General features: G+C 44.4%; 2 protein-coding genes across 2 annotated transcripts; one reads left to right on the forward strand and one right to left on the reverse strand.

The window, feature by feature from the left end:
• Positions 1-5,098: 5,098 nt before the first annotated feature.
• On the forward strand, positions 5,099-68,301 carry LOC130115547 (versican core protein-like). Its single transcript, XM_056286938.1, has 11 exons — positions 5,099-5,477; positions 6,857-7,031; positions 7,579-7,706; positions 11,810-12,103; positions 58,251-58,364; positions 58,530-58,643; positions 60,289-60,447; positions 60,978-61,060; positions 63,672-63,816; positions 65,629-65,811; positions 65,957-68,301. Exons 1-11 carry the CDS (start codon positions 5,111-5,113, stop codon positions 66,103-66,105), a joined length of 1,911 nt encoding a protein of 636 aa, XP_056142913.1. The 5' UTR covers positions 5,099-5,110; the 3' UTR covers positions 66,106-68,301.
• Positions 68,302-73,843: 5,542 nt separating this feature from the next.
• Positions 73,844-87,329, reverse strand: LOC130124496 (hyaluronan and proteoglycan link protein 1-like). The gene is made up of 4 exons (XM_056297358.1): positions 87,119-87,329; positions 79,050-79,406; positions 74,988-75,290; positions 73,844-74,133 (listed from the first exon to the last, which is right to left on the reverse strand). The coding sequence occupies exons 1-4, from the start codon at positions 87,201-87,203 to the stop codon at positions 73,844-73,846; spliced, it is 1,035 nt and encodes a 344-aa protein (XP_056153333.1). The 5' UTR covers positions 87,204-87,329.
• Positions 87,330-133,559: the final 46,230 nt, after the last annotated feature.

Below are 133,559 nucleotides of genomic sequence, written 5' to 3' on the forward strand. Positions count from 1 at the left end.
CACCAAAACCCTCAGTTGAAGGGATTTGAGATTCCCGGGTTTAGCATTTCTGTATGAGTCTTTACACACGTCAGAAAGGGGCCCCGCGTGCACACTGACCCAGGTGAGAGCATCGATCAATATCAGAAGTTAAGATGGGGGGGGGGTGATAGTCAAGCAGTGGGGTTTTTATCTGTGCCCATCCAAAGATTCAGCATGTTTGAGAGGGGGGGGCGTAAAGGTGGTGATCAGGACTGAGCATGGATGGGGACTGTGCCTGCACTGTATAGGTAGACCTTTTTTTTTTAAAATCAAGTTTTCATCCTGACCAAGTCATCATGTCTGTGAAGGACCAAGTCATCCACTCTCCGCCGTCTAAACCAATACGTGTCCATCTCTTTACACCCCGCACGCTCTCCACTTCATGCTGCATGACGCGCTTTCTCCAAACGCGCCACTTGGAAAGCTTCTAATTAATAGTAGCGGCTGGATATTCGTTGTGATCACTTCACATCCACCGTCAGATAATATAGAGCTCTGTATCGATAGGAACACTGACTCTATGAGGAGGGAGAAGGGGGGCTCTCAGGGTTCCCCGGGCGCATTCAAAATCCCCCCGTTTTACGCAGCGACTTACGAGCGCCGGCGATTTGTGTGATTCGGCGACATCCTCATTGGATGAGCGCTGGATGAGGATGTTCCTCGAAGACGCAGCATGGGGACCTCGTTACCACCCCCCCCTCCCTCCCTCCATCCTCCTCCCTTCCCTCCTCCCCAAAAAGGTATCTCATTCACTTTTTTTTTGGCTGCGCGCACTGCCCCTCCTCTCCATCCCTGACGAAATAACAGGGTGTTAAAACGAAATTGAACTTGCTTGCCAGCACTTCTCGGTTTTCTCCTGTCCGGATCGGAACCAGCGTCATACTGCGGCGGGGACCTGCAGCACGGGGAAGACCAAGGCGAGAGGAAAGGTGCACGTTGGAAATAACGCGTCCGGCTGTCGGGGAACGTGCTCTGTCTGGCCAGCCTATTCGCGCATGCACGTTACTCCACTGGGGAATACTGGAAATAAGGATATAAATATTTTCTTTCTTTTTTTTACCCCAAACACTTTATGGAATAAAACAATGATAAATTAAAGTAAGTTTTTTTGTTTTGTTTGTTTTTGTTGGTGAATGCATATGAACGACTGGTAATGGTAAAAGGGGGATCAGTTTGTAGATCACTGAGTGGGATCGTCCTTATTTTGAGCCATCGGCTGAAGTGTCCTTTGCAGAAGCTGTCAGCATGCTAGAAGGTGTCTGAAGTAAGGCGGCGATAACGTGAACTGTGCTTGTCCTTAAACAACCTGCTGGGCGCTGGGTAAAGACACTGTGTGCGATCTGTGAGTGAGTCGAGACCCCCCCCCCCAAAAAAAATCAGAACAGCACCTATTCCAGCTCCCCAGGCTGCATACAGCTTCAAATGCGTTACTTTAAACAAGAAGAGAAGAGAGACGAAGAAGAAGAAGAAGAAGAGAAGAAGAGAGAGAGAGAAACAGGACTCATTCATTGTACTGGACAACCTGAAGCAACAGGTTTATACCCACATGTTGCACACAGTTGCAGAAACTCTCTCTCTCTCTCTCCTCTCTCTCTCTCTCTCTCTCTCTCTCTCTCTCTCTCTCTCTCTCTCTCTCTCTCTCTCTCTCCTCTAACGGAGAGGGGAGTTTTATGATCTGAACTTGAAGTTTTTGCTGCATTTTTTTCCTGTACTTTAATTTTTCTGCAGAGCCCCCCCCAAAAAAAACAAAACAACCCCTTTTCTTTCCATGACTCTTAAGGGTGGGTCCGTTGACACAGCATAGACTTATGGAAGTGCTGGCAGAAGTCACCCACATTTATCCACCCTGAAATACATGACCTCTGATGTTGTGTTGACATCACCGCTCGACTAGCGCTGCGATCTGACCGCCGTCACAGAGGACTTGCTGTGGCAGCTGGACCTTTTGTGGTCTCGTTTGGTGCCGCTGATCACAATTACCGATCAGTATAGGGGAGGATTCAGCTGGCAAGAGTTCATATCGACGCAGCGGTCCACACTGTGACCCCGTCTCCTGGTGTTTACACGGTGGGGTGCAGGAGGCTGACTGTCTCCAGAGACCTGCCGCCCACGTAGCTGAAGTTAGTGAAACAGGCTGACGAGTTGCCCTTTAACCACCTGCGTAGTATTAAAACAACAACAACAACAAAAGTTGTTGAGGGAATTCGTGACCTAACTTTACTGAAATGCATGCTAATGTATCTGTAAGCAATATGTCATCGGCAAAAACGCCCATGCAAAGCTGCAGCAACAGGACGGATGTCTGCACTGTATGCATGTGTGCACTGCTGTCTGTGTATTCATGGAGTTAGATGGACGTGTGTCTCTGAATGAATCTTGTTTTTATTGTCTTTTCCCAACAGATGATACTCAACATAAAACATGTCCTGTGGTTGTGCTGTCTCTATCAAGCTGCTGCTGGAATGGGTAAGTGCACGCACACACGCACGCACACATGCACGCACACACATGCACGCACACGCACACACATGCATGCACATTCATTCTCTCTCTCTTCCTCTCTCTTCCCCATTAGCTGTCTAACTTTCTGGCTCCACCTCCCCCGTCCTCGTCTCTTTAGACAAATGTGAAATATAGCCATGGGCCCATTCAGTCGGTGTCTATATTCTGCAGCTTGGCTACCAACCCAAAATAAAGCGATTTATTACTATTTGCCTACATGTTTCACAGCATTAAGGTGTCAGCTCAGTCTCGAAGTTAAGGCCGCTTCCTGCGAGCCCGTGAGACACTGACAGGTGAAGGTCATACAGTGCTGGCCGGCAGTGGGCGTCTCAGCCCCCCCCCCCCAACCCCCGGTCCCCGGTTCTGTGTCTGGGTATGGATGGACACCTTTCAATTAGACCCTGGGCCCAGTCTGGGACTAACAGCTGGTTTTACCTCTCATCCTAATAAGGCCCTCTGTTTAAGCAAACTGATGCCTCAGGGGGTGTCCCTCCACTGTTTCCACAGCATTCCCAACATTGCTGCCTATGAGTGTTCAACGACCCCCCCCCCACACACACACACAGAAAACACACAAATCTTCAAAAGAGATAATTAATTTCCACTTGGCAAAGGGTAATTAATCAGCCTGTTGTCATGGAGTCATGTCTGGCATAATGTGGAAATTTGGCCATGCCTCATGTCGCATACACATTACACAGCCAATAAGACTAAAGCTAGTTCATGGGGGGGGGGGCAATGCAGTGGTTATTTACTGTTTGTTTGTTTTTTTTAAAGGAAACAACTTGCATCACTGGTCTCAGTTGCTGCTATTCACCAGTGGGAATTAACAAATCTTTTTCTTTTTTTGGGGGGGGGGATTCCACCCCCACTTTTTCTCCCAATTGTACCTGGCCAATCACCCCGCTCTCCGAGCCATCCTGGTCACTGCCCCACCCCCTCTGCTGATCCGGGGAGGGCTGCAGACTACCACATGCCTCCTCCGATACATGTGGAGTCGCCAGCCGCTTCCTTTCACCTGACAGTATGAGGAGTTTCACCAGGCAGGGGGACGTAGCACGTTGGAGGATCACGCTAGTCCCCTCCAGTTCCCCCTCTCCCCCGAACAGGTGCCCCAATTGAACAGAGGAGGTGCTAGTGCAGTGATTAGGACACATATCCACATCCGGCTTCCCACCCACAGACATGGCCAATTGTGTCTGTAGGGACACCCAACCAAGCCGGAGGTAACATAGGGATTCGAACTGGCGATCCCCTGTATTGGTAGGCAACGGAATAGACCGCTATGCTACCCGGATGCCCCTAACTAAAATTTTTCAATGCTGCATTAAAGTTATTCAAAATGTTTAGAAATAAGTGTCTTGATGCATGCTCAATAACCCAGGTAAGACAATTAAAGAAGGTTGAATCAGTTCAACTGGATACAATGTTTATGGACAGATATGTTTCATCACTCATCTAAATGGATTCTTCAGTCTAAACTGAATGCAGGTATCCCCACCCCTTATGAACAATACAGTGCAATACAGTTGCATCGAAACTCTAGTTAATGGACACACCCATATTTCATATGAAACTGGTCGTTGGTTTCGGTCATTATGCAACTGTATTGTTAGTATTGTTTATAAGGGGTGGGGATACCTGCAGTCAGTTTAGACTGAAGAGGTCACTTAAATGAGCTATGAAGCGTTGTATCCAGGTGAACTGATTCGGCCTTCTTTGACAGTACAATACAGTTGCCTAACGACCGAAACCATCAGCCAGTTTCATATGCAAATATGGGTGTGACCACTAACTAGAGTTACAAAGGCCATGTGTACTATAAGTTTAGAAATCCGACGTGTGCTGAGAATAGAAAAGGGGGGTACATACGTAAGTGGTCATACTGATGACGTTATACTACAGTCTATTTTGAAACTGTCTACCTGTCATTGTCATTTAGTTTTCATATGTTCCAGGAAGAAAAACTGACCATTCATAGAGCACAGGAGGGGATGAACATGGGGTGATGCAGTAATGGCTGTCCCGTTAAACCAATTATATTTTACTTCATATAAATATGACGTACAAACACTTCATATGAAGGCTGTATTAGTTCTCACACCATCAGTTTGAGGATGAGGAATGACTTTCCAAGAGGCGTTTTCAGGTCATGATGTGTGTGTGTGTGTGTGTGTGTGTGTGTGTGTGTGTGTGTGTGTGTGTGTGTGTGTGTGTGTGTGTGTGTGTGTGTGTGTGTGTGTGTTTCTTCTAACTTTTTTCATAGTCTGGGTGTAGTCGTCACACCCTCTTCACTTAAATAAGTCGAATAGTTTACAGTTCAACACAGCACTACACAGCATACCGCCGTCAAAGAATGAAAGCAAAGAACGCTTTTAATTTAAATGTCTTTAGAATACACATTTAAAAACAACATATCATACACGTTCATGCATGTGTATGTGAGACGCTTTTTTTTTTTAGAAAAAAGTATACATGTTGTCAAAAAAGGGGGGGAAGTACTGTACTGGTGAGTGTCACGTACACGAACAATACTGATGCACTCAATCTGCTGTTCTTCATCTTCCCAGCCGCCAACACAATAACCATGATGACGCCGGTGAGCGGCTCCCTCTCAGGGAAGGTCAGTCTGCCATGTTCTTTCCCTACCATCCCAACCTCTGCACCGGTCATCAGTACCAATGGAACAACCATTGCCAGCAGAGATTATTTGCGTATCAAATGGACCAAAATAGAAGGAGAGGTGGAGTCGACGGTGCTGGTGGCACAGAACGGCATTATCAAGATAGGCTACAGCTACAGGAGCCGCGTGTCGGTGCCCAGCCACCCTGAGGATGTGGGCGACGCCTCACTGACAGTGGTCAAGCTGCGCGCGAGTGATGCCGGCACTTACCGCTGTGAGGTCCTGTACGGCATTGACGACATACAGGACACAGTTAACCTCAATGTCGATGGTAAGACCTTCTCAATGTCCTCTCCGCATCACACAGGAATTAGATGATCTTCAGTGATCGGGTATATTCTGGTCATATGGACATGCTGGCAGAGTCCTATGCGAAAATATTTACATGTTGTAACCACATCTAAAGTATTATTAACTACAGTTTCCTTATCAAAGAAGGTTGAATCAGTTCATCTGGATACAATGTTTATTGACGGATACGTTTCATGACTCAACTAAGTGACATCTGATGTCACTTAGTTGAGTGATGAAACATATCTGTCAATAAACATTGTATCCAGATGAACTGATTCTACTTTCTCTGATCTTCTTGTCTGGATTTTTGAGCATACGTCAATACAGCTTTTTTACCACTGTTGTTCTCATAGAGGCAGTCCATTCTGTCGGGTGGTGAACCCAATACTTCCAAACCGTCATTTCTCCATTATTGTTGTTGTAGATCAGTGACTTATCCCCCCCCCCCCCTTTGGGAGACTGTATGTCCAACCATAATAGCAACAATTACCAGAATGTTCTACATTCAGTCTTCATCTCTGTAATCTCGTGGGGTATAAACCAAATACGAATTTAAATGTGGGTGGTATTGCAGCTTGGCAAGGGTACAGCTAAAAACTAGGAGCTCCTGTATCCCTACCACCTGGGGGACCATCAAACCACTAGAGTGCTTTTATGGTTGTTGGGCAAATTTTCATGCTCTGCAAACTTCCGTAACACAGACACACCTCTATACTGTTTCTCATTCCACCTCCAACTAATTCAATGCAGGGCTAAAATTCATTACCTAAATTATATGGTGATGCAAGAAGACCAAACTACTTCCATGCCAGCAGAGCTTGGGTGGTTAATAGTCATCACTAGGGGTCATTACAGCATATTCTAAACTATATACACTCATTTGAGAAGTATTCTGGGACATATAACTCATGTTTTTGGGGTATGTAGAAAACACGGGTGGGGAAATACTGGGATCGTCTTCTTGGCTTTCTCCAGTATGATGTCTGGACAGTCTCGTCTCCAACTCCTTGCAATGTTAATTAGAACTATCAATCACATCTTCTGCGTCTGTTAGCTGTCCACAAATATGGGGATTTCAGGGCCGTGGCATCAGCTAAATGATCTATAGTTATCTAGTTTGTTTGTGGCGAGCTGTAAAGAATTTCACCCAACACCCATGGTTTATTGCAAAGTTCCTTCTTTCAAATGAACTAGGAACCTCATTTATTTCACACATGGTGTGCTCCTCCTAAGACGTTTGCCATGATTGATAGTATTGAAATTAGGGCTAGGCGTCGCCGATCACTGTATCTCTGCTAAAACCTTTGGTTTTCATAACTGTATGAAACTCTTCTGGATTTTTTTTTCTTCCTTCAGGCGTTGTCTTTCACTACCGGGCAAGCACGAGCAGATACAGCCTAGACTACCCGAAGGCTATCCAGGCTTGTGAAAACATTGGAGCCACCATTGCTACACCTGACCAACTGAGAGCTGCCTATGAGGATGGATTTGACCACTGTGATGCCGGCTGGATTGCAGACCAGACAGTGAGGTCTGTTGGATTTCAGTCTCTCTATTGTTTGGCCATTTCTTTTACATAACAACAGATTAGGCTGCACAGTGGCCCAGTGGTTAGTGCTGTCACCTCACAGCAAGAAGGTCCTGGATTCGAATCCCAGGGTTGTCCAACCTTATGGGGGGTCATCCCAGATCATCCTCTGTGTGGAGTTTGCATGTTCTCCCTGTGTCTGCAGTGGGTTTTCTCCGGGTGCTCTGGTTTCTCCCACCATCAAAAAGACATGCATGTTAGGGTTACTACTCCCGTCTGTGCCCCTGACTGAGGCATGGCAAGATGAACTGGAGTTGGTCCCCGGGTGCTGTACAGCGGCTGCCCACTGCTCTTAGCTACACAGCTAGGATGGGTTAAATGCAGAGAGGAATTTCCATGGGGATTAATATAGTGTATCCAAAAAAACAAAAACAAAACATGCCTGCTTGCATTTCATATAAAAAAAATGCTGTTAAAGTGACTCATCTTCATGATGATTCAACCCATGTCCCACCATTATGTCACTATTCATTCCTCTCTCTCTACACAGATACCCAATCACCAATCCCAGACCTGGATGTCACGGCAACCTACATAACAAACCTGGGGTTAGGTCCTATGGAGTCAGGAAGCCCACCGAGACCTATGATGTATTCTGTTATGTAGACAAGCTGGATGGTAAGACACAGCCATGTGAGCGCTATAGTTCTAGATGACTGGTCAGAACTCCTGTCATGTGGTGGTACACGAGAGCATGCAGGCAATTTTTGACAAACGACACCGACACGCTCTCTTTGGCCAGAGAAAAAAAAAAGATCAAAATCACAACGGTGCCAAAGCAAATTGCTCTAACCACTGAATTCAACAAAAAACGAGACATGAGCTGCCAGTATTGTGACTCTAAAACACAACCCAGAATTCAAATTTTATTTCTACCACAGTGGGTTTTTAACAAGTCACCAACAAATATGTGATAATGACCGTCTCAAATGCCTCTGGCAGCGTTTAAGGGAAGTCGCAATTTTGCCTGCCAACAGTCTTTATCTGTCTGTTCATCATCCAGGCCGAGACTGCTGACACACTCAACCCCACTCAAGGAACGTGGAGCATTTTACAGGCGTTGTCATGGGTTGTAGTGAAATGAAATGACGGATAGTCTGACGTGAGCCGAATGTATCGGTTTTACTGACTCCAACACCACATATACTTTAATAACCATTCAGGACACTTCATCACTGTATTGCTGATCCCAGACATGGACTTGATTCCAGTACTATCTATACTCCCGTATTGCTCTTGGCTCCGGTGCTTCTAGCTTATGTCAAGTCCCAGTCTCGCTGCAGGGAGAGACATATTTAGAGTCATAACTAACTCAGTTGACCTGGACCCGATTGGCGAGATTCTGCAAATGTGCTGTGGATGGGAAAGAGCCACCCCAGACTCTCCACCTCCATCCAACACATCAGCTACACCCCACTGCCATACATAGAAGCAGACATTGTCCGCCCTGCTAAAGCCGTCTTCTTCTGCCCTCGGTATATCTGAGATACTGGATGTGGTGTTCTGACTGTAATACAGACTGCCAGAGTTGAAATAATTTTGATAGTGAAGGTATACAGGTATGGCGGCATGGTGGCATAGAGGTTAGCACAGTCGCCTCACAGCAAGAAGGTCCTGGGTTCGAGTCCCGGGGTAGTCCAACCTTGGGGGTCATCCCGGGTCATCCTCTGTGTGGAGTTTGCATGTTCTCCCTGTGTCTGTGTGGGTTTTCTCCAGGTGCGCTGGTTTCCGCCCAAAGACATGTAGGTCAGGGTGAATCGGCCATACTAAATTGTCCCTAGGTGTGAATGTGTGTGGGCCCTGTGATGGCCTGGCGGCCTGTCCAGGGTGTCTCCCCGCCTGCTGCCCAAAGGCTGCTGGGATAGGCTCCAGCATCCCTGCGAGCAGGATAAGGGGTTTGGATAATGGACGGATGGGATGGTATACAGGTATCTTTTTTTCAGATAGCATTCCTCAGACATTGATGATTGCCAGCACTGACAAGTCAGCATTGGTGGTTGAACATCTTTTGTTTTGAAGAACACCATTCAACATCACCGTAAATCACATAGACACACACACACAATGTTTTACAAAACCAAGATAAAGGCATGCAGTTCTTATTTAGTTCCTCGTGATTTTATCTCAGCTTGATCAGTGAGCTGGCAAACTGAAGGACTTGCCAGATGTATAGAGATGGTTATGAAGTCAGCGCTGTCATGTTATTAGTGTTAATCTCTTGGTGACCGGACCCAGCTGAGGAGCACCCCACCCATCAGCCACCAGAGACAGAGCGAGACACACACACACACACACACACACACACACACACACACACACACACACACACACACACACACACACACACACACACACACACACACACACACATATCCGGGACTTCTAACTATCATGTCCCTGCTTTAAACTAACACAGGGTTCAAAAGTTGCTGGACTCCATATTTCATATAAATAAGTATATTTACATTGAACGTGACACACTCACACACACACATACACACACACACACACACACACACACACACACACACGACATGTTTTTTTTTAACTGCGTCACTCAAATGTTCATGAGAAACAGCCATTGTCCTACTGAGATTGCTAGACTGAGATAAAGTGGAGTTTAAATCAAACACAAATGTATCATTGCGCAAGTAAAGCATGGTAATACAACTTTTCTGTAGGCAATATAAGGAGAGCCAGCAGAGGTAAAACCCCCTTTATTTCCTTTTTAATTTAAAACAAAGTGATTCATTGTTTTGCAAGAAAACCCCCCCTCCGTCTTCAAGTTTAAAGCAATATAGTCTCCATTTGACCGTGCAAACTTTGGGTGCATTCAAATGCATGCTCACTCTTGAAATGTTTGACTTGGAGGTGGAAAATAAGCTTTCTGGAACCTCATCCCATCATAAATCAAAGTACAGGTTAGATTTACCTCAGCAGTTATGCACTTTAACTGTTAATGGTGTCTTTAGCTCCCCGGATTACATCTTAAACCCGTGTTTATCCGTCATTTTACAATCGGTTACCTTAGTGAAAGGTCTAACAATGAATTGTAGAGTGGTAGGAATGTCCAAGAAACGACCATGTAGAAAAATCCAAAATAGCTGAAATTTTTTTTCGTGTTACCTCCGGCTTGGTCGGGCGTCCTTACAGACAATTGGCCGTGTCTGCAGGTGGGAAGCCAGATATGGGTATGTATCCTGGTCACTGCACTAGCGCCTCCTCTGGTCGGTTGGGCGCCTGTTCGGGGGGGGGGGGGCAACTGGGGGAATAGCATGATCCTCCCACGCGCTACGTCCCCCTGGTGAAACTCCTCACTGTCAGGTGAAAAGAAGCGGCTGGTGACTCCACATGTATGGGAGGAGACATGTGGTAGTCTGCAGCCCTCCCCGGATCGACAGAGGAGGTGGAGCAGTGACCGGGACGGCTCGGAAGAGTGGGGCAATTGGCCGGATACAAATGGGGAGAAAAGGCGGGGGGGGGGGGTGTCTTTAGATCCCCAGGTTACATCATAAACCCATGTTTACCCGTCCTTTTACAATCGGTTATCTTAGTGAAAGGTCTAACAATGAACTGTAAAGTGGTGGGGATGGCCAATGAGCGACCATGTAGAAAAATCCAAAATGGCTGCAAAATGTTTTTCGACAACAAACACCACCCTGCAATTTCGGGTTGACACATTAAAAGATTGATTGTGTGGTTTATTACATATCTCATACCTGCTTCAAAGAGGTGGCACTGTTCTTGAGAGGATCTCAATGGTCGAACCCAAGTAAATCAATGGACTATGGAAACCAGTGCCGACCTCCAGTCATAAAATAACAGACATGTAGTCGAGCCGTCGTTTACACCCTCCTTCAATGTCATTTTGTTCCAATTAAGCTCTTTTTGTAATTCATATGAGCGATTTGGCATTGAAAAAATGATTTATAATTTTAAAGGTAAGATCTTCAGACAACGACAACACCAAAGACAGACGTAAGCTACAGAAGGTATGAGGCACTTGGCTCTCACCCATTGAGGGGGATCCTGATGGCCTGAAGCACAGACACGGTCATTGACAGACAAGGCACATAGTCAACATTGCTATCCCACCTCAGAATAACGGAACAGTGAATAAACAACTATTGTCCTGGATGGGGTTGGTGGGAGACGCTTTTTGGCCTGAGTCCTGTGCAGCTGTGCACTAGTTCAGAGTCTCTCGCTTCTTAAAGGTCAGGGTAATATGAAAATCTCTGGTTCAAGATGACATCAGAGCAATTGGTGTCTTCACTGTTTCTATTGGGTGCAATGTTTTGCTCAGTCGACTTTCAATTTCAACTTAGTATAGTGAAGCCAAGTCAACTTAAATCAAGTCAGATTCGTTTGTATGGCCGTAAATCATAGTGAAGTCTCAGATGGCTTCACATTCACACCACATTCTCCAACAGTGGCAAATGGCGTTGACTGTGAAGATGTAAAGAAAAGATGCAAAGTGAAATGACTAATTATGGGTATCGTTGTAGCATCAATTACCAGTTTGTTAATTCACAAGAGGATTTTTCAAACATCTGAATTTTTGAAGAAAATGTTCTTCCCAAATGCCCAAGCCACCTGTTTCTGCAGCATGTCGACATCCTACATCTCCCTGATGTTGTGGTGGTTTATGTGTCAATAAGACAGCTGCAATTTTCCTCTGAGCAGTTGAGTTGTCATTGCAATTGCTCATCTTTGTGTTTCAGGGGAAGTGTTTTATGCACCTGTGACCCATAAGATGACTTTCGAGGAGGCCAAAGAAGAGTGCATAAAAAGGAACAGCGTCTTAGCATCCCCGGGTCAGCTCCACTCTGCCTGGCGACATGGCCTAGACCAATGTGACTATGGCTGGCTTTCTGATGGCAGCGCACGACACCCTGTTGCTGTACCCAAAATAAAGTGCGGCGGAGGCCTGCTGGGTGTGAGGACCATGTACCGCTACAGAAACCAAACTGGTTTCCCAGAACCCTCAAGGAAGCTAGGAGCTTACTGCTTTGGAGGTAAAGTCACATGGAACATCATCCCTTTTTGGCTATTTTGTTTGTGGCTGTTTAGGGAAACAATTAGATATGCACGGTGATCTGTAGACATTTTTCTTTTTTGAGTATATTAAAGACAGACAGTGATATAAAGCCCGTAGCCAACATTTCATGTCAAAACCAGGCCTGGGCTCTGAGGAGCTATGACCTGATATCCTTAGTGTGCAATGTCTGCTCCTAAACCCTTTAATTTTCTGTCTTTGTATGTTCCACACATTAAGAAGAAAGCCACTTTATTTTGTCATTGCATGTTACGATGAAATTTGTTCTATGCATTAAACCCATCCTATTGTATAGGAGTAGTGGGCAGCTGCAGCGCCCGGGGACCAACTCTAGTTCTTCTTTGCATTACCTTGCTCCGGGGTGCGGACAGGAGTATTAACCTTAACGCGCACGTCTTTTTTAACCAAATGGCTGTCTTGATTTCTTCACAGAAAGTTGAATCAGTTCATCTCGACACGTTTATTGGGAGAAACGTCTCTCAACTGGCTGCAGGTATCCCCACCCTTCTAAACAGCACAGTGGCATAACGACTGAACCAACAACTGGTTTCATATGCAAATTGCTGTGACCATTAACTAGTTACAATGGCCGTGTGCACTATTCACAGAGGACTGGGGAATAGTTGCAATCGCAGCATTGTAAGATGGCCACATAGGTACTCTTAGCCCCCCCTGGTTCAGGGATGGTCGTTCCCTCTTCACATATAGATGGCCTCTTTGACTCCCCGTTCAAACCAGCGTCCCTCCCTATCAAGGATGTGCACATCCTCATCCTTGAAAGAGTGGCCCCTGGCCTGTTGATGGGTGTAGGCTGCGGAGTCCTGGCCTGATGACGTAGTTCTTCTGTGTTGTTTATGCAACTGTGCTGTATATATGGGTGGGGACACCTGCAGTTAGCTGAGACTGACGAAGTCACTTAGATGGGGGTGATGAAACGTGTTTCCCCAATAAACGTTGTAGCCACTTGAATTGATTCAACTTTCTGTGATTTCCTTACCTGGATCTGTGTGTGTCCGCATTCGGGGTGTGTGTCTGCGTTCGGTGTGTGTGTATCTGCCCGCGGCTAATCTCGCAAACTACTGGACCTATCAGCCTAAAAAACTGTGCACAGTTATGACTGTATGATGAAGAACCGCCCATGTTTACGGTTATTCAAAACCTTCCAAAAACGTGTTCACGCTATCGACGCTCCCTCTCCTCATTCACCCTCTAGCTCGCTCGACCAACGCCGCTTTCCGCCGCTGCCCGCACCGAGTCAACCATACGCATGCACGACTCGCATCTACGGTCAGACCGGTCAGTGATCGTCCATCCATCCTTTATCCAACCCGCTTATCCTCCTCCCCGGGTCGCGGGGATGCTGGAGCATATCCCGGCAGTCATTGCGCGGCAGGCGGGGAGACACCCTGGGCAGGCCGGCGATCCTATCAAAACTAAAACATTATGTATTCGGGTACGAGTCTTGAAAGCAAAGGAGAAGTCGATCGTATTTCGCAACTGAAGAAACACTAGATGAACCAAAAATAACTCACCTTATTCACCTCGCCGCCACGCGGAAGTGCCAGCTTAAAACGCCACTAATACAAGACTAGGTTAAAACCTAATAGCTATGTATGTGGCTGGACCGCGACTACATTCAAAACGCGGCTGTTTTGACATCGGTTCCGTGAGTAGCGGCTGTACTGTACACTAGTTTTCAACCCCTGATTTATACTGTTAAAAGGCGAGAATCTATTTTTTATATGAAATTATTACCTGGCTACAACCATTGCTGCCATGAGCACCAGAAAGTCTGGGCGTGACGCCCCTTATAAATGCACTTCAGTTACCTTCAGCTCTCTAAAGACGCCAGTAACAATCACTCTTAAGTCCGTGTGGCTATTAGCGGTGGTGGTGTTTGGGAATTGGACTTTTTTTTTGTTGCAATGAGGCGTTTCAGTAATATCCACGTACAGCAATATAATGTTTTGTTAGTGTGCGAACAGCTGCGCTGATTCCCGGCCAATAGGGAAACTCCCACTTCCGTGTTTACAAATGACGTCATTGGTGGGCCGACCAATGGGGAAACTCCATCACTCACTCAGTAGCTCACTCAGTCACAGACAATTGCGCGTGTAGGGCTGGCTCCGCCAAAAATACAATTTCAAGAGTAGGATTAATTACAGTAACATCTGGAAATCATCTCAGTAGCAACAATAAAACATTCCCTATGGCTGATCTCTGTTTTCTTACTATTGTTCTATGAAGGAAAGTCAATCAGCAGAGCAGCCATTCGCCTTAATTCATTTTATATCGTGATAACCGCGACAGTTAAAGACATTTGAAGTCTTTTAATAAAGGCTTTGAAATTATGACAGCATGATCTCTGTCATTTTATGTCAGACTTGGTTGCTTTCGTGCGAGGGTCCACCCATCCACAGACTGACAGGCAAAATGTTTTCATTAGGTAGATTTTTTAGCTTGAGCCCTGCATATTAAACACTCTTTTTCATATTTCCCATTCAGTCAACTTGGGCGCTGTGCAAAAGTCTTATAATGGCAGAAAAACACTGTTTTATTTTTCTGTCTGTGTGTGCGTGTACAGAGAAGGGGAGATATGTCCGCCTGGCAGAGATCTGCACTATATATACTGAGTGCCCTCCTCAAGTTTATATATGATTTAATGTGTTTGCCTTTCTAGTTATCATTGTGTTATTTTCTGTTTCACAACGGCATCAAGAAAGCATAGGAAACTACAGTAGAAACTTTTCTTGACAGCGTTGAAGGTAATTTGTTTGACTAGTCTAACAGACTGACCTCATTGTATTTTATTCTGCTTTCCCGCCTGTTACCTTGACAACAAAACTGAACAAGAGGATGAAATCATAATGCTGAGCTCCAGCTATCTGTGAACTCTAGAACAAGACCAGCTCTATCTTTCCATGATTATGGACCAAATAGCTTGTTTTAGAGACCGAGGGATTCAGTATCTTCCTTTTATGCATTTCAAGTGTGTTTACACACACACACACACACACACACACAAACACACACACACAAACTTGTGTGCAAGATCTGAATTACTTTTATTGCAAGTGAAACAAAGCATCAGCGTATAGCTTGTGGCTCCTCATAAACAGTGAAAACAGAGCCTCAAGTAACACTTCATGGTTGACTGGAACTTCGTTCAGTTCGACTAATCCCTTAAAATGTAAGTGTCCTTTACTAATCAGTGCCCCCCAGGGCAAATCCAAATGGCAGCTAAAATCACTCACTGGCCAAAGTAGCAAAAGTTACAAATACCACACCTGACAGCCTTTTTAGTCCCACTATCTAACTCCCTTTTTTTCCCTTTCTCCTCTCATTTCCGCTGTCAAGAGTTCGACCTTTCTCTGTCATTCTCACTTGTACTTATCAGGGCAGACGTTTGGATAATGGATGAAGCTACTGCTGGACTTCTAAATCCAGTCATCCTCGGTGACCCCTGACCTGGCCTTTCCATCTTTACAAATGAGGGGTCGGGTAGATAAGCCGTTCCCCTACCAGACCATTTGCTGCCCCCCGAGTCATGGCTAACTCTTGCAGTGATAAGTCCCCATAGGGTTCAGAGGGCACACAAACAGGCCACCCTCACCTCCTGCTCTGTGTACTCCATGTCAGCTTTCTCAGTCCTGTTGTATTTACTCCTGTCTAAGTGCTTTTAAAGTGCCCCTATTTTTCCTCTGGTGGGACTTACCCCTTCGTTTCCTACTTTCCCACTCCCAATAATATCTCAAAAAAGAGTTATTATGTAAACACAAGTCACTTAGACTACACAGAAAGAGAGAGAGAGCGCAAGAAAGCGAGGTATAGGGCAAGGGAGGATAATTGGGTTCTGATATAGGTCTGGTTTTGCCTGGAGAAAACAAAGGCCTCAGTGACGGCAACGGCACCAAAACATCAGTGAGATAATGCACGCCCTCTACTTTGAACAGAGCGGGGTCTATTTTTCCTGTTAGGGGAAAAAAGTGTCTCACACCTTACATCAGAGATAGTTTCACGAAAGCGGGAGGGCTCATGTGTGCGTAATGGTCAACAGCTGGCGTCTGCTTTGCACAATCTGTCGCCACTGTGGAAAGGCTCCCGAAGTTGTTACATCGCTGTTTATGTGCCTGAGTAAGTGAGAGGGAGCATGAGGGATAGATGGATAGGGGAAAAGAGGGAGGAGAGAGAGAGCGATGGCAAAACAGAGTCAGCTATAGGAAACACATAGGGCATGGTGAAGGGACCTTGCAGGGTTGCTGTAGTGTAGCTGAGTCAATATCTTGTTCATGTTATCTTTATTTTTTTTTCTCTCTTGGTGAACATTCTCAAAACCTGAGTGTAATATGTTCTGTTGTAGTCTGTATATCACCAACCTTATATTTAACAAACATTAAAATGTTATAACACGTCTTACCATTACCAGAGCTGCTCAACTTCTGCCGTGATTTCACAGCTACGTCACTCCTGCATCTCTTGTGTGTTACTAAATGAAGTCCCCCTTGCTACAACAGGTAAACCGGAAACACATATTCATTTTTCTGGAGATAAACAGACTATAACAAAAAATATTACACATAGGTTTCGAGAATGTTCACCAAGAGAAAAAAATAAAATAAAATAAAGATAACATGAACAACATATTGATTCAGCTACAATAGCGCGGTCAGTTTCTCAGAAGCAGCTGACCAGATGAAATCAGCCGTTTGTTCGACATCGGGGAAACGCTCCAAAAAAAGACCGAGAGACAGGGCACAACACAGCACAGAGGAGAGAACAGCAAACGAAGAAGGCTCAGGGGCAACACAAATACGTTTATACGCCGTTTGATTTATCTTAAATGTACGTGTGCATGCCTTCAGACTACTACAAACCAAATTCAAAACGCACAAATGCACTTTTCCTTACATGCAAATAGAGTACCCCATCTATTTAGCTGCCCCTACTATTCCTTGGGCAAGAGCACCCATTTTATCACGTGACACCACATGTGAAACTTAATAAAACAGAAGATATGCTGGCTAATGTCGGCTTTAGATAGACAGTTAGAGATGTGGTAATTTGCAAACTGTTGTTAATATTGAGGAGACAAGAGTCCTAGGAAAATGACACCAGTGAATAAACTCTAGGGATAATTTGTCCAGTGAAAGTCCATAATGACTTTACACAAGTTTTCACAATTGATTACTACTAGAGAACATAGAATGATTTTATGTGTGCACTGGTGGTAAACAACTATTAAAGCTTAGGGAGACAGATTACGTTGACATTGTGGTCTCTGTGAATCCTTTTTAATCCTTTTAAGCTTACTCTGATGTCTAGATGTTGGCATGCTGTCACAGAGACCCTGGCCCGATGCCCTTTGACTGGTAATTGAATTTTTCTCAAAAGCCTCTTGCCTGAACCTAACATGGTTCCACTCACTCAAATATATGCAATGTTGCATTGTAAAAAAGGCTCCGACATTTATAGGTGCCCGCCCCTTTAAGACTGCCTGCCCCTTTAAGACTCTGGCCAGATTCTCCTGCTGTGAGTGACGCAGCCTAGGTTTAGTTGTAGTTTTGCTAGATGCCTTGCCTAGCACACGTCGAGACTGTGTTCGTGTTATAAGTACACAGTACATGTAGTTTTCCCCTGCAATTCTCGTATACGTGTATAGTGAATTTGTCCTCGTTTGTCCTTTGTTGCGATCCATCTTGTCTTTGAGTCACTGACGAAAAAACTCGATATAATTTATGCTGGATTTCAATACAGCTCACACAAACGAAGTCCAAGTCTCCTCTTCATTCCTGTGTTCTGACCGACACACCATCCTGTTTACTCTCTACCTAAGACAAACTAGCCATTCCAAATTATCCCACTAACAAATTGGTCCTTCGAGCCGGATGAGAGTATTCAGGATGGAGTCAGACGAAGAGAGATATCCTGATGTGAGGCCTAAACGACAGATACATCCACCTGCCAGACTGCAAGACTACGAGGTGAACTATGTGGGATATCGCCAGAGAGACCTGCCAGAATGGAGCCTGCCACCTCCAACCCTAGAGATGAGAGTGTCACCACCATGGGAGGGCCCAGTCCAGATGACCCCCTTCCCGACATCCCAGACTCGCCCAGAGAGCTACCATGGGAATGCTGCTCAGTACGAGATTCCTCAGCTAGCCCCAAGTCGCACCCAATGGAGAGATCGGTATAGTGATGCCCGACCTGCACACACACTCTCATATCAGCAGAATCAGTACACCTCCCATTCCCATTTGGAAATGAGAGCTATACAAGAGGCGAATGCTAGGCTGCACCAAACACAACAGGCCTTCCAGGCAGGTCTGAAGGAACTTCATGAGGCACGAACTGAGCTGAAAGAGCTAATTGAGGTCGCCCGCTCACTGAAAGCAGACGCAAGTCGGGCACCCAGCCTAGCCTCAAACTACAGCACCTACGAACCTCCACAAGCCAAAGCTGAAGCCTGGAGCCATCATGTTAAAGCGGAACCGGGGGATGAGGAAGACTGGCCACCACTCCCACCATGGCCTGAGCTTGATGAGGATCTGCATGGAGGTATGAGCAAACTTAAACTGCATAAACAAGAGTTCAACAGCAGACAACTCTACCACACTCCTTACAACAATCCACACCTGCCTTCCAAGCCTCCATCCCCCATAGAAAAGCATCCTCAGCCTTCAGCCCCTGTACCCAAGAGGATCCTGTCCTACCCCCCTCCACAACCCTCTCAGCCGCTGTCACGCCCTGCTCCAGCACCTGCAGGCTTCATGCATCCGATGCCTGCACAAGCCTATCATCCCTCAGCATCTACTGGGGCGATGCCGAGTATGCTGCTACCTAACCACCCTATGCAGCTTTCTGAACAGGTGTATAGAGGCCCCAAACCTACTATCCCAAAGTTCATCCACCCAGACCCCAGTGAGTTCGCAAGGCTTCGCATAGCTTTAGAGAACCTACTCCCATCCAACGCCACAGAACTCTTCAAGTACCAAATACTTGTAGATCACCTGAAGTTGGAGGACGCCGCGCTTATAGCTGATGCTTATCTCAACTCACCAACCCCTTACACAGACACCATGACAGCCCTCCACGACAAATATGGTCAACCTCACCAGCTTGCCTTAAACAAGATAGCTAGTGTCCTAGGGGCCCCTGAAGTCAAGCTCGGAGATACTGCATCTTTCCAGAAGTTCTCCCTCCAGATACAGTCATTGGTGGGCATGCTGCAGACCTTGGGTCCTGACGGGGAAATCGAGCTGAAATGTGGCTCACATGTAGCTCAGCTGTTGAGTAAGCTCCCCGCAGAACAGCGAGCTGACTTCCGCCAGCACCAATTCAGACAGTCCAAGGTGACCCCCACTCTGTGTGATCTGTCTGAATGGCTTCGTTACGAGTCGTGGTGTCAGGACTTCGACGCTCAGACCACCGGCAGAAGCAGCAGTGACAAGCAGCATGTAAAGACTGACGTTCGCCCTGGGAAACGGACAGTGACAGTCCTGCATGGCACTGGAGAGCCTTCAGAGACTGCCTCCCAGCCACCGAAGGAGAGTTCAGAGAACAGGGATGGCAAAGGTAAAGTCTATTGCGCCTACTGCGAGAGCACTGAGCACTACCTCAGTCAGTGCAGTGACGTCGCCAAACTTTCCAAAGACCAGCTCAAAGAGTGGATCCAGGTTAACAAACGGTGCTGGCGTTGCGCACGAAAACATCAGGCAGCCCAGTGCACGTTGAAGAAGCCCTGCAATATCTGTCAGAGAAAACACCTCCGTGCTCTTCACGACATAAATACAAAGCCGGCGAAGAGCAGCGAAGAAACAGCAGCTCATGAAGTGAGCTGCTGTACCAATTCTATTCCTAACTCCCTTTACCTGGACAGACCTGGAGCTGAAAATCGAGCCTTGTTAAAGGTTGTCCCGGTGCTCATACACTATGGAGAGCGCACCCTGGACACCTTTGCAATCCTCGACGACGGGTCCGAGAGGACCATGCTACTCTCAGCCGCAGCTAAGTCCCTTGGCATGAAAGGCTTCCCCGAAGATCTCCCTCTGCGCACAGTCCGCCAGGACATCGAAGTACTCCATGGATACTCTGTGTCCTTCCGGGTCTCCACAGCTGCAAACCTCCAGTGTAGCTATAAGATAGATGGTGCCTTCACTGCCAGCTGCCTCAGCTTAGCCCAGCATACCTACCCCGTTGACCGCCTGCGAAGGAAGTTCACCCACCTACGTGGCCTTCCCATACCTGCCCTGAAGGAAGCCAAGCCATTACTCCTGATAGGCTCTGATCATCTTCATCTGATCACCCCTATGGAGCCTGTCAGACTCGGCCCACCTGGAGGCCCAGCAGCAGTCCACACCAGGCTTGGATGGCCCCTTCAGGGCCCCGTCCCACTCATGGGGCGGCCAGCCATTTCTACGCAGTGCCTGTTCACCTCATCTCCGCCACCAACTGATGACCTATACCAACACGTCGAAAGGCCTTGGCAAGTCAACACCCTACCCTACTGGCACGAGAGAGAGGTGACCCGGTCAAAGCAGGATCAGCAAGCTGTGGCAATGCTTGAAGCCAAGACGGTCCGTATAAGCGTAGGTGGAACCCTCAGGTATGACACACCAGTGCAGCGCCACGCCAACATGCCGCAATTGCATGCACCGAAGGAGTCGGTCATGCCCCTGCTGCGTAGCACCGAGAGGCGGCTCATGAAGGACCCTGAGAAAGCGGACGCCTACAAGGCAGAAATGCAGAAGCTCATCGAAGCAGCAGCCATGCGAGAAATCAGTCAGGAGACGGCTGACACAGAAGGTTGGGACATCCTCCACCATCTTGTCAGCCATAATGGAAAGAATCGCCTTGTCTTCAACCGCTCACACCAATACCTCGGACAGACCCTCAACCAGCACCTGCTAGCGGACCCTACCCTCGGTGCCCCCCTACCGGGAGTCTTGGTTAGATTCCGCGAGCACCCTGTTGCAGTTAGTGGAGACATAAAAGGAATGTTTCATCAGGTGCGCCTCCTCCCTGATGATCGCCCCCTGCTCAGGTTCCTATGGAGGGACTTGCGAATTGATGAGCCTCCGAGAATGTTCGAGTGGCAGGTGTTGCCGTTCGGCACGACGTGCAGCCCCTGCTGTGCTACCTACGCTCTGCAGCGCCACGTTGTCGACCACAGCCAGCCTGAAGATGACCGGAGATTCTCTGTGGAGAATCGCTTCTATGCCAACAACTGCCTACAGAGTGTTCGTACACCAGGAGAAGCCAAGCTGCTGGTGGACCGGCTCAGAGAACTCCTGGCCTCTGCAGGCTTCGATCTGCGTCAATGGGCCTGCAATGATACAAGTGTCCTGAGCCACCTACCTCAAGAAGCCAGATCAGTAAGCCTGGACCTGTGGCTGGCACAAGATAAGTCCAACCCCCTGGACTCAACACTCGGCCTAAGCTGGAACTGGGAAACAGACTCTCTAGGCTACAAACACAGGCCTGTGGTCTACGATGCCCTAACTCTGAGAAATATCTACAGAGTCCTAGCTTCGCAATATGATCCCCTGGGGTACCTCCTACCCTTCACCACTCGAGCGAAGCTCATCATCCGACAACTATGGAGTAAACAACGTGGTTGGGATGACTCTAACCTGCTCTCAGAACTCCTGCAAGCCTGGTCCAGCTGGGAAGCTGAGCTTGAGTCCCTACCTCTCCTTACCTTTCCGCGTGCCTACACACCTGCAGACATCAACCTAGAGGGTGCCACCCACGAAGTGCACATCTTCGCCAACGTCTCGGAGCAAGCCTATGGAGCAGTAGCCTCCATGAGGACTGAGGACAAGGAAGGCCTGACGCACCGGTCCTTCATGCTTGCCCACTCGCAGGTTAAGTTCTGCTTTAACCCCCCAGCAGCACCACACTTAGGCGGAGTATGGGAAAGAGAAGTCCGTTCAGTCAAGTATGCGCTTTACACCTGTGTGGGGGCCCAACCCCTGCACGAAGATGTCCTTCTCACGGTGCTCCTGGAAGTTGAGGCAATCCTCAATTCCAAACTGCTGGGTTATGTGTCTGCAGACATCGCAGACGTGGACCCTGTGACTCCAAACAGTCTGCTCCTGGGGCGGCCTGATGGATCACTCCCCCAAGTGGTCTATCCTGAGATGGAGATCTTGAGCCGCAGACGCTGGAGGCATTCGCAGATCCTCGCTGACCAATTCTGGTCCCGATTCACTCGGGAGTACCTCCCGAGCCTAGAGACCCGACAGAAATGTCATCATTCTCCTCCCAATCTGCTGGAGAAAGCCGTTGTCATGCTGGTGGACCCCCAGCTGCCTCGGGCCCGGTGGCCCATTGGACATGTAGTCAAGGTTCACCGCAGCGACGATGGGTGTATCAGATCAGCTGATGTACACATCAAGGGACATGTGTACACCCGGCTCGTAGCTCGGCTGGTGGCACTACTGGATCTCCCGTCTGGGGAGGATAGACCTTCGCAGAGCGCAGTCCCCCCTGAACTTGACTGATGAGCCTTTAGTTGGAAGCAAATGTGCCCTGCACATTTTGGGGCGGCTGTAAAAAAGGCTCCGACATTTATAGGTGCCCGCCCCTTTAAGACTGCCTACCCCTTTAACACTCTGGCCAGATTCTCCTGCTGTGAGTGACGCAGCCTAGGTTTAGTTGTAGTTTTGCTAGATGCCTTGCCTAGCACACGTCGAGACTGTGTTCATGTTATAAGTACACAGTACATGTAGTTTTCCCCTGCAATTCTCGTATACGTGTATAGTGAATTTGTCCTCGTTTGTCCTTTGTTGTGATCCAGCTTGTCTTTGAGTCACTGACGAAAAAACTCGATATAATTTATGCTGGATTTCAATACAGCTCACACAAACGAAGTCCAAGTCTCCTCTTCATTCCTGTGTTCTGACCGACACACCATCCTGTTTACTCTCTACCTAAGACAAACTAGCCATTCCAAATTATCCCACTAACATGCATAATACTGTGGGCAAAATTTTCATACGCTTTTGCAACTCAATTATAGCAAATAATGTGTCAAAAACAGCAATCAAACATCATGTTTTTATAATAATGGCGTCAATGTTTTTATTCAGGGTGGTTTCTAAATTTACACCAAGCCATGACACTTCAAGAGTGAATTATTTTGGTTTGCAGAAACTAATTTGTTGGTGAAGATGTTCACCGGCGTACCTTCCTCTACTGGGTTTCTGTTTGGTCTGAATGTTACAATGCATGACATATGGTGTTGTGTTGCCATCCAGAAGAGGTGTGGAGTGGAAATGAGTGGCTTTAGAACAGCATCAATGATCCCGTATTAATATTATAATCTGGAAGACCTAAAAGACCAAGAATGTCCTGTTTGTTAATTTCTGTTGCTGGCATATTTTACAATAATTAATCCATGAATATCCAAATCACAGACATTTTCATAGTTGCTTATTTTAATAGGAAAAGTTATGTCTGACACATGGAGTCTTATGGCATATAGTTTACATCTCCAGTGTAGCAGCCTATTAAGGGTGAGTTTGATAAAGAAGTTGTGGCAAGCAAACCCATATGGCAAAATAGGCTCATAAAGGATCTTTACTGACAAATAGTACAACATCAAAAAATAAAACCCAGGTTCAATCATGATGATTGTTGTTGTTGTTTTTGTGTGTGTGTGGGGGGGGGTGATGAAGAAAGGGCTGATGTAATAGCACTGGTTACTCATTCATTTTGAATGGCTCTATGGGATTTGGTGTGTCAAACACCACTGACAATACCACGTACTACCATGTGTGTCAGTAAGTTAAACAAAAATTAAGCTTTTCATGATTATCTTTAACTTTAATAATGTGTCCGCGAAAATACAATGGATGGATATTTATTCATAAATAGTAGTAGTGTGGTGACCCACATCTATATAACTAGAGACATTCACCTAAGAGAGAATGCACTTCCGCTTCCGGTCCAGAGAGTTCAGTGTCGTTGTCGAATATATGACATGTAAAGTTGGAGCTAGTAAACTACCTCGACTACGTCTACTCTCACGTCTCCTGTCTCGTTGTTTTCTAACTCCACATTGGTGACCCCGACGTGATCGAACAACTAATACGAGTATGTTTGACAACGACGACGCCGGTGCTAACAACATGGCTATTGCTAACGCTAGCATTTACACCGCTACTGTGAAGCTACCCGACTTTTGGCAGCATAATCCACGGCCGTGGTTTCAACATGTGGAAGCCCAGTTCCAGCTGAGAGGGATAACGCAGGATGCAACGCAGTACTTCCACGTAGTGGCGGCGTTAGACGCATCGACAACGGCGCGAGCAATGACACTGTTGGAAGCTCCGCCAGCTGCTGGCAAGTACGATGCTATAAAGACATTCCTCCTGAAACTATTTGAACTGTCGGAGCTGGAGAAGGCAGACCGTTTACTGTCCCCGAATGGCCTCGGCGACGGCAAACCGTCTGATTTAATGGAAAAAATGCTGTCTGTGCTGGGATCGGCTGATCCGGCCTTTCTTTTCACACACATTTTTCTGAGGCAGCTCCCCGCACCTGTACGCACAGCACTGGCCAGTTCTCCTCTCGCCGCCTCCAAGGACTACCGTTCTCTGGCTGCTGAAGCAGACAGGGTTTTCCTGGCCAACCGGCAACAGTTTGTGCATGCCCTGCTACCCCACCAGACCGCCCCACCACCACCTGTGTACGACTATATGGACACCGCGGCTGCGGTGACAGCCCGCCGCCAACCTGACGACGGGCTCTGTTATTACCATGCCAGGTTTGGGGCAAAAGCAAAACGGTGTCGCAAACCCTGCAGTTACAGGGTTCAGGGAAACGCCAAGGCCGGCGCTTGTTAACGGCTATGGGCGCCGGCCGTGACTGCAAGCTGTTGTTCATCAGAGACTCCTTGTCGGGCCGGCGGCTGCTGGTTGACTCTGGCGCTCAACGCAGCATACTACCAGCACAAGCTGTGGACACGATGACCGACAGTCACGGCCCCCAGATGGACGCCGCCAACGGCACGTCCATTCGGACGTACGGTATCAGACATGTGGACGTGTGTTTTGGCGGCCGACGTTTCGGCTGGGACTTTGTGATGGCTGCTGTATCCACCCCGCTCCTAGGTGCGGATTTCCTCTGTGCTTTCAGCCTGCTGGTGGATGTTAAAAACTGTCGCGTGATTAATGCCGTCTCTTTTGCGTCATACCCCTGCACGCTTGGGGGCGCTGGAGCGCTGTGCCTCGCTAACACACTCTCCACCGGGGATCCATACCAACGCCTGCTCGCAAATTTCCCCGAGCTGACCACACCCACCTTCTCCTCGGCGGTGGCCAAGCACGGCGTGGAACATCATATCACCACAGTGGGGCCCCCAGTTTACGCCCGGGCCCGACGCCTCGACTCGGCCAAGCTCGCAATAGCCAGGGAGGAGTTTTCGACTATGGAGCGCCTCGGCATTGTCCGCCGTTCTGACAGCCCGTGGGCTTCCCCTCTTCACATGGTTACTAAGGCCAACGGGGGTTGGCGCCCGTGCGGGGACTACCGTCGCCTAAACAATGCCACGACCCCCGACCGGTACCCCATACCGCACATACAAGATTTCTCTACCCACCTGGCGGGCGCTGCCATCTATTCCAAAATCGACTTAGTGCGGGGGTATCACCAAGTGCCGGTCCACCCACTGGATGTCCCAAAAACGGCTGTCATCACACCCTTTGGGCTCTTTGAGTTTTTACGTATGCCTTTCGGCCTTAAAGGGGCGGCGCAGACGTTTCAGCGCCTTATGGATTCTGTGCTCTGTGACATGCCATTTTTGTTTGTGTACTTAGACGACATCCTCGTGGCCAGCGCGTCGGCGGAGGAACACATGACGCACCTCAGACAGCTGTTTGACAGGCTCAGCGAACACGGCCTCATCATCAACCCAGCTAAGTGTCAGTTCGGGGAGTCGTCCATCACCTTCCTCGGGCACCACATCACTCCACAGGGGACCGTTCCCCTCCCTGCCAGGGTTGAGGCTGTCACCATGTTCCCCCGCCCCCGCACTGTACAGTCGCTGCAGGAATTCCTGGGCATGGTGAACTTTTATAACCGTTTCCTGCCCCGTGCCGCCCACATCATGCGTCCCCTGTATGAGGCCCTGCGGGGTAAGAAGTCTAAGGACGAGCTGCACTGGTCTTCGGGGATGGACGAGGCTTTTGTGGCCGCCAAGACCGCGCTGGCCAACGCTGCGCTGCTAGCTCACCCGTCGCCTGCCGCCCCCATAGCCCTTACAACGGATGCCTCCGACTACGCCGTGGGGGCCGTGTGTGAGCAGTGGGTGGGGGGGGGCTGGCAGCCGTTGGCGTTCTTCAGTAAACAACTCCGTGAGAGCGAGCGCAAATACAGCACCTTTGATAGGGAACTACTGGGTCTCTTCCTCGCAACCAGACACTTTAGGTTCCTATTGGAGGGCCGACAGTTCACCGCTTTCGTGGACCACAAACCGCTGACGTTCTGTATGGCCAAAACCTCAGAACCGTGGTCTGGGCGTCAGCAGCGTCATCTCGCGGCGGTTTCCGAGTTTACCACGGACATACAACACGTGTCGGGCAAGGATAACTCCGTCGCCGACTGCCTTTCACGGGCGGTTGTTAACGCCGTTCACTTGGGACTCGACTACGCCGCTATGGCAGCGGACCAAGCCAAGGACGCGACCGTTCAAGACTACCGGTCGACCCCTACGGCGCTACGGCTGGAGGACGTGACGTTCGACGCGGCCAACACCACCCTCCTCTGTGACATCTCCACCGGTCAACCGCGCCCCCTGGTGCCTACTTCCTGGCGGCGCCGAGTTTTCGACACCGTCCACGGCCTTTCCCACCCGGGAGTGAAGGCCTCGACCAAATTGGTGAGCGTCAAGTTTGTTTGGCCTGGGCTCCGTAAGGATGTTAGAGCCTGGGCCGGCTCTTGTGTGGCGTGCCAACGCGCCAAGGTGCACCGCCATACCAAGGCCCCTTTGGCGCCGTTTGTGGTTCCAGAGAGGCGGTTTGACCACGTCAATGTTGACCTGGTGGGTCCCCTGCCCCCCTCCCGTGGTTATACGTTCCTCCTCACTATTGTGGACAGGGCCACCAGGTGGCCAGAGGCTATTCCCTTGTCCTCCACGACGGCAGCAGAGGTAGCACGGGCGTTCATCGGCTGCTGGGTGGCCCGTTTCGGCACACCGGGTGACATCACGAGCGACCGGGGCTCCCAGTTTACCTCGGAGCTCTGGACGGCGGTCGCTGAGCACCTGGGGATGAAGATCCACCGCACTACGGCGTACAACCCGCAGAGCAACGGACTTTGTGAGCGGTTCCATCGGGACATGAAAGCCGCTCTGCGGGCAAGCCTCACTGGCTGCGACTGGATGGACCGGCTCCCATGGGTCATGCTCGGCCTGCGTTCGGCCCCGAAGGAAGACCTCCAGACCTCCTCCGCTGAGCTGGTGTATGGCCAGCCCCTGCGAGTTCCGGGGGAGTTTCTTCCGGATGCTACGACTCCCTGGTCGGCCGCCTCTCACCTCAGTGCGTCCCGGAGCGCTGCCGGTGCCTTCGCTCCCGTTCCGATGTCTCAACACTGCCTCCCCCGGTCCTACGTCCCCAAGGATCTGCCATCGGCGAGGTACGTCTTCATTAGGCACGACAGCCATCGGTCCCCGCTGCAGCCCCCATACGACGGGCCCTTCCGCGTCCTGGAGGCGGGGGATAAGAACTTTGTGGTGGACATGGGGGGCAGGCCGGAGCGGGTCGCTATAGACCGTCTCAAGCCTGCTCACTTGGACATTGGGGAGCCAATGCAATTGGCCCTACCCCCGCGGCGGGGACGCCCTCCTAGGTCGGCCCCGGCACCTGCCTCTGTTCCTGCTTCGGCCCCGCCTATGGCCCGGGTTTCGGCCCCATCTGTTTCCCCTCCTGTGAAGCGCAGCCGTTATGGCCGCAGGGTCCACCCCCCGACTCGTCACTTGTTTTCCCCGTGACTTTGCACTATGTCATTGACTGTTCTGTTGTAGAGTCTATTTTTATGTTCATGAGTTGCGCTTTTGCTGTTTTGCATTGTTTTGTGTAGGTGAATTCTGGGGGGGGGCTGTGTGGTGACCCACATCTATATAACTAGAGACATTCACCTAAGAGAGAATGCACTTCCGCTTCCGGTCCAGAGAGTTCAGTGTCGTTGTCGAATATATGACATGTAAAGTTGGAGCTAGTAAACTACCTCGACTACGTCTACTCTCACGTCTCCTGTCTCGTTGTTTTCTAACTCCACAGTAGCCACATAGGCTATGAGGGGCTCTAGTTTCCGGGTCATAGCGCAGTCGAAGGCGCCGGCGCTACTTCACGGCACAAGTCGATTTTATGACGCATTCACATGGAACCCGGTAGACGGCAGACATAAGGTCATTATTGTGGATGACAGCAGGACGGTAAATGCAGATGACACCGGCAAATTATTCCGAATATGGCAACGGTACTACCGTCCAAAGTTAAAATAGTTTAACTTTCTGCCGTCCTCCGTGTCGGAATCTACAACCGGATGTTACGTGGCACATCAGAAAGCAGAAAAGATGGTGGATTTAGCCGATGTAATTTATAGGTATATAAATTGACAATTACTGTATAGAATTAAATAAAACAAACACGTTCGTACAATTTAACATTTCTTTTTCTGCAAACAATACATCGCCATAGCAACTTTTTTTTTACCGTCCTGCCGCTCCGTCGCGGTTTTCACCCGTTCTGTTTCGCCAGCTGCCGTTTATCGTCTCCCGGATTCAATGTGAATGCAGCGTAACCGAGCATATTCCCGCACGCTGCGGGATTCGAACCAGCGTTGTACTGCACCACGGAGCGACATACCGCTCGACCAAGGGGGCCGACCCCTGGCCAACCGGCCGCGATATTATGAACCCTACATAGGCCTCGCCAAAATCCCGTTTCTGGCTTTGTCACGTGTGCGCCACCGTAGCAACGCGAAAATATGTTGTTATGGGGTTAGCGCTCATCAAGGAAACGCTGTACACCCACAATTTAACCTGTCTAAGTTATCCACAATCAACATTAATATAATACCAATAACGTATCCAAGGAGCAGAGGCAGACCTTGTAACCTAAAATTGTTAGGTTAGTCAACTTAAGGCTATTCTTTCCCTCACAATCATAATTTCAACCCAATCGACAGATATGACTGCATGAAATGGCGAGTGGGTTCGAGATAGCAGTGTAAAGATGAGATTTGGACTGTGGCAAATCAATACGGTAACAACAGTGAATTATGACTGCCACAATATGGGGTAACATGGTGAGCAAAACAATCAAAACGAATATTTTCAAATGTTTTGTTGGTTCATCTTTAAATAAGTGTCAGCTTATTACACTACACTACTCTTAAAAAAATACTTGCACCTAACCTCGAGCTCTTTTGCTTTCTCCTCTGCAATCTGAGTGGGCTTGCAAATCTGACAGCAAAGAATATCTGCCATTTCTGTAAAGCAAAAGGAAGTAGGGGATGAGCAGACAGAAAGTGTGTGTGTGTGTGTGCGTGCGTGCGTGCGTGCGCGCGCGCGCGTGCGGGTCGAGAGAGAGAGGGGGCGAGAGAGATAGGAAGGGACTTATGGGTGTGCAGCGAGGGGAAGTTCATCTGGAGTGCGCGTTTTGGCATGTTAAACCTCACTTTCCTTCACAAAGTCAACTCTACTTGTGCAGTAAGTTAGCTAGCTGGTAAATAGTGAGATTGCTTTTTATACACAGGTAACAACTTACTGATCAGCTTTCTTAAATGTGAGAAAGTCTATTTATTAGATATATGTTCATTTTCAGACAACTAACGTTACTTACCTCCGTTCTGTTGTTGACAGCCAGCAGTCCAAAATTACAAAAGCAGCCAGCTGTCCAAAATTGCGAAAAATACAAAATTACAAAATTGAAGGTAGCTAACGTTAGCTTTGCTTCGCACCGAGTTGATAGTTGATTGTTTCCTTAGCAACGCAGCGGAAATCCGGCGTCCGTTCGCGAGATTTGGGACAGGGTACGGGATTTTGGCGAGGGCTATGTAGGGTTCATAATATCGCCAACCGGCCAATGAGTCTTTTTAGTAGTTTACAGCAGCATGGTGTGGCAAATATTTTATCTTTTGTTTTGCTAATTTCGGGACATGCTGCGCTGGCGGTAATCGGGCGCAACGGAGGCGCAGTTGTAAAAGGACTGGAATAGAAATAAATTATCAGTAGGAGTGAGAACATTCACAGCCAGTGGGAGTGGTGGGGTTGTCTTCCATTACCGCCAATCAAATCAGCGTCTCTCATTCCCTTTAAAACCAGTGCGCGCTGTCTTGGCGAACTGCTAATTTAGTAATGGACGGCGGAAGTACAGACCGGCCAGGGCGGAAAAGCTTCCCGCAGGAGGAAGTTGACGTCCTTGTTCGGGAGGCGCAGAGTCGCCAAGTGCGAATACAACAGACATTAACACCGATTCCAATGTGATATGAGACAATAGCCTGGCGGCCTGTCCAGGGTGTCTCCCGCCTGCCGCCCAATGACTGCTGGGATAGACTCCAGCGTCCCCGCGACCCTGAGTAAGGCTAAGCGGTTTGGATAATGGATGGATTGAAGAGACAACACACAAACATGATTATTTGACAGGCTATCATTTAGCGTGTCTTCGTTCTCACCAGCGTGTTTCTCTCTTTCCTGCGCATTCTATGAGCACAGAAGGAGACCCTAAATAGTTGTGATCACGGGTAAATTAGCCCAGGGCCTAGGCAATCAGTTCATTCTTTCAGGTTGAATGAGGTTAATATTGAAATCCCTGTCACCATGTTGATTTTCATACGTATCTATCTATCTATCTATCTATCTATCTATCTATCTATCTATCTATCTATCTATCTATCTATCTATCTATCTGTCTGTCTGTCTGTCTGTCTGTCTGTCTGTCTGTCTGTCTAATGACTCACATTGACAGTTTTATGTTGGAAGACAATGGTACATGTGCTGATGTTTTTTTTGTCATAAAAGGTTTATGATGGTAGTCAGTTAAATCATTTACGAAATAGGCCAACATAACATACACAAAAGTGGCGTGTGTGATTTTGGATAAGTCTATTAGTGCACCTTCGCCTAATGCCTGGAAACTACCCCACAATGCCTAATATTTTGGTTTTATTTGACATTAAACTAGCCCCAAGCCAACTGATTTTGACTGACACACCTTTACTGCGCCATCATACCCATTTAGGCCAATCAACGTCACGGCAAGCATAGAAATTAGCAACCACTTTGCACCCAATGACATTGTCACTACATCTGTGTAAATGCTACTGCCGGCCTTGCGTCATCACCCATGGATTACATTTTAAACTAAAAAGTATTTTTGTCTTTAAAGCAGGATTAGTTTTCTTTCTACATTGTCTATACACTAGTTTTTGATTAAAAATTCACACATTTGGACCTTGTGTGTGTGTGTGTGTGTGTGTGTGTGTGTGTGTGTGTGTGTGTGTGTGTGTGTTTGTTTAACAGGAAGAAGAGCCATGTTCAACCAGATGTCTTATTTGGATGTGTCTGTGATAGAAGTCATTACATCTCCCCCCATACCGGCAACTTCAACCCCTCCTTGTATCACTTTCCACTCTCCGTCTATATCAAAGGTTGAAGAAGAATCTCCACACATTTCAGTCGAGACAGAACCTCCATCCATGTTCTCAACCAGTATGGCTCCACCTCGCCCCACTCCAGCAGGGCAGGAAGAGGTATTGGAAGAACTGATCACAGCGACAACAATGACGGAGTCACCAATCTTTGACATTGAGGACTTTGTGCGTGAGAATGTAACCCAGGTTGAATTGTTTTCCCGTGGCGATACATTCCCTGCACCACCAAACACAGCAGAAAGCACTATCCAGCCTGATGCTGCAGAAACTCATACAGGAGACCTCACTGAGTCTTTACAAGAGTCCATGGAGGAACCAGATGATCACTCTGTCATTCAGGTGGGCACAATCAAACCTGACATCCGCATAGAGGAGGCGTCTCCCAGCACACAGCCCATGTTTGCTGTGGGGAAGACGGAGGAAACTATTCTGGGCTCTGACATTACCCCAGAGATGACCTCTGATCTTACAGACACCCCGACGGCCTCAGTTGAACTGACCTCTGAAGAGTTGTTCAGCTCCTCACTCTCAACAACCCCACTCACTGACCTGCATTCAACAACAGCATTCTCAGACCACGATCAGGTCGCCTTAGGAGAAATTGTGATTCACGTGCCTCTGGAGGGAGATCCACCTATGCAGCCAATCCAAGAGAAGCAGCCAGCAACACAAACCACACCAACAGCTGTGGCCCAGGATGCGAAGGTAACGGTTGTGGTATACAAGGAGGAAACCACACAGACCCCCACTGGAACCACAACTCTCCCAGCAGCTGTTACACCCAAGCTGCTTTCCCCTACAGCAGTGACAATCACCCCTGTCCTCATTGATGAGGAAACTTCAGATGGGTATTCGGCACCATCATCCAGCATGGACGTCTTTGATGGGTCCATCCCTCATGTTCCAGAATCAAAAAGTGAGGACCTGGCAGAGGATCATGACACAACAACAGACTTGATTGATTCAGAGTACTTCACATCCCCATCTGTGGCTGTGGCTTTGGACCACTCCAGCAAGAGTTTGGGTGCTGAGGCAGCTGAGGGAAAATTCACCACTGTCAACCCAGGCAAGCAGAGTGAATCAGGTATGGCAAAATTTAATATTTTTGAAACCTGAGGTGGCATTCACAAGTTTCTGTGCAAAGTAGCCCAATTTAAGTGTGATTGAAAGTCAGCTGCAAGTCTGATATTACTGAAACATGGTTGATATACAAGAATCTAGGTGCCAAAAATTGAGGTAATAAGACTGTATTTCTAAATGTTTGGATGTTACAAAGAGGATGACCTTTGTCTTGTTTGATTACTGTGCACTAAGTATATGAGCAGTTGAAACCTTGATCCAGATGTCTTAAGATTGTCTTTTATTACATACCAAAAGAAAATAAATAGGTGTTTCTTTTGGACTGTCATCAAACATTGCTGCTCTAGTTATGCTGACTCTTTAGTGGCACATGTATGAGAGTTACTCCATATAAAATTCATATATTTTTTTAAAGATTACTTTTTTGGCAATTATTATCAGACAGCGATAGTGAAAGGCAGACAGGAAATGGGGGGAGAGGGCGTGAGAGAGAGAGAGAGAGAGAGAGAGAGAGAGAGAGAGAGAGAGAGAGAGAGAGAGAGAGAGGGGTGTGACTCGCAATGAGAGAGAGAGAGAGAGAGAGAGAGAGAGAGAGAGAGAGAGAGAGAGAGAGAGAGAGAGAGAGAGAGAGAGAGAGAGCTGTGACTTGCAACAAAAGTCACTGGCTGGAATTGAACCACCGACAGTTGCGACCATGTGGCCATGTAATATGCACTGTTACCATTCAGCTATGGAGGCGCCCCATAAAATTCATATTTAATGTTCTTTCGTATACCTGTAACATTCATAGTTCTTTAAATGTTTTGTTTACTTTGGTGAAATTTGCTACCTGTCACAAATAACTGGCAAAGAAATATAAATGTGTACAAAGTGAATGTATGGCACTGTATGACACATGGGGCTTGGTAGAAGTCATACTGTCCAAGGTGCTGAAATAAAAGGGCTGTTTGAATTTCTGCCAATAAGTAGGTACTATATTGACACTAGACTGGAGGTAAACTGCACACGGTTTAAGTGCTCTTCATGGCTCTACTGTTTATCTACTTGGTAGATATGAGATTCATGCGTGGCATTTCGCTACCTTCGAACTTTCTATTTATCCTTATTGCTAGTAATTATATTCTAAGAGCCCACTCTGCTTGGTGAGTCATAAATTTATTCTATTCAAGCCCTGCCACGAAAGACCCAAGATGAAGTGTTTTGTTTTCTGCTTCCTCCCAGCTCATGTCTGTGTGTGTCCTCACACTGGACATCTGCTAAAAGACTGCCTGGCTTCAAGACCACCTCTATCAGCCCAGCTACACAGATGTTAGACAATGACTTTGACACAAACTAAAGAGAAATGGTGGAGGGGAAGGAGGGTTGGGGAGCTGGGCAATAGAGAGGAAGAAAGAACGGCATCGGTCCCGAGCGCAAAATAAAGATGTACAACACGTTCCAGCTGGGTTTACTGAATTAGCGAGTGTTGCACTCGGTACAACACAGCATAGACCTGAATTGCTACTTTTAAGAAATCTCTTCACGTAGAATTAATCATTCTTCTCTTTCTCTCGAAGACCCTCTGACTAATGGTGTCCCTCAAAGCTTGAATCTCAGTTCAAAGCTTTTTGCGCATGTAAATGGAGATAAGTAAAGATAAATTAGTCGGTCAAGCCTCCAGAGAGACTGGGGCTGGATTGCCAATGCTTGTGAAACACGACTGTAAATAAACCGTTGTTGTGCAGTAATCCCACTTTTATTTCAACCTGGAGGGAATAGAAATAGATTTAACATGTTGGGTGCTCTGTATTTAAGTGCAGTTTCTACAGTATTTTTATTTATTTTTTATTTTTTATATGGCCTATACTTTCATTATGCCATTAATTATATGCATTATATGTACCTGAGACTACTTGGGAATATTTAAAAGGTTTTCATTTTGACAGTGCTAAAGTACTGGAGAACAAATTGTGAATTGCAAGCATGTATTCATGAGATGGTTTTTGGCCCTATATCATGTGACCTCACACACGAAATACAGCAGCTGTATAATTTTTGCCTCTTCAACTTTGCTGTCCATCTGAGCTGCAAACATTATGATGATGACTCATTCCTAGTCCCCGAAGGAGAGCTCTCATGTTAGAGGGAATGAATGTGGTGAATTGGCAGGATTCAGGGGAATGGCTTGATGATTTGGCAGTATTTTGGGATTTGGTTTGGTGCTGTTACAGAGGATTGGCTGCTGTTGTGTCTGCCAGACAGTGCAGGTGATCTGGACTACACATAACGTGCCAGCGTGGTCTGTGGAGCCAAAACTGTGTACAGAGCAATGTGGACAAATTGACAATGTGTGTGTATGTGTGTGCGTGCATGTGTGTGTTTGTGTGTGTAGGAGGGTGGATGCATCTGTATAGAGAGAGAGAGATAGATGGAGAGAGAAATGTTTAACTCCGTTAAACAGTTTGCTCTGACTGTCATCCTTTGCAATGTTTGGATTTATGTTTCCCCCACATCCATATGGCTTGCCTGGATTTGCAATGTAAAATAATGTCTGACTCTTTAACTGTGCATGCTTGTGTGAGGCTCACTGACAGCTGGCCTGGCATTGACTAGAGGGGTGTTGGCAGTCTACATGAGTAAGCACAGATGCCTGTCTTGAGCACACTTTAGACTGGACGCCACCTCAGAGGTGATGTCATTCCAAAACGCAAAGTCTCCCATCTCTATGAGGACGAGTGGAGGCTGCCCAGTTCAACAGAGTGATTATAATTACTTTTACTGCTACATCGTCTCATGTAGCCAGTTGAGACTTGCATGGGATTGGTCTCTTTTGGTTCCTTTTAGTTTGTGTGGGAAAAACTTCAGGAAAATATTGTGCTATACATGGCTCTGCTGCGACAGAGTAGCATGCCACCCGATTGCATTGAAATGTTGCAAACAATAGCATTGAATGTTAAAACGTTTGTCAATGAATACATGGTGTCGTTGGTGACATTGATTTCTTGAGGGAGAATAGCCACATGTTTCCAATTGACTGAAAAAATATGTTGCAGTTTAATTGTTTACAGAGTGTGGATATGGCGTATTAATAACTTGTTGATATATTGATACATGGAAAACTGTCACCACCAAGTGTCATAACACAATGGCAAGAACCAACAACAGTACATAGTTCTCTGTTTGGCTGTGAAATTTAAAATACCCACGGGATATCAAGCAAACCGGTGTCCCAACTATTCCCAAATATGCCTTAATTTTATTCATGGCCAAAATCTATTCTGCACAATGGAATTATTGCACGTTGGGGATCCTCAAAAAGTGGGAAATACCTAGTCAAACAGAATGTTTAAATGTCTGTGTAGTTGCTCAGAAACGTACCAACTGACATAATGATTTGTAGAGCGCACAAGCAGTGATTGAGTGGTATGAGACAGGATCCCACCTCCATAACAGAGTGAGCAACACACTGGTTTAATCATCGTACCATGGGCAGCTTTTATTTGGACATACATGTGTAACTAAGAGCTTTCATGCTTGTTACTGAGCCTGTGAGGTTGGGTAAGTCCATAATATTGCTCTTCTGAGTTCCCAGGCCTGACTGTCTCTTTACAGGTGTCTGCATCTGCAGAGCTGGTCTGGTGCAGGTGTTCCAACCTGTTCCAACCAATAATCTTTCTCTATCACTAGGAAAGACAAATAGGGAAACTAGAGAGACAAATGGGGACAAGAGAGAGAGAGAGAGAGAGAGAGAGAGAGAGAGAGAGAGAGAGAGAGAGAGAGAGAGAGAGAGAGAGAGAGAGAGAGAGAGAGAGAGAGAGAGATCAAAGAAGGTTGACTCAGTTCATCTGGATACAATGCTTATTGACATATGTAATGAAACAATCTGTGAATAAACATTGTATCCAGATGAACTGATTCAACCTTCTTTGATTTTCTTACCTGCATTATTGAGAATGCATCAAGACAAGGTGTTAGTGGGTGTATGTTGAGAGTGTATGTTTCTTTAGTGTGTGATCTCCTCTTCGTTGTGCTGGAACAAGTAAACAATAAACAAATTAGCCTAAACAATATCAAACAAATGTCCCTATAAAATGGACCACTGCAGAGCTTCTTTTTTTTTCCCCTTCCAAGTTTTTCACAGCCTGGCTTAAACACATTTTTGACTGTGTCAGACAAGGGCGTGAAGCTGTGGCTTACTCACAAGGGTTGTTATTAATTTGGGTCGAGTAAAATAAAACAGGAGTGCACAGTCTCCTGGTGACACGTGGACGAGTGCATTATTATTCTGCAGGCTTACAATAGTATTGTAGTCCATTTAGTTAATGTGGTGTGCTTCTCCGAGGAGGAACTGCTTTGCTCGGACATTTAGTGGCTCTCATTGCTGGTTTGTTTTTCTTCACAGACATTTATTTGCATCAAAAAGAAGATACTCAGTCTCAGTTTGGCTCAGAGAGCTCTGAAAGGGATCTGTCACTTTGCTAAAGTGGGCTTTAATGTCTGTGATCAGTCAGTGTACAGCCTAATGCAAGTCTGTCAGTGAGATACTTTACCCTTGTAGCAGTGTGCCGAGCTGGTCCAAGGCAGCAGAGTGTAGGTGGATGGTAAAAGTTTTAGGCTGGAATGGGAATAGAAAAATGCTGCTGTGTTACACTTAAAATGAAAAACAGGCAGCTACTGACATCTCAAATCACCCAAGAACAGTGGTCCACTACTTACAACATATATGTAGAGGGACATACATACATTTTTATTCATGCAATGGCGCAATGATTTATAAATCTACCCATTATTTTATGATGGAGAGATGGTAATATTCCCTTTGTTCTTTACACCATGATTAATCTTGTAATTCTTGCCAAGCCAGAGATGGTCTGCAAAGATTGTTTACATTGCTAAGCGATCTCATTTGGCCATGTCTAAAACTTATGAGATTTGACATAAAGCCACTATCCTAATGCAATTCTAAATGTTACAAGTTTGATCGAGAGATCTCTTGACAATATTTTCTTTTCAGATCAATTTTCGCTATAAATCCTTGAATTATGGTTTGGATTCTATTCAGATAGCAGACAAGCCAAGGTTTTTAAATGGCTTGGAGTGGATCTCATTTGGATTGTTTTGTAATGTTTGGTTAAATCTGTTCTTTTTTTTTTCTTCATTTGCAGATTCCGGAAAAATGGTTTCTCTTACATTCTTAGTTTTCCATAAGTGAAAAAAAAATGAAGTTAATGGGAAAAAAAAACAAACATTTTCTAAGCAGATTTGTGTCTGCCATGCTATGTGTTACCAAACAGATGGCTTATGGCTATCACAGCAACAAAATAAACCACCCACAGTTTATTTAGAAATTCACTCTGTGAAGGCTTTGGTGTATTCTGGCCCAAGAGGTCAAAGTACTATGAATAGTAAGTAGTACATTATGGTGTTAACATTGTAGTCTGTTTTGTGCTCAAGGGATGCATTTTAAAGCTTTGCCATTGACAAGGCTTGGAAAATTATTGTATGGGTATTGTGATATTATCCATGGGGATTTGTACTTGTTTAAACATTTTCTTGTTTAGCTTAGATGAACAAGGTTATCTAAGAAATCTTCAGCCCTCAAGGCTCACAATCATTATCAAAGAACTGCAGAAAGTATTTCTCGGTGATATCTCAGATAGGAGTCCTAGTTGTCTAGACTCCAATAACATGTCCACAAATGTTGCAAATGCCTAAGATTCAATGAATAACAGGTGTAAATATGGTTTTAGGACTAGATTTCCCTTAAATTGTATTATTCATCAGATATTCAGTTATTAATTCCATCTTAACTAAACACTACTCTTTCCCTGTTTTATCCTCTACAGTTGACCAGTTTCTACAGATACAGGATTCTCAGTCACCGGTTATTCCAGTGGTGCCTGACCAACCTACCCCATCATTGGTGGATGGTGAGCCAATCCTGGGCAGCGGAGACACAGACCACTTGTTCCAACCCACTTTCACCATCGCTCCAACTGTCAGCTTTATCAATGGCAAATATGAGATAACACTGCAGCCAAAGAGCCCAGACGAGAAGGAGGCCAAAAGTGACGCTTTTGTGACAGATGTGACAGCTGTGGGAGAAAATGATGAGATGATCACAGTAATTGATTATAATTCAACCGATACTCATGTTGATAGCTCTCTTGAACCTACTGAAGAACTCTACTATACCACCCCAATACCCACCACTGCGACTATTACCACGGTTGATGATGATTATGACCCCTATTTAATTCCAGTTGTGGAATCAACAACCCCTCATATAATCCCTACAGAAGATGAGCTGACCACACAAAGCCCTGCAAAGATAGACACAACCTCTCTATCAGCCTCCAAAAGAGCAGACACCACCTCATTTAACATAACGTACATCACTGAACCCAGCACAGACGCCACAGGTGCATCAGAGGGCCTGACTGATGTTGCTATTACCTCTGCTGATTTGGCTTCTACATTAACACCGTCTGAAGCAGACATCACTATAGCATCTGAGCAAACCCAAACACTCCCTCCTTTAACCATGGGTCATATGGGAGCTACCACTGCCAGCAGTCCATCATCACAGATAGTAGGAGAGTCAGGAACAATGCCTGCCCATGTTAAAAGTGACTCAGAGGTGACTCAGGCAGATACATCTATGGCCCTGTCCCCTACTTCTCCCACAACTGAACTACACACAGCCACAGATAAAGCTGGAATCACTGAGGGGACAAAGAGCACATCTGCTACTCCAGCTGCAAACGTTCCCACTCAATCTTCTTCACAGACTGTGTCCGTTCCCACCTCTGATGACACTGTTGGGAAAACACCAACGTCAACAACTAGTGGCATGAAGCACACCACTCAGGATGTGGAGGAAAACTCAAGTCAAGAGACCCACACCATTAAGGAATCCATCAGGACCACAATGACTCCTCCATTAACTAGTGGCCCAACCTCTCCAAGAGACAAAGCCAGGACTGAGATAACAACAACCACTGATGCAGAGAGTGCTGTGTCATCCTCTCTTATATCTAATAGAACTACCCCTTTGGTGGAGACAGTGTCAAGCCTGAAGGGAAAATCAACCACCCAAATGCCCTATGTCTTATCTGCTGAGGAAGACACAACTGATGGTCTCACTTCACTGGATGAAGAGGGCTCAGGTACTCAAATGCTGGACATGGTTACAACAAGACTTTCTTCAACAGGAAGAGAACCCATCTCTCCACAGCCTACATCATTATCTTTGAATTTAAACCTTGCAATTACAAGTAAGCACACCACAGTCGAGAGTGAAGAAACACCTCAAACAGGGGAAAAAATTGACATTTATAAAACATCATCTCCCGGCATTAATGGCACAGAACAGACCTCCCCACCTCCCTTAAATGAGGGGAGCACAGGAGAAGAGACAACTCCTGTTCTCTCCAAGGAATTCACTCTAACCACTATTTCTCCTTTGTATAGTGCTCTTGAAAAGATAAAGACAACAGTGTCTTCTTTTACAGAATTCTTCACCCAATACACAACACAGGGTGCATCAATTACGACTGAATTTCCTGACAATAAAGAAGATACAACAAAGGGGAGGGAAATTACCCCCAGTGTTAAAGATAAGGAAAGCATAGGAGATCGGAAACCTGATGTATTTATGAGCTCAACCATTACTACATCTAACTCCTCTTTCCCTAGCACAGTTAAACCAGACAAGTCCATTTTAACTGTCCCTGATCACACGCATACAGAGACAAATTCAGTTCCATCAACCCCAGTGGAAGAAATTTCAAATCATGAGACCTCTGCCTTGTCTGTCAAAGACACATCAACAGCTTCAACCACTGACTACTTGATGTTAAGCACAGAAAGTTCAGTGATAACAGAAAAATATGAAAGCGTAACATCTGAAAAGACCGCTGCTACAACAGTTTCTTCCATATATAGCACTGCAAAATCAACAGCAATGTCACCAGAAACATCAAAAGTCATTGAAAAGGCATCTGTAACTCCTGAATTTAGCTCCAATTACACAACTTCAGATAATGAAACCTCTGGTGACCAGACCATTGAGATTTTCATTGAAGAGACAACGTCAAAAGCTTCAGCCTCAACAGCTTTAACAGCATTTATCACTGAGATACCACAATATAATGTTACCACAACACTGTCACCTGAGACAGAAGGTGTTGTGACTGATAAAAATATAAAACCATCAATATCAGAGGAACAAACTGCAAGCTTTGTCTCTGAGGGTACAGTGTCAAGTTTATCACTTGAAACTCCAGAGACTACAGTGAAAGAGCAGAAAATAAAGCCACCCGATTCTGAAAAACCATCAACAGCTGCCATCCTTATTGTCATAGCACAGACTGAAGAGGCATCAGTTACTCCTAAAGATGATAAGATGAATGATAGTGATGTTGCTGCAGTTTCTTTCCCACATTATAATTCTGAACAACCACCATCTATATCAACTGAGACAATTGAACATACCGCAACAGTTCGGACAGAAATAACCACTGACGTTTCTGAGCAGACTGATGGGAGCTCTGTTTCCCCACCCACACATGAGGAAAGCTCAGGTTACCAGACCCCTGATATGTTCAGTCAGATATCCACTGTTACTCCGATGTCTTTGAGTTTTAGCACTGAAAAACCAGAAGTTACAACAGCTTCACGCAAGATTGAACCATATGATAGCTTACAGACAACTATTAGTATAGCTTCTTCTCTCTACAGTACTGAGAAGACAACATCAATATCATCTAAAACAATGGAAGGGGATTCGACAGATCAAACAGAAGAAGCATCAGTTACACCAGATGCAGGTTCTGTTCCCACAACAACAGATGAAAAAAGCTCAGGCAAAGCATCAACAGATATGTCTAGAAAAGACATGACAACTGAAACTCCAATGGCCAATTCTATGTTTAGTACTGAAACAGCTGTGAAAGAAACACCAGTTGTTCCAACCTCTGCTGGCACCTCAGCTTCTCCTGCACACAGCTTTGCCAAACCCACAACAATTTCAATTCAACCCATAGAAAAAGCAAGTACAGAACGGTTCTCAGTCACTGCAGAAACAAGTTCTCTTCTCTTCTCTGCAGAGGTGGAAGGCTCAGGGGATGAAACAATCACCTTAACTACAGGGAAGACTGTAGCTACTACTGCCTCCTCTCTGTTTAGTACTGAGAAACCGACATCCTCATCAGCCATAGAAGAGAGTGCCTTAAAAGGGCGGACAGAAAAGCCATCAAGCATTCGTATTATTGACAAGGCTGATGAAAGTGTCTTAACTGTTACAGGTAACCAGACCACTGATTCAGTTACCAAGATGTTACCTACCATATCTACATTCTCCCAATACAGCACTAAACAAGCAACAGAATTATTACCTAAAACAACAGAGAGCGATAAGGAAGAACAGACAATGACACAAACACATTCAAAAGAACCATCAATTTCGTCTATTACTGGTGTCACAGATACCAGCTCAATAAGCAGGCCCCCAAGTTTAGCTGCTGAATTATCATTCACTACACCAGACATTGTGGACCTGGATTACAGTACGAAAAAAGAGTCACTTATGATCGACCCCATTCCTTCTGCCAGTCGAACAATCACAGAACCAGAGACAAGCCCAGTTTACCCAACAACAGACGTAGAGATTTCAGATGAAGATGGTCTTGGATTAAGTCTTGGAGAGTCACTTATTATAGCCACCACCACTTCCTCAATGTTCAGCACAGAGACACCATTAGTTAAGGGATTATATGATGCTGAAATAAGTGCTACTTCGCAATCAGAACTTGCTTCAACAGTCTCATCTTACAGAACTGAGAGACCAGCATCAGTGTCACCTGAGACAATTGAAAGTGCTGCCACAGATCGGACAGATATTTCCACTGATGTATCTGATAGGACAGATTCAACCTCTGATTTCACAACTGCACATGAGGAAGGCTCCGGATTCCAGACCTCTGATATGTTCACTAAGATGTCCCCTGTTACTGCTATGCCTTTCATTTTTAGCACTGAGAAAACCCTAGTTACAACAGCTTCACACAAGACTGAACTGGACAATAGCTTACAGACAACTGTTACTGTAGCTTCGTTCTACAGCACTGAGAAGACAACAATTTCATCTAAAACAATGGAAAGGGATTCCACAAGTCAAACAGAAGAAGCATCAGTTACACCAGAGTCAAGATCTGTTCCCTCAACAACAGATGAAATAAGCTCAGGCAAAGCAACAACAGATATGTCCACCAAAGGGATGACAACTGAAACTCCAATAGCCTCGGCTGTGTTTAGTACTGCAATACCTGTGAAAGAAACACCAGTTGTTCCAACCTCTGCTGGCACTTCAGCCTCTCATTCACACAGCTCTACCAAACCCACACCAATTGCAACTCAACCCATAGAAAGAGCAAGCACAGGACAGTCCTCAGTCACCTCAGAAACAAGTTCTCTGCTTTTTTCTACAGATTTTGAAGGCTCAGGTGATGAAACAATCACCTTAACTACAGGGAAGCCTGTTGCTACCCATGCCTCTTCTCTGTTTAGTACTGAGAAGCCGACATCCTCATCAGCCATAGAAGAGAGTACCTTCACAGGGCGGACAGAGAAGCTATCAATCACTCCTATCATTGACGAGGCTGACGAAAGTGTCCTAACTATTACAGGTAACCAGACCACTGATTCAGTTACCAAGATGTCGCCTACCACATCTCCATCCCCCCAATACACCACTAAACAAGCAACAGAAATGTTACCTAAAACAACAGAGAGTCATATGGAAGAACAGACCATGACACAAACACATTCAAAAGAACAATTAATTTCTTCTATTACTGGTGTCACAGATACCAGCTCAATAACCCGGTCCCCAAGTTTAGCTCCTGTGTTATCATTCACTACATCAGACATTGTGGACCTGGATTACAGTATGAGCAAAGAGCTGCTCATGGTGAAATCCATTCCTTCTGCCACTGGAAAGACCACAGAACCTGAGCCAGGTTCAGTACACACAGCAACAGACGTAAAACATTCAGATGAAGATGGTCTTGGAGAGTCAGTTATTGTAGCCTCCACTACTTCTTCATTGTTCAACACAAAGACACCATTAATAACAGGATTGCATGGTGCTGAAACAAGTGCTACTTCACAGACAGATGTTCTTGCAACATCCTCAACTTATAGAACTGAGAGACCAGCATCAGTGTCACCTGAGGCAGTTGAAAGTGCTGCCACAAATCGGACAGAAATTTCCATTCATGTATCTGACAGGACAGATATAACCTCTGATTTCACACCTACTGAGGAGGAAGGCTCAGGTTTCCGAACATCTAATATGTTCACTCAGACGTCCCCTGTTACTGCTATGTCTTTCATCTTTAGCACTGAGAAAACAGAAGTTACAACAGTTTCACACAAGACTGAAACAGATGATAGCTTACAGACAACTGATACTGTAGCTTCTCTTTACAGCACTGAGAAAATAGCATCAATTTTACCTAAAATAATGGAGAAGGATTCCACAAGTCAAACAGAAGAAGCATCAGTTACACCAGAGGCAAGTTCTGTTCTCTCAACAACAGATGAAAAAAGCTTAGGCGAACCATCAACAGATATGTCCACAAAAGGGATGACTACTGTAACTCCAATAGCTTCTTCTATGTTTAATACCGAAAAAACTGTGACAGAAACACCAGTTGTCTCAACCTCTACTGGCACTTCAGCCTCTCGGGTACACAGCTCTTCTAAACCCACAATTTCCACTCAGCCCATAGAAAGAACAAGCATAGAACAGTACTCAAGCCCCTCAAAAGCAAGCTCTCTGCTTTTTGGTACAGAGGATGATGGCTCAGGCGATGAAACAACCCACTTATCTACAGGCAAGACTGTAGCTTCCACTGCCTCTTCTCTGTTTAGTACTGAGAAACCAACATCTTTTTCAGCCATAGAAGACAGTGCCTTAACAGCATGGATAGAAAAGCTATCAACTGCTCCTATTATTGACAGGACTGATGAAAGTGTCCTAACTGTTACAGGTCACCAGACCACAGATTCCATTACCAAGATGTCACCTACCTTAGCTACATCTTCCATATACAGCACTGAACAAGAAACAGAATTATTACCTAAAACCACAGAGAGTGATATGGAAGAACAGACAATGTCACAAACACATTCAAAAGAACCATCGATTTCTTTTATTACTGGTTTCACAGATACCAGCTCAATAACCAGGTCCCCAAGTTTAGCTCCTATATTATCATTCACCACACCAGACTTTGTGGACCTGGATTACAGTACGAGTAATGAGCCACATATGGTGGAATCCATTCCTTCTGCCAGTCGAACAACAACGGAAGCAGAGACAAGTCCAGTTTATCCAACAACAGAACTAAAGATTTCAGATGAAGATGGTCTTGGGTCCAGTCTTGGAGAGTCACTTATTATAGTCATCACTCCTTCCTCAATGTTCAGCACAGAGACACCATTAGTAACAGGATTGCATGGCACTGAAATAAGTGCTACTTCGCAGTCAGAACTTACTGCAACAGTCTCACCTTACAGAACTGAGAGACCAGCATCAGTGTTACCTGATACAATTGAAAGTGCTGCCACAAATTGGACAGAAATTTCCACTGATGTATCTGATAGGACAAATACAACCTCTGATTTCACACTCACACATGAGGAAGACTCAGGTTTCCAGACCTCTGATATGTTCACTCAGACGTCCCCTGTTACCGTTATGCCTTTCATCTTTAGCACTAAGAAAACAGAAGTTACAACAGCTTCACACAAGACTGAAACAGATGATAGCTTACAGACAACTGTTACTGTGGCTTCACTCTACAGCACTGAGAGGACATCAATTTCATCTAAAACAATCGAAAGGGATTCCACAAAAAGCTCAGTCAAGCCATCAACAGATATGTCCACGAAAGGGATGACAACCGAAACTCCAATGGCCTCTTCCGTGTTTAGTACCGAGTCACCTGTAAAAGAAACACCAGTTGTTCAAACCTCTGCTGGCATTTCAGCTTCTTCTGCACACAGCTCTGCCAAACCCAAAACAATTTCAACCCAACCCATCGAAAGAGCTAGTACACAACGGTCCCCAGTCACTTCAGAAGCAAGTTCTCGTCTCTTCTCTACAGAGGTGGAAGGCTCAGGTGATGAAACAATCACCTTAACTACAGGGAAGACTGTAGCTACCACTGCCTCCTCTCTGTTTAGTACTGAGAAACCGACATCCTCATCAGCCATAGAAGAGAGTGCCTTCACAGCGCAGACAGAAAAGCCATCAAGCACTCCTACTATTGACAAGGCTGATGAAAGTGTCTTAACTGTTACAGGTCACCAGACAACTGATTCAGTTACCAAGATGATACCTACCATATCTCCATCCTCCCAATACAGCACTAAAGCAACAGAATTATTACGTAAAACAACAGAGAGTGATATGGAAGAACAGACAATGACCCAAACCCATTCAAAAGAACCATCTATTTCTTCTTTTACTGGTGTCACAGATACCAGCTCAATAACTAGGTCCCCAAGTTTGGCTCCTGTATTATCATTCACTACACCAGACATTGTGGACCTGGATTACAGTACGAAAAAAGAGTCACTTATGATGGAACCCATTGTTTCTGCCAGTCGAACAACCACAGAACCAGAGACAAGCCCAGTTTACCCAACAACAGAAGTAGAGATTTCAGATGAAGTTGGTCTTGGATCCAGTTTTGTAGAGTCACTTATTATAGCCACCACCACTTCCTCAATGTTCAGCACAGAGACACCATTAGTAACAGGATTATATGATGCTGAAATAAGTGCTACTTCGCAATCAGAACTTGCTTCAACAGTCTCATCTTACAGAACTGAGAGACCAGCGTCAGTGTCACCTGAGACAATTGAAAGTGCTGCCACAAATCGGACAGATATTTCTACTGATGTATCTGATAGGACAGATTCAACCTCTGATTTCACAACTGCAAATGAGGAAGGCTCCGGTTTCCAGACCTCTGATATGTTCACTAAGACGTCCCCTGTTACTGCTATGCCTTTCATCTTTAGCACTGAGAAAACAGAAGTTACAACAGCTTCACACAAGACTGAAACAGACGATAACTTACAGACAACTTTTACTGTAGCTTCGTTGTTCAGCACTGAGAAGACATCAATTTCATCTAACACCAGGGAAAGGGATTCCACAAGTCAAACAGAAGAAGCATCAGTTACACCAGATGCAAGTTCTGTTCCCTCAACAACAGATGAAATAAGCTCAGGCAAAGCATCAACAGATATATCTAGAAAAGGGATGACAACTGAAACTCCAATAGCTTCTTCCATGTTTAGTACTGAAACATATGTGACAGAAACACCAGTTGTTCCCACCTCTGCTGGCACTTCAGCTTCTCCTGCTCACAGCTCTGCCAAACCCGCAACAATTTCAACTCAACCCATAGAAAGAGCAAGTACAGATCGGCCCCCAGTCACTTCAGAGGCAAGTTCTCGTCTCTTCTCTACAGAGATGGAGGGCTCAGGTGATGAAACAATCACCTTAACTACAGGGAAGACTGTAGCTACCATTTCTTCAGAGGTGGAAGGCTCAGGTGATGAAACAACGGACATCAAAAAATGGGAGACTATATCTTCCACTGCCTCTTCTCTGTTTAGTACTGAGAAACCGACATCCATATCAGCCATAGAAGAGAGTGTCTTCACAGTGCAGACATTAAAGCCATCAATCACACTTATTATGGACAAGACTGATGAAAGTGTCCTAACTGTTACAAGTAACCAGACAACCGATTCAGTTGCCAAGATGTCACCTACCATATCTACATCCTCCCAATACAGCACTAAACAAGTAACAGAAATGTTACCCCAAACATCAGAGAGTGGTATGGAAGAACAGACAATGACAGAAACACATTCAGAAGAACCATCAATTTCCTCTATTACTGATGTCACTGATACCAGCTCAATAAGCAGGCCCCCAAGTTTAGCTCCTGTGTTATCACTCACTACACCAGACATTGTGGACCAGGATTACAGTATGAGCAAAGAGTTACTGATGGTGGAATCCACTCCTTCTGCCAGTGGAATAACCACAAAAGCCGAAACAACCTCAGTTTATACAGAAACAGTCAAAGAGAGTTCAAGTATTGATGGTCTTGGGTCTACTGCTGGAGAGTCACTTATAGCTGCTACAGCTTCCTCAATGTTCAGCACAGAGACACTAGCAGTGACAGGAATACATTTAACTGAAGTAATGGATACTTCACAAGCTGATCTTATTGCAATGTCGTCACCTTACATAACTGAGAGACCAGCATTAATGTCACCGGATACAAATGAAAGTGCTGACACAGTGAGGACAGAAGTTTCCACTAACGTTTCTGATCAGACAAGCTTGGTTTTCACACCCACACATGAGGACGGCTCAGGTTATCAGACCTCTGATATGTTCACTCAGACTACCACTGTTGAGTCTATGTCTTTGCTCTTTAGTACGGAGAAACCAGAAGTTACAACAGCTTCACAGAAGACTGAAACTGACGATAGCTTACAGACAACAGTTACTGCAGATACTTCTCTCTATAGCACTGAGGCAGCTGAAGAGAGTAAAACTACAACAACTTCTGCTTTGCATCTAACCAAAGAAACAACAGCGATATCAAGTGAAGAACCCAAGAGTTTCACAAGTCGAACAGAAAAATCCTCAGTATTTCCCATTACTGACATTGCAGAGGAAAACACTGCTTTCCCTCCTGGAGAAGCAGAGGGCTCAGGTGACCCAACCCCAGATATGTTCACTCAGACTTCTTCTGTTCCACTTGCTTCTACTTATCGTATAGCATCTCCAATGCTAGCTTTGGCTACAACATCCATTATGCCCATTGAAAGTTTGGATATTGTCACTAGCACCAACGTCACAACTGCTATGCCAATCACACACTTATCCAGTCAATCCACAACACAAGAACCAACTGTGGCTGGCAATACAAGTGAACACATTGTGGAGCAAACAACTCGAGATTTTGTTTCTCCAAGTGTGAGGACCACCACTGGTCCAATATCTACATATACAGAGGAGGAAGGCTCAGGAGATCATACCCATGTTATGGTTATTAGAGAAACCACCACTGTTCCACCCTCTCTTTTCCATACCACATTGAAGATGGCTCTTTCAAGGACCACTTTAACTCCACCTATGCAATCACCATTAGATGTCACATTAACACAGCAGACACAACGACCATTTACTACATTTAAACAATCACCCATCACAAATACTGATGAATCTGAGACAAGTTCAGTTGTTAAATTTACAGAGGACACTTCAGCTGAAACAAACAGCCACTCAGCTACAGTGATTGACAGCTCACAAGAAAAAACAACTGTTAAAATGAGTCTCAGAACTGCCAAGCCATCTATTCCAATCATTGATGAGAAAGAGGAAGAATTTCTTACCGATAAAACCCCCGATCTCTCCACCCAAGATTCTGTCAGTGCCCCAATAACTATTTCGTCAATGTTCAGCACAGAGAAACCAGTCATAACAACAGCATCATATGAAGTTGGAACTTCTGTTAGCTCAAAAACCACTGTTACTGCAGCTACTTCTATCTACACTTCAGAGAACTCCACAGCAACATCACCTGAAACAGGAAAGAGTTCAGAAACAGAAAAGCCCCCCATCACTCCAGAAATAGACTCTTTGCTCACATCTACAGATGATGACCATTTGCAAGAGCAAAGTCCTGAGATGTCCACCATGGAGTCTGTATCTTCTTCAATCAGTAAGGAGACGGTCACTGTGTCTTCTATTTTCAGCAAAGAAAGACTTGTAATGACAACAGCTTCACACAATACTGCAACATCTGATGGCTCAAAGATCACTGTGACCTCAGCTACATCTCTCCACAGTACTGATAAACCAACAGCAAAGTCAGCTAACATGATAGGCGGAGAAGGGTCTGCTGACCAGACTGCTGATCTGTTGACTCAGACCTCCACCATGACTGCATCCTCTTTCATAAGCACAGATTTACCATCCACCCTACCAGGGAAGGCCCTGGACTATACCATTGGCACAAAGCCCCTGTTGGTTGAATCCATGCCTACTTATATGAAAACAACCACAAACACTGCAAAGTTAGCAACTACCAGTGCTGTTGTTACTACAGACACAACCTCTTTATTTGATGATGACGATAACTCAGGTGATCATGACATGCTGTCTAAAGATGCTGTAACTGCCTCAACTATAGTTTCTTCTATATCCAGTACCACAGTGCCAGCAGCAACATCTTCAGCAGAGAGCAATGAAACATTGTTTATTCCTGATATCGATTCTATCCCTACAACTACAGAAGAGGACATCTCAGAGGGCCTGACACCAAACGTTCTCACCAAAGATGTGACCGCTTCAGCAACCATAATGACTTCAATGTTTAGCACAGAGGATTCAACAATAGCAACAGCAACACATGAAACTGCCAAATCTGCTGTCACTGTCACTTCTTCCTACAGCACTGATATGCCAACATCATTGTCACCTGAAACATATTCATCAACAGTGGAAGGGAGTTCCCAAATTAAAATCTCTAGTGACTTGTCTCAAACATCCCCAGTTACTGCTTCTGCTATAGACACTGAATCTACATCATCTTTCTCGTCTTACAGCACTGACCAACCAGCATCGGTATCGCTTGAGACAGGTGAAAGTGTTGCCACAATTCAGACAGAAATTTCCATTGACACTGCTGATCGGACCAGTGCAAGCTCTGTTTTCACACCCACACATGAGGAGGGTTCAGGTTATCAGACCTCTGATATGTTCACTCAGACTTCTCCTGTCACTTCTATGTCTTTGCTCTTTAGCACTGAGAAACCAGTAGTTACAACAGTCTTACACAAGACTGGAACAGATGATAGCTTACAGACAACTGTTGCTGTGGCTTCTTCTCTTTACAGTACTGAGAAGCCTACATCAAGTTCATCTGCATTGTCCAATGTCACAGATAATGAGGAGGAGGGTGTGGGCTTTGGAATAAGCACAGACCCCTCATTGGAGGGATTAAATAATGGCATTAGCACAGAGACCACATTGATGGAATCCATGCCAATATCAGGAGTAATCACTGGGCTTGAAACAGATGAACATTCAGGTGACCAGACTCCTGATATGTCTCCAGAAGAATATACAGTAGTAACGTCCACTATGCTCAGCACAGAGAAGCTATTAGTAGCAGTAACTGGAGCAGTAAATACTTCAAAGTCAGTCATTACAGATACGTCCTCCCTTTTTATCACAGAGAAACCTGCCCTTGAGGCAAGTACTATTTTTTCAATCCCTTCAGATGAAAGATCTGAAGAAAGCTTAGAAGACCAGACAACTGGTATGTCTACTTCTCCAGAGCCCTCAGTGGAACACATGACCCTAACATCATCTACATCAAGACCATTTATTATATCCACATTTACTTATGAAAAGGGATTAGGTGATCTCAATGATATGGTCACCACAGAGCCTACAACTCTCACGACAAGTTCCTATGTATCTAAAACATCTCAACCTATTCAGACACCCAGTGGATCTACTTATAAACAAGTCAGTGTGCTCACCACACAGGAATCTTCTACTTTCATTGATATGGAAAGTTCTGGTGACTCACCAACAGAGGATGACCTGGAGACAACTCCCGATGGGTCTGGTGAAGAGCTCCCGATAGCAACCACCTCAGAACCACAGGATGAATTTGCTGTGGCCACAGATGAAACCGAGTTAGCAGAAATAGAGAGCACATCAGAAGCATCAACTGCCAGATCTACTCATGTAAGCACACAGATCCCTATGACATCTATGTGGTCAACCCCATCTCCTCACACATCAAGCACTGAAATTTCCACAGCCACCTTCAGTGAACTGGGCAGTGGGGACCATGCAGAGGACATCACAACTGAGGATGAGAGCTCAGGTGATGATCCATTTGATGTATCTTCCAAACCAACACCAGTCACAATGGCCCCTGTGCTGTCTACTACTGTAGCAGCTACAAAACAAGTCAATGTATCATCAAGTGCTGTTTCTTCTTTTACACAGGAGAGCTTAGGTGATCAAACCTCCATCATGCCAACTAATGACACTATTATATTGGCCTCCATGTTCAAAACTCAGAAACCAGTAACAACAACAGTCTTCGAGGTAATAGGAAAAACTGCTATTACTGCACTTTCTTCTCTCTTCAGCACAGAGAAACCAACAGCAACATCACCCCAAACAGATATTTCAACACTTGAGAAGACATCAGCTGATCAGACCTCAGATATCTTTACTTCCCCTGAGATAGTTTCTTCTGTCAATGGCACAGAGTCTCCAATGGGATTACTAGTTACATCGTCAGCTTTGCCAAACATTGATGAGAGTTTGGACTATGATGCAAACAAAGACATTGATTCAATGCCATATTCTACAACAGCAACTGCCTCTAGTAGAACTCACTTTGCAGAAACAAGCTCATTATATACAGAAGAAAATGGCTCAGGTGACCAGACCTCTGATTTGTTTATTGATGAGGCTGTTACAGTGTCTTCCCAGTTCAGCACAGAGAAATCAATCATGACAACAACATCACATAGAACTGGAACAACTGGAACTGTAAAATCTACTGTTACTACAGCTTCTTCTCTATTTAGCACTGAGAAACCAACCCCTATGCCCTTAGTGACAACAGTGCATGGAGTCCCATCTCACTCAGATTACACGTCTCCAACTGAAACTGACAAATATGCGTCAACTGTAGCCATTACTTTGCTAGAGGAGGGGAGTTCAGGTTACAGCACTCCAGACATGTTCACCTCAGAACCATCTGTGTTGGATGACATAACATTTGGAGAAGCGACAGGTGAAACTGAATCTTTTTTTTCAATCACACCAGGCACTTATGAGCAGGTTACCTCACAGAAAAGCCCAATTATACTGGATACGGAAAACCCTATTACAACTGAGGCAACAGAACTTCCTACTTTTAGCACTGAAGAAGATGACATTGCTGTTGTTGGGCACACAACAGCATCTTCTCCTACAACAATGACACCCCATGCAACTGAAATTTCAGTGAGCGATCACACCACAAGTGATGATACCACAATAAGCTCCAGCAGTGACCACACAACAGTTGGCTATATCTCCATGTCTACCCCTATTCCCTCTATCATTTACCATGGCATTACAGACCAACAGGTTATGATTATCAGCCCCACAAACAGCCAAACAAAGACTGACCTAACTGAGCAGACTCCTACCATGGTCCTGCATGGGACCAAACCATCAACCAGTACCAACATTATTTTCACAGAAGACACAAAAGAAGAGGATGTATTGTTCTCTACAGTCACAGGCAGTGTGAAGGAGATCACCCCCACCACTGAACGAATCACTAAAGAGGATTCCATCATTGATGCTGATTCTATTTCCACGCTTCCTCCATTTTACTCCACCAGCCAGACAGCAGAAGCAGGAGGGGTTGCTGCAGTTACCATAACCCCAAAGTTTGAGCTGACAGAGGAATCAGAGGGTTCTGGGAATGATAGTCTTACATCTTCCACTCATGTACCATTGGGTATGTTTACACCATCAGTAACTGATCTACCATCAGAGACATCTTTTGAATACTCACCTGACAGTTCAGAATCAAGTAGCAGCTCTGGTGAGATCATTAGTGTGGTAACAGAGGCAGAACCATCACCTGAGGAAGTTGTTTCTAGTAGCGAGTCATCCAGCGAAGGGACACTGGTAACTATTTCACAGTCTATGCAAGCTACTAACGTGTATACAAAGTCAAGCTTTGAGGAAACCTATCTATTTACCACAACACATAAAGCTTCATCTGTTGAGATCCATACCACTCCAGCTGATGTCACATATGATGCCACTGAGTCTGTCAAAGAGATTGCCTCCTCTTCTATGCCTTCTACATCCAAATCCACAGACATACGATCACAAACTCCAGGACCCAGAGAGGAATTAATGATCAGCACAAATGAAGGGGAAACTTCCTCTACCTCTTTAGCCACAGCCATCAACCCCATAAGTGATGGCACGTCAGATGATGCCTCAGTAAGTTCATTTATTACAACACAGGCAGCCATAATGCCCATCACTGTCTCACCACTAACACCAGTGTCTGTTGTGCCTGGCACTGTGAAACCAACCAGCATAGTATCTATTGATGATTCACCAGAGGATGATGACTCTGATGATGGTTCTTCAATGGAACTGTGTATCTTGGACATTGAAAGATCTCCAACTATAGACGCAAGGTCAGTATCATCTGAGGATGGTGACAGTAGTGAAGGGGATATGGGGAAAGCTACTCCCTCTCTGGCTTTTGAGGGCCCAGTCACAGATAGCACTGATGAAGTAAGCTCAAGAGATCAAACCCCTGACAGCCTCACAAAAGAGCCTGTTTCCTCGCCATTTGTCACAGCCAAAGAGGATAGAATGACCCAAACTACTACAGTGTCCTCTGTGTTTAACACTGAGAAGCCAGCACACACTGTGACAATGATGCCACATGGAACATCAGCAACAGAGACAGCAAAAACAGTGATTTCTATAACCTCCTCACTGTTCAGTACAGAGAAATTAACTGTTGCCGCTGTCTCAGGTGATACTGATGAGGAATTCTCAAGTGAACAATCGCCTGGTACATTCACTGAAGATACTTTTGCCACGCCTAAGGCAGAACAGATGACAGTTTCAACACCTTCACCTGGAACTGTTTCAGAAGAGACTGCAGGGTCAGTAAGAAGTACTTCCCTCTCTCTGTATAGCAACGAGAAGACATCTGTTCCCTCCATTTCAGATCCAACAGATGCAAGCAGCACAGATGAAAAAAGCACAGAGCCTGTATTCATGAGAGCTTCTCCTACTTATAGCACAGGGAAGACTGTAACAGTAGTAACAAGTGCTGCCTCATCTCTTTACAGCACTGAAAAACCAACGGTTTTCTCTATATCAGATGTGATCACAGAGGAGGGCTCAGCTGATCAAACCCCTCATATGTTCAGTCCAGAACCTGTGACAGTAACATCTGTGCATAGCACGATTAAGTCAGAACAAGAGACAGCCACCATCTTGCTGGAGACTACAGCAGGAAAAATTGAAGAAACAACAGCAACAAGTGAGTCTTCCTATCTGTATAGCACTGAGAAACCAACTGTTTCCTTTGTGCCAGATGTAACTGAGAAAGGTAGCTCAGCTACGTCTTCAAAATCAGATGTGATGGTTAAGTTTGTCACTACTGTTGTCACTGAGCTAGATGTAACACCATCCAAGGAGCCATTCCAGCAGGCAAGGTCTGAGATCTCATTCACTTATCATTCCCAAACGGACATCACCTCTAAGGACTCTGGCATGGCTACAACTAGCTCTATGGTGTTCAGTGAGGAGTCCACCCAGCCCAAGAAATTGACTCTCTCTACAATCAGCCCAGACACTGCTGCTGTATCAAAATTAGAGGGAGATTTGACAGTTGCATCAAGCCAAGAGCCTGCAACCAAAGAAATCTCAACTGATTTTAAAGGCCATACAGAAATAGACAGTGAAGTCACGGAAATATTCAATGCAACATTATCTACTGCTGTCACAACTACTTTCCCCTATGTAGGTGAAACAATAGATTATGGCAGTACAGAACCTGCCATGGTTGAATCTACACATTCAACTGTTGACAAAACCCTAAAACCATCTGACGAAATTACTATGATTAGCACTGTGTCTCCTTCAGACTCAAGGTCAGTGGAAGCATCTACACAGAGTTCCAGTGATCATACCTCTGGTATGTACACCAAAGAAACAGTAACAACTGTTGCAACAATTTTGAAACCTTTAATGACCACTACTGAATGGGAAAAGTCTCCATCTGCTGCTTTGTCTTCAAGATATAACACTGAAAAAATATCAGCCTCTTCAATTCTGGGCATAAGTGATGAGGATGCCTCAGGGGATGTGACTACTGATGTCTATATTCAAGAAACTGCATCAACATTACCCAAAACAGTGACAGAGGACAATACTCAACCTGCCATTTCTCCTTATGATATTGAGACACTAAGTACAATGTCAGTTGAGATCACATCGGATCAAGAGAGTGCAGGTTATAAGACCTCTGTGCCTGTTACGCTCACCCCAGTATCTTTATTAGTATTTAGCACCACAACAATGCCATATGAAAAAGTATCAACAGAAAGTAAGAGGCTCACAACAGCTGCTAAAGATGCAGCATCAAGTTCAACTCTGAAATCATTGGTGAGTGAAGACATTTCATTCACAGAAACTACTTCAATTCCCCTCTCAATGGAGGGGGAGAATTTAGATGACCAGTCAGCTATTTCGACAGAAGTGACAAAAACATCAGCTACCACTCTCTCCTCCATGAAAAGCACAGAAAAAACTTTGATGACAACAGTATCACAGGAAACAAAAATAGCTGAAAGCTCAAAGTCTTCTGTCACTGCAGCTTCTCTCTTGAGCACTGAGAAACCTCACCCTGCTACGAATGACTCAGAAAAAGGCACCAGTCACACCTCAACAGATGCAGAGGACCAAACAACAGACATGCTTACTCAAACAGTTTCTTCAGTATTCAGTTCTGCCACCACACCAATGACACCTGAAAGGACATCAGCAGAGAGGAAAGTAATTTCTACACAAACGGCAACAACAGCCATCCTTTTGACAGAGGAAGAGGGTTCAAGTGACACCACACCTGACATGTTCTCTGCTGGTTTTAGCTCTACGGTCAATCCAGCTGTTTCATCTCCATCCAGCACAGTTGAGATTGAACCTCATATCACAACCACAGTTTCACCTGAAACACTTACGAATGAGGAAATCTCAGGTGATAAAACTTACAGTGAAAGCGTTTTCTCTCAGCCTATATCTGCTGTTGATGCCACAGCAGTGACCTCAGAGCCAGATGTCATGGTCCATTTTGTCACAATGTTGTCTCATGTATCAGAACAAACAACTACCAAGGAATCCTTAGAACAGGCCAAGTCTGAGATCACATTAACTCTCCGCCCCAATATTGATCTTTCCTCTGAGGATATATCAGTATTCACAACCAGCCCTACATTTCTTGTTGATGGGATATCGGAGAGTTCAGAGTCAACCGCTTTTCCTGACACTTCTCATGGGGTTGAAGCTATATCCACTTCAAAGAGCAATAGCCCCGCTGATTCCACAACAGAACACATTTCCAATGGTGCAGACAGTGAATTGGATCCAGATGGAAAAGTTCAAGTAGCAGTTTCTCCAGATTATAAAGAATCCTTGTCAACCACAGTTATTGATGGAGACATAGATTATGATACACCAATTGATTCTGGAACAGCAGACCTATCCACAATGGAATCAACTCCGAGGCACAATGAAACACCCCAAAAACCTGAAGAGGAAGCTATGTCTGTCACCTCACCTTCTGCTGTGTCTCAAACAGCTGAGAGTCAGTTTATTAGCTCTGAAAGAAGTTCTCAAAGTATCTCAGAAGAGAAAGCAACCACACCACCTATACTAGCAGCAGCTATTACCACCACACCTGCTGTCTCAAGTCCAGTCAGTGGAACATCTTCCTCAAACTCCGAGAGCATCTCAGAGAGCAGCAGCAGCTCACGGGAGATGGTAACCACAACCATTGCTGTGAAGCCAGAGAGTGGCAAAGTTGAGGATAACGCTGCTGAATTGCCAGTTGCCACCACTAGTTCATCCTTTGTCCCAATTACTGATGCTGAGAGTACATCTGGGGAGGCAATAGCTACCAAGAAGCCAAAGGAATCTACCCTGTCCCCGGCTGAAATCCAAACTGTATTCAAGGAAGATGTTACCACAAGTTCACCATTGATTGAACTTCCCCCAGATGCAGGGGAAGAATCTGTCAGTGTTAGAAGCACCCTTGAGAAAGAGGAGGCATCCAGTGAAGAAGAGGAAGTTGTCACTCCTGCCATGGAAATACCAACTTGGGAAAGGCCTGGGTCTACAACAGCACCACCAATTGGGACACAGAGCCAACTAGGGACAGTCCATACCACACCACATTTCCCCGAAAGGGACGAGATGGAGGATTTTGATTCAGAAACACCTCCATCTTTCACTGATGGTGAACCGCCAGTCAGAGAAGAAACAGGGATTTTAGCTGAAACTGGACTGGATTTGGGGCACACCGTTGTTGGGGAGACTGTGGAAATTCCTGGTATGTGTCCCTTAAAATAACTTTCAGTGATCTATGTTTTACCCTATTCAATGGACATTTAATATATATAATATATTTGTATCCTCTTTTATCACTGAACAGGCATTCACTCATGCACAGAGAACATTTGTCTGAATGGAGGCTCTTGCCATAAGAGTGGCACTATTCATTCATGCAGCTGTCCTCCTGGTTACACTGGAGATCGCTGTGAGACAGGTATATCAAGAATTACTTTTACTTTATCTTACAATATTCACCTGCAAAGCAGACTCACATCAGCCAATGCTTGGAAACCAAAGCCCCAAAACTTTTTTTTTCACTAAACCAATTTTCTACTTTTTCTGTATAGTGTCTCTTATTTACTGTTTGTCTCTTATGTAGATATTGATGAGTGCCAGTCAAACCCTTGCCGTAATGGGGGTACATGTGTTGATGGGTTGGCTTGCTTCACCTGTGTGTGCCTCCCTAGCTACTCTGGATTGTATTGTGAGGAGGGTAAGTTTCTTTTTTTTATGAGTAGATGATAAACAGTAACAATGTTGCTATTTATTTTCTCACTCAGCTTTCATTGAGGGTGACTTTCATATCCTAACGTCACAGTAGATTGTTAGAATAACGGCAACTTTCTTTCTGCTTCAAAGTCATGGATCTGAGTAATGTATTCAGACTGTCTTTTACCATGATCATCAGACCCCTGGCAAGATAAACCGAGATAATATTAATGCTATGATTCATTAGAGCTTCATCTGAGAGTCAGTTCATGCTAGTAGTGTAGCGTCTCCTCTTCTCTCACAGTCTAGTTATCATCTTAAAATCTTATCTTTTTCCCAGACAATGGCTGAGTCATAAACACTGTTTTTAATCTCATCATGCCAGCCACATTTTACAGTCATCCTAGTGCTGCCTGAAGGCAGTTGTGTCTGCAGTTTCCTACAGCTTTTAGACAGTTGACACATTGCTTCCATGTGTCTGATTCTACAATAGCTCTCAGATTCGCAGACATTTGATTATTAGCAACAGCCCAGGTGTGGTGTTCACTACCATTCATCCCTGTTGCACCTACTTTCCTAATGAGGGGGCTTAACCAGAAGCATCGTTACCCCTGGTTGAGTGCTTTCTGACCAGCGTCCGCACCCCAAATGCTGTTGTGATCAGTCATAAATGAATTATGCCCTAGATGGTGGGCTTGGACCCAGCTGCAGTCTCAGAAAATCTTGCTGTGAGAGACGAGAAAGAGAAACTTAAAGGAGGACAAACCAGAGGAAAAAATGTGCACCTCTGTTTAGTCTGTTTGTGTCATCGAGCTGGATTGAGGAGGAGAAGTCTTGATGAGAGAATTTCAGAGAAAGAGACCAAGTACATAATAGTGCTGCAGGCCATGATTAGGGAGAAATGCGCGCACGCGCGCGCGCACACGCGCGCGCGCACACACACACACGCACACACACACACACACACACACACACACACACACACACACACACACACACACATGCACACTCACCTGGAAGCCAGAAGGGACTTTAGAAAATCTGCATATCTTAGTCTTGTAAGGGCTGTGGTCTACGTAATGCAATAATGAAGCTCCATGACCCAACAAGACTCAGGATTTAACTGATGTTGCCTTAAGAAAGGAAGGAAAAGCACATACTCATTTTTTTCAATGTCGTGTTTTCTCCCCCAACTCTCCTCAAATTTCCTTATTTACTATTATTATGCTATTGGGGATGCTAGAAACACATCCATCCCCCCTCCGTCTTGATTGGAGACAATTGTTCTCTCGAGAAACGACGCTAGGCCTAAAAAGTCAACATACACAGGTGTTGCATAGATAAGATAAATGCATTAGTGATAACATGATGGTGTCAGCTGATGAAAGGGTGACTGTAACTAATAAATGCTAACTGAATTTACAACTCTTTTAACCTGCAGTTCATCTGCACCATGTAAATGTTACTGGAAGACTAACTCTGTCTCTCTCCCTCTTTTTCGCTCTCTATCTCTCTCTGTCTCTTTGTCTCTCACTCTATGTCTCTCTCTCTCTCTGGCGTTGTCTCGCTCCATGTCTCTCTCTCTCTCTCTCTCACGCTGTCTCTCTCCATGTCTCTCTCTCTGTCTCTCTGTCTCTCTCTCATATCAGATACAGAAACATGTGACTATGGCTGGCACAAGTTCCAGGGACACTGCTACAAGTATTTTCCCCATAGAAGAAACTGGGACACAGCAGAGAGAGACTGTCGAATGCAGGGGGCTCACCTAACCAGCATCCTCTCCCATGAGGAGCAGCAGTTTGTCAACCGTAAGTTTATCAACGTTATGGACAAACAAAACTACCTACCCAAGGTGCCTGTTTATCATTTATTTTTCTTCTAACATCAATTCCACGTTTCATGCCTCTTGTTCTCTGTATGTTCTGCAGAGACAAGCGAGAGCAGTGTGCTAAGTCAAATTCCTTGTACATACATATATATCTATGATGTACTTGGTGAATAAACAGATTCTAAAAAAAGACAAGAAAAAGATAACCAACTCCTAATACAAGGACATTTTCCAAGTTCTACTTCTGGAGAATTAAGAAGATAGTATAAATCGATATTATCAGTTTGGGCTCCAAGCCACATCAAATACTTACATTTCTTATGTAATAGAACGCTAGTACTTCCACAAAAATAGTGATTCATGTGTTCAAAAATGCCCCCTCTCGCTCTCTCTCTCTCCAATCTCTCTCGTTTTTCCCTTAATCTTTCTTTGACTGAAAAGTCCTAATAAGGACATATGGAAACAGAGAACCGTTTAACCTGTTGTGTCTCACTTTGCCCTGTATGGTAGGTCTTGGACAGGATTACCAGTGGATCGGCCTGAATGATAAGATGTATGACAGCGACTTCCGCTGGACCGATGGCAGCACTCTGGTAAGACAGGGTGCTTTCTTGCACATTTTTGTCTCGACAAACATGGCACAGAGTCACTCCAAATATTTGTAAGTGATGCTGATGACCGACACAGTCATCTGGGAGAGTCGTTCTTTCCTGTATTACTGAATGTGGAAAGGAGCCGTGGCGACTTTCTCATGACGCACTCCCCTCTTACCTCATGCCTCTACACCCTGTAGGGTCTGGCAATAAAGAAATGCTGGACAGACAGTCCAGTGTCTTTATATGCACTTATTCAGTGACCTCAAGACTATTAGATCAACAGTGGTTTCTATTCAAGTAGCTTGTATTCCAGTGTAATTAATTAGGATGCACAAAAGAGGAAGACAAATGCATGTAACCCAAAGCCAAATAATTTTTTACAATTTAGCACACAAGTGGGAGCGTGTTTGTTTGTGATGGGGGCAGTTGAAGACCCCCTCCTCACGGGACAGTAAAGTGGCTAATTACTATGTGCATCCATGTCGTACAGACTGATGTCCTTGCTTCAAAGAGAGCCCTCCACCGCCAGGGAAAGGGGGTGGCATAGAGGTAGAGAAGGCCTGAGGAGGGTGGGGGCGGGGGGGCGGGCGTAGGGTGAGAGACAATCACTGGAGACCCCCGCTCAGCTGAGAGATTGAGGGGTGATGAGGGTGTGAGTGACATTGTTTTGAGGGGGAGTCTGACAGGCGTAGACAGGTATGGTCCCCCCCCCTCCACCCCTAGCACCCATCAGGAAGCTCAGCAGGCAAGCAGCCACCCAGGGGAAAGGCCACCAGGCTGACAGAAACACAGATGGACAGCACCTGTGCCTGGCAGCAGAAAGAAAGAAGACTAGACAGAGAGAGCCCAGGGGGCCTGGGTGGGTGGTCACAGCATCCACTGTATTTAAATATAAGAGAGAGAGAGAGAGAGAGAGAGAGAGAGAGAGAGAGAGAGAGAGAGAGAGAGAGAGAGAGAGAGAGAGAGAGAGAGAGAGAGAGAGAGAGAGAGAGAGAGAACCTTAACAAAATTTAGAAAACATCCCATTGTGAAAGAGCATCGCTCATATAATTCTGAGCAATTGAAATAAAAAACTCTAGGTAGGAATTGTGTGTTTGTGGGTGTCTGTCTGTCTGTCTGTTTGCACAATACACAAACACACATGGTGGGGCGGCTGATAAAAGTTTGTTTGATTATTTGGAGGAGGATGCAGGCCTGCTGTGCGGTAGAAGGTTACCCATTTGTTAACTGGGAGTGAGCCAAGCAGGAAGCAGTGTGTATTTGCTAACCATAATAACAGGGTAGCAGAGCCTCAGGGCCTAAATGGAGGAGTTCGGGGAAGGGGGGGGGGAAGGGGGTCATGGCTTTGAAGCGACTGTTTGAACCTAGAATGCACTGAAAGATGGCAAGTATGATTAATCCTAGGGCAAATTCCTTGGAGCGCTACAGCTGTGTGTATGCTGCATACAGTCAATGAATAAATCTGCATGTTTCTGTGCGCACTCGGGAATTTTGCGCTCTCAGAATTACAGTGCATGTGCAAGGCATGCGGTATGTGTGATGTAATGACATGACCCTCACGAATGTCCGTTATCACATAGTCCGCTAACAAAAAGAAACAAAACAAAACAAAACAAAACAAACAAACTGATATTGTTGACCTGGCTTTCTGTACTTGTAAAGGAACAACATTTTAACAGTAAAAATTCTTGATACTAGATATTGTTTTGAAAGTTTTTTTTTTTACTGCATTTTCACTGCCGTGATTTTTGTCAAAATGTGTCCTTTACTTATTCCCTCGCACTATGGCAGTACACTGCATATAAAAAAAATGCAGAATTAGGAAGTAATGAGTAAAGTAAAATTAAGTATAAATAGAATTATTTTATAATATGTTAAAGCTGACAGTATCTAAGTGCAAAATTGGCCCCATCGTAATATAACAGATACTAGATATACCTGACACTGATTTGCAAGTTCAGTTTATCAGTGTACTGGGCCCTTGGCCCCTTCTCTGTTTTTTTTTTGGGGGGGGGGTTATCAGAAAGTCCCTCTATGAACTTAACTACAGTTAAATTGAGGAATCTAAGAGGGTTTCTACTAACATACACTTGCTCCCTCTTGTGGACTTATGAAATTAAATCACGGGTGCCTATCATTGGGCGATGGGAAACTATTTCCATGACAGCACTGGGTTTCTATTTTGAGAGCTACTTTCAAGGAAGGAAATACATCCATTGATTTGGTGGCCTTTGCCCCATAGGTAGCCAGGGTCATGGACCTTTTGGACTTTTTGGGGTCTACCACTTTTACACAAAAGATAGCCAATGGTTTTAAGACACAAGAATGATAGCAGTAATGCAACAACATGGAGAGAAAGTAGTAATGCAACAACATGGAGAGAAAGGGAGAGAGAGAGAGGGAGAGAGAGAGAGAGTGTATTGTCATTATTAAAGAAAAAAAACATTTCTTCACGTGTTTTTTACATGATCTAATGACACTGAGGAACATGTCTTTACTCCTTCCTGATTATAGTAAAATGGTGACAACATATTGGGGAATTCAGAAAGCCTATGATAAACATGCTCTCATAAATTTTCTTTTTTTGTATGTTCTCTTATGATCGCAGCAATATGAGAACTGGAGGCCCAACCAGCCTGACAGCTTCTTCTCATCTGGCGAGGACTGTGTAGTGATGATCTGGCACGAGGACGGCCAGTGGAACGATGTCCCTTGTAACTACCACCTCACCTTCACCTGCAAGAAGGGCACAGGTAAAAATACTGCTGGTTGTGCATCATATGACATTGTTACCTGTTTTAGAGATGTCTGAAAATAGCTTGTTTGAAAAAATTAAGGGTTATTTTCAGGGAGAAGAGGGGAAATAGCTAGCAGAATTGATGCATACCTTTCTGCATCAGTAAAAAATAGCATGTTGATTGAATTTTTTTTTCTTTTCTGTAAACTGTTGAGATGACCTTTACCTCTGAGCCCAAGGCCAAAAATGATGTACCAAAACTCAAATGGCTGTGGCTCTTGAACTCTGTTGAATAAATGCTTAATTGTGGCCTCTTCAGAAAAGTAAACTTTATAGTGTAGTCCAGGAGTGTCATGTTTAACCCAAGTATTACTGAAAAAGAGTTGCAGAAACTCAACATACAGTGTAACACTAATTTATTTTGGACTAAAACAGAAACCATTATTTGAGTGAAAGGAACTCTCTATGGCTTTGTCCTTTGAGCCTATGACTTAATCGAGCGGGTGCCATTAGTCATACCAGTTGGCTCATCAAATCTGATTATATAGCATGCAAATATGAGCATTTTATATTGTTTTACTATGGATAGTATGGATAGGTACATCTCCAAAATATCCATCTGAAGAATCCAAATCCGAGTCTATAGTGACGTTGTGGGCCTTTTGGGTTGTGCAGGACAGCATGTTTTATACCTTTCATCTAGACAGCCCACTCCGAGTGTTACATTCTTAAAGCAGTAATAGACGACTTTTCAACGCCCCCCCTCCCCCCTCCCCCCTCCCCCCAGTGTTTCCAAGTGTTTTTACTGTTTGCGCCACTGTCGCAAAGCAAACAGAACTCTTTCCGTTCATTAGCAGCCTGGCTACTGTCCAAAGCAAGAAACAACCGTAAGAACCCCGATTGGAACTAGAAACCCCGATCTCAGTGCTATGATAAAGGCAGAGTAAAATATCTGGTAATATTAATAACTTGGCAGGTTGCGTTATTTACTGATCCAGCAGAAAGAATGCCAGCTGAATGTCGGTTTGGAACCCTCTCAAATCCTGGATGTTGTGTCAAACTACAATTCCTTGTCGAGATCAGTTTTCCCCCTAGCCAGAGTTCGATACAACACCGGGATGCTTGACTAACGTTAACCTAACCTCAACCTGACCTTAACCTAACTTCATCCTAACCCTAAACTTAACTTAACGCTTACCTTAACCTAATGCCTTCCTTAACCTAATCGTAACCGATAGCTAACCTGTTCCCATGCGAACGCCTTCATCTGGCTAGGGAGAAACAGATCTCAACGGGGAAATCGTTGCTGAGTTCAATACAATGCCGGAGCTCGCTCCATCAAGTGAATGTCCATCTGAGGTTCACTCTTGTTTTACCTCTGTTTCTATCACTCTCCCTCTTTGCCTTCTTTGCCTCGTCTGTCAACGGGGTTTTCTCTTGCTGGGTAGAGTTTCCACTGTCAGTTCAATTATTCCACCGTCCACCATTTCCACTACTGGGGATAGCTACCGCTAGCTACCGGGGAAAACAAAAGTGATATCCTGTTGCTATTTTGGTTGCACAATGGTGGACACACTTCCTTTGTGCCATGAATTGAGTCTTAATTTTCCCGCGAGATCGTACCCGGTGGCAGACAGAATTGAAAGCGAGGCTTATAGGGAACAATCTAAACGCAGATCGTGGTATCATTATTCTAAAGCCATTACACTGTGTGAATAACATTTACGTCATAATGGTAAGTTAAAGCAAAAACGTTGTCTACTGCCACTTTAATTCATCAGTGTCAGTTCATCCATTCATTGCTCTCTTGCCTCTTGTGGTTCTCAAGTGTCCTGCAGTCAGCCCCCTCTGGTGGAGAATGCGCGCACCTTCGGCAAGAAGCACGAGAGGTATGAGATCAACTCGCTGGTGAGGTATCAGTGCCGCTCTGGCTTCATTCAGAGACACCTCCCAGTCATCCGGTGCCGTGGGGATGGACGATGGGACATCCCCAAGATCACTTGTATGACCCGTAAGTACACTCGATAGTTAGCTTTTAGCAGTTTTTTTTTCAAAGCTTACATTTCTTTTGTATGTGTGTTAATAACACAATACAGCTGTTTTAAAAGTGATATCAATATCCCCCCCCCCCAAACACCATAATTTTCCCCTAACAGCATCAAATTACCAGAGGTCCTATACCAGAAGACACCAACACAAAAGCCTCTACAGCACGAACCGATGGCCTGAGGAGGCTTCACAATATCGCCAGTGGCGCTACAGGGGAAGGCGAGACAGGACTGCACATAAGCGAAGGAGTCGCTGAGTGTCACGTAACACGGCATAGACTCCCTGTGACGACAACACATGGCTGTCCCTTGTGTGAAATTAAAGAATTCTCAAAGTAAACGGACAAGAGGAAGAAGCCCTGAGGATGATTTGCATTTTCCCCCCGAGTTCTGGATGACGGTGGAATCTTATCAAGGGACCTTTTTTTAAAGACAACTTTTTAAAAATGATATTCTTATAAAGGGACTCTCTTTTATAACTTTGCCAAAACCGATAGAATTCTTCAGCTGGCTTCTGGAAATGAGAAAAGTTCCTCTCTTCTGATGTATTTTTTAATCTAGAGAAGATTTTCATTAATATAATACATCCATGTGTTATGCCATGTACAATAACAATACATTCATGACCAAACATTAACAACGCCTTCATACAGTGTTCTGAAATGTCACCGTAAGTGTCCTTTATACGTGAAAAGATGCATCTTTTATGAAATTATAGCGCTTATGTTATATAAAGGAATTCATTATATTGCAGTTTGAGCTGGACTTCAATCAGTTTAATGAGTATGCATACAAAACATACTTACACTGAAGTCCTCCGCTAGCAGTAACCAAGTGGTTCAGTGTGAAGTATGCTTGGTTTGTCAGATCACCAACAGAGGCATCAGTGATATCAACGATTATATGGATGCCTCGAAGTTTACGTTACTGCAATGAAATAAAAAGTATGCATAGGGCAACTGTCAGTAAAACATACACAGCTTCAATTTTTTTTTCAGTCTATTTTAATGAGAGGCAACAAGCATATGGTGAAACATGCTTCCGTGGCTTTCCTCACATTTCAGATAACTAAACCATAAAAGATGCGTAAGGAAATCTCCCCCTATCAACTTCTAACTGCTGGAGATCTTCATTGTGATGGCAGCTTTGGAACAAACAAACCACCAGTTTCTTCTCTCACCAGCTGCGTCCTCTACTGGAGGATGCCATTTACATCTTTTTTTCTTTTTTTTTCCAGAACAAACATTTATAAACAGGTTTCTAGAGAGAGAATATGTGAGACTTTTTTTTCTTTTCCAGAACAAACATTTATAAACAGGTTTATAGAGAGAGAATATGTGAGACTTTTTTTGTCTTTCTTCCAGAACAAACAAACATAAACAGGTTTCTAGAGAGAGAATGTGTGAGACTTTTTTTTTCCAGAACAAACATTTATAAACAGGTTTATAGAGAGAATATGTGAGACTTTTTTTTTTCCAGAACAAACATTTATAAATAGGTTTCTAGAGAGAGAATATGTGAGACTTTTTCTTACGGTATCTGTCGTATGGTAGAAATACCATGCATTTTGAATGAAGGCGTGATCGCTCCATGTGTTTAACAACAGAGCCTTTTTCCACTGATATAAATCCATATAAAAATGTCCAAAAAAAAAGTCAGCGATATAAAAACTAAAGAAGGGATGTGTGGCTTAAGTATGAATAGCATATAATTGCTGATGAAAATGTGTTTCTACAATTAAGTGCACAACTTGGAACTTTCTGTGTTTACAATAGCTGAGACGCCATGCACGGTTTCATACCACAGCCGCTTTTCTTTCCCGCGCTATAACTTTCCCTAGTTTTATAGATAGCACTGCTTACTTCTTTTTTCCTCCTCTAATTTTTCTGTTGTCTTTGGTACGTTGGCTGTCGAGAGAATGTATTTTGTGAAACATTCAAAACTTGAAAATGAACATGATGCCTGTTAACCAGAGATGCCTATAATTTATATTCAAGCTGCTCTCATTGTCTGAGTGGAATGCAATGAAGATGATCATTTACTCCAGAGTGGATTGGCCTCTTTACAGCATAATGTACAGGCCAGGAATGGACCAAAGAGAATGGTCGGCCCAGTCACCTGCAATAGTCTCTCATCTAACACTACAAAGAAATTACTTTTGCTAATTTTACAACGTTACTTGTAACATGTGTGGTCTCTGGCAGTTGTTCTTTTTTGATGGGAAAAAAATGTTTATTGTTTCGTTTGTTTGTCTGTGAGTGTGGTGTGCATGTGTGTGATTCAACATAAAAGTGCACATAATATCATTTTATATTTATAGGTTAACAAATTATTATTTTTTTGTTCTTTTACAATGTGAATGTCTGGGACGTTATTGAATTGTTTAAAAAAAAGAAAAAAAGATTGGACTGTTTTCCTGCTCTCCGTCACAATGAAATAAAATCAAAATGTATATCTAAGTGGATATTCTTCAGAAATGTCTCCGCGGGGAATTGGTATTTTACATGCTGTCACTACTTTATGACAGTCGCTGGCACCTACACTGATTTACAAACATGCTGTTTTGGCTGCTTTTTCCATAAAGAAAGCCTCTGAGGCTACAACCGTATGCAATGTGTAAGTACAGCCGTGTCACCACCAGGTAGTGCTATCACACCAATGGCATGGTGTGTATGCCAGTCACCCCCATGGGAAAATATTGTATTCTATGACAACTGAGGAATTTTGAATTTAACGATTTAAAGGATCTTCTAAAGAACCTTCACAACTGATGGACATGAATGTGTTGAATAACACTGAAAACTTTATCGTGAATTATATCACTGACCCCCTTCCCTTTAGACTTATGCCAATCAGTCAAAACATTAAAACCACTGACAGGTAGGTGAATAACATTGATTATCTTGTTACAACAGCACCTGTCAAGGGGAGGGATATATTAGGCAGCAAGTGGACAGTCAGTTTTTGAAGTTGATATGCTGGAAGTGGGAAAAATGGGCAAGCGTAGAGATCTGAGGGCCTTTGACAGGGGCCGAATTGTGATGGTTAGACGACCGGGTCAGAGCATCTCCAAAATGACAGGTCTTGTGAGGTGTTCCCGGTGTGCAGTGGTCAGTACCAACCAAAAGTGGTCCGAGGAAGGACAACCGGTGAACCAGTGACAGGGTCATGGAAGCCCAAGCCTCTTTGATGTGTGTGGGGAGCGAAGGCTAGCCCGTCTGGTCCGATCCCACAGAAGAACTGCTGTAGCTCAAATTGCTGAAAAAGTTCATGCTGGCTATGATAGACAGGTGTCAAAACACACATTGCGTCACAGCTTGCTGCATATGGGGCTGCGTAGCCACAGACCGGTCAGAGTGCCCATGATGACCCCTGTCCCCCGCCGAAAGCGCCTACAATGGGCATGTGAGCATCAGAACTGGACTATGGAGCAGTAGAAGGAGGTGGCCTGGTCTGATGAATCACGTTTTCTTTTACATAATGTGCACAGCCGGGTGTGTGTGTGTTGTTTACCTGGGGAAGAGATGGCACCAGGATGCACTATGGGAAGAAGGCAAGCTAGCGGGCAGTGTGATGCTCTGGGCAATGTTCTGCTGGGAAACCTTGGGTCCTGGCATTCATGTGGATGTTACTTTGACACGGACCACCTACCTAAACATTGCTGTAGACCAAGTACACCCCTTCATGGCAATGGTATTCCCTGATGGCAGTGGTCTCTTTCAGCAGGATAATGCGGCCTGCCACACCACAAAAAATATTCAGGAATGGTTTGAGGAACGTGACAGAGAGTTCAACTTGTTGCCTTGGCCTCTAAATTCCCCAGCTCTTAATCTGATTAGGCATCTGTGGGATGTGCTGGAAAAACAAGGTCAAGTTGTGAGGTCCCACCTCACAACTTACAGGACCTAAAGGATCTGCTGCTAGCGTCTTGGTGCCAGATACCAGAGGACACCTTCAGAGGTCTTGTGAAGTCCATGCCTCCACGGGTCAGAGCTGTTTTGGTGGCACAAGGGGGATCCTACACAATATTAGGCAGGTGGTTTTAATGTTTTGGCTGATCGGTGTTCTTGCATGTACTGTCTATACATCCTAACATGCAAGCAGAAACATTTCTTCTGGGGGGGGGATACACATCCTACAAGCCCCCTTAGTAAGACATACATTTAGACGTTGTGGGTCGAAAGTGACAGTGTGAATTTTAATGAATAAATTGAACAAGAACTGGAGAAGAAAGAAAATGACGCCCTTGCTCAAATTGCTGAGGCTGCAGATTCAGCAACCTGCAGAAATACTCCACTTCTGCATGTTCTTCTCCTTTTCCGTCGATGCCATGTGTGTCTCCCTGAGCTGGCATTTGCTTCTCATGCATTTTGTAACGCAGAGCACTGAAACACAAATAGATCCTCCAGATGGAAACGCAGTGGCTTAACAAAACTATTTGCCACCGTCCCCAGAGAGTCTCCTCGTTTAGCGGTTCCTCAGAGAGCACAGTGACAATACAATAGCGGCTGTGTATGAACATCCAGTCACTCTATGTAATCTTTGTGTGAGTTTGGGTTACTGTGGTTCTCCTGGTGACTGGCCACTCTGTCATTAGTGAGAGCCTGACTTGTGATGAAAGGCTTGTCGCTAAATGCCTCGGTGAGAGTAAACCCTGCAATTTCCCCCCACAAAATGCAGATGTCTCTTGGGTGACCAGCGGAAAATGTAAATGTCTCAGCACCAGTTGCTCTGGGATTTTAAAGACCTTTTTTTTTTTTCATGGTGTGTTCAGAAAGGAAATGTGCTCTCGGTTGTCCCTAGTTTTTGGGGTTTTGAGTGCCTCGGCCTCTGTCTCGGTCTAATGCAGCATGGCAATCTCGTCTTCATTACCCTGGTATTTCCTATGTAACCTAATCTAGATACCTAACACACCAGCATCAGAGATGTCCAATATCTGCCCCACAGACTGATGGGCGGTAAATATAGGAGCAAAAAAAAAAAGGGCTGTTCAATGTGTGCTATCAGGTCACTGTTTACTGTGGCCCACATCACTTGTTGACTCCAAGCAAATACAAATCCCGAGACCTTATTAAGCCTTACTGTTTAGAAAAACATGTGAGCAAAGTTAATTTTCCATGTCCCAAAATGTAAGAACTGTTCCCCTATCTTTTCCTCTATGTCGTTCCATACTTCTTTGTACTCCTCAAAAACACCTTTACATTGTCATTTATTCTATTTTTTCCCTCCTTTATCAGCCTAAACTTGATCCCTTTCCTTTTTTTGTGCACACGCAGACTGTCTAGACTAAAATATTTTTTTCTTTTGTATAACTAGATGGGTTGGCCAAGACATATCATTTGTCTTGACTTGAAACATTAATTAACCCCCCCCCTTTTTCTCCCCAAGTGTACTTGGCCAATCACCCAACACTTCCGAGCCGTCCCGGTCGCTGCTCCACCCCCTCTGCTGATCCAAGGGGGGCTGCAGACTACCACATGCCTCCTCCAATACATGTGGAGTCACCAGCCATTTCTTTTCCCTGACAGTCAGGAGTTTCACCAGGGGGACGTAGCGCGTAGGAGGATCACGCTATTCCCCCCAGTTCCCCCTCTCCCTTGAACAGGTGTCCCGACCCACCAGAGGAGGCGCTACTGCAGCGACCAGGACACATACCCACATTCAGCTTCTCACCCGCAGATACGGCCAACTGTCTGTAGGGACGCCCAACCAAGCCAGAGTTAACACGGGGATTCGAACCAGCGATCCTCGGTAGGCAGCGGAATAGACCGCTACGCTACTAGGACACCTATTGAAACATTAATTTAAACCACAAATATGTTCCCTCATTTGGCAATTTCAGAAACTGGGGGGGGGGGGAACAAAGTTAATCTTTGATTAAGCTTCTGTCAAAAGATTTAATTTGTAACTTAGTTTCCTGTGGAAATGCTTATTGTATGAGTATGAGTCAAGTCACAGTCTCAACTGTTTATTTGAATAAGTTTTTATTCATGTTTCTGTCCTTTGCTCAAAAAGGACACATGGAATCAGGACACAAAAATACCATGACCATATTTTTATGGACAAGAAAAAAATGTGTTATACTTGTAACTTTTGCTTCAGTAATCACCAAATAACTAAAGCAACACAAATGAATCACCAAATTACCATTTGCAACCAGCAGTAAGTACATAAGTATGAGGTTTTAGAAAGAGAAGGGACGGCTAATGTAATATAAAAGAAAAAGCAATATTAAGACAATGCTTTTAATCAATTTTCCAGGACAAAATTGGTCACTGAGGGGGTCAGAGGTTATTGGTGAACTCTGCGCAGCTTTAGATGGCCAGTCCTGCACACTTCAGAGCCAAAGGATCCAAGCAATGATCCATTGCTTTGATTTATCCACCTTTCGTAGTCGATGCATACAGCACAGGCCCAGTGTTTAGCGAGCAATGTTTAAGTGTTTTCAAATGGATTCTGGTTTTAGGAGTATCATTGAAAAGGCCACCCAAAAGTATCATCTGTTTCAAGGCATTATTTCACATGGCTGGTAAAATAAATTATCAGCTGGGATTTTAAGAGAGTATTAAAATGCCAAAGCAAGCCAATAGTTTGCAGCTTTAAAGATAATGCCATGCTCTTTAGGGAAACTCTTTGCTAGCAGCTAATGTGAACCATCAATTGAGTGTTTCAAACATAAGCAAGACAGCTGTTTACGGCCTACATGCCCCCCCCCTTCCACCGGTAGCTGTTGCTGTCAGTTGTAACCAGTATCAGATTCTCTCTGCAAGCTGCAAAGCATTGCTACTGTAAAACAATCATGCAACGGGGAGTACAGTCTGGTAAAAAGAGGAACACGGGTGCAGAAGGAGCAGACGAGTTTAACTGAAAATTGCATTGTGCTGGAAAGTTTTGATTACGGTTAAAAAAAAAAATCTAAAAATATATCCAAAACTAAAATAAACTATTTTTTTTGCAGTTGAAGCAGTAACTGTCATCCAACATAGAAAATAAAAAATTTGTTTAAAAAAAAAACAAAACAAAAAAACATGTCTTGATGCATGCTCAATAGGTAAGAAGATCAAAGAAGGTTGAATCAGTTCATCTGGATACAATGTTTATTGACAGATACGTTTCACTGTGATGAAATGTATCTGTCAATAAACATTGTATCCAGATGAACTGATTCAACCTTCTTTTATTAAACAAAAAAAAAACAATATAAAGATTTCAAAAGTTTAAATGTGTAGCTTTTTCACACTAATTGACCTAATCAGAGCTATCAATGTGGAGTGTGTGACATTTCAAGACATTTACATTCAATTTCCTGATGGAGCAGAGTTACAAAAGATTCAGTCACAGCTCATGAGATTGAAAAGTCCCCCTCAAGGTTTGGGAGGTGGAAACAGAGAGCTCCAGTGGTTCAGAGAGGAAACCCCAGATGAAGTAACATGTTGCTCACCAGAGACGCGAGGGTACATTCATCACAAAGCAATAATGTCAATTTAGCTTCTTGATCAATGTGTCATCTAGCATATAATTTTAGATTTATTTCAGATTTAAAAGCAATACATAGCATCCACATATAAGCCTAGCTGCAGTAAAACTCTGACTTCAAACATCCAATCTGAGGAGGACAAATCAAACTTGGATGACATTTCTCAATCATCAAGTCCTTGTCTCTGTCACATTATTACAATGATATACTGTCCCTAAATAATGGATTGACTTTCGACAAAAAGTCTGTGTAACATGAATGCATAACACAAACAAAAACAAAACAAAATGAATAACTATAACATATGTTAATAAATGTAGTAGGAAAATTAGCTTTTACATCACTTTTTCATTCATCATATAAAAAAAAAGTTATCACAGTTTCGAAAAGGTACTGAGCTCATGCTAGTTCATGCTAGGTAAAATTCAATGTTTATCTGCTTTGTTGCTGCTTTTATTGGTTGTGGGTATTTGTTGGTCTTTGGTGGTTATGACTTAACGACTCCTACAACTGCCCGATCACTGTTGGGTCTTGTAGCAGTAAACACCATAGAGCTTTTGCTTTTTGTCTGGGAAGCCAACAAAGCGCACCGCGGCCTCTGTGGGGCTGCAGTTTTTGCGGGGTCTGGAAATGGGGTAGCGGACACTACCATCAGCCAACCAGCCAGCATCGCAGCGGTCGTAACCCTGCAGCTTCCAGGCAGCATACATGTGGCTCACCTTGGCGATCTCAGCGTCGTCATCCAAACAGGCCTGCACAGCCTCGTCATAGGTCAGCCTGTCGGGCTGTACCAGCCAGTAGAACTGACCTGAGGGTGCAACAGACACAATAAGAAAGGCAGCCAAATTATTCATTGAGCCTCAATGTTTCAGAACTGCAATATTGGGTCTTTTTTTTCCTCTCCCCAAGTGTATCTGGCCAATTACCCCACTCTTCTGAGCCATCCCGGTCGCTGCTCCACCCCCTCTGCCAATCCGGAGAGGGCTGCAGACTACCACATGTCTCCGCTAATACGTGTGGATTCGCCAGCTGCTTCTTTTCACCTGACAGTGAGGCGTTTCACTAGGGGGACGTAGCGCATGGGAGGATCACGCTATTCCCCCCAGTTCCCCCTCCCCCCTGAACAGGCACCCTGACCAACCAGAGGAGGTGCTAGTGCAGCGACCAGGACACATACCCACATCCGGCTTCCCACCCATGGACACGGCCAGTTGTGTCTGTACAGATGCCTGACCAAGCTGGAGGTAACACGGGGATTCAAACCGGCGATCCCCATGTTGGCAGGCAACAGAATAGACCGCTACGCTACTCAGATGCTGCAATATTAAGTTTTGAGTTTGAACCTTGATGTGATTTGGTGCAGTCACTCGATAAAATCAGGTAAGTAACTGTGTTGTCCTCATTAAGATGTACTGACCCAAAGTATGAAATCATGGCTGCTGATTTAAATTGTTAATTGACAGTAACTATGAAACTATACTTGCCAAAAGTCACTTTACTGTTTTCAAACATTTTTATTTTCATAATAATTTTGTATCACAAAATCTTTTTGGTGCAAAAACACTAGAAAAATAAAAGTTCAATGAAGAAATGAATGACCTAATATGCATATGTTACAAATAAAAATGTAAAAATAGTATTAATAATGAAGAAAAACCTCACCTTCATTTGCAGAAGTGAAGCAGAATACGTCATAGCGGCTCATGGACTTATCACGCACGCCATAGTTCCTGAGGCCTGCACCAGCGTCGGAGCCACCACAAGGCTCTCTGGGGCTTCTGATGGGGTACTGCACTGTGCCGTCATCCAACCAGCCGGCGTTGCACCAGTCCAGGCCATCCTTCCAGGCCTCATAAAGCTGATCAAAGGAGGCAACCACAGCATCCTGGTCCAGACAGGCCTGCTCAGCATCATGGAAATTCAGATTGTAACGGCCCAAACGGGGGTGGTATGGGAACACAACACCTGGTAAAGGCAGAGAAGAAGAAACTGATATAAAAATGTACAGTTGCCATGAGTCTGGATGGAGACCTAATTAAGAAGAAATGTGTAAAGATCGAGCTGTGAGACTACCTGGAGAAATCTTTACTTTCATAGGTAATTGAACCATTTCACATTTAACTGAACCATGATATTCAAATGTTCTTGCCCTAGAATTTGAAAAATGCAATTTATCTTATGCCTGGTAATGGGCTGGCACCTGTCCAAGGGGCCTCAGTATTTCTGCCTAAGCCCACTGGGATAGCTTCCAGACTCCTGCCACCCAGAATGGGATTAAGCAGGTACAGAAAACAGAAAACCCATAAATGAGAGTTATATGGATAATCCTATAAAAACACATTAGACACGTGTTACAAACAATAACTTTACTAAACTTTGTCTTCCTTTTAAAGCATTGGCACTAACATTGACTATTACGCACTTCCATACAATAGTGATGCTGAAGTGAAGCAATTTAGGCTTCAAATAAATGAAGTTTGAAGTCTTCTTGTCTAATCTAACTAATGGTGTCTCAGTGGTTAGCACTGTTGCCTCACAGCAAGTAGGTCCTGGATTCAAATCCATTAAGGTGGAGTGCATGTTCTCCGTGTGGATGTGGGTTACCTCCAACACCAAAAGACATGCCTGTTAGGGACATACTCCCCCTACCTACCATTTTTGTTGACCAAGGCACTGGTTGGTCAACAGCGAACAAAGTTTCTCTATATCTCTCTTGAGAGAGTCCAGTTTCTTTGGCGCTCACTAGCTTTAGTTAATGTTTTTCTTCAGTTTATGTTTATAAGTCTTTCAGGTCATGGATCTTGTTTAATGATGACTGTCAAAAAAGGCCAGATTTTGCTTACTGCCTAACTTTGTGCCTGTCTTCTTCCCTGTAGGTCGCGATCCTTGCCATGGTGGAGAAGCTTGTGTGTACCAATAATCCCAAGAGCTATGCCGTCTGGAGCTTTGCTGGTAGGGTCACCCAAGGTGTATCGGTCAAGGGGGAGGTTCCAGATGAAGTGTGATCCAACAAAGACCTCAACGGCGGAACTGGTGGATGATGTCTCCAGGTCACAACGACAGTGAAGTGGATGAAGGCTGCAACAAAGGGTGGTCCCCAGTCATCTTGGTTCTCCCTGCCTTTGGACTCTGGCCACCCCCTACCAAGGACAGTGTGGTGGCTGCAGGCACATCAGCCACTCCACGTAAAAAGCTGTAATGCACAGGCGTCCTCCCATTATGCGACTCCAGGATAGGCCTCTACTTCCACCTGAAGACCCAGAGGGACCCAGTGGGAGGACGATCATATTCAACCCCGAGTGACCGCTGATGATGATGATGATGATGATGGGGAGGAGGAACCATCTCGCACAAGCTACAGTAGTGCCAACTTCTGCTATGGTCTCCAAACTCCAAACAGGCTAGCTACTCTCAAGGCTGTTTTACTGACTTGTCATTAACTATTAAGTGAGGTTGAAAAAGAAATTGAAAACCTCATGAACAGCTATTTGATTAATGATCAAATGCAGTCTGCTAGAAGACCCAGTAGTGATTGGGCAGTTGTAGGAGTAGTTAAGTCATAACCACCAAAGAACCAACAAACGCCCACAACCAATAAAAGCAGTCACAGTTTGCTATAGTGAATCTTTATCTCTCAAATACACAAAAGTATGAGACAAGAGGAATATGCAGGCCAACTTGCAAGACAGGAATTACATGACACTGAAAAGATTTATTGGAGGGGCGCTAACATTTCTGAATCCATGACGCCTTCCTTCAACCAAATGTGTTTGATGGTGTGTCCGAGCAGCTTTGCAAAGTCAGCCCACACATTTCATGTCAATCATTGTGGTCTGGCAAGTCTCAGCAGGTCATTTGAGGTATTATGTCAGTACGCGATTCTTGGCGTCTTGGTAAATGTCTTTGAGTAAATCAATTCTGTCGCTGCATCAGCGCTAAGCTCGCCTACTGCGGCAGTTATTGTTGTTTTTAAAATTCGGCGCTGCTCATTGTTGTCATTGTCTAAACTGCTCCCCACGTGTCACTGACTGATCAGGCTTCCAACCACCGGGCTCAGTTAGAGCTCAGTGGATACTTTCCAGACTATTGCAGTGTCTGAGTTGTTAGAAGATTCTACATACCACCACCCCATTTTCTCCCCAATTGTACCAGCCATTTACCCCACTCTCCAAGCCGTCCTGGTCGCTGCTCCACCCTCTCTGCCAATAATCCGGGGAGGGCTGCAGACTACCACATGCCTCCTTCAATGCATGTGGAGTCGCTAGCTCCTTCTTTTCACCTCACAGTGAGGAGTTTCACCAGGGGGACGTAGCATGTGGGAGGATCACATTATTACCCCCGGTTCTCTCTCCCCCCCAAACAGGCACTCCGACTGACCAGAGGAGGTGCTAGTGCAGCGACCAGGACACATACCCACATTCACCCACAGACACGGCCAATTGTGTTTGTAGGGATGCCCGACCAAGCCAGAGGTAACACAGGGATTTGAACCGGGATCCTCGTGTTGGTAGGCAATGGAATAGACAGCTACGCTACCCGGACGCCCCACATGCTACATACTTGAAGTATGTACTGTATACTACATACTATTGGGGCATACTTTTCAGTATGTAGAATGCAGTTTGTTCTGCATATTTACACTTGGCGGACTCACATCCAAGTGGATGGGGATCTTTTGTAACACCAGGTGCAGAACTTTAAAATTTTTTAATTTTTGAACTGGAAGCATTTTGTCACTTTTACTTTGTCCATTTGAACTTTGCCTTGGTTCTTTATTGATACCAAGGGTTTCATATGTTCAAAACACGCAGAATGTACCGTGAAATTGTTAAGAAACACATTTGAATTTTCCGACTCCTGCTGGCTGGGATTCTTTGCACAACGTTTTAGAATTATAATCACAACATTAAATCTATTCACATTCAAAGCAAATAGATTAGCTCAACCAGTAGAGTGTCTGGTATTACAGCAGCATATGCCTTGAGCATGGCATTGGCACTGTCTAGCGTAGGGAGTCCGATTCCCACTGTGGCCACTCATACTGGAATGGGATGCTGTCAATTCATGTAAAGTGCTTTGTGTCCTCAGACATGGAAAGTGCTATGGAAATTCAGGCCGTTCATTTCTAATGACTGAAATAGATTTAAAATAAAAGCATTGCGCTGTCACAATTTGTTGGAATACTGCATTCCAACAAATTCAGTAGGTTTACAGTATTTCACGATTATAACATTACAAGAAAGTCGGGTGTTAAAGAAGATGGACCAGAACAAATGGGAAAATGTTTCGCAGTTTCTCGCTGCTTAATTGTACCTGTGTGATCACAAAGTAATCACATCACTGAGTCGGGTAAGGGTACACAAGCTGTATGTGCCTTTGTCTCTCTCATATTTCCATAGGAAATGAGTGGACGGATAGTCCTGATTTTAAGATTAGAAGAAAAAAAACCACGAAATCTGATTGGGAAGAGATTTTTCTGATTGGTTCCGCCCAAGCCATTTTCACCAGCCCTTTGCGAAAAAAGGTGCAGTTGCATACGTGCAGGAGAAAAGGCTATTCGTAAATCTGACCGGTGAAATTTACATATTGTTTTAGCGTCTTCACATACTTTTATTATTACTTTTGTTGTGCATCAGGATTAGAGGACACTGTTAGTCAAGGCTAAAAAGTGTGACATGAGATGATAATGACTGACGAAGAGCCAGGGAGATCAATAAAAAGCACCTTTACCATTGAGTCCTTCACTGCCTTGCATCTCAAGGGTAATCTCTACGATGTTGTCATCCATCCCGTTGATGATCTCACAGCGGTACTTCCCCATGTCATCCGCAGAGATGTCAGTGATCATCAAAGAGGCGTCTTCGCTGTCGGCCTCCTGCAGAAAGACACGACCCCGGAAGCTTCCGTAGCTCTTCTTATGGAATCCCATTGAAACCATCACGTCCTCCTCCAGGGAGTCATCCTCCGACACTTTGCTCCATTTGACTCTGATACCGACGTTGCCAAATGACATGATGCCTGAGGTATGGTAGAGCCGGCATGGTAGAGTGACATTGGAGCCAAGGCTGGCGTAAATCTTAACTGTAAAAAAAGTAAAGGGAAAATAAACATTTGTTGGAGATCAAGAATGGTCTTAACAGTAATTGGATTCAGGCAGTTTGGAGAAAACTAATGACGTATTGTGTGATGTTTATGTAATTTGGAGATATATTCTTTTGAACCAGTTCCAAAGGTGAAATTAAGAAATTGCAGCTTTGCATGTGTGGCTAGCGGGCTGACTGCCCATATGACCCTTTATAGTCTCTCACACATCCTTTATGTTCCTTTATCTCCAGCTTTGTAAACTTATAATGATTGGAATTGAAAGATATCCACTTATTAACATTGACGATGTCGCCATTTAGTCTCAACGTTTCAATTTCTATTTTTCAATTTCATGGGTAATGGCGTCATTTCTATTGCTAAACACAACAATAGGGAGCATTAACCATTGCTCAAAGATTTTTTTCTAAAAAATGTAGTTAGGTATAGACTTTTGCAAGAGTTAAAACAACAAAACACCCATTGTCATCGCATATGTGCAATGGTTGGAAAAGATCAGTTAAATGCAATGGGTTTCCGTTGTTGCACAAGTATTTTCAGTGTCTGCAGCATAATGGCACTTATTCTGGCATGCATATACCAAAATAAGTGCTCATGCATGGACACACACATGCAGACATGCATGCAGACATGCTCACATGCAAACACACACCTAGAGTATCTTGTTTAAGGTTGATTAAATTCAACAGTATCGCCTGGCAAGAGTCCAGCCCCTGATGCCAATCATCTACATTATTGTTTGACTTAATTCTCCCTGCGACCACCAGTCTTGGCACGTCCCAACTTTTGGGTGCTCTGGATTAACCCCTCAGCATTAAAGGTTACTTGTCTTGTTTTCATTGTTTTAGCCATTCCTCTCTCCTGACCAGACCATCTGAGTTCAACTCAACCATGTGAGCCCTATTAATCTCTCGACATGGGTTCCCACAAGCTCCTTTACCTCCAGGTCTGTTTATATTCCATGAATTTGTTCCATTTTGCAGACCACACGCAGCGAGGTTTTGTCTGCCCGCTGCAATTTCGGTGCCTGATGGATAGATATGCATGACCTCTAACCCTGTCAACACACTTATGACCCTTAAACCATTAACCTTGCAGCAAAGGCCGCAAGATTTACTATGCCCTTGGCAAGAGGGAGAATATGAGTGCATGAGCCTTGGGAAGGCATTAATACATATACACTACCGTTCAAAAGTTTGGGATCACCCAAACAATTTCGTGTTTTCCATGAAAAGTCACACTTATTCACCACCATATGTTGTGAAATGAATAGAAAATAGAGTCAAGACATTGACAAGGTTAGAAATAATGATTTGTATTTAAAATAAGATTTTTTTTACATCAAACTTTGCTTTCGTCAAAGAATCCTCCATTTGCAGCAATTACAGCATTGCAGACCTTTGGCATTCTAGCTGTTAATTTGTTGAGGTAATCTGGAGAAATTGCACCCCACGCTTCCAGAAGCAGCTCCCACAAGTTGGATTGGTTGGATGGGCACTTCTTTGAGCAGATTGAGTTTCTGGAGCATCACATTTGTGGGGTCAATTAAACGCTCAAAATGGCCAGAAAAAGAGAACTTTCATCTGAAACTCGACAGTCTATTCTTGTTCTTAGAAATGAAGGCTATTCCATGCGAGAAATTGCTAAGAAATTGAAGATTTCCTACACCGGTGTGTACTACTCCCTTCAGAGGACAGCACAAACAGGCTCTAACAGGTACTATTTAATGAAGATGCCAGTTGGGGACCTGTGAGGCGTCTGTTTCTCAAACTAGAGACTCTAATGTACTTATCTTCTTGCTCAGTTGTGCAACGCGGCCTCCCACTTCTTTTTCTACTCTGGTTAGAGCCTGTTTGTGCTGTCCTCTGAAGGGAGTAGTACACACCGGTGTAGGAAATCTTCAATTTCTTAGCAATTTCTCGCATGGAATAGCCTTCATTTCTAAGAACAAGAATAGACTGTCGAGTTTCAGATGAAAGTTCTCTTTTTCTGGCCATTTTGAGCGTTTAATTGACCCCACAAATGTGATGCTCCAGAAACTCAATCTGCTCAAAGAAGTGCCCATCCAACCAATCCAACTTGTGGGAGCTGCTTCTGGAAGCGTGGGGTGCAATTTCTCCAGATTACCTCAACAAATTAACAGCTAGAATGCCAAAGGTCTGCAATGCTGTAATTGCTGCAAATGGAGGATTCTTTGACGAAAGCAAAGTTTGATGTAAAAAAAATCTTATTTCAAATACAAATCATTATTTCTAACCTTGTCAATGTCTTGACTCTATTTTCTATTCATTTCACAACATATGGTGGTGAATAAGTGTGACTTTTCATGGAAAACACAAAATTGTTTGGGTGATCCCAAACTTTTGAACGGTAGTGTATATCATCTATATCTACCAGCTCCCTAACCGTGTAGAATAGGCCTGCAGAAAATACCAGTAATCTTATGCAACCAATCGCTAAAGCTATTCACTATGCACTTTCAAATCCTCGTTCTCCCCCTGCCTATATTTCTCTCTCTCTCTCGGGATCATTGTATTGTACCGTCTGGAGGGGCCTCACTCAGGAAGCATTTTAGAGACAGGCTGTCCCCCAGCCACACCAGAGTCTCGACAAGTAAAGTTATCCACCGGTTCCTCACCAGACAAATGTATCCTATTACAGATCCATAAATCACTACCAGCTACAGGTTTGCTGCCCTCGGTTCCAATCAAACCATGAACACATGAACACACACGTGCACGTGCACGCACACACACATACATATAGACACACGCACTCTTCCCTCTTTTCATCCCACCCAGTATAACGCCGCATATCAGATTTAAATTGAAACAAGTCTGGATCGTGCTTCATCTGCCCCCCTTCCACCCACACTGAGCAGACACGTGTCTAGACTTTGCACAAGGGCCTCTGCATTATTAGATGTGAGCTCTCCTGCTGAAGGATTTAATGACCAGAAACATTGCTGACAAAGCTAATCTTCCTCTCCATTACCACTTCACACCACTTTTCTTCTGAACTTCTCTCGGAAGTCTGCGAGTCCTCCCATATCCTGCCCTCAACCGGCTCTCCTCAGTCCACTTGGACCGCGCCTAGCAGTCTACATGTTGGTCAGCCAGCAAGATTTATTAGGTGTAATGTGAGTTAGAACGTAGCAAATCCCACCTTTACCTCTGCCAATTACAAACCTCGGAGAAAGCACTACGGCGTTTGAACAGAGCTCAGGATAGGGTTCCTACTTCTCTAATCTGTCACTTATGAATGACTCATGTTTCACCCTATCTGCCTCAAATACTCTCTGCATGCGTAGCAGTTGTATGAAGTTTAGTTGGAAACCGAAGGATGCAGAATGACTCAACTGTTCACTGAAAGCCTCGGCGATGGTAATGACTTCAACACCAGCTTATCAGATGTGTCACCAACTTGAAATGTATGCTAAAACATTTATGTACAAATTTTAATAAGGGAGATATTATTGGGGGAAATAACGAGGATCCTTTTTTTGGGGTGGGGAATTCCTCCCCCGTTTTTCTCCCCAATTGTACTTGGCCAATTACCCCACTCTTCCGAGCTGTCCCGGTCATCGCCCCACCCACTCTGCCGATCCAGGGAGGGCTGCAGACCACCACATGCCTCCTCCGATACACGTGAAGTCGCCAGCTGCTTCTTTTCACCTGACAATGGTGAGTTTCGCCAGAGGGATGTAGCGCATGGGAGGATCATGCTATCCCCCCCAGTTACCCTGATCAGGTGCCCCGACCGACCAGAGGAGGCGCTAGTGCACTGACCAGGACACATACTCATATCCGGCTTCCCACCCGCAGACATGGCCAATTGTGTCTGTAGGGACGCCTGACCAAGCCGGAGGTAACATGGGGATTCAAACCGGCGATCCCCATGCTAGGCAATCAAATAGACCACCACGCCTTATACAAATTTAGCTTTTGGTCTTCATGTGTGTATATCTTATATTGTGTTTGCTGTGTTTGTGTGTGTCTGTCTTGCACTGCTTGGTGAAGCCACAGCCCTCATTTCATTTTTAACATGTGCCTGCACATTGTTTTTAATGACAATAAATTGAATTGAATTTAATTGAATTACCCTGAACAGGTGCCCCGACCGACCAGAGGAGGCGCTAGTGCAGCGACCAGGACACATACCCATATCCGGCTTCCCACCTGCAGACATGGCCAATTGTGTCTGTAGGGACGCCCGACCAAGCCGGAGGTAACACGGGGATTCGAACCGGCGATCCCCATGCTAGGCAATTGAATAGACCACCACACCATCCGGATGCCCAAGAAATACATTTGAATTTCCCGACTGCTGCTGGCTGGGCTTCCTTGCACAAAGATTTATGAAGTTTAATTGGAAACTGAAGGACGCAGAATGACTCAAATGTTCATCAAAAGCCTCGGTGATGGTAATGACTTCAACATCAGCTATCCAGATGTGAAACCACCCATGGTAATGACTCCAACACCAGCTTACCAGATGTGTCACTGACGATGGTAATGACTTCAACACCGGCTTACCAGATGTGTCACCAACTTGAAATGTATGCCTAAACATTTACACACAATTTTTACTCGGGGAGCTATTATTGGGGGGGGGGGGGATAATGAGGATCCTTGTTCTGACTTGGGAAACGTTATTTTGACTGGAAACCAAAACAACCACTGGATGTGGTTCATAAACCTCAAACAAGGGAAAACGGAAAGAGGAAGAAAAAAAATCACAATGCAGAAAATTGGAGGACACACAAAGCAATTTCTCTACTTAACAACAATGACACCCAACAGGCACATAACACAACACATCACTGAACAAAGCTGGTAGAGAGCGATATCAAAGAGAAAGAGAGAAAACCTCAGAAAAGAGTGCTGCATGTCATTCCATGCTACTTTTTTATCTGCTACTACAGTTACCAGCAGATACATGACTCACCAAACAACGCAGCCCCAAGCTAACTGATGCACTGCCCTACATATATATAGTCACAGGCCGGGGTGTGTGTGCATATAGCCTCTTTCTGTCCTTCGCCTGTGCGTATATAACCCCGTAGATTTTGAGCGCTCCCTGACTGTCGGATTTAACGTAAAACTTGGTAAATAATTTCATCGCCAACAAATTCCATCTAAACACTTTTAAGGGGATAACGAGGAATGGAAAAGAGGTAAATAAGCAAGTGAGCGCATGTGCACGGCAATAAAACAACCCACCGCAGCTGCAGCAAAGGTCCACTGCCATTTTATGATCATGCACAATCATGTCTCACTCTGTAAAGTGTTGTTTTACTGAATGATTGAAACCATCTGATTTTGTTTGTTTCTTTTAACACCGTGCAATGAATGAAAAGTAACAAAGCACAACATTGGTCCAAACCTATAGCCGACAGGCAGTTTACGGCATGCAACTTAAATGACGTTTATTTATTTATTTTCTCCATTGAAGGGGCTTTTGTTAGCATGTAAACCTGGGCCACGGGCATGGGAATCATGACTGTGTTGGGAAAGCTGCATGCACACTCTGACGGAGCAGCTGGGACACGGTAAGCTTTAAAGAAAACTTCCAGCTCTCCTCTAGCCTGCTTGTGTCAATATGGAGACGGCTTTAACAAGCACAGCTGTGCCACACACAGCAGGAAGCCTCCTGCACAGCAATGCCAATAAAGTCTCCCTGCTCTCTCTCAACCATGACAAGCACAAACATAGAGAGGTGTGTGTGTGTGTGTGTGTGTGTGTGTATAAAACACATCCCTTGGACAACACACACAGAGGCTACACAGCTGCAGTAAAAGCACAACACCCATGCAGACATCAAGGCCCGTTAAACTGTACAGCATCACTCCAAATATCACAAGACGCCTATCACGTTTTTGGAAACATCTCCATCACTCCCCTCCCCCCCGTCACTCTCTAGGTCCCACCCCCCTTTCTCAGTCAGCTTTTGTCTTCACTCTGGCCCATTCACATTTTCAACTCCATCCTAGTCCCCAGATCCAGACCCAGCCCTTTTACAGCTACCCCCTCCTTTTTCCCACCCAGCCATAGCAACGAGCCCAAGCACCAGTAACCAACAACCACAGTAAGCATTAGCGTTTACAGACCATTACCTCACAGGAAAAGACAGAGTCACTCTGGCTGCTGCTCAGCACCCGGTTCTATATGTTTAGCTCTGGGCTGTTAATCTTAACGCTGCCCTTGTCAGGCTGCCTGTTCAGGTTTCCAAAGGCTCCCGGTGCACGAGAGAGTCAGTACGCGAGGATGGGTGACACCCTAGCAACAGCCGGAGAGTACAGACTGGCGGTGAAACTTAACCTTATGTTTAATGTAAATATGCTCCGTATGGAATATCCGCGTGCTGTCTGACATCATGGAGCTGTATAGCCATACAGATGTACCTGCACACACACACACACACACACACACACACACACACACACACACACACACACACACACACACACACACACACACACACACACACACACACACACACACACACACACACACACACACACGTGTGTGGCAGATGCAGTTTACACTCCCAAGCGCATGCATACACACACATGCAGCATCACTGGCTGAAAAAATAATATTAATGCCCAGACAAAGGACTATTATCTCCTCCCACCGTGAAACACTTTAGCAGTCTCCCAGTAGCTGAGGCATTTCCCCTTGTCTTAGAAAAGACACCCCTAATCTGAAACCCACTGAGTCAGCATAAAGAACTGTTGAGCGTGCATTAAGAATCACTAATACATATAACATGAGATACTATCTTTGAGCTAGCCAATTTTTCTTCCAGCACAGCAGTTGCATAACTAGTGGAGGACCGCTTCACTGTGCCATTCGAGGGGGTGGATTTAATTTGGAATAGCTTCGTGATTTCGGGCAACCACTCTCTGCAGCCTTTTTTTTTTTTTTTTTTTTTTGCATACAAGCCAGAAAAAAAAGAAAAAAGAAACTGACCAAAATGTTAAGAGCTGATCAATTAGTAATATTTTGTGACTTATTTTAGCACTTGAGAGCCACTTTATACCACACTTCTGCACTCGAAAAAAAGGGGGGGGGTGTCACCAGAAGATCAGATTCAGCCATAGCAGTAGTCTATTTTTAAGAGTACAACAACGGATGCCGGTGGTTCGGCCCACGTTCGGCATAGTGGCTGCAGTGAGGCCCTGTGAGTGACAGGGGGATTTATTCACCAGCCAGTCGGTGGTGTGGTGCTCTGTGTGCAGTAAGTCAATGAGTCAGGAGTGAGTCACACTGTGTGTATGTTACCCCCAGTGTGGGCTTCCCGACCTACCACCACAATGACCCTGCTGTTACATAAGCCGGAGCTGTGGTGCCCATTTATTCCGTTCCCTCACAAAGCTCATCTGCCTGGCCCACACACACACACACACACACACACACACACACACACACACACACACACACACACACATACTAACTATGATACATGCAATAATCCACACACGTGTGCATGAACTGAGGAGCAGAGCAGCACAGCCATGTGCATAAACTAGCATACTAGATACATGTGTGCATATAGCCACACACAAACACACACACACACACACATGCATGGAAGCACACACACGCACGCGTGCACACACACACACACGAATGTAAAAAAATATGTAGACACATATCGAACACCTACTTACAAAGTTTTGGTCTTACCTGGGGAGGGAGTGCTCGTCACCTCACTGTAAACACTGCTGGCCAGAGTCAAGGAAAGTATAGTGGTGCACAACAGACTCAGCATTTTCTCTTTTTTTCACACACAAAGGGGCCTCTTGACTGGAGATACAAAAGAAAAAGAAAAAAATGCACAGAGTAATCTAAGTTTTAATTGTTTAGGGAGAGCTGAAAGTTTGTTTTCTTGAATTATTCGTTCCTCCCCTTCAGTTTTTATTCTTATACCCCTCTCTCTCTCTCCCTCTCTCTCTCTCTCTCTCTCTCTCTCTCTCTCTCTCTCTCTCTCTCTCTCTCTCTCTCTCTCTCTCTCTCTCTCTCTCTCTCTCTCTCTCTCTCTCTCTCTCTCTGTCTGGTGCAGCCGCCTGTAGTGCTACTGGAAAGTTTGGGCTCCTCAGAGGTCCAGACAAGTGCCTTTTATTGTGGCGTAGCATGGTGCAGACCACTCCCACTACCCTCAGCCCATCACCCCGCATGGCTCTATACAGGCTTCCTTTGGCACATCATTTATGAAGAAATGAGGGCAACAGTAAAGCTCAGGAGAATTTCCCTGCTGAGAAGAGGCCCTTCATATTGAATTAAAAAAATGAATATATGCACTGATGTTTCCCCACCTGAATTAAACGCCTGCAAAAATTGCATACTGCATATTCATAAAATTCACAAACTTGTTACATTCGTAAACTGATTTGACTTTTTTACCAGTTTTTGCCAGTGATTTCTCAATTACGGTTGATAAACCACATCTTTTGCAAAGTCGTTTTGTTGTTTGTATCCTCTGAACTCTCTAAAGGGCCAAATCACTTCATTACTAAAAGGAGGAGGGGATAATATATGTTAAATAAAAAAAACTACACCTGCTGATTGGGTGTACAGACCCCCGCCTACCCCCGCACCTACACACACTGTGATGGAAATAGTGCCTACTTACTTTTGTACCTTTAAGATTGATGTATTTATGTGTGCCTAACGCCAGGCCATTAAATGCAAGTGGGTCATGGAAATGCACACGGTTGCTCTGCCTGCAAGTTGTTCTTTACCTCAACCTCCTCCTCCTCCTCCTCCTCCTCCTCCTCCTCCTCCTCCTCCTCCTCCTTGTAGTTATTCGTTCTCTCTCCTACTTAACCCCTCCTTCCTTTCCTTGTTTAACTTTTAAGTCAAGGCTTTTTGTTGTTGTTGTTGTTGCTTTACCTCTTTCATTTATCTCTGTTTCATATCACATGACCCCCCCCCCTACAGCTGAGGAGATCTACAGCTGACAAGATAAGAGGACCGAGGCAGATCTGTTGAGGTTTCCACACTTATACCTTTTCTCCAATCTCCCCTCTGCCTGCAGCGATACGATGGTTGGGTGGAGGTAACAAGTGGTTTTGGGATGGGTAGGAGGTGGGATTAGATTGTGTAGCCTCTTCTGGGTATTTTCTCACACACTAAACACATCTCTGAAAGATGGCAGGAGCAAGAGTGGGGAAACTCACTGCAGATGCTGCGCGGGCTGTTTACTGCCCGGCAGAGAATACAGCTGGGGAAATCACAATGCACCCGCTCTCTTTCACTCTCCCCCTCCCTCACAATGTCTTTCTTTCTTTATTTCATCCTTTCTTCTCTTGTGCAAAAGCCATGGCTGACTTTTGCCCAAGCCACAAAGCTATGACACCTCTGCTTCAGAGGAAATGGAGGGCCACCATTCTTAAGTTTTTGCTTGGCCTTGGTACATCCCTTCTTTCCCCCAACTTCCAATCCCCAAATCCTTTGGAGATCTAAGGACCGGTTACATAAGAACTGTAGGCCTAACACACAGGGTGGAATTGCAAGCGTACAAGGTACCAGTTTTGAATGCAGACACTGCTGAAACTGATAGTGAGCTCAAGACAGCTGCAGTCACATGGAAGTCACTGTGAGAAACTCTGAGAATATCAAACACAATACAGTCAGCATCACAAATGTCCTACTGTTAACTGTAAACTTGCTGCACTCAGTTAGTGACCAAGGCCGTCATTCTGACTGTTTTGGATTTTCAGTTTAATAACTTTGTGTATGTGTGTGTGTGTGTGTGGGAGGGGGGGTGTAACAGACCTGCCGCTCCCTGAATGCTCCCAAAATTGTATATATTTGCATTAAAATGAGTTTAAGATCAATTGCACAACCCCCCCTCAGTTATGATAAGATCTACCTAAAACGACCATGAGTCGTCAAAAAGACGGCTCGTAATTTGCGCGTCATCGTGCGCGTCATGTCACTATTTATGAGGCGTGTTGGTCGCATCATTTCCTTCTTGAAGTTCATTGCTCTGTCCTACAAACACACTAGTGTTCTCCAGTGCAGAGTAATAGTCTAAACATGATGTTTGATTATTTCCAACATGTCTGGGTACAGACGCCATTTCAGACGCACCATGGCTACCACCGAGGCGCTGCAGTATTTACAGGCGTTGGGCAGCGGCGATTTTAAATTTTTTGAAAAATTGTATTAAAAGTTGTTAAAATGTTAATTTGGGTGTCAGTCGTTTCTTAACAGACATACTAACATAGGCAATGCATTAATATCTCAATTGGGTATTTATCTTGACAGAATATAGAGTTTAAAAACCATCACCCACGGTCGTTCTAGTAGTTTTTAAGTTCTGGTCGTTGTTTGGGACTGTTTCAATGTTTATCTTCAGTTCTTTTTTGTTGTTTGTTTTGTTTTCTTTACATTTCACGTTTTATAGGCCTTGTTACTGTAATGCCCATGCTTTGTAACATGTTTTAGCAATGTTTCTGGCGTTAGTTTGAATGTTTATTCTGGTCACAAGGGGGCGCTCTAGGTTAAAGTGTCGTATATGTGAGACGTTCTTGGGTCACGTCGAGCCCGAAAGTAGCAGAGTGAGAGAGGCGCGTTAGAAGCCATGGATAGCAGATACGCTAGCAGATGGACCGTTGCCGTGATACAAAAGTTTCACTAACGATTCCGAAGCGCAGCTTCATGATATTTGAGTTTTTATTTCAAAACTTTACAGTTACACGTGTTAGATGAGCAATATGTGTTTTCCGTTTTGTTATTCAGGTAATATTCTCAGTTTTTCAATTTGCTATTCATGTTCAACCATGTTTCTCTGAAGTTTAAATCGTTTGAAAAATAGTGTTATCGTCCAAGTCGCTTATCCTGCTCTCAGGATCGCGGGTATGCTGGAGCCTATAAATTGGCATTATAGTTGTTAAAATGTTAATGTTGGTGTTAATAGTTTCATAACAGACATTTTATCATATACAGTGCATTAATATAAAAATTGGGTATTTATTTTGACAGACTACAGAGTTTAAAAACCGCATTGTCGTTTTAGGTAGGAGTGAAATCCCGGTCGTTCCAGTGTTAAATCAGTCACATTTTTTTCAAAACATGTTTTAGGAAGGTAGAAAGCTCAACTAATAGTCGAGCAACCATTTGTTAAAGATAAATTATCGGTTTGGAATGAAATTGGTTTTCATTTCATTTCAGGGAGCACGCTGCAGCAGCTCCTGCAGCGCCACCTCCGGAGAGCTACAGCACACGTGCATGATGAGTGAGGCTACATATCGCTGTTCAGGTGACACACGCCTCCATGTGGCGCCTTCAAACTCTGTCCAAGCCAAGTGTGGTGGAACTGTAAATATTCAGTTGTTCAAAATAGCTGTATTTCAGAATTTTTGCACTGAATGCTAGGAAACACTCTGCGGCTCAGTGTACTCATTATATGGGTTCTCAACTCAACATACAAATCTCTTGTGTTCTCCACAAATGGAAACAGGCATTGCATGATTACTGTGATTTTCACCACCATGAGGGGAAACAGTGACACAAACCACAGGACTAATTCATGTCAAGTGAACACAGCCTCTGCTGTCTGCTACGTATCTAGAGAAGAATAGCACTATTAAAGTAGTCCAGCCTAAGTTTGGGCAGATGTGTTGCTGAACAAATAAAAAGCTTGAATTTCCCAAGCAAATGAGAGAGAGAGAGAAAAAAAAAAAGAAACACACACATACACAAAATAGCAATCCAAACAGGCCAGTTTCATGTTTGCATTACATCATTCATTGAAATCCGCATTTCCCTTTTTAGATCCCTTCCTGGTGTGGTTTCGTGCCTCCATTTCTGTTCTCATTTATCCCCTTCTTTTTTTTTTTTTTCTTTTTTTGTTCTGACATTTTTGATGCGCAACAGCCCCTAAAAGAGCCATATGAATAAGTTTTTTTAAAAAAAAGACCGTGATACTCAACAGTTTATTTGAGAAACATTACATGGCAATCTGTTTGTTGTCTGGAGATCTCATCCAAAGTAACTTGGTTAAAAATCACGCCAGGCCGAGAAAAGTTTAAACAACACTGTCGCTAAAATTATAAATGCTAGAAACTTGAATAGTATTCACATGCATCACACATATTCGCCATGCATACTCATATTTCAGTGAGTCAATTTTAACTTTTGCAGGGGCATTCAGGTAGCATAGTGGTCTATTCCATTGCCTACCAACACGGGGATGGTCGGTTCGAATCCCGTGTTACCTCCAGCTTAATTGGGCGTCCCTACAGACACAATTGGCCATGTCTGCGGGTGGGAAGCCGGATGTGGTTATGTGTTCTGGTCGCTGCACTAGCTTGATCCTCCCATGTGCTACATCCCCCTGGCGAAATTCCTCACTGTCGGGTGAAAAGAAGCGGCTGGCGACTCCACATGTATCAGAGAAGGCGTGTGGTAGTCTGCAGCCCTCCCCGAATCAGCAGAGGGGGAGGAGCACTGACCAGGATGGCTCAGAAGAGTTGGTTAATTGGACGAGTACAATTGGGGAGGAAAAAAAAAAAGGTTGGGAAAGATTGTTAAACTTTGCCAAAAGACCATTGGCACTAACATGAATGATCTTGGCTACGTTTATCGAGCCACTCAGAGGGCAAAGGTCATTCTGGCGGACCCTCAACCCCCTCTTCATGCAGAGGTTCGACTCCTGTCATCAGGGAGGAGGTACCCTTTACCTAGGAGGGATGAATCAGAGATCATTGTTCCCTCGGCTGCTGGGTTTTAGATAAGTTATAGTTCCACTTACTACTGCACACACACTTTGACAAGGACTGATGGCTCTCTACAACTTTATTATGATTACATCCACTATATATTATTTGTATTAATGCCTTTTACTAATTTATTTTATGATGTGTATTGGTTGTGTTGACCATTGTTTGCAAAGCAAATACCCCCTTGTTGACAATAAAGACTCTCCAGTCCAATCCAATATCTGTATCAAGCAAAACCATCAAGTATTTTGTCTATATACAAGCACATACTAAAATAGATAACCATATATTTAAATTAAATAAAACAAACAAACAAACAAATACATAAACAAACACATAATTAATGAATAAACACATAAATAAATAAGCAACAAAAAAAAAGGTTATTCAAAAAAGACTGAGAAAATATAACTGGCAGGAAAAGCCTGGAATACAGGTCAACGATGCCATTTTTGTAAGATTATAGTATTAGATTCATCCCATCAATGAAACATATCCAAACTAAGAACATACATCCAAACTAAGAACACATATATCCAAACTAAGAACACATATACCCAAACTAGAACACATATATCCAAACTAAGATCACATATACCCAAACTAGAACACATATCCAAACTAAGAACACATATATCCAAACTAGAACACATGTATCCAAACTAGAACACATGTATCCAAACTAAGAACACATATATCCAAACTATTACATGAACACCAAAAGGCAATTTTTGAGTTTTGCAGCAATAACAAGTTGGACCATGTAAATCATTTGTCAACTTTGATTTCTTGTTGTGATAACAGTGATATAATGTATAGTATTGTATAGTACCAATCATGATTTGAATAATTTTACTGTGTTGGACTAACCAACATTTTTACAAATGGGTCATGTCATGTGTAAAGTGGTCATTGAGTGAAGTACTATAACCATGTGGATTTGTACACTTTTGAAATAGTATAGTATGTGGGAAAATACTCAACACATCGGCTTATGCAAATACATATTGAATGTCTGGAGGCTGGGAGGATTTGGAGTCCCACCCAGAGATGCTCACAAGTCTGCTGAGTCAGAGCCAAGGGTCAGGGCCATGAGGACATTCTCAGCTAGCTCTCTGCAGGCCAAGATCTTGGCAGCATGACACAGTTGCTGTTAAAGTATAGACGCTCTGCAATTCTTGCCATTAGGAGCCCCGAGGCCACGACAAGTTGATGAGCAGTATCGTTGTCTGGTACTTATGGGAGCATCTCACACAAACTTTCACATAGGGCTGGAAAAAGAGGTCATGGCAAAAAAGAAAAAGAAAAAAAAAGAGGGTATCTTCTGTTTTGCTTCATGAACTTCATCCACCACCACCAAACATGTGCTCCTCATCATCTGAACTGAATCACAACGTAATTAGGATCTGGGGAGCGTCACTAATGATGACGCGAGCACAGAGTGCTGAGTGCTGAGGCCGAGATGAAACAAAGATCCGACAGACAACAGCGCCGAGTGGCCTGGGTGGGAAGAGGAAGCAAATGCGTTGAATGCGTACATGCATGGGCAGAGCAGATCTGACACCACAAAGCTGGTGTGTCATGGTTCCAGCCCTTTCTGATCAGATGAGGGAGGAAAAAAAAACAAAACAAACAGCTTGTTTTGTTCAGCCGTTTTATTACGAGCACACTTTATTATCAGATCATGATTAGAAATGTGTGCCATCTGTGTGCACGGTCTGCCTCGTATCCACGGGGCAACGATGGAGAGATAGCAGAACTGTGCTTACTAAGAGCCAAGTCCTCATCAGTACACATCAATTCAATTGCCATGTCTTCTCAGGATAAACATGTACTGACACCATACATCCAAAACCACAACACAATGCCACAGTTATGACACCCGTGAACAAGACGAGGCAGACTCGGTTTTATATCTCACACATCATGTCCCAACCATGGGAAAGATCAAAGACAGCGTAAGCTGATATTTATCTTACTTGTGATGTCGGGCACAGCCCATGCAGCGGAGGCCTGGCTATCTTCATTCACAGTTTTGGCTCATCGATGTCCAATTGTTTTTTGTTTTTTGTTTTTTAGACTCAGAGGCAGTTGAATCTCTGTTGAAATGCAAAATACTGGTCCATCAGCCATCGTCTTGCTGGCCTGAGAATAATTTTTTTTGGGGAGGGGGGATTTCCCCCTCTTTTCTCCCCGATTGTATCTGGCCAATTACCCCACTCTTCCAAGCCATCCCGGTTGCTGCTCCACCCCTTCTGCCGATCCGGGGAGGGCTGCTGACTACCACATGCCTCGTCCGATACATGTGGAGTCGCCAGCCGCTTCTTTTCACCTGACAGTGAGGAGTTTCACCAGGGGGACATAACGCATGAGAGGATCACACTATACCCCTCAATTCCCCCTCCCCCTCCGAACAGGTGCCCCGACCGACCAGAGGAGGCGCTAGTCCAGCGACCAGGAAACATACCCACATCCGGCTTCCCACCCGCAGACACAGCCAATTGTGTCTGTAGGGACGCCCGACCAAGCTGGAGGTAACATAGGCTGGGAATCATTTTTGAAGATACCGGTGGACAGAAAGGATTCTGCACAAAAATAAAAATTAAATCCCTATACTGAACCATCAGATTCAAATGTATCCCTCTAAAAATGTCCTAAAGAGTGTCATTTTGGACATTTTGAAATTTACACAGCTATTGTGCATCTTTACGTGTTTGTTCGGGAGGAAAAGTTACCTTGAACCTCTTCAAACCAAGTGTATTTTATGCTGTAGTGTAAAAGGCAGACTCTTGCACCCCTCCACCCCCATGTCTGTGGATGTATGGCTACATCTGTTGATCATTCTGACTGTGGGAGAGTCGCCACAAAGGCTCCTGATGAAGAACAGACCATAATCACACCGGTTGTGACAGCGCACAACAGTAAATTGTGTAGTCTGTGGTGGTTGTTTGCCATTTGGTGCTATTAGAAGGGGACAGAGAGTTGAAAAAAATAATTCAAACGCATCACAATGGACTGCATTGTGACCTTTAACTGATGGAAAGATCTCTGACTGGCAAAAAGAACGTTTGTTACCTTTTGAAAGTCAGACTTCGCTTTGGAAAGATTTTGTATGCAGGCCTCTTCTGATGTAACATCTTAACCTTTGCGTTGAAATAACTTTGTAATTGCCATTTTGTTACAACCAGGCTGATGCTGATCCAGATGGCATGTAATGGAAATCATTAGTCTCTTAACTTTTCTTAAAACGTCATTTGTTGTAAAACCTTCACTAGAGGTGGTGCGTTGCAATGTTGGCAGTATCTCTGACAGTATTACGGTCCCAATCAGGCAATACACCACAGCTACACACACACACACACGCACAAACGTGCTCGCACATGCATGCATGCACGCAAGTACAGACATGCACACACACATATGCATGCATGCACACACACACACACACGCACACACACAAGAGCTGGTACTGGGAGTGCCTTGGTCAGGCATGACTGTATGGAACAGTGTGTATCTGAGCCAGTGGCGCATCATAAAACAAATGGTCCATGTTCTAAATCAGCGGTGGCTAACCATGTGCCATGGCGAGCCATGTGCATGCAGGTTTTCATTCCAACCCGACTCCACACCAGGTGATTTCACTGATACATTCTTCCTCTTTGGTTGAAGGGTTGCTAATCAGTGAAATCTCCTGGTGTGGAGTCCGGCTGGAATGAAAGCCTGCATACACATGGCTCTCCATGACAAATGGCTAGCCAACCCTATTCTAAATCCATAGTGGTGCATGATTGGGAGTTGTAATTTGATTCATTTGACCTACATCTGAGTTGGGTTAATGGGGTGTAGTCATAGCCCCAGCATATTGACTTCTTCACATTGAGGTCAGCAGGTATGATGTATGCACGCTATGATGTAGGCAGCAAACTCCCTGTCAATTTGTAAGGCTGCACGGAGACCATGAGGCAGTCCGTGGTAGTCTGGAGTTTATGCAATGGTGCTGGCAGAGCTGCCAACGTGTGTCAGGATGTAGACAGACTTGTCTTTGTTCCTTAACCGGCAAGGGAACTGGCATGGAACGTCAAACATTTCTTTCCCCCATCCTGTTTCAATTGCTTTGCAAACAAATATAGTGTAGTTTAGCCTAAACCAGTTATAGCCAACTATGTATTTTGAATATAAAGCCATGAAATTTCTTTGTCATGGATCTGTATTGGGATAAAAACTGTTTCCTATAGAAACCCAGATGTGATTATAGTGCATTGTCAAAAACCATGGACTTTTGTTTAGGCTTTCTGGGCATCCATTCAAAACCCTCACTGGCAGAGTTTCTTCAGCTGGCAGTAGATTATATGAGTCATCATCTCTGGAAAATATTCGATATAGAGTTTACCTCAGGTAGGGAACATATGTTAGATAACATGCTAGCACAAGTGTGTCACCGATGTACTCATTAGTGTGGCCTTCCACTTTTATTATTTTTGCTGCCTTTCCTCTTTCTCACTCATCTTTAGAATAATCAAAACCTTTAAATTAATTAAATTGCATCCAGTCAGATAGATGGTACACAGGTCAAAAAGCTGTTGCTTGGTTTCTCTGCCTCTACTGTGGATGTCTTACTGGAAATAAATACATTTTCTGATGAAATGCAGTCACCCCACAGGTCCATTAGCTAAAAACAAATCAAAAGGTTAACATCAAATTAGGTATAGTAGAAAACCCTTGTTCCATTATTACCCTGGATAAAATTCATATAAAAGGAAAGGTAAAAAAGGGAAACTGAGTTAAGAAGCCTGTTGAATTTTATAAAAAGCTCCTTAACCTCTTTTTCCTTTTTCAGTGTGAAATCATTATCACCCCATTCAGTGTTTGTTATGAGACCTGAGACTGGCTCAGGATTAGGGGAGGAACAGAGAGCTGGGCAATACGTTTGTGTTGAAGCCTCAGTGATGCTGAGGGCTGTGATTTAATCTGAATCAGCTTCAGCTGATGGGGAAAAATCAGCATCAGATGACAATGGGGCTATTAAGAGTTGGAGAGCAGTGAGATGAATTGGGTGGATTCATGGCCAGTGACTGCACTTTTACCAATTTAATGAAAAGCACAGGAGCCCAGACCCAGCCAGCTATAAAGCCACACATGCTTTTGATTTGTGATTGATTTAAAGAGCTGTAAAAAGTCATACAATCCGTTCAGACTTCAGGGTCCCGACTGCAGCTCAGGCCAGGGACCTGGGAGTGGTCATCCAGCCACCCGGCACTGGAACAAACACAGGCGTCGCTGTGATCGGTCCCCTAGCACGATTCTCACTCTTTGTTTGAAACCAGTCAACCGTATCACTCATCTCTGTGAACGTAAATAAATCGATTTATCATGGGAATGTCTGCAAGTATCTGTTTCCAGTTGGGGAACTGGGCTTTTAGCATTAACTTGCAGGATGGAAGCTGATGGTTTTCAAACTTAATAGCTGGATTAAAACTGTATTCTCTGATAAATCAACAACCTAAGAACACTTAAGAGATTACAAGTGAGTAATATTTAATATTATTTTTGGTGGCAGATACATGATGTCAGAATCAGAATATGTTTATTGGCCATGTAGGTTTGCACAAACATGGAATTTGATTCCGGTTTCGTGGCTCTCTCAGTGTACTTAACATAGAATAACAACACTACAACACAACAAGCTTTTTTTGGGGGGGGGGTTCCCCCTTTTTCTCCCCAGTTGTATCCGGCCAATTACCCCACTCTTCCGAGTCATCCGTGCAATGGTGCAGAGATATCGCATGTCTTGACATCTAGAGCGAGAGAAAACATGTCAAACGTGAATACAGATACTATGTGTGTGTGTGTGTGTGTGTGTGTGTGTGTGTGTGTGTGTGTGTGTGTGTGTGTGTGTGTGTGTGTGTGTGTGTGTGTATGTGTGTGTGTGTGTGTGTGTGTGTGTGTGTACTCCTTGTTGGAAGTCATTTCTTGGGAGGTTTAGACTAAGACCTCTGATTTCCAGGCCTGTGCACAAGGAGGAGATGGACAAATCACTCTCCATTCATAGCCTATTGTACATAAAGGACATTTGCGGAACAAAAGTGATGAATAGACATTCTCACGTTTATTGGTAAGCTCATATTTTCAGTCAGACCAACGTAGACAAAGGCAGTGCGAAACAGCAGCAAAACAGCTGGAACATAGGAAGGTAATGGGTAAATTGAAGCCATAGACTAAAATGAAACATGTTTATACTTTTTTTTTTCCAGGACGTGGCGTGGGAGTTCATTGGCCACACAACTTGTACTGATTATAAAAAAATGTTTTTACATCCAATGAAACGCTGGCACTGTAAATACCCCTCAAAACTTTTTAACAGACACGCTCAAATGTGTCCTTATGAACAGCTCATTCCTCTGATGTGTCACGTGATATTGCAAAAGGATATAGCTGATTTAAATTGAACTACTAGCTAGGAGCCTATGAGCAAAGTGACTCCTGGTGTAAGCTGGTTGGATTTAATTGCATTGCTTTTAGCTGCGTGGCACTTGGGAAAGTAATCTGGACAATGACTCAGATGACTTCCAAACATGCCAGCTATGCATATAATGAGGTGTTCATCCACCCAATTTATAGGTAATTTGTAATCCGCCAATTTTACAGAAAAATGTAAGGCTGTTAAGAGCTGAAGAATTCGGTTTAAAAAGTTGGCATCTGTCAATAGATGCTAAATTGTCCCTTATTCTATGATAAATTGATCATTTAGTCGTCAGAATTGTCCAACAGACAAGTAAGCAATGAGGATTAATGTTGGTCCAGCTAGTGTTAAGGTACTCTCCGATCCATTTGTTTCTTTTTCTTTCCATGCACAGAACAAAAGTACAGAAGATACTTACATGCCTCTAAGATAAAAGAAATAATAAATTACTAAGAACAAAAATCAACACTGACAATATTTTTGCAGCAATATTGAGGGTATAAATTCAAAGCTCGGGCCAAACGGATTTGTTATTCATGCCACCCAGTGTATGTATACAGCAGTGCCTCTCCATACCACCCACCCCCATCCTCCATCATTAACCACTTACTCTCTGTTCACAGAAGACCCTTTGTGTACCAGCTGAACAGAAAAGAAAACAGAGGGGGATGGATGTGTTTTCTACCCTTCTCTTGGTGTTCATGAACAGATCCCTGTTTGAAAAGGGATAGGCCATAGATGGAGGGATGATTATAAACTGTTAATCCCTCAACATTACTGGGTAAGTAATTATAGCTCGCCTCTCTCTTTCTCTCTCTCTCCCTTTGAATTGTCCTGAGGTTCTCTGATTGAGGATGAACTTTTTTTGGATGTATTAATGTAAAAGAGTGACTTTGTTAATATTTTCAAAAGACGTGTCATTGTTATAGTTTGTTTCCCTGTTCAATAAAGAGCTGATTTAAAATTCAAAAAAATACTCTCTTGCTCACTCACTATCTCTCTCGCTCTCTCACTCACTCACTCACTCTCTGTCGCTCTCTCTCTTTCTCGCTCATTCACTCTCGCTCTTTCTCTCTCGCTCGCTCACTCACTCACTCACTCTCTCTCTCACTCTCACTCACTCGTTCTCTCTCTCTACCTCTTTCTTGCTCGCTCTTTCTGTCTGTCTCTCTCTGTCATTCATTCTCTCTCAGTCACTCATGCTCTCTCTCTCTTTCTCATTCACTATCTCTCTCTCGCTCACTCACTCTCTCTTGCTCACTCACTCACTTGCTCTGTCTCTCTTGCTCACTCTCTCTCTTTGTCTCTCTCTTTGTCTCTCTCTCTCTCTCTCCCCTTCTCGTTCCAACACACAACCTTGGGGGCATGGTGTATCAGATGTTTAATATTTTTTTTCACATTATTTACTCCTTGACCACCTCCTTTGAGGAACAAGGCACATTTAAAAATGAAACATAGAAACGGTTGTGCATTCACGGTGAGCAGCCTGTCGAGATCAGCAGACCGGCAATCCCATTGCATAGGGAGTGGAAGAGAAGGATAGAGGGAAAAACAGGGAGAACCCCCCCCCCCCCCCAAAAAAATACTATTACCACTCTGCTTGGTCTCAAACACGCTTTCTCTCATTATCGGTTTTATTGCAAGGTTGGAGCATTTCCCAGCACCTACCAGGGCATATTTTCAGGGGCCCTGGAAAGAAAGTGCCCATAGCCAACAGCATCATGATAACGGCTAAATCCGGGCGTGTGTGATCACACTCCAAGGTTAAACATCATGGTTTAGGGTCAATGAGTCACGGAGCCTCTGACGTGTGGTAACCAACATGATGGCTACTCCGTCTGGCAGGGCCCACACAAACGGATGGTGGTAAATATTTTTGACTCATTAATGCTAATGTGACACAACAAAAGAAAATCATTCACCATTTACAAGGATGCCTTAAAGTGAATTTATAGCCTTTGAAAAACTTCCCTGAAACCAACCCATTTGTAAATCCAAGAGGGGATTTAGACTCATGATTTGTGCGACCATTAACTCTTAAATGTCCTTCACTGTTTAAAAAACCTTTGGTCACATATAAATCACTCTATTAGAAGTCGTTCCACTTTTTTTCCAATTTGTTTTTTTTATTTATATTTTTATATTTTGCATTTTATTTTATATTTTCAATTTTTTTAATTTACTTCTTTCTTTTTTTTAATTTATAGCCTTTGGAAAACTTCCCCCAAACCACCCCATTTTTAAAGCCAAGAGGAGGTCTAGACTCATGATTTGTGTGAACGCTAACTCCTAAATGTCCTTCACTGTTTCAGAAATCTTTGGTAACATATAAATCACTCCATTAGAAGTCGCTCCACTTTTTTGTTTATTTTCCATAGCTGTGAAGCTGCTCTGTTGACTTCCTCAATAGATTAAACTGTCCTTGGACAGGGAACAGGAGTGGAGTAGGGAGCAGTGTTTAGGGACCACCCTTCAACTTCAAGGTGCCAGCAGAGGGCAGGAAGACCACCCCTTAACATCACACATGGGTTCAGGACAGTGTTGGGGCACAGGACCCAGCTGTTGCTACTCTTCACGCTGGTCCCCTAGGCCAGTGGCGTAGCCAGGAATTCAATTCGGGGGGGGGGGGTTTGAGAAAGTATACTAAACATCAACGTGTAACAGATTATAGCCCTTTAGGAGTGGCGAATGTGTGTTTTATGTTATGTGAATGGATTACAGTAGGTGAACGTGCAGTTACATGGGACAACAAGCAGAGATATCTAAAATTGGCAAGGTGGTTGGACAACTTTTTGTCATTTGATTATTAAAGACTTGTTGTATCGTCAACCTGATCAATAACGTAACAGTTTATGATAAACTCACTGCACATTTATGGGACTCATTTAGCACAGGGACTGCGCAACACCAGTGTTATTTGATATAGCTGCGCTGCACTAAACTTACGTCCGTGAATAAGCAGTTTGGAACTGTCAGAAAATATTTCGGGGTGGGGGGGGAGTTAAACCCGAAATCCCTCCCCCTGGCTATGCCAATGCCCTAGACTCAGATACATGTGGGTTTAATAGAGTTGCATCGTGGCTCCTTATCCGCTTGGCATCCTCCTCATCATATTCTTTGTATATTTTATAATTCAATCATAATTCTGTTATCCTCTTTCAATGTTGTATTCTGTGAATTGTGTTTATTCTGCACATACAACACCCATCGCACGTTGCCCATCCTGGGAGAGAGATCCCTCCTCTGTTGATCTCCCTGAGGTTTCCTTCCTATTTTTTCTCTGTTAAAGGGGATTTTTTTTTTTTAGGGAGTTGTTCCTTATCCAATGCGAGGGTCTAAGGAAAGGATGTTGTGGTGCTGTAAAGACCCCTGAGGCCAATTTGTCATTTCTGACATAGGGCTATACAAATAAAATTGACTTGACTATCTGTTCTCTTGTGACCTGCTGCATTGACATCGTTTATGATCTTCCAACACAATGCAACAAATTAAAGGTGGCTGTCCAAACTGCTTCCCTCTCACAGCTTTGTTACTTGACCGCCTGGTTGGTCAAAACTGGAGCCATCAGAGTTTAGAGCTTGAAGAACAACATACAACGTAGTGGTTTGCTCCTGCAGTGCGGTATAGCAACAGAAAACAAACTACCCCATCTCCGCAGGTAGCTGTGATGCAGAATTTGTTTGCACGCTCAAACAAATTGACTCCGCATAATCTCAGAAAGACAGCTTACCATCAAGGATGTGGTCTGGACAACAGAACTGTCCACTGTTCCTTAAGTGCGTTGTAATACTATCTATTCCTTTCCAATCATATTCTGCAAAAAACAAAAACAAACACACACACACATCTTATAGTTTATTATGCTTTTTGTTTGTTTTTTTGTTGCCCATATAATGAATTTCACCCATAAAAAGCAGTTAAAAAAGTAAGTAGGCCACATATATCTGAGTGCATTTGATAGGCATTAGACTAGTACATAAACAGTCTCATGAATACAACAGTCTTCTCACTGTCTCCCGTTATATTTCTTAAAGTAGAACGAAGGGCTTATTCACATGTATTGTGCCTGTTTTAAATCAGCCTGCCTGACTGTTTTGTACTGCGCCCCTGATGTGCAGCTGCTCCTTGCGATGTCCCAGTTCCCAACAAACTGGGGGTCCCTACTGCAACATGAGAATGGGTTCCACATGTTCTTCTTTTACAGGGGGGGGGAATAGAGAGATGGAGGTGTGGGGGGGGGGGATAATGTCCAGGCAAGAGAGAGAAACAGACAGGGAACTTAGGGAAAGCAGGCGGGAAAGTCCGCTTTGTGCCGGGAGAGTTTATCTTAAAAAGCTTTCATCAGTCTTACAGTAAACCAGATGCTGCAGCGCTATAGAACAAGCCATAACAAACTGGTGACAGAGACTGTCAGAGGATGAGGTCTCATCATGGAATTCATTACAACAATCTCCCCCATTCATGATCTGTTTAACTTGCATAGCAACGAAACATCGATCCTTGCAAGAAACAATCTCGTAATGAACCCTGAAACAGGCGTCCGGCTGGCGTGGCGGTCTATTCCGTTGCCTACCAACATGGGGTTCACTGGTTCGAATCCCCGTGTTACCTCCGGCTGGGTCGGGTGTCCCTAGAGACACAATTGGCCGTGTCAGCGGGTGGGAAGCCGGATGTGGATATGTGGCCTGACCGCTGCACTAGCGCCTCCTCTGGTCAGTCGGTCAGCTTTTTGAGTTTTTGAAAAGGAAGAAGAAAAACGAAAATGTAATCATCTCCACGCTGATATCAGGATTTGACTCGTCATGTCTTATAAGTAGCTCGCCTTATAGAACACGGTTCCTCCAAACTGTGCAGCGTGCACACTGCCACTTCGTGCCGGGCAGTCACACTCGCTGGCTGATGCATGTCGAGCTGATCCCCATCTGTTGCCCCGTCTCTCCCACCAGCAGGCAGTGATGTGGAAAAGAGCAGATAGTGCGAGAACTGTGCAAACTCGATGCTCTGCCCATTATTGATGCTGCAGGAGAATGGAAGGGGAGAAAAGGAAGTACACCACAGCCCCCCTGCCTTGTTTCATTTTGTAGTCTTGGACACAAGAAGTCTACCCTCAGCTGCTAAGATGGTTAATTTCTTTAACAGCCCCCATGTGGCCGTACGGACACGCTGAACAGGGCCCCAGTTGGTCTTAAAATCTTTGCATGTGAAATGAGACAGCAATCACTGTCTGTGAGCAATATTGTGGTTGTTGGTGTGGTTTCAGCTGGACGTTGCTGCATTTGTGTAGACATCCATAAGATTTACGTCTTTTTTTCTGTATAGTTGAACCTAAACTTGTAAAAATGTTTACACGCTATCGCCATGCATTGTGTATCGGATGTGATGAGATGTGTAGTAAACAGTTTGGATGGATGACACTTGGGTGGGTCAAAGGCCAGAGTGTTAGCAGTGTTAGTAGATAAAACTGGAGTAATTGTGTCTGGAGCCAAGAAAGAGCGATTAAACGCCAGCGCTCAGCTACAGTCAGTAATGTTAAAAAGCAAAAACCAAGCCAGAAATCTTGGTATAGTTATGGACTCAGACCTGAATTTAGATAGCCACATTAAGATAATTACAAAGGGCGTCCGGGTCGCGTAGCGGTCTCTTCCATTGCCTACCAACATGGGGATCGCGGTTCGAATCCCCGTGTTACCTCCGGCTTGGTCGGGGGTCCCTACAGACACAATTGGCCGTGTCTGCGGGTGGGAAGCCGAGTATGGGTATGTGTCCTGGTCGCTGCACTAGCACCTCCCATTGTCTGTCGGGGCACCTGTTCGGGGGGGGGGGTAACTGGGGGGAATAGCGTGATCCTCCCACGCGCTACGTCCCCCTGGCGAAACTCCTCACTGTCAGGTGAAAAGAAGCGGCTGGAGACTCCACATGTATCAGAGGAGGCATGTGGTAGTCTGCAGCCCTCCCCAGATCAGCAGAGGGGGTAGAGCAGTGACCGGGACGGCTCGGAAGAGTGGGGTAGTTGGACAGGTACAATTGGGGAGGGAAAAAAGGGGGGGGGATAATGACAAAGTCTGCCTACTATCACCTGAAGAATATATCAGGAATATAAAGGACTTATGTCTCAGCAGGATTTGGAAAAACTTGTCCATGCATTTATCTTAAGTCGACTCGACTACTGTCACGATGTCTTTGCGGGTCTTTCTAAAAAAAAAGAAAGAGAGAAATTGGTCAAACAGCTGCAGCTGATTCAGAGTGCTGCTGCTCGAGTCCTTACCAAGACCAAGAGCGGATCGCATCACTCCAGTCCTGAGGTCTCTGCATTGGCTCCCTGTCTGTCAATGAAGTGATTTTAAAACTTATGAAGCACTTCATGGTTTAGGGCCAAAACACATTTCTGATCTACCGCTACACTATGAACCATCCAAACCGCTCAGATGGTCCGGGACAGGTCTGCTTTCTGTTCCCAGAGTCAAAACTAAACATGGAGAGGCAGCGTGCAGTTTTTATGCACCACATATCTGGAACAAACTCCCTGAAAACTGCAGGTCTTCTGCAACTCAACTCTCAGTTCTTTTAAATCTGGGCTGAAGACTTTCCTCTCTGCCGCTGCCTTTTATTAAATAAAACTTGAAGCGTTTGAGTTTCATCTTACACTGCACTTAACTTTTACTCTCTTTTTACTTGTTTTTAAATGTCTTTTGATTGCCTTACGTTGCTTCTCTTAATGCCTTTTATTTTTTTATGTAAAGCACTTTGAATTGCCTTGTTGCTGAAATGTACTATATAAATACATTTGCCTTGCCTATTGAGTAGTATACAATGGTTTGGAGTATGATTGTAAAAAAAAAAAACTTGGAGCAAGAGTGGGGATTTTTCTCCCTTAACTTGGCTTCTGAAGGATGGGTGAAGATAATTGTAAAATGTCTGCTCAAATTTATACAATTGGGAGTCTTCAGAAAGTCTGCCCGCAGTTGAACCCATTGCCTTTCCAAGCAGCCAGCTCTATGTGCCTGCACCAGCCTTCAAATGCAACCTGCCCACTCCCCTTCCTCCACCCTCCCTCCACCCTCCCCCACCCCAATGGCTGAGAGAGAAAGCCCACAACATGGACTTCAGCTTCATGGGCGGCAGCCAGTCACATTGGCTCTTAACCTGTTTCCTTTGCAACCCCCCTCAAAAGTGGTCTCATGTAAAACTCCCTCTTCTTCCTCCTCCCCCTCGTCCTCCTCCTCTCCACCTTCGTGGCATGACTGATCTTTGACTTTCACCCTCCCAAACACTTCTCTCCAGTACAATTTGCTCCTAATTTAATAGCCATCGCCACAGTTTCTTTCTGCCATAATCACTTTCAGACGTTTCAAGTTAAGCCCAGTGTCCATTTTTGTTCATCATTCCTATATTCTCTCTCTCTCTCTCTCTCTCTCTCTCTCTCTCTCTCTCTCTCTCTCTCTCTCTCTCTCTCTCTCTCTCTCTCTCTCTCTCTCTCTCTCTCTCTCTGTTTTTGTAACCTTGTTCCCAGGACCTTCTTCCTCTTCCCTCCATACGCTCGTCACATGAAAGAGCCGCTCTTCAGTGTGACACACTAGAAACTTCCCTCCACGTCAAGCAGATTGTAAGTAAAACCAGTTTAGGCAAACGGTCGTTCCACAGTGAGGGCATAAAAGCCCCTGAGTCTGGCGCACACAGGGTCTGAGATGGATTATGGTGTTTTATCCATAAGGCTGACTCAGCGGATGTAGGTCATAGGCGCGCCAGTCTTTTGTGGGTCACGGTTAGCAGGAGCGGCCCGGGCCGTGTCTGATTTTGGTGTACCTGGGAGAGCCCAGCAGGCTTACGTATGTGGCAGCTGTATGACCCAGAAGTCCCACCGTCTGTTATGCCATCAGACTTTTGATGTACACCTCCTGCTTCCAGTTTACTGAAATGAGGTGGAGGACCCCGAAACATCTGGAAGCTATCTTTATTTTCTTTTAAACTGTAAGAAGGCTGCTGACTGAAGACTATTAACCCATAATGAATTGTTTTAAGATGGATTAATGTATCATTGAGGGTTTCGCCACTAAGTTCAGGACCAAACAGAGGACAGGTTTTAAGTATCTCTTCAGAGAGAGCCCGTTTTCAAAGAGACGCACAAAAACTACTGTATGGATGTCAGACGGGAAATAGGTTATTTATACCTTCGGCGACCTTGTGAATGTGGCAGTAGCTCATTGATGAAGGCTGCGGGGTTTTTTTCTGTTTTTTGGGGGGGGAAGGGGAGGGGGGATACTTTCATTACACCACAGCTTCCCGTACAACCCCTGGCCTGCTGTACATGAATCAGCTCAACACTGCCCCATTGTTATAAAGGGGGTGGGGAGGGGGCATTTGGTACTACTTAATACTGAAAGAGTCCCATTTAGGCTTGGTAATGCCTTTAAAGCTACAATCACTGACTTTTCCTGTTATTTTGCCCATTATTTCAAACACGGTGGCGATGTGGCAGTTTTGCTGGACAGAGTCAACATCACAGTAGAACAAGGTTCGAATAGTTTGATGTAGCAGGAATAGACCTGGTGACGTTGATTTACTACGGCTAAAAAAAACAAGGTGTATTGTCCCCCGTGTGCCGTCAGCTCACCAGTAAATAATCGCACCCTTGTAAAAATGGATTCTCTGATCAAAACTAACCCAGGCAGTCTAATGTATTGTATACCTCATCAAAATATATGATAGTGGGTGTCCGGGTAGCTTAGTGGTCTGTTCTGTTACCTACCAACAAGGGGAGTCCCCGTGTTACCTCTGGCTTGGTCGGACGTCCGTACAGACATAATTGCCGTGTCTGCGGGTGGGAAGCTGGATGCGAGTACGTGTCCTGGTCACTGCACTAATGCCTCCGCTGGTTGGTCGGTCGGTGTATACACTCACCGGCCACTTTATTAGGCACACCTGTCCAACTGCTCGTTAACGCAAATTTCTAATCAGCCAATCACATGGCAGCAACTCAATGCATTTAGGCATGTAGACATGGTCAAGACGATCTGCTGCAGTTCAAACCGAGCATCAGAATGGGGAAGAAAGGTGATTTAAGTGACTTTGAACGTGGCATGGTTGTTGGTGCCAGACGGGCTGGTCTGAGTATTTCAGAAACTGCTGATCTACTGGGATTTTCACGCACAACCATCTCTAGAGTTTACAGAGAATGGTCCGAAAAAGAGAAAATATCCAGTGAGCGGCAGTTCTGTGGGCAAAAATGCCTTGTTGATGCCAGAGGTCAGAGGAGAATGGCCAGACTGGTTCGAGCTGATAGAAAGGCAACAGTAACTCAAATAACCACTCATTACAACCGAGGTATGCAGAAGAACATCTCTGAACGCACAACACGTCGAACCTTGAGGCAGATGGGCTACAGCAGCAGAAGACCACACCGGGTGCCACTCCTGTCAGCTAAGAACAGGAAACTGAGGCTACAATTCGCACAGGCTCACCAAAATTGGACAATAGAAGATTGGAAAAACGTTGCCTGGTCTGATAAGTCTCGATTTCTGCTGCGACATTCGGGTTGGTAGGGTCAGAATTTGGCGTCAACAACATGAAAGCATGGATCCATCCTGCCTTGTATCAACGGTTCAGGCTGGTGGTGGTGGTGTAATGGTGTGGGGGATATTTTCTTGGCACACTTTGGGCCCCTTAGTACCAATTGAGCATCGTGTCAACGCCACAGCCTACCTGAGTATTGTTGCTGACCATGTCCATCCCTTTATGACCACAGTGTTCCCATCTTCTGATGGCTACTTCCAGCAGGATAACGCGCCATGTCATAAAGCTCCAATCATCTCAGACTGGTTTCTTGAACATGACAATGAGTTCACTGTACTCAAATGGCCTCCACAGTCACCAGATCTCAATCCAATAGAGCACCTTTGGGATGTGGTGGACCGGGAGATTCGCATCATGGATGTGCAGCCGACAAATCTGCAGCAACTGCGTGATGCTATCATGTCAATATGGACCAAACTCTCTGAGGAATGTTTCCAGTACCTTGTTGAATCTATGCCACGAAGGATTAAGGCAGTTCTGAAGGCAAAAGGGGGTCCAACCCGGTACTAGCAAGGTGTACCTAATAAAGTGGCCAGTGAGTGTACATACATATACAGTGCATCCGGAAAGTATTCACACCCCTTCACTTTCCCCACATTTTGTTATGTTACAGCCTTATTCCAAAATGGATTAAATTCTTTTTTTTCCCTCATCAATCTACACACAATACCCCATGATGACAAAGTGAAAAAGGTTTTGTAGAAATTTTTGCAAATTTATTAAAAATAAAAAACTGAAATATTGCATATACATAAGTATTCACACCTTTTGCTATGACACTCAAAATTGAGCTCAGGTTCATCCTGTTTCCACTGATCATCCTTGAGATGTTTCTACATCTTGATTGGAGTCCACCTGTAGTAAATTCAATTGATTGGACATGATTTGGAAAGGCACACACCTGTCTATATAAGGTCCCACTGTTGACAGTGCATGTCAGAGCAGAAACCAAGCCATGAAGTCAAAGGAATTGTCTGTGGACCTCCAAGACAGGATTGTATCGAGGCACAGATCTGGGGAAGGGTACAAAAACATTTCTACAGCTTTGAAGGTCCCGAAGAGCACAGTGGTCTCCATCATTCGTAAATGGAAGAAGTTTGGATCCACCAGGACTCTTCCTAGAGCTGGCCACCCAGCCAAACTGAGCAATCGGGGGAGAAGGGCCTTGGTCAGGGAGGTGACCAAGAACCCAATGGTCACTCTGACAGAGCTCCAGCGTTCCTCTGGAGATGGGAGAACCTTCCAGAAGGACAACCATCTCTGCAGCACTCCACCAATCAGGCCTTTATGGTAGAGTGGCCAGACGGAAGCCTCTGCTCAGTAAAAGGCAGATGACAGCCCGCTTGGAGTTTGCCAGAAAGCACTTAAAGGACTCTCAGACCATGAGAAACAAGATTCTCTGGTCTGATGAAACCAAGATTGAATTCTTTGGCCTGAATGCCAAACATCACGTCTGGAGGAAACCAGGCACCTCTCATCACCTTGCTAATACCATCACTACAGTGAAGCATGGTGGTGGCAGCATCATGCTGTAGGGATGTTTTTCAGCGGCAGGAACTGGGAGACTAGTCAGGATCGAGGGAAAGATGAATGGAGGAAAGTACAGAGAGATCCTTGATGAAAACCTGCTCCAGAGCGCTCAGGACCTCAGACTGGGGCGAAGGTCTACCTTTCAACACAACAACGACCCTAAGCACACAGCCAAGACAATGAAGGAGTGGCTTCCGGACAAGTCTGTGAATGTCCTTGAGTGGCCCAGCCAGAGCCCAGACTTGAACCCCATTGAACATCTCTGGAAAGACTTGAAAATAGCTGTGCAGCGACGCTCCCCATCTAACCTTACAGAGCTCGAGAGGATCTGCAGAGAAGAATGGGAGAAATACGCCAAATATATGTGTGCCAAGCTTGTAGCTTCATACCCAAGAAGACTTAAGGCTGTAATCGCTGCCAAGCGTGCCTCAACCAAGTACTGAGCAAAAGGTGTGAATACTTATGTACATGCAATATTTCAGTTTTTTATTTTTAATAAATTTGCAAAAATTTCTACAAAACCTTTTTCGCTTTGTCATTATGGGGTATTGTATGTAGATTAATGAGAAAAACAAATAATTTAATCCATTTTGGAATAAGGCTGTAACAAAATGTGGGGAAAGTGAAGGGGTGTGAAAACTTTCCGGATGCACTGTATATATAATAGCACTGTTCTACAGTAATATTTAATGTTTGTCCAGCAGAAGCATTTCCACGTTTGCATCAAATTTCAGTGTGCTTTGCTGCTGGAGTTATTTCCAACATGTACATTTTTGCCGCTGCACCAGTTGGTGGGACCCGACCAAAAACTATCAGCAGCGGTATACACTACCGTTCAAAAGTTTGGGATCACCCAAACAATTTCGTGTTTTCCATGAAAAGTCACACTTATTCACCACCATATGTTGTGAAATGAATAGAAAATAGAGTCAAGACATTGACAAGGTTAGAAATAATGATTTGTATTTGAAATAAGATTTTTTTTACATCAAACTTTGCTTTCGTCAAAGAATCCTCCATTTGCAGCAATTACAGCATTGCAGACCTTTGGCATTCTAGCTGTTAATTTGTTGAGGTAATCTGGAGAAATTGCACCCCACGCTTCCAGAAGCAGCTCCCACAAGTTGGATTGGTTGGATGGGCACTTCTTTGAGCAGATTGAGTTTCTGGAGCATCACATTTGTGGGGTCAATTAAACGCTCAAAATGGCCAGAAAAAAGAGAACTTTCATCTGAAACTCGACAGTCTATTCTTGTTCTTAGAAATGAAGGCTATTCCATGCGAGAAATTGCTAAGAAATTGAAGATTTCCTACACCGGTGTGTACTACTCCCTTCAGAGGACAGTACAAACAGGCTCTAACAGGTACTATTTAATGAAGATGCCAGTTGGGGACCTGTGAGGCGTCTGTTTCTCAAACTAGAGACTCTAATGTACTTATCTTCTTGCTCAGTTGTGCAACGCGGCCTCCCACTTCTTTTTCTACTCTGGTTAGAGCCTGTTTGTGCTGTCCTCTGAAGGGAGTAGTACACACCGGTGTAGGAAATCTTCAATTTCTTAGCAATTTCTCGCATGGAATAGCCTTCATTTCTAAGAACAAGAATAGACTGTCGAGTTTCAGATGAAAGTTCTCTTTTTCTGGCCATTTTGAGCGTTTAATTGACCCCACAAATGTGATGCTCCAGAAACTCAATCTGCTCAAAGGAAGGTCAGTTTTGTAGCTTCTGTAACGAGCTAAACTGTTTTCAGATGTGTGAACATGATTGCACAAGGGTTTTCTAATCATCAATTAGCCTTCTGAGCCAATGAGCAAACACATTGTACCATTAGAACACTGGAGTGATAGTTGCTTGAAATGGGCCTCTATACACCTATGTAGATATTGCACCAAAAACCAGACATTTGCAGCTAGAATAGTCATTTACCACATTAGCAATGTATAGAGTGTATTTCTTTAAAGTTAAGACTAGTTTAAAGTTATCTTCATTGAAAAGTACAGTGCTTTTCCTTCAAAAATATGGACATTTCAATGTGATCCCAAACTTTTGAACGGTAGTGTATGACATACATTTTCAACTTCTGCATCACATTTCCTGATCTGGAAATATGTAGTATACTAGTAAGTGACCCGCAACCAAGTTGCGGTGATCATGACGTTTATTAGCTATCCACCCGTCTAAATCTCCCTCCTCTTCATCCTGCCAGCTAACCGCCTTCCCCCTCTCCCTACCCCCCCCCACTCCAACTCCCTCCCCCCAAATGCTCAGAATCACTTGAAATGCCGAGAAGTGGTTTTTAGCCATTTTTAGAAAATGCATATTTTTGCATAATTATTATAATTATATTGTAATTTTCTGCTATTTTTCTGGTCCTCTCTGGAACAATGCCTACCACCTCCAAAAGAAATTAGGATCATAAATGCTTTAGTTTTCGGTCCCGCTATCTACACTAACACACACACACACACACTAACACCACACACACACACATTCTGAAAATATATGAGTAGAAGGTGCGAAAGTACCCACACCTGTACGACACGTCACAGAGAGGATACATACCACCGTCTTTTCAGTTTATTTTCTTGTAGAGCCAGCAGGCAAGAGCATCTCTTCCTCGTCATCAGTGTCGGACGCCATGACAGAAGAGTGTAAACAATACGCAAGCATTGTGGGTAATGTAGTGTTTCACGGGCGGTTTTACAGGAAACTACAAGGCGGAAGTGCGCTCGACTATGGAAGCCCAAATGACTGCGGACATTCCTCGTGGAGTCCGCTCCGCGTGCGTTCCGCCCGAGTATGTTTGGGCCTTTAAATCTGATTCATCAGATAAGACACTCGGACACTTCCACGCGCGCAACAGCGGACAACTGTATTGTTCGTCAGACCCGCCAAAACCCGAACCGCCCGCACGCGCTGATTTACATTGAAAAACAGAAAACTTTATTGAGTTCACTTCACGTGACAGCCGCCATATACGCCCGTGCTCGACCCATGCAAATGCAGCTCTGACGTTGTGGCTTATTTCACGGACGCTTTCTACTTCCAACGCTGCTCGCTGTCTCCGACCGCCATCCAGCAACCCGTTAAGAACGCGAGGTTTGTGCGAACGGCGGAAAGAGCCGAGGCGTGGCGTAGCCAGAGCCCGTCATCTTGTTGAACTGCTCAGGATTCTGAAGGGATTCCACATATTTTATGCATATTCCGCATATTATGCATAATTGTAATGTTCTGCTATTTTTTATAGGTGCCCCTGATCATCCCCGATAACCTCCAAAAAGAATCAAGGCCCCAAGTGCTTTAGTTTGGCCGTTTATAGACTCCCACACAGACACACACCAGACACACATTGTGAAAATACATGAGTAGATAATGCTCAGTACAATGCTCATTCACAAAGGTCTTCTGAGGTTCGTAAAAGATTTGAAACATGAGACAGGCGAGTGTTGGCATGTGAGGTATATTCACATTCATTCCCCCTGCTAACTTTCCCTCACTGTATCGACAAACCGCTCTTGCACTTGGATCTTCTTATGTTAAACCTGTAATTTGACCCTTGACATCTACTGGGGCCGGTGCTTTAATAGTTGACCTCTTACCTCCATAAAGATAGGGTCATGAAGCAAGAAAACATGAACATCATGGGGATAACCCTCAGTGCTGCAGGACCACAAATGAACAGAGGATTTTATGACATAATGTTTAATCAAACTGCTTTCTCAATGTTGAGTTCCATCTGTCTTGCTAAAATATACAACATACTATACAATATACAGCAAATGGGCTCCGAAATTACACTATCAGGCAACTGTCGCTGACAGCAGTGTGATAGTAGTATTGTAATATCTCCAAATGGCATACTCCCCAGGTTTCCCTTGCACATGTATATATTGCAGTGTCCTTGGGTGGGTGACTGCTTAATTGTCATGTGAATTATTCATTCTGCATTACCTGAAATATATATATATATATGTATATTTATAAACACACACACACATACACACACACACACACACACACACACACACACACACACACACACACACATATATATATATATATATATATATATATATATATATATATATATATATATAGCCCAAATGGCCCTCACAATCCCTCTCATTAGGTCAACTTGAGCCCCACTGCACAACAAACACTGTTAATCATTACACCTTTAAAAACATATACCGTATTTCCCGGACTCTAAGTCGCTAGTTTTTACTCATCTGGCTTGTCCTGCGACTTATATTCCAAAGTGACTTATACGATGTAATTTTGTCGAACGAATACACTGCATTTCAACCAAGGCCACTAGATGGCACTGTTTATTCTTGTGACTCAATTGAAAATACAGTACCGATATAAATGCGACTTACACACCGAAGCAACTTATATATTTGTTGGTGTTTTTCCTTGCAACAATGCGTTATAATCCGGTGTGACTTGTAGTTGGCTTGTAAAACCTGCTCACTGACATTGCAGGTCTGTCAGAAGTTATTTTAGATTTTATGTTGATATTGAATGAAATGTAGTCTTTGATACTATTGCGCTAGTGTCTTAACAAGGTCGTACACTGTAGAATGTATTAGAAAAGACGACGACTTCAGCCGGGAAGAATACACTGTCAAACTAGATGCTGTATAGACAGAGATGTCACATTCAGTCATCTCTCTCGCTCTTGCGCTCTCTCTCTCTCTCTCTCTCTCTCTCTCTCTCTCTCTCTCTCTCTCTCTCTCTCTCTCTCTCTCTCTCTCTCTCTCTCTCTCTCACACACACACACACGCACACACAATTGTGTGAGCAATTATCTCTCTGTGCATGTGTCGTGATGTAGTGTACACATGTGCAGAGACACATGTCTTTCTCTTAGTCCTCTCACGCTCTTCTCTAACCATCGCTCCAGCGGTTTCCGCTTGTGGTCAAAGACATCCCTTGCCCCTCGTTAACACTTGTGACTGATGGTTGATGTCATGACATTAATGGTGTACATTACATGTAGAGCGCTGTTGATATTGCTCCTCGTGGTTACCACAGACTGATTGAACACAGTTGGCTGAGCTTTAGACGTGACATGATATAGATTGTACAATCTCTAGACAAACCCCAGGCACTGGCATCAGGAACTGCATTTATTTGATGAACATCGGGTTTGCATTAGCTTACATTAAGATTTGACCAATTAAAAAAAAAAAGAGGAGAAAACACCAGTCAGTCCTGGAACAATTTGTATTGGTTCTGTGCTAATACTATTAAAAAACGTTGATTAATGTCAAAACAATGCTTAGTGGAGAAATGGAAAAAAATATTCTGAAAAATAAAATGTGGCATGCAATTTGCACTTGTTTACAAATGAGGCCTTTGTCCATGATGCATTACAAACCGAAGCAGAAACAGGTGCATGATATAAGACTGTTGCATCTGTGAATGCATCTGTGCTGGTGTTTTATTTCTTCACACTATGTCCTCTTTCCTTGTAATTGCGCTCATAATATAACACAATGCTGTTTTTACAGCCATCTTTCATCCTATGTGTGCAAATGGGAACTGATATAGGAGTTATAATGAAATAAACCAACTCTTGAATAAAATAAATTGACCAGTTATTTATTTGAGGTCCACAAAGAAATAAAACAAAATGACTGACAAATGAGTTGTGTTACCCTTGAGCGGTTTTATAAAACTCTGCTTTCCGCATTTTTAGTTTGTTTATTAGAGACTGAAGCTCGTCTCACACAACGGTCTGTTTGTGAGGCTGAGCTGAGCCTGCTGTTCAGGAGACAGGCATGTAAAACATGTGGCAGGGCTATGTGATGACCTTTGACCCTCCATATTCATCATAGACTGTCCTGAGGGTCGTTAGCCTAACCGTCAGGGGAAAGGTGTTCTATTTCTCTCAGCGTAGCCACTCTGGGTCTCCCGGTCCTTCTGTCTATCTATCGGACATGAAAATAACTCAGCTGATATTTATTATTTACTAGCTTTGGTGAGTTTTTTCTGGATTTCCCCCTCTTTTTCTCCCCAGTTGTACTTGGCCGATTACCCCACTCTTCCGAGCCATCCCGGTCGCTGCTCCACCCCCTCTGCCGATCCGGGGAGGGCTGCAGACTACCAGATGCCTCCTCCGATACATGTGGAGTCGCCAGGTGCTTTTTTCACCTGACAGTGAGGTGTTTCACCAGGGGGATGATCTCGGGAGGACGCTATTCTCTCTCCCCCCCCCCGAACAGGCCAAACAGGCGCCCCAACTGACCAGAGGAGGTGCTAGTGCAGTGACCAGGACACACACCCACATCCGGCTTCCCACCCGCAGACACGGCCAATTATGTCTGTAGGGACGCCTGACCAAGCCGGAGGTAACAAGATTTTTTTAACCTCCTTGCATTCTCCTTTACACTGCTTCAGCCATCATCTGCATATTTGAAATAGTTTCCTGCACATGAGATCATCAGAAAGTGACCCTGGCTTCCTGTATGGCGTGTTTGAGTTTACAGGGCACAGCAAAGTGCAGCACACACATGCTGAAATCCTATCCGACTAATATGTTTCGCACTTGCCATCCCCAATCCATGGCAATTATGATGTTGAACTCATTTTAAACTCAACTCAAACAGGATTTGCCAGGGTTGGGCATGAAAAAAAAAAAACTTTTTCATTAACCTTGCCACTGTCTTTCTCGACGAGGCTCTTCAAAACGGTCCATCCAGATTGCTACAGTGTTAGTTAATTACCAGTGAATTTTTTGTTTTTGTGCCACATTCTCTCTCCAACCTCAGCAATATTCCCTCAGCAAATTTCTGCTTAGCCTTGGACTAATCAGCAGCTGGATGAGAGGAAACGGAGCTCTGGAGTGACAGCCAAGAAACACCCACAGAAACCTCTCCTCCACTGTAGGAGGCTGCAAAGAATTACACACACACAGGCACATATGGATTTATATGCAGATGTATCAAGCACTGAGGGGAAGGTACGTGCACGTATACACATACACGCATGCACACACAGAAAGTGGTGTAACTTTTGGGTGGACTGGAGAGTTGGAGGACAGATAATACCTTCAGTAAATGAAACGGTCCAATACAATTCTCTTGATAAAACATCACTGGCAATGTTTGGCGATTGGAAAACTTCTAAGCCCCCCTCAATGTTGAGCTCAGAACTATGGCCTTGCACGTGCACCCACGCACACACACACACGTAAGCAGCAATAAACAATGACGCATGCATAGCCCATAAAGACACTGTGTGTTCTGCCTGCTAGCTGAAGTCAGAGGACATGGAAAAGTGATTTTATTGGACATTAGAGAATTAGAGTTAACAGAAAAACTTATTGCATATGAGAGGCATGTGTGTACTGTCCTCCAGTTCCTGGTCCCTCCATCGCTGTGTTGTGGGGATAATCAATATGACAATGGTGCATGCAGCTAAATACTTTTAAATGTGTATCAAGTTTATCGACCAATAGACTGGAAAAACCATCCCCTTTTCATGCCCACTAAGGAAATGTGTTTGAGGCATTTTGCAGTACAGTTGTACCAAAAGCAAACTGCTTTTCAAAACATGAATATGGCATTTGAAGCTGACATGCAAAAAAAAAAAGCAGAATGAAGTCCAGAACAAATGAACTGCAGGTTTGAAAGCGTTTGTGACATGTTGACATTAGGAAACGTTAGCTCGAGGATGTGACTTAATCATCATAATTGGAAGCAAACTTCAAAACAAAAGCAAGAGGAGACTCTCCCCTCTTTCCTCCTTGGATGTTATAACTTTGCATCATGCTCCCACCATGCAATGCTGTTAGCAGTTCAACTCTGCCACGGCGACACCCGCACTGTCTCGCGTGCACTTCGATACATCAGTATTCATCGATTTTGTCTCATTTCCAGAACTGTGTTGAACATCAAAGACTCTCAGTAACAAACGACACATGAAGCGATAATGTTCAATTCCAACAGTCAATCCCGCTGTATGGATCAAGCGCAGAAGGAGGGATAACATGAAAGGATATGGACATCCCCTTTTTTTATCACAATTAGATCACAACTCGTGGAAAATGAAAGAAAAAAGATTGCAGGGCATCATAAACCAATAAAGGCACACCTTGGACAATTTTCGAAGTCGTGAAATCTGTCATCAGTCGGACACACAGAGGGCTGGCTATGAAAGAACGTTGAATCAGGTCATGTGGATACATTATTTATTCACAGATACGTTTCATCACTCAACATATGAGTGATGAAACGTATCTGTCAATCAACAATGTATCCAGATGACCTGATTCAACCTTCTTTGATCATCTTACGTGGATTATTGGGCATGCGTCAAGAGGGCTGACTAGTTTGCTTCTCAACATGAAAAGGAAAAATGATGTCAACAGCGATAGTTTATAGCCCTCCATGGGAAATACATAAATAAATGAAAAAATGACATTGTTCTAATTTGTGGCTGTGCACTGTGGTCGAGTCATGACACACGAGGGGACATCGACTGGAGTCCAGGTGACGTTGTCTGGCTGACGGTCTTCCTGTCGGACCACCCAGGGTAGTCATGTCACACTGCTGAGAAGACCCCCTGCACATTTGTCGAGCTGACGGAAGGAAGTAGCTGGAATGGTTGCAAGCATTTGATTTCCCACGTGCGCCTGGCAATGGGTTCAAATTTGAGTAATTTCCATGGATTATAGAAGGGGAAGTTTCCTGCAAAAAAAAATAAAAACAGCCCCCCCCCCCCAAAAAAAACCTCCAAAAAAAACACAAGGCCAAATGGACTTTAAATGCTATAAATGCATACATATGTCATGGTTTCTGTTCAGCCCCCCCCCCTTCCTCTCCTTGGACAGTGTGTTAAAAGTGGGGGGAGGTGACGGGTGAGACTCATATTCGCTGAAGCAGAGTTGAGGCCAACCCTTTCTTCTTTTTTTTCCTCTCTATGTGGTTTCTCATAAGGATTATCTGTGGTCATGCAATGACCGAATGAACCGCACTCGGCTGTTCTCTTTCCAAAGATGAGACTCAGACAAATTCTTTCTTTCTTTCTTTTTTGTCTGCTATCATCAAAGCACACGATAATCCCCCTCAGATAAAATGCAGAGAACTAGCATCATACCCTAAGAGTGTAAAGGCAAGGGGTTTTCATGGTATAGGCGACAGGAGATGAAGAGATGATAAACATAATTTTGCGTTGTATAAAATGACGAGGAATTGCTGTACTCCTCAGTGATGTGATGTTATTTTTCCCCACACACACATTTTAAACCAACAGATAAGCAATCAGGAAATAACCCTCCATGGATCGAAGCTCTAATGATTCATAATGTCATTCAGGAAAAGGATTTCTGCTGACCGAAGGAAAAACCGTGGTCTATGGACTGTAAAGCAGCCCCCCGTCAACCTCTCCTGTGCACCACCCTCTTCCTCAGCGGAGAAACACCGTAGGCAGGCACGCCGCTGAAGTAGGCTAATGTGTGGATTCTTCTTTTTAACCTTCTTTTTAACCTTTTTTAACATCCATAAAGATGTTGGCTCGGTGTTTTCGCTCCAAAGTTAATTTGTGTCTGTCAGAGCGTTCGGTGATGGAAGGGAGGAGAAACACCAGAGGTCTGGTATGGCACAGCGCCGATGAATGAAGCCATTCTGCTCTTGTTTGCTCAGGGTCAAATGTCAAACACAAACATTCTGAACTTTCATGCTGCATCCAAGCAAGGAGCAAACTCTGACAATTGCAAATAATCATCACGAATGAGGCCAAATTTCACTCAATTATTCCTGACTGAGAAGGTTTAAGAGGTCACACCTTAGTTTTCTACAGAACTTTTTTTTTCTTCAGTTTAGCACAATGCATTTTAACATAGCAGAGTAATATTATATTAACAATCTCGAGCTACGTATCTTATGCTTGATAATAAAGAGAATGATTGCAGAATTCTTCAACAATCTCAGTTAAGACTCAAGCTAAAGCTCTGTAAGACTGATGCCATGGGTAATATATACTCATACTCACCAAGAGTGTACATGGACAGATTTCAAACATTGAACTGAATTAATAATTAATTGTGGATTTTTTTTTTGGTTACATAACTGCGTTGTTATATTACCATGTTAACAAGAATCCTCTGTTATGGGGCATCCGGGTAGTGTGGCGGTCTATTCCGTTGCCTACCAATATGGGGATCGCCGGTTCGAATCCCCGTGTTATGTCCGGCTTGGTTGGGCGTCCCTACAGACACAATTGCCCTTGTCTGCGGGTGGGAAGCCAGATGTGGGTATGTGTCCTGATCGCTGCGCTAGCGCCTCCTCTGGTTGGTTGGTTGGTTGGGGGCGCCTGTGGGGGGGGGGACTGGGGCGAATACCGTGATCCTCCCATGTGCTACGTCCCCCTGGTGAAACTCCTCACTGTCAGGTGAAAAGAAGCGGCTGGTGACTCCACATGTATCAGAGAAGGCATGTGGGAGTCTGCAGCCCTCCCCGGTTCGGTGGAGAGGGTGGAGCAGTGACCGGGATGGCTCGGAAGAGTGGGGTGACTGGGCAGAAAAAGGGGGGAAATCCTCCCCTCAAAAAAAAAAAGAATCCTCTGTTATGGTGTAACACAATGTCGCTTTCACTATCTCATTCTGATGGGCACATTTGCTAAATACAGGAAACCACGGGACCAGTCAAAGTAGCTGAAAAAATTAAATTCAGAAGTTATCAAGAGTTTCTGACCATTCAAAGGAGGTGAAAGGTCAGAGGGTAAAGATGCACGGTATCATTCAGTAACATGAAACAACACAGATGAAAAAGGAGACCATGCTCATGATTAACTCTTTCTGTGTGTGTGTGTGTGTGTGTGTGTGTGTGTGTGTGTGTGTGTGTGTGTGTGTGTGTGTGTGTGTGTGTGTGTGTGTGTGTGTGTGTGTCCTTCCTGCAGGAGCATGTGAAGCAGCCGACGAAGTCTGCAAGGACCCATCTGTGCTTCTCATTTTCCTGCACACTACTGGGAATGGAGAAGGGAAGCGAGGAAAGCCAATGACTTCTAAGGAACAGAAAACACACCCGAGACTTTGTTAGGGTCTCTGAGGCCAAACCGAGTAAACCGCCTTTATTAACCTGAGCAAATTCAGCAGAAAAACAAAAACAGATGTGTCAGAAATCACTTCTAAAGGTTTGTCACTGCTTCAGATTTATCATTTCGTCCTCACGCACTTGAACATGCTGGTGTGAGTATCACTTTGTTGTGATTTGCTGCATTTGAGCAGGCATTCTTACAACAGAGGGGTACAGACACCACATTACACCAGGCAATACACAACTGGATGCTGGTTTCATCCATTATCCAAACTGCTTATCCTCCTCAGGGTTGTGAGATGCTGGAGCCTATCCCAGCAGTCATTGGGCGGCAGGCGGGGAGACACCTTGGTCAGGCCGCCAAACCATCACAGGGCCGGCGCATGCACGCGCGCACACACACACACACACACACACACACACACACACACACACACACACACACACACACACACACACACACACACACACACACACACACACACACACACACACACACACACACACAGACAATTAAGTATGGCCGATTCACCTGACCTACATGTCTTTGGACTGTGGGAGGAAACCGAAGCACCTGGAGGAAACCCATACAGCGAGGACAGAACATGCAAACTCCACACAAAGGACGACCCGGGACGACCCCCAAGGTTGGCCTACCTCGGGGCTCGAACCCAGGACCTATTGCTGCGAGGCAACCATGCTACCCACTGCGCCACCGTGCTGCCCTGGTTTAACATATTTTTAGCAAAGCTCCCCGCGCTTTAGATGTAAACCTCGATCTACGGAGATGGCGCTCTTTTCACTTTGTGTAGAAAGAATGCTGGCAGTAAACATGTAACATGTAACATAAAACAAGTTAAACTGTTACAGGCACACTGACATCTTTCCCCACCAGGCATATATATATATAAGACCAGGCCTCAATCCGCCCTGCTTAGTGTTGGTATTATTGAACTATGATTGGTTTCGTGTTTCACTCTGACCGCAGCACATCATCCATCATGGCCGCCTCCAGGTGGCCCAGTTTTTTCTCCTCTTATTAGTCTCCAAAGGGCCAGTGCCTTGATAGATGTTACCATGGGATGACGCCGGTCGCATGGGGGTGAGGGGCGTTAATGACGCGGGACCACCCCCACGTTCGGTTTGCAATATGAAGAGCACTATGGAAACATAAAGAAGGGAGAGGAGAAAAAAAGAAGGGGGGGGGGGTGGAGAAGGCTAAACAGCACACCACGCAGAGGCATATTTGTTTTGATAGATCAGGGGCTGATGCGTCCCATTAAGTAAGATGTGTGTCAGCCGCTCGCGCTCTAAGGAGCACGCGACGCCGTGCTCAGCCGTTGCTAGTGTCTGTGCCGAGCATTACGCACAGCTCCATTATAGGCCCATATAAACGATGCTGCTGAAGTACATTAAGACAGATCGCTACAAGTAGCTGCACTCAAGACAGCACATCTCTATTCTGCCCCCATTTGTACTTCAACGTGCAACTTATAAGAGCTGTGGTGGATAATAAATAAAGTCTAAACAGCAGGTGGAGCTGTCTCAACAGTTAATGGCCCCAAAAACAAGCCATACTTTTCTTCACATTTAAGTAGACAATAATGCATACTTTAATGGATCGTCTAGGTCTGACTGTATCTTGTTTAAAAACAAAAGACCCTCTACTTAACATCATTTAACTTCCACGTACTCAAACCCCATGACAGTCGATGCCCGTTGTTTACGCTGTTGTACATATGGAGCCCCTGTCTGCGGAGAACACGCTGCACATCTATGCAGGCTTCCATGCAGTGAGGAATAGTGGACAGCAGATGGCGCTGGTGAACTCTCCATGATCAAATCCCCTTGTTGCCTGATTAGTTTTTTTTTTTAGCTTTTTTTTACTATCGCTAAAGCACACTTTGTGAAACTAGGGCCCTCTTTAACGAAACTCGACACACAAAATCCAAAATCATATAGACAAAATATCCTGCATCTATTGCAAAAGCAAACACTTCTTTCAAAAGTATATAAACTCTTCTAAAATAGTATTTTTGCATCACTACTTTACACACAAACACCAAATAAATAGTTCATGCCACATGCCAACTGCACACCGATGTACTAAGTATAAAACACCATTATCCAGAGTCTTTGGCATGTTCATTTGTAAGATGCTGTAAATATACATTATTAACACAAATGCAATGGGGAAACCATTTTGTTTATTCTCGATACTAATAATCGGTATCAGACAATTTAACAGAAGATGACAAACATATTACTGTATTGTACTGTAAACAAAATACAGAATATTGCAATTACAGTTCGTGTGTTCGATATGCATCTGGCCACAGCACCTCATCAACATCACAAACGATGTCCTCTCTGGCCACACACTGGTGGAAGTACCATCTTGAGTGGCATATCCAGCCCTGGCATGCCTCCACATCAATATCGCCACAGGCCTCTTCCATCGCCTGGAGGAGAGTGGCGAGTTGGTAGGGTTGGCAGTCATATATCTTCCAATGCCACGCGGAAAATAACTCCTCAGTAGGGTTCAGGGAAGGAGAGTAAGGTGGAAGGGAAGAACTTGAAATTGTGGGCGATTGTCAAACCAATTATGGACCACAGCAGCCTGATGGACACAATATCCCATATGACTACAAACGTGGAGTACCCTGGCACATTCCTCTGGTCATTGGTAATGAGGATGTCATGCAGGGTGTCAAGGAGTGTGATTATATGAGCTGTATGGGCCAAGAATGGCATGGTAGTGAAGGACAACACTCTGGCCAATTGCAGCACACATTGCGATGTGGCCGCCACGCTGCCCGGGAACATGGACAATGGCCTCCTGCCTGATGATGTTTCTTCCCCGGCGTCTGATTTTGGCTAAATTGAAGTCAGCCACATTATATATATATATCCATCCATTATCCGAACTGCTTATCCTGCTCTCAGGGTCGTGGGGATACCGGAGCCTATCCCAGCAGTCACTGGGCAGGGACACACCCTGGACAGGCCGCCAGGCCATCACAGGGCCACTTCTTCCTTCTTCTTAGGTGAAGAATGACCCTTAAGGCAAGGGTAGTATAGATATATAAAGAAATTCATTAAATGAAACACTCAATGGTAGGGAAAGTGTTCAGCAAACAAGGAGCAAAATAATCCAGTGATTCAAGTAATTCTTTGACAGTACAAGCCTATTTCATGCCATAAGCAATCATCAGCAGTGAATAGCTGTTATTAACAGCTGATGATTGCTATTGGTATGAAACAGGCTTGTACTCTCAATTAAAGAATTACTTGAATCACTGGATTATATATATATATATATATATATATATATATATATATATATATATACACACTCACTGGCCACTTTATTAGGTACACCTTGCTAGTACCGGGTTGGACCCCCTTTTGCCTTCAGAACTGCCTTAATCCTGCAGATTTGTCGGCTGCACATCCATGATACGAATCTCCCGGTCCACCACATCCCAAAGGTGCTCTATTGGATTGAGATCTGGTGACTGTGGAGGCCATTTGAGTACAGTGAACTCATTGTCATGTTCAAGAAACCAGTCTGAGATGATTGGAGCTTTATGACATGGCGCGTTATCCTGCTGGAAGTAGCCATCTGAAGATGGGAACACTGTGGTCATAAAGGGATGGACATGGTCTGCAACAATACTCAGGTAGGCTGTGGCGTTGTCACGATGCTCAGTTGGTACTAAGGGGCCCAAAGTGTGCCAAGAAAATATCCCCCACACCATTACACCACCACCACCAGCCTGAACCGTTGATACAAGGCAGGATGGATCCATGCTTTCATGTTGTTGACGCCAAATTCTGACCCTACCATCCGAATGTCGCAGCAGAAATCGAGACTCATCAGACCAGGCAACGTTTTTCCAATCTTCTATTGTCCAATTTTGGTGAGCCTGTGCGAATTGTAGTCTGTTTCCTGTTCTTAGCTGACAGGAGTGGCACCCGGTGTGGTCTTCTGCCGCTGTAGCCCATCTGCCTCAAGGTTCGACGTGTTGTGCATTCAGAGATGCTCTCCTGCATACCTCGGTTGTAATGAGTGGTTATTTGAGTTACTGTTGCCTTTCTATCAGCTCGAACCAGTCTGGCCATTCTCCTCTGACCTCTGGCATCAACAAGGCATTTTCGCCCACAGAACTGCCGCTCACTGGATATTTTCTCTTTTTCGGACCATTCTCTGTAAACCCTAGAGATGGTTGTGCGTGAAAATCCCAGTAGATCAGCAGTTTCTGAAATACTCAGACCAGCGCGTCTGGCACCAACAACCATGCCACGTTCAAAGTCACTTAAATCACCTTTCTTCCCCATTCTGATGCTCGGTTTGAACTGCAGCAGATCGTCTTGACCATGTCTACATGCCTAAATGCATTGAGTTGCTGCCATGTGATTGGCTGATTCGAAATTTGCGTTAACGAGCAGTTGGACAGGTGTGCCTAATAAAGTGGCCGGTGAGTGTATACACACACACACACACACACACACACACACACACACACACACACACACACACACACACACACATATGCTGGTCTGCAGCAGCATCTATCTCCATGACTCTGAAACAGTCACAAAAATCCATCTTGTATGATAAAGGATACAGATATGAGTCCATATAGTGTAGTACAATAATGCAGTAAACTGGAATACAGTACCAATATTGTAATAGGCTTATATATAAACGGTAACTTACTTGTACATATTCATAGCACAGTTGTTTCACTCTTTCGGTTTCTTTCAAATGGCACTCAGTACAGCTGTGTCATCGGCAGTTGATACCGCTTCGGCAGACGGCCTAGTGTGGAGAAACTCACCCTGCTTATGTCGTGGAATGTTGTGTTGTCAGTAATGATGTGGGGTTATTTGCAATGACGATGCTTATGATGTGTTGTTCTTGTGTGAACAGGTAATTTCTTCCTCCCAGGGGGGGTGGGGTCACGTTGCAATTCTGCAAAAACAACGCGAATGTGTCCGGATGACACCTGCTACAGTGTAGCAGCTCACATTGTGCTGCACCCTCTGACCAGCCTCCTGCAGACTCAACCCATGGTTGATTACGTGGTCAACCAAAGTGGCCCGGATCTCGTCTGTGACAGTTCTGCTGTTTCTTCTGACTTGTCCTCTCGTCACTCCTCATCCTGTGTCCTCTTCCTCATCCTCGTTTTGCTCGAACACCTCTTCCTCTCTCTGCAAAATTGCTTCCATTGTTGCGCACACCAACGAGCAAAGCTGAATCCTATGGTGTTCAAGCTCTGAATTCTAAGTGATATAATTGGTCACAAATGTTTTCACATGTGCATTCTGGGTAATTGCAGGTAATTGATAATTGTGTGTGGTATTTCAATGGCAGTGTTTAGCAAACAACACACATGTAAAAAAAAATACTCACATGGTACAAGTGTTTGTCCTTGACCTTAAAGTCAAAACTGCTCCACCAAATGAAAATCTGCTAAGTGATTGTAGGCCAACCCCTCGAGAAAGTTTATGAATCAGCCGCCCATAATTACATATTAGGGCTGGTCAACAACATTGTCTGTGATCCCAACCATGTCCTGAACAATGAATACAAATTGGCACCAGGGTTCCTTCGCATGGTTCCACGATTTAATAAGATTAGACTGAAGCTCTCTTCTGTACACCAGTCAATCCTAAAATTAAATATGGAGCTCAATCCCGGAACAAATGTACGTTGATGGGCCTTAAATATTGTCTTCTGTGATTGTAATGTTATGTTAAATGTAGGTATCTTTGTTTCTTGTCTTAATTTTTGTCTTTTCTGTGTTGCTGCAAATGGAGATGCTGCGACGCAAGAAAAATGTCCAACTTGATCTGACAATAAAGTATCATCATCATCATCATCATCATCATCATCATCACACAGGCTTTTAGTTTTGAATGATGTATGTAACGTAGATAACTGTAGTAAATTGCAAAAAGTGTGTTTTACAATTTCCAACTTAGTGTGAAACTGACAATGTGCGTACGGTTTAGCATACCTGGTCAGTGGATAGGCTACGTGAGTTTTTGTGTCTCAGCAACTGCAAAAAAACAAACAAAAAAAAAACAACTATACACCCAATAAGAAAGCATGGTGCATGAGTTAAAAAATAAAGAAGGAGGTACATTTTTTGCTATCTCCCACATTCTCATTAATGCATGCATTTGCATATCCCTCCCGCCTTGCAAGGACGTAAAATCACACGTGGTGTTTGAAATGCAGCTGCTGTCTCCGTAACATCACATAGGAACAATGTGAGGAACTCTGACAGAAATGAAGCTATTCAAGTGAAACACATCAAAGGGACATCAACAATAAAAGAGTGGCCATAGCAGCGGTGTATACAGTATTCCATCTTAGATAATATACAGGGGAAATAATAACATGTTCTATGACATTAACTTTCTATAACATGTTATACAACGTTACACTGAGGTGGCTAGTTGAATGGATGAATGCCTGCTTTAACAATGCAATAAAATCAAAGTACACAGTATCAAGGAATGCATAAAAGATGCTACGGTATGTTCAGTCTAGCACAACTAAGATGCAGAAATGCTGCTCGGTGCTCTCAGGCGGCCCCCCCTCCCCTCCATCCCCCCACCCCCCCTTGATATGCACAACAGAGGCAGACGTAAGTACGTGTGAGTAACTTGTGCAATTTTGACGGTGCGATCGCACGTGAGTGGTTTTCTTGTCAGTTCTCTACTTTATACATTTACACACTTCTGCACAACCTTAATGGAGCACCCATCACACACTCAAGGGGGAGATTATGTATTGTTCATTTTGCACATATTTGTAGAGTAAGAATATATGAAATTGAAGAAAAAAGAAAAAAAAGAAGTTCATCCCGTCTGCATGCCTGCTTTTCAGTATTTTCCATCAAGAGACTGCACAAAAAGGGTAAAAGTAATGAGTTTATTTGAATGTAAAAACGAGTCTTTAAAGCGAATTGTAATGCACTCAGTTATAGTGAATAGATGAACAGGTGAGGACGCATGAATACCGATTTTGGATAGACGCTATAAGCAGTCTCAAAGTAGAGTTTTTTGATGGCAAATACTAGAGAGGGGAATCGGGGGGGGGGGATACTAAATGTGTGTCTGATTTCTCATCACACGCACAGCCTAGGATATTCCCACTCTGAAGTTCCTCAACCTGTCTCATTTAAATGGCGCTTGCATTCCTTGATGGAAATAAGATAGGGGGAACAGCTAAATAGAAAACGGGGAGCTGAGGGGAGGGGAATTGATGAGCTCGGAGGAGCTGAAGTGTGATAAGTCCTCTCTGACAAGTTATTTTACCCATGATGCACTATGAAGGAAATAATACCCCCATCATAAAACAACTATGATGGGGACTTTCCATTGATTGAATCAGCCAACGGAGCATCTTATAAATGCCTCCAAAGAAGGAAGAACTGTTTGATTATAAATTCTATTAGTGGATTTATTAGTGTGGTCTTGCTAGGTATGATTAGCCCCGCATCATCTCTCTGGTAGGTATGGGATCCATCATGTCAGGCTGAATGTTAACACACTCTCACTTTCTGAATGTTACCCAAGTCTCCCCTTGCTCACTTGGACTGTGAGGTCACCGAGCTCTGGCTAAGCCCCAGATGGTCCGGTAGAGGAAATTACTTTTTTGACCACGATATTAAATGTACTGAGCTGGTTTGATTTTAAAGGCTCTCTCTCTCTCTCTCTCTCTCTCTCTCTCTCTCTCTCTCTCTCTCTCTCTCTCTCTCTCTCTTCTCTCTCTCTCCTCTCTCTCTCTCTCTCTCTCTCTCTCTCTCTCTCAATTCAATTCAATATGTGCTTTATTGGCATGACATACATTTGTGTACATATTGCCAAAGCATGTAAAAAAACAACAACACAATACAACAATGATTATAATAATAATAATAACAACAACAGTGATTATAATAATAACAGCAACAACAACAATGATTATGATATTAAACAACAACAGTAGCAATAGGTGCCGTCATCCACTATCTCTCAGGTTTGTGGCAAGATAATATAAATCTTGCTGCAATGCTCGCCGCTGGCCCCCTCCAGGACCACCCGCAGCTTACCTGCGTCGTCCATTTCCTGGTACTCTGGAATCACGTGTTCCAGTTCCTGGACAAAAGCCCGGCGCTGTTTTTCAAATCTGTCACATTTAAGGAGGAAGTGCACCTCCGTCTCCACCTCATCTGTCAAGCACTGACCACGTGATCGTTGCTCTTTTGGCAACCACGTCTTTTTGTGTCTCCCGTTTTCAATGGCTAGACTGTGGTCACCGAGCCTGTATTTGGTGAGGATCTGTCGCTGCTTTCCTATCTCTGACTAGTTTAAGAGGTATTCTTCCAAATCATAGTTTGTTTTTAGGGCCCGATAGACTTCTAGTTTGTTTTGAGTTTTGATTTCAGCGTTCCAATGTTTCAGATAATTGTTTCTTGCTTTGTTTTATAGCCTGATTTATCGTAAACTTTGTTTGGGATGCAGAGTGCTGGCCTGAGGTTCGTTGGTCTTAGTATTTGTTAAAGGGTAGTGAGTCCTCAGAGCCAGCTGCTTCAGGGGACTCTTTTTTGGGGTTCAGTTCTTGGGTTTTCCAGAGCTTTAAAGTGCAATGTATTTGTTGGGCTTGTATTTAAGTGCATCCAGAAATTTAGAGATCTTTTTTGTACATTTATTAATAATGGAAACCGGCCTAATTCTGCCCTACATGCGTTGTTTGGTGTTTTCCTTTGTATTTTCAGAATCATTCTACAGAATTCAGCATGTAGGGTTTCTGCTGGATGCTTGTCCCATCTAGTGTAGCTGGAAAGACTGAGTGGACCCCATACCTCACTTCCATATAGTGCAATGGGCATAATTACACTATCAAACAGTTTGCACCAGATGGAGATTGGTATATCAATGTTAAAGAATTTATTTTTAATTGCATATAGAGCTCTGCGAGCTTTTTGTTTTAGGTTATTCACTGCCTTACTGAAACTCCCTGATGCTGTAATAATTAGACCCAGGTAAGTATACTGCATCGTATGCTCTAAGGTGATGCTACCTAGCGTCAACTGGTATCTATTTTCCTGACATCTGGGCTTCTTCTGGAAGATCATTACTTTTGTCTTTTTTGGATTTCTCTCTCTCTCTCTCTCTCTCTCTCTCTCTCTCTCTCTCTCTCTCTCTCTCTCTCTCTCTCTCTCTCTCTCTCTCTCTTCTCTCTCTCTCTCTCTCTCTCTCTCTCTCTCTCTCTCTCTCTCTCTCTCTCTCTCTCTCTCTCTGCTGGACTGTGGTGTAAACACATGTGAGAAAAGGGGGAAAAAAGCCTGCGGATTGCGAATAAAAGTCAACATTTTGTTCAGTGTCCTCTCACATTCTCGGCCTTTTTTTTTCCTTGTGCTCGTGCTCCCTTTTGTATTTGCTTTATATATATATTGTAACGTACATGGATAAGAAGACACGCTGGCCGCTGGCTCGCGGGTCTGACCCTTTAGTCGAGCGGTTAGCGATGCCTCCTGCGGTGCGGGCGATACGGGTTCGCTTCCCGGCCGCGGCAGCTCCTGTGGTTGCGTTGTCCCCCGAATTCGCTACAATATATGTAACTCCTCTTCCTTGCCTTGTTCTTTCACCTCTCCCTCTGTTCTCCGAGGGAGGAGGGCAGCGATATCGAGGTATGCTCTTAACTCGCCCGGCACCACCGGCCCTCTCATCCTGCATTATTGAACATGTTGCAGCATGGCCAGGTCTGAGCAAGACGAGACACCGGGTCAGAGTCGCCGATTTAGGATCAATTGTACGGGAAAGGCTTAATTTGATTCAGGGTCAAAGCAGTCCTGAGAGCTGTGGCTGGGCATCTATTGACAAGGAGCCAGTGGAGGAAGACGAGAGAGATGAGCATGAGCGAATTACCAGCACAAATCGACTTTGACAATTTCTTAATCATGTCTGAATGGAACCGGATTCTCTTTTAACGTCGCTGATGTGAAGACCAAGCGCCTTAACGCCAGTCAACAGGAGTAGCAAATGAGAACGGCAATGTGAGCGTCCAGGGAGCCATGTTGTCATTTAAACACTTTTTTGTTATTTTTTGGCATACTATATTAATCCCCGTGGGGAAATTCCTCTCTGCATTTAACCCATCCTAGCTGTGTGGCTAGGAGCAGTGGGCAGCCGCCGTGCAGCACCCGGGGGCCAACTCCAGCTCTTCTTTCCATTGCCTCGGTCAGGGGGCACAGACAGCAGGATAAACCCTAACATGCATGTCTTTTTGATGCTGGGGGAAACCGGAGCACCCGGAGAAAACCCACCGCAGACATGGGGAGAACATGCAAACTCCACACAGAAAGGACCTGGGATGACCGCCAAGGTTGGACAACCCCGGGGTTCGAACCCCGGACCTTCTTGCTGTGAGGCGACAGTGCTAACCACTGGGTCACCGTGCTGCCCACAATTCACGTTGATAATTAATTCACATTGGTAATAAAAACAAATATGATTCCAATCACTACCAGTATTCAAACACCGCATTATTGAGGATCCCCCCCCCCGAGTAAACTAAATATTTCTTACCCGTCATAGTTTAGGTCAGCCGAGGTCTTACTTCTTGTTTAGAGAAAAACAAAGAGTCATGTTACACTCCAAAGCAAGAAATATATATCTCGTCAATGCCACTGCTAGGTCTAAACTAGCAGGCCAACATGATATGGATCATCTAACACTGCTGCTTGAAACTCCCAGAGCTCTCCAGTGCTTTCACACATGAGTAGGTAGATCGAACAACACGCTCCATTCAGGCAGAATTTCTGAACCGCCTGCGACTGAACTACACAGGTCGACCAATTTTGTAGCATTCCTCATGCCTTACAATCTCATACTCCTTCCTTTCATCACCCGTCAATGTTTCACTCTTTTTAGAAGGATCACTGGGAATGCCAAGGCAATTAATCCCGTGACCTTTGGCAGGTCACAAGGAGACCGACATGGAGTGAATTCCATTACTTTACAGGAAGATGGGTCAAGAGAAGAGAAGAAATCGGGAAAAGGGACTTGTCAGCTTCACAGAATGTAATGGTTATTTTTGTTACTTTCCCTTGCTGACACCAAACTTCAGCCAGTGTATTATAGCTATTTTTTTACCTCTCAGAGTGGGGGTTTAATTCAATTGTGGTTGCAAAATACTCTTAAGTAAAAAAAACCTCCAATAGTGTGCCATTTGTGAAATGAATATAAATTTGCCATCTGCAGAGCTTGGATCACCGCCCTGCTTTTAAGAGCAGACACACATGAAATGAAGTTTCAGCAGAGGAAGACCATATATTATTGTGTGCAGTTCATTAAAGGAACAAAATAACTGTATCTTAAACAATGTTGCATTTGTGGAGGAGTCACTACTGTCTAACTACCTTACATGAATACATACACCTCAGTGTACTACATGACAAAGAGCCAAGGTGGTGCACAGGGAGAGACAGATTTAAGAATTTAGAGCCATTAATATTTCTATGTGTGCGCGTGTGCTTCTTTGTGTGTGTGTGCGTGTGTGTGTGTTTCTTTTTATGACATCCGTTTGCTCAGTTTGACGCCTGACAAGCTCAACACGACGGAGCTTGGATGGCATCAACCATCAAGGAGCTAAAGAGTGGGAGGGAAAGAGTCTGCAACAAAGCAGCCAACTTAGGAAGTCTCACTAAATTCCTAAGAACAGAAACAAAGAGTTAGGCAGGCCTTCAGTCACTGCTACGACTGTATGGAAGACATCTTTAGCACTCTTTATGGAGATACATTACTTTAGCGGTGGGCTCTGAGAACAGACCAATTACTGAAGTGCACTGTAGCTCAACAGTGAAATGAAAACATTCACAAAACTGTGCTGACTTTTACTTCCATGTAACAAACCTAAAGAGGAACTTAAAAATCCAGTCCAATGAAAACCATGTTTGCCAGTCTCGCTGTATTTTTTTGGCTGGACCGGCCGGCGGCCTTCCCTACAAGCGCAAATGTTGCCGAGTGACCATGTTTAGAGTGACTGATCATGTTTGACAGGATTGGACCACTGGATCAGGTGACCAATGACGTCACTGAAGTTACATGGTCGGTCGTCCGTGCTTGGCAGGAAGTCAGACACAGGAATGGGATCGAGCATCTGGTCAATTTTCAAAATAAAACACCCTGTGCAGACTCCTGATTGTATATCACATCACCAACATGTGGCACCAGGGCAGAAGTCAACCGGTCAGAAGATTTCTGACACCATGGACGACGAGAGGCTCATCTATGAAGTGGAAAAAGACAAAGTGTTGTACGTATGAAACAACAGATCCTTTTTATAAGGGCAACAATAGAAAGAGCAAGGTGTGTAATTAAATTGCAGCTGTTTTGGAGTGGAAGGTGAGTATAACTTAGTAATTAGCTACCGTATATATGATTTTACCCAACTTAATGAATGCAACTTGTACAGTCAAGTACTTGTAAAGAGCCATTCAGTAGTTATCCCTATTGAAAACCCATTAAAAACAGGCAGGTGTATGTGAAATATAGGTACTAATTAATTATGAGGATGAATGTAATTCTAACAACTAAAACACACCCTACGATTCGTTCACTCATGTCGTTCATGACTGGGCTTTTAACTGCATTAACTTTGTCTATAGGCTACAGCACAACAAAGTAGGAAATAACAATAAAAACAACTAAAACAGACAAAAAACAAAACGTTTCCATGGTAGAATGACTGAAAACTGAGGCACTCCGTAAACCAAAAGAAATGAAATTTATTCCC

This window comes from Lampris incognitus, chromosome 1 (genome assembly GCF_029633865.1).
Source record: "Lampris incognitus isolate fLamInc1 chromosome 1, fLamInc1.hap2, whole genome shotgun sequence".
Taxonomy (NCBI): domain Eukaryota; kingdom Metazoa; phylum Chordata; class Actinopteri; order Lampriformes; family Lampridae; genus Lampris; species Lampris incognitus.

Coding starts and splice junctions, on each gene's coding strand:
- LOC130115547 (XM_056286938.1), top strand. CDS start 5,111: ATGATGACGCCGGTGAGCGGCTCCCTCTCAGGGAAGGTCAGTCTGCCA. Junction 60,448..60,977: donor GGAGCAGCAGTTTGTCAACC/GTAAGTTTATCA, acceptor CCTGTATGGTAG/GTCTTGGACAGGATTACCAG. Junction 63,817..65,628: donor CACCTGCAAGAAGGGCACAG/GTAAAAATACTG, acceptor GTGGTTCTCAAG/TGTCCTGCAGTCAGCCCCCT.
- LOC130124496 (XM_056297358.1), bottom strand. CDS start 87,203: ATGCTGAGTCTGTTGTGCACCACTATACTTTCCTTGACTCTGGCCAGC. Junction 79,407..87,118: donor GACGAGCACTCCCTCCCCAG/GTAAGACCAAAA, acceptor CTTTTTTTACAG/TTAAGATTTACGCCAGCCTT. Junction 75,291..79,049: donor TGAAGGACTCAATGGTAAAG/GTGCTTTTTATT, acceptor TGCCTTTACCAG/GTGTTGTGTTCCCATACCAC.